The 111,789-nt window shown below is 51.4% G+C and overlaps 1 protein-coding gene across 1 annotated transcript; it reads right to left on the bottom strand.

The window, feature by feature from the left end:
• Window positions 1–30,098: 30,098 nt before the first annotated feature.
• Window positions 30,099–109,319, bottom strand: ASS1 (argininosuccinate synthase 1). Its single transcript, XM_077835874.1, has 16 exons — window positions 109,249–109,319; window positions 100,951–101,001; window positions 98,611–98,723; window positions 95,336–95,404; window positions 94,050–94,238; window positions 87,966–88,022; window positions 84,673–84,747; window positions 77,309–77,379; window positions 76,145–76,175; window positions 68,102–68,192; window positions 65,395–65,479; window positions 61,223–61,287; window positions 49,654–49,785; window positions 38,365–38,521; window positions 32,359–32,424; window positions 30,099–30,601 (listed from the first exon to the last, which is right to left on the bottom strand). The coding sequence occupies exons 3-16, from the start codon at window positions 98,716–98,718 to the stop codon at window positions 30,547–30,549; spliced, it is 1,251 nt and encodes a 416-aa protein (XP_077692000.1). The 5' UTR covers window positions 98,719–98,723; window positions 100,951–101,001; window positions 109,249–109,319; the 3' UTR covers window positions 30,099–30,546.
• Window positions 109,320–111,789: the final 2,470 nt, after the last annotated feature.

The following is a 111,789-nucleotide window of genomic DNA, read 5'->3' as shown; positions in this document are numbered from 1 at the left end:
ATGACGCAACACGATTATTACTGCTGTTCCCTTATTTAAAAAAACAAACAAACAAACAACCCTAGACCAGTGTTTCTCAGTCAGGTACACAAAGGTCTTCCAAGGAGTGCATCAACTCATCTAGATATTTGCCTCATTTTACAACAGGCTACATAAAAAGCACCAGCAAAGTCAGTACAAACTAAAGTTTCATACAGACAATGACTTGTTTATACTGCTCTATATACTATACACTGAAATGTAAGTACAATATTTATATTCCAATTGATTTTTTTATAATTATATGGTAAAAATGAGTTCAGTAATAGTGTGGTGGGACACTTCTGTATTTTTAGGGCTGATTTTGTAAACAAGTAGTTTTTAAGTAAGGTGAAACTTGGGGGTACGTAAGACTAATCAGACTCCTGAAAGGGGTACAGTAGTCTGGAAAGGTTGAGAGCCCTTGCATTAGTGCACTGCAGTGCAAGTCACCATCTCTGGATGGCAGGGCCTATGAGCCCAGAACTATTTCTCAGAAAAAGAGCATTTTTCCTCTGTGGATGCTGTCAGAGGCTGCTAGGGATGGGCCTAAATTACGATTTCTGCTCATGCAAGATGCCTAAGAATGTCAGGTCACTTTGCTTTGCCCCCAGCTGTTTCTCCAGCATCCCCTCTCGCTCCTGACATGGCACTGGCTAGTAATACCCACCTAAACATCCCCATTCCAAGCTATCCCAGTGGAGCAATTACCAATGTGTGTCTCTGGGCTTTCCGATGAAAATAAATACGTTTTCCTCCTTTTTCCAGTGCTCTAGTTTCCTTGTCTCCTCTCAGGCATGTATCCTGAGAATCTAGCTTCCAAGGCAGAACTATTCCAAGCCTCTTAAAAGTTGGTTGAATTCTAAAATAGGTTGCAGTTGTGGATTCAGAGACACTAAAATAGTCCGATCAGAATCTGTGTTGTTAAAAGAGATGTCAACGCTAGAATTTGTAGTCGTCTTTTTACAGGTGTTAATTAACATGATTGTACATTCCAGTCTAGACAGGTGTCATGGGGTCCATTCACCGCTGGTGGTACCTCCTCCTGGCCATCCTGGGAATTAGCTCTGCCAGGCATTGCACCCCTCCTCTCGCAGTGTCTCTCCCACCTTCCTCTCACCCTGCAGCCCTCTCGCTCCTGGAACTGTAGCCTCCTTTTTGTGACTCAGCCAGGTCATCACAACATGGTTCCACATTCCAGGGGGAGTGTAACAAAGTCTTTCCCGGACCAAATCGTCCCAGGCAGTCCACTTTCTTCTGCCTGGTATGTGCCATGTCCCCTGTAACTGGTAGGGGAACCCAGGCCTGCACTGTCTTCCATAACTGCTTTTCCCTGAACCTTTTCCTACCTTCCTCCCTCTCTGGGTCCATCAGCCTCCCAACTCCCTCTTCTCAGGGAGTAACTGTAGATTACCTTCTAGCCCAGGGGTGGGCAAACTTTTTGGCCCAAGGGCCACATCAGAGTGCAAAACTGTATGGAGGGCCGGGTAGGGAAGGCTGTGCCTCCCCAAACAGCCTGGCCCCTGCTCCCTATCCGCCCCCTCCCACTTCCCATCCCCTTACTGCCCCCCCCCCCCGGATCCTCCCAATCTAACATCCCCACCCAGAACTTCTGCCCCATCCAACCGCTCCCTGTCCCCTGACTGCCCCCCAGGACCCGCTGCCCCTTACCATGCTGCTCAGAGCATCATGTCCTGCAGCTGCGCTGCCCGGCCAGAGCTAGACACACTGCCGCTCTGCACTGCGGGAGCATGCAGCCCCATCGCCCAGAGCACTGCCCACACGGCAGAGTGGCTGCAGGGGATGGGGAACAGCAGGGGAGGGGCCGGGGACAAGCCTACCCAGCCAGGAGCTCAGGGGCCAGGCAGGACGGTCTCATGGGCCAGATGTGGCCTGGGGGCCATAGTTTGCCCACCTCTGCTCTAGTCCAATGGTTCTTAACCTATTTACCATTGTGGGCCACATATGCAGCTCTCTGGGTGTGTTACCAGATCCACACAGTATATATACACTACCTGTATTGCCTTGAGGGTGTCACAGGGGCCACAGCTGTGGGCTGATTGGGCTGCAAGTGGTTCATGAGTGAGACCCACTGCTCTAGTCCCTAATACACCTCCCAGGGAGCAACTGCAGCCTACTTTCCTGCAACCCCCTTCTCCTTGCAGCTCCGGGGCTTTATATAGGCCCCTCCTGTTCCTCCTCAGCTGGGAACTATCAGCAGTTAGGTCCCAGTCCTCCCTGGCTTCTCCTCCAGGTGCCGCCTGTGGAGTTAATAGGCCTACCTGGCCACCTAAACCCCTTCCAGTTCTGTGTGGGGCAGACAACCCATCACAACAGGGAACAAACATTTGTTGCCAGTCGGTTTCATGCTAGCAAGGAATGCTTGCATCATGTCTGCACTCGACTTTCCCAGTCGCATTTGTTAATGTGCGTTAAAACCAGACTAAAGATTAAAGCGTGAAATGTGTGAACATGCAGCAACATGGCATGTTGAGAGACACATCAGTCATACTGACATCATATCAGAGATTTTTGTCCTCTACCCTTGGGTACAACAGTGGCTGACAGACCTCAGAGGTGGCTCTGCTCTAGGTGTTCAGGGATTTGTATTATACTGGCATGATTATGGTTTACACATCACATGTTGTCTCAGTCAAGGGATGCTCTCTGAAAGCCTGAGTATCCTGTCTATCAAGAACCTTGGATTATACGAGGACTCCAAGAGTAGCTCAGTCAGGTCCCACCTGCGGCTGGGATATGGTCTGGTCCCACCCATGGCTTCAGGCCAAATCTAGAAGTTCTTACTCAATCCTTAGTCAGACAACAGGCCCATTGGCATAAATGAGAAATTTGCTGGAGTGAGGAGTGAATAAGGACATCAGGTTTTGACCACATGCCAGCAAAAGTGCAAGGATCACACACAGATGATGCAAGGCCGAGTCAGTCAAGGATAAAAGCAAAGAACATGCAAGGATCGTTCCTAGACCAGGACATTCGAGCATATTCCACACACAACCATTACATCATGCATGAATGATCCTTGCATTTTGACCGGCGCTGACTCCTCTTCTTGATCTAACCTTGCAAGGGGTTTTATGCAGAGGTGTTTGTTCGTTGGAGGAGGAACCATGTGTTCGTTCTTCTGTCTCTCACACAAAGTCACTTCACAAATAATGAGGTTTCTAAATGCCTAGATGCTATGAAGCTCCCTGTAAGTGCTCAATAGATTTTAATTTTCTTTTTCCAGGTTTCCATGGGTACAGTTCCTTCATGCTCACTATGGAGCTTTAAGAATTACTATTGTTAATTATTAATTATTAATTATTATTATTATTATAAAGATTTCTAAGATTCCACGGATACCCACAAGTTATTGGGGAACTCGTTACGGCTTTGATTCCTTGACTCCTCACAATAGTAAAGTTAAGCAAATGCGTAAGTGTTTGCAGGATCAAGGTCTACATCAAGGCACTGACCCTCAGAACACAGGTGCATAAACTATGAACTTTATTGATTTCCTCTGCATTGCATGGATACCCTGTACCATACTCACAGGGCCTGCCCTGATCCAATGACTATGAAATTAGTGGGAACCTTTCCTTATATTCCCTCTGCTTTTTTTTTTGGCTCACTCCAGCTGGCTATTTATTTATTTGTGCTCAGCCATGGGAACGGGGGTGCCAAAAATGTTTTCCACCCGAACCAGCTAAACAGCTGGGGCCACTCCAGCATAGGCTAGCTGGAGAGGCGGCCAAATAATCAAAGCTAATAGTTCTGCCATTGTCCCTGAACATTCAGTGTTTGCTGAGAGGCGACTGTCTTTAGCCACTCTTGCCCTTCCTGCTGTTGTTCCAGACAGACTCCTGTACAGTTACCCTACTACCGTCATGCAGAAAACACCCTGAGAACGAGGCCAGCATACAGCACTCAGCAATTAAAGACCAAGGTTCTGTGCCGTTCTTTTTGCCCCATTACAATTATACATATCTTTTAGGTTGTAAGCTCTTAGGGGCAGGGATTGTCATTTATCACGCTTGTACAGGGCCTAGTACAACGGGAACAGACCGGATTGTGGTCTTTAGATGCTACTGCAATATAAATATTAGCTATTGGAAACTAATGAATACTTACAGTAATTAATATATAATACATATTAAATCATCATCATAATAATAGTAACAAAAATCTGGAGCCAAATGCCGCCAGCGTTAGTAGCTGTTTGGATCTTTGGTTTTGGTCTGAGCCCATCCCTAGTTACCACGTGTGAATTCTGACCCGGGGAGGGAGGCTGCAGTCAGATTTGACTATGTAGCATGGCAATTCTTCTTTGGTCTCTGCTAGTCTCCGGTGAAGCAGGATGTTTACCTGAGCCCACCTTTAATTAACATAGCCGGCTGGAACAAAAGTCCTCTGTGAAGCAGGAGGTAAGGGGCAAGCAGGAAACAGGTATCAGCCATGGAGTTAATGTCCCAGGCCTGGAGTTGGAAGGCAGTCTCCCATGGAGAATAACCCCCTGGGCTTGACCTATGACAAGCACTCTTCAGCTACAGGGAGTGACTCAACACCTGAGCCAAGTTAGAGGCACTCTGCTCCCAGGGTGGCCTTTGGGAGCTGTTCTCATGGCATCACCCCTCCCCTTATGTCACTCCTTCCCATTACATCTTGCCTTCCCGAGGCGGGCACTGGCTTGACACTGTTCTGGGTTCTTTAGCCCCATCACTAGACTCCAGCCCTGGGGACAATGATCCAGACAGCGACCCTCCTCAGTGCAGTGAGATTGAGTCGCTCTGCAAGCCTCTGCAGCCGCTCTTCCACATAGAACCGCCTCCCACCGCCTACGCCGCCTCCCACAACCTGTCGTCACTTGCCTCCTGCACAGACACACACGAACTACTGTACCGCCACCTGCCTCCAATACTGCAGGCCAGTGCCAGTCACATGCCTCTGCTACAGCCCGACACCAGCTACAGCCACACGCCGCCCATGCAGCCTCCTCTGCCCTCTCGTCACTTGCCTCCCCTGCAGCTGCACGCTACCGTCGCATGCCTCCCGGACAGCTGCTCACCTCCCGCACGGTCTCGCTCATCGTGTGCCAGCCGGGCCGCTGCACAGCTCCCCAGACTTGCCTTAGAGCCTATTCTGTTTGAGTGACAGCGAGCGAGATGTTGAGCAAGCTACTGGCCACTCCTCTGCTCTTTTCAGAAAGTGCTGTATGATCCTGAACTTTCCTCTGACATAAAGGTAGAATGGGGCTGCAACGGTGTGTCCCCTTAAGCCCACCATGCCGCTGTAACCAAAGGAGCCTAACCTTGTCTGCTAATAAAATCAGTGTTACCAGTGCTCATGATTTCACTGCAAGGCTTGTGATTTGGGGAGGTGGGGGGTGGTCTCTAAAATCCCCCAACTGCTGGAATCATGTTATTACCTGAGAATCTCAGCTTTCATTTTTTTAATAGAGGAAGTTTCTAGCCCTTATGACGTTAGAGAAAAGCTTGAAAATATGAAGCCAAGTCTTCAGCACCAGAAGACACATAAAAAGAACCCTCATGTTGATTATTGTTCAATTTCTCCTGACTTTTTAAGCCACTCTCATGAATTTTGGGAGCCTGACTCATGCTTTTTGAATGCTCAGATTTGGCGATACTGTAAAGCGGTGCATGTGCCATGTGCTAGCCCTGGAGTTACTTCTCCCCAGAGGGTACATCCGGCCCTGAGGATACTTGATCTGCGCTATTCTGAGTCCCTTTCTTGCATGTGGGCCCAAGTCCACCTTCTGCTGGATGGTATTAAGGGCTGCATTTAAAGAACATGACCCAGCGGAGAAGGAAAAGAGCATAAACAACCCTCTGAAGAGCTAAGGTACAATGACAAAATGAAGATATGAATGTAAACCAAATGGAAGGAGAATATGTGGGACTCAAAGGCTCCTCTGCTCTCTTCCTTGCCATGATTCATAGTGATCATCTAGTCCAATGGTTTTCAAACTTTTTTTCTGGGGACCCAGTTGAGGAAAATTGTTGATGCCTGCGACCCAACGGAGCTAGGGATGAGGGGTTTGGGATGTGGGAGGGGCTCAGGGCTGGGGCAGAAAGTTTGGGGTGTGGGGGTGAGGGCTGCAGGGTGGGGCCAGGAATGCAGGGTTTGAGGTGCAGGAGGGGCTCCAGGTTTAGGGGGGGCTCAGGGCTGGGGCAGGGGGTTAGGCTGCAGGAGGGGGCTCAGGGTTCTGGGGATGAGGGGTTTGGGGTGCAGGAGGGGATCCAGGTTTGGGTGGGGCTCAGGGCTGGAGCAGGGGATTGGGGCGTGGGGTTGGGGCATGGATTTACCTCCGGCGGTGCAGCGGAGATGCTAAGGCAGGCTTCCTGTCCTGGCACCGCGGACCGTGCTGCACCCCAGAAGTGGCCAGCAGCAGGTCCGGCTCCTAGGTGGAAGTGTGCAAGCAGCTCCGCACGGCTCTCGCTCGCAGGCACCGCCCCCTCGAGCTCCCATTGGCTGTGTGCGGAGCCAGTGCTCGGGGCGGGGACAGTGTGCGGAGCCCTTTGGTCCCTCTGCCTCAAAGCTGGACCTGCTGCTGGCTGCTTCCGGGGCGCAGCGCAGTGTTGGAACAGGTAGGCACTAGCCTGCCTTAGCCAGGCAGCACCACCGCCTGGGACACTGCTACGGGACTTTTAACGTCCCGGTCGACAGTGCTGACCACAGCGGCTGCGACCCAGTGCCTGACATGTCACGACCCGAACTTTGAAAAACGCTGCTCTAGTCTGACCTCCTGTGTTGCACAGGCCGTAGAACGTCATCCAGCCCCATAACTTGTGTTTGACTAAAGTACATCTTCCAAAAAGGCATCCGGTCTTGACTTGAAGACTTCAGGAGACAAAGACTCCACCACTTCCAATAGTTTGTTCCAAGGGTTAATCACCCTCCCTGCTAAAAATCTGGGCTTTATTGCTCATTTGAATTTCTCTGGCTTTTAACTTCTGGGCTTTGGTTTTTGTTCTGCCTTCCTGCACTAGGATAAAGAGCTCATGGGCATCTGGGGTTTGGTGCCAAGAGGAGCAAAGATGCAGAAGTCCCGAGGGAGCGGGATGGCTGTTACACACCACGTTCTCCAACTTAATGGAGCCACCACTCTTCTCACTTCACACAGACTCCAGATCAGTCCCAAGGAAAAGGGAGGTGGCCAGGGAGAGGAGCTTTCTCTAAGCACCATGCCCACTGCCACAGAAGAAATTCCACAAGGGGGGAACAAGGATTGGTGGACACAGTTCAAAGCAGTGTTAAACTACTCCACCCTCCCTGGGCTCTTCAGAGCCCGGTTGGAGAGCCACAGGGGGGAAGCTGGCATTTCTGGTGTACTGCTGAGGCTCTGTTTGTTTTTTGTGGGTAGCTCCATCCACATCCTCCGTTGTCCTGCACTGGCTGTTTGGGGATGAGGAGGACAAGGAGGAGTCTCAGTCACGGACTAGGCCCCCAGCACGCTAGGTGCTGTATAAACTGAGAATGGACAAAGGCAGCCAGACAGCCACCCTTCTAAAGCCATGGTGTGGAGGGATTGTTCAGCTCCCACCATGGGGAAGGAATCACATAGGCCAGAAAAAGGGGAGTGGGACAGAGGGAGAAGGAGGAGCAGGAGAAAACATGGGGCAGACAGACACTGTTGAGACAGTGGGCCAAATTCTTTGCTGGTTTGCACCCCCACTCACACCCATCGGCTTTCACAGAGATGAGAACCAGCCCAGGCCCTGGGCCCATGGGCCAGCCGAGCACCACAAGCTCCTCGTGTGGTCAGGACACCTGTAGTGATGGCAGCCCCAGGGTCTGCCATGTGTGAACAGATCCCATAGGAGGCTGACAGCTCAGCGCTGGAGGGGGACAGCAAGGTGAGGCAATAAGAAAACATCAGGCAGCAATTGAAAAGGAGGAAATTGCAGCCCTTAAACACTTCCAGAAACAAATTTCTGATAGAAGTCTTCCCTTTGTAATAATCACAACAACAAAAAAAGCCAGACATGAGTGATTCAAAGATGCGTCTCCTTCCTCCTCCGTCCCTCTCCCCCACTCCCACCATCCACCCCCCCACCCCAAAACACACCCCTTCCCCAACACACACACACACAGACACACAGAATTAGTTGTGACAGCTGAAATTCTCTGCTCATCGGAGGACATTTGACAGGGTACTTAAAAAAACGAAGAAGAAAAGGAAAAGTGGTTTGGTGTCAGGTGGAGGAGGCGGAGGGGGGTAAGGGCGCGGGGGATTTAAAGTGATACAAGACGCATAATTCAGGCTTCTTGGATTGCAAAAGCTCCTCTTACCTAAAGGGCCTGCTGCCTTTATTTTTATCCAAATGGCTCAATTACTGCAAAGCCCCACAGAGAAAATTATGGATGTTTGCCTCTATTTTTCTCGACAACTGTAGATATTTTGTTTTCCTTCTTTCTTTCTTTCTTTCTCCCCGCGGTGGTTATAGGCCGGGGAGGAGGGGAAGGTGGTGAGAGAACAGGGGAAAGCAGGGGCAAGTGGCCCTTTTGAAATGAAAGCTCGGCTCGGGGGGGAAGGGAGGGAGGAAAGCCGGGCCTTGTGGGGGGCAGTTCTGCCAGTAGCAGTTTCACACCGGTTCTTGCGCTCTTCTCTTTCTCGCCTTCCATTTTCTCTGTCTTGTGCTATGCCCACGCTCACACGCTCGCTCCCCTTTCCGTTCACACTCTCTTCCTTAACCCTCTTCCACTCACCCAGTTTCCTTCATCTCCTTTCCCCATCCCTTCCCACCACTTCTGCCCTCTTCCCCACTCTCTCTCCTCCTGTACACCCCCCCCCCCCGGGCCTCTTCAAGCCACTGTAATAGCAGCTTGTTTGGCACTTCACATGTTCTCAATGAGAAAATACCCCTCCCTCTCCCTCTTTTCGCCGTGGTTATTTCCAAACCCTGCAATAGCTCCTTTGCTCAGGGCTGCGGGAAGTGCTTATTTTTCAACCTTTTTCTTTGGCTTGTGTTTGTCATCCTCAGAATTACCACTCCAGGGAGTCCAGTCAGACCGCCACCGGGCCCCGCTCTTCACACCGCTCCTGCTCCTTGAGATCATGTGGGGAGAAATTAGTTATGTATTGCGAGCGCCATGGCCATGCATTTATCCACAGAAGTGTTTGTTTTGATTACCTGTCTGCCAAGGCGTCTCGGTGGGCAGTGCTGACGGCAGCAATCTCGTGGCTAGTCCAGCCCCCGCTTCACTCCGTGGGAGGCACAGGGAGGACTGTGGCAAGGATGGTGGCTGTGGCTACTCCCGTCCCAGCAGGAGGCAGCATAGGCAAAAGCCTAGGAAAGTGGTGACTACCCCGGACTAGCTTCCCTTACCAGGCATGGTATAGGAACACGGGCTGTGAAGGAACTCGTACTTAGCCTCACTTCTCTCCCTGCCGGTGAGGAACAACTCAGGAGCATTCCTTGCAGGAGAGCTCCCAAGTCCTCTGCGCCCAGGCTCTCCCAGTCTTTGTAGGGATGGCCTGTTGACACCATCTCATTACCATCTCTTCCACAAGGGGCCACCATCAAGGGGTGTCAGCTGCAGGGAAAGGCAGCTACAGCGCAGTCCATACAGCTGCTCGCCAGGGGTGCTGGAACAATTTGTATACTGGGGGTGCTCAGAGCCGTTAAACCAAACTGTAAACCCTGGATGTGAGGGAAACCACTTCAAGCCAGGGGGTGCGGCAGCCCCCGCAGCACCCCTAGCTCCAGGACCTGTGCTCCTAGCATCAGATATCTAGCTGTAGTACAGACCAGCCAAAGCCAATGGCCCAGCACTATTATCTCAGGGAAAAGAAGTCGCCCAGGCCCCTGGACATAGAGGTAGGGATGTGCAGAAGGAGGGTTCCCAAAGCAGCCAGCCAGGCTGGCTCCGTCAGGGGTGAGGAGATCTGGAAAATGTAGGGATTCCATTGTTGAGTTAGTTAAAAAACAAAATAAAACCCAAATAGCCCAGCTCAAGTCCTCAGGCTTAACCTTTTGCTTTCATCTTCCCTGCTGGTTTCCCTCTTAACAGCTCAACTCCTTTGGGGGAAGCTGTGACCCTGAGCAAGTGACTGCCCTGTTCCGGACTGTACCTGCGTTCTAGCAACACCCACTTTGCTGGCTTTAGCAGCAGAGCCCTTTCCACCATGATCCATCCTTGAGCATCCATCTGCCTGTAACATCTGCTGTTGCACTTCCTTCCCCTGCCTTTAAAACAATGTTTACAAGGAGTCCTTTGCTAGGACCGCGTCTACACAGGAATTTTGTATAACCTAAGGTGCTGAGTAGGGGGAGCTTAATAAATTATTCTCAGCGTCCCCTTCTTCCTGCCTGCCCCTCCCCTCCCCTCCATACTTGAGACAGGAAGTCAGCAACCCTCATCTACCTCAGCCACTAGCTAACGTCGGGCTTGGGTTCGAGACTGACGAAGGGCTACATTATTGCCAATTATTGTTACTGGAATATTGTGTTCTGTTCTGGTACCCACTATTCAAGAAGAGCCACGAGAATGATTAAAGGACTGAAAAACAGGCCTTATATAGTGAAAGGCTCAAGGACCTCAGTCTGCTTAGCTTTACAAAGAGAACCTCAAGGGGATGACTGGATCACAGTGTATAAACTCCGCGTAGCGCGAAAGTTGTCCTTTTCGCCAACAGAAGTTGGTCCAATAAAAGATATTCCCTCGCCCCCTAGACTCTCTTATGTGGGGAACTGGAGCTTTATAGTAGAGGGCTCTTCAGTCTAGCAGACAAAAGTATGATAAGATCCAATGTTTGGAAGCTGAAGCTCGACAAATTCAGACTGGAAATAAGGTGCACATTTTTAACAGGGTGGGTGAGTAATCATTGGAACAACTCAACAGTGATTGCGGTGGAGTCTCCGTCACTGGACATTTTAAAATCAAAGTCAGATCTTTTTCTAAGAGACATGCACTTGTTCAACCACAGCTATTGCACTTGGAGGAGGAGTTATTACAGGGATGTCCTAGGGCCTGTATTATACAGGAGGTCAGACTAGATGACCACAGTAGACCCTTCTGGCCTTGGAATCGATGAATCTTCACATTCATTGCAGTGAGGGTTCACGTGTGGGGACGTGAGACTGCGCAGCTGCAAATGTGTGTGACTGGCCATCTCCAAGGGTACGTGTCTACCACAGTGTGTATGACTGTGTGACTGCAGCCCTGCGTGTGCAGCTGGACGAATAGCTGAGCGAGTGTGAATGTGTGTTTTGCAGTGTGTGCGAGAGATGTGCGTGAGTGCCCCTGCGACTGTGCATCTGTGTGAGAGGGCATGTGAACGTGGGGAGGGCAGGTCTGCCGGTATCGTGTGTATTAATGCATGGCTCTCGGCGCGAGCATGGGTACACAAGACATACATTCCTCGTGGAGAAGGCTGCCAGCAGGAGCTCTGGCAGAGGACAAGGGTTTGACCGGAGAATGTCACCCAAAGCCAGCAGGAACAGAGCTGGGCTGCCGGCTGGAGGAGGCAGCAAAGCAGGGAAGGAGAGCGCTGTATCTTTAAAGACAGAAGGAGAGCAGCAGCAGGAGGATGCAAAATTGGCCCAGTCAGTAGAACTGCTATTTAAATGCTGTTGAGAAGCGCGTATAAGGAATTAGAAGATAGATGATAGTGCCCTGACAGCTGCCATTTGCTGCTGCTGTGGCTAGTCTCTCTCCTAATGGAGTTCTAATGTAGTGGGCTCTTCACTGACAGTCGAGGCCAGAGATATGGGGGTGCGTCTTTGTGTGTGTGACAGATGGGACCGTCCCGCAACAAACCTGTAATTCTTTGATTTCTGCTGGTGCTGGCTGTACTTAACCTCTTCCTCTCTGACCGGGGTGGCGACCAGCTCCCTGAACCTCAGACAGTTGCGTGGGGGGAGGAGGCCCATGAAGGGGATGAACGTAGCTGCTTTGCCAGGCCATCACCAGAGTGGAGATTTTACCCGCCATAAACGTGGACCTGGCCCGACCGAGCTGGGCTCTGTAGCAGACTCTGCAGATGCTGTGCTGGAGTGAGGCTGGAGTGCAGAGAGGGTGTCGTTGTGGAGTTGTCACCAAGCCGGCTGTGGCTGGCATCAGGGTGTCAGGCAACCTAGAAAGCAAAGCTCCATGCCTCCTTCTCCACTCCCGCTCTGTTCTCCCCTCAGCCTCCCCATTCCTGTTATGTTTCCTTCCAGTGTCCTTTCTCCCTCCATTTCACAGCCCAGCTCCCGCCCACCCCCTCCCTGGGTGCTTCCTTCTCATGCCCTCTCCCTCCACTCCCCCCATTGTTTCCTCCCCACTTGTACCTCACCGCCCCACCACTCCATCGCCACAACGTCCGCTCCCTCCATCTCCACCCCATGTCCCCCCTGTTCCTCCCACCCTCAGCTCCATTTCTCCATTCCCCACCCAGGGGTGGCCCACTGGCCCCACCTCCTAATACTATTAGTGCATGGCAGGGGGTTGTTTTCTGACAATCAAAGCTAAGACAAATTGTCTGAAGCCATTAAAGGGGGTTGACACCCTTTAAGATGAATGCCTTCGGAAATACTGCCCGCGTCTTTTATACTCCGTGTCTGAAATGAAGAAGTCTCTGACACGCTGCCCTGTCCCAAGCGCCCTCCATGATCTCAAAGCACTTCACCTCTATTATTGAAGAAAGCCTCACAAGACCCCCACACGGGCTGAAACCACGGCACTGAGAGACTAAGGCCAACATTTTTAAACACACCCCAGGTTTCGGGTGTCCAGGCTGAGGCTGATCTTCACTGGTGCTGATCATGCCCGAGCCCACATGCAGTCAGGAGGAGCCGCAGGTGTTCAGCACCAATGATCATCAGGCTCTAAGGCCAAGTTTTTCAGAAGAGCTCAGCTCCCATTTAGGCATCCAACGAAGCAGCTTGATTTTCAGACGAGCTCAGCATGTTGGGTGAAAATTAGGCTTTAGGTGTCTCCTGTTGGGCACCCAGTGAAGGAGACATTGAACATCGCTAGCGAATTTGTCCCGAAGTGACTTGCCCATGATTCCCTGGTGAGTCACTGTCAGAAGTGGGATTAGGACCTGATTTTCCTCCGCTCACCACACTCACGGGGGGGGGGGAAAGAGGCGTGAGCAGGCTACATGCTGCTGAATGTAAGAGGGCTCCAATTTAGGCTACAGCAGCTGACACGTGGCAGAATTACAAAACCAAACTGCCACCTGGCTTTCTTAAGAGAATACCACAAACGGGAAGTGGTGTGGGGGTTTAAACCCTCTCCTCGCCGCATTTATGTGACGTTAAAACACCTTCCCGGGGCAGGTGAGCTACAAGCCAGGTGTGTATTCCACCAGCGGAGATGCTCCCTCGTGGGGGATTTCTGGGCTGCATTCCCATCTGCTGAGCGGTAGCCAGTTGGCTGAGGTTTGAGTGCTGCAGTGCCTGGCAGCTTAGCTCAGCAGCTTTCACATTGGCCCCACTAGCTTTAGTTTTTATTTGTCTTTGCAGATCCGTGGTGCATTTCGCTATGACATTAACAAGTCGGGCTGGGCTGTTAGCGTTTCTCCTTTTGAAAGGGTCCACACTGGTTTGTTTCTTCCACAAAGACCAGGACGGCCTTGACCGCATGCGATTCCAGTCTCTCACCCCCTAGTGGCACCGTTTGTGTTTGGAAAACAGCCAGAGCTCTCAGCTGAGGGTTTTTGGCATGGTCTGGAGAGACTCCCTCAACTACAGTGAATCCCAATGAGGGGACAAAATTCTCTCCTGGGAATAAAGTAATCAGTGCACCCCATAAGCACGTTTTTCGTCTTACAATGAACCCAGCAGTGAGATTTGCTGCCGGACTAACAGCCCTGGAAGCTGAAATCCTCTCCTTAGCCACAGAACAGGTAGAGCGTGAGCAGCAGTAACAGCACGGACCTTCCCCCAGCCAACATGCCTCAACCCTGACTGTGACGTTCGGAAGGGCCACCTCTCCAGGCGAGAGAGGACCCAGCTGGTTCAGCCCTTGGCCTCTCCACTGAGTCTGCCCAAGGGACCCAGCAGGGATGCGGGGGGCGGGTTCTGTAGTTTGGACAGTTGTCCATTAAGAACAGGTCTGACACCGACCAACTCACTTCAAACACAGGCCACCAAACAACCCAACAGCTGCTAACATCTGTCTCTCTCCTGCACGGCATCCACACCTGTGACACAAGGCTGGGCCTGACTCTCTTCTCCCACACACCCGTTTTACAGTGGTGACTTCCTCTTGATTTACAGCAACAAAAGAGGAAATATTTCCTTTCCACCTACCACCTGAACCAACCAGCACCCCTACACCATCTCATTATACCTAGGCTATGCAATGTACCTATCACCATGGTGTCGTCGTACACACAGGTGTCATACACACAGATTAAAAAACAACCACCTGAGAGGACAAGACAAGCCATCCTTTTGCTGAATTTGTGGGGTTCGTCTCTCTGACTCTTTCTTGGGGAAGGTTCTCACGGTTATTAAAGAGAGTCTTGGGTGAATCTATATGATCCATCTATGGATAAAGCACCTTGGGCTCACCCTGACCTCCAGTGGCAAGGAGTTCCACAGTCCAGGGCATGCCACTAGCTCCCAGAACATTACTGTCTCTGTTGATCATGGATACAGAGGCAGATCTTGGAGAGACAGATGGCCTTTGAGCACCAGGACCTTGACCTATGTGTTATCAGATGGGGAGACCGTGTAGACTGCAGGGTACCAGTGGGGCATGCTCCTGTTTGTCCTTATTGCCTCTTGGGTGGGCTTCTGCATAATGGTTCAGCTGGAGCTTCCAGATGGCTTTCACCTCCATCCCCAGGTAGAGCGGGCTATGAAAGTCTAGCCTGGGGATTGTGAATGCATTGATCACCTCGCTGATGAGAAAGGAGTCGGCCCCCTAGCAAGCTGAAGATAGACAGCAGCATTTCTAGCTGATGCTGCCGGTGGGGAGCTGTGGAGCAGTGACGAGTCCAGGAGGACCCAGAGGCTGTGTGTTACCTTCAGAAGTGAAGGGCAGATGGCTGCAATGGACCAGGAGAGGCCAGCATTCCTTCCGTGACCTTGAGGCGCTTTCCACCCAGGGGCTGGTCTCCCCCTCCCGGCACAATGGCATCAGAGAGGTGTTAAAGTTCACCCGCAGAGATCTGTGCTTCTCACCTGGTCACTCCTGGGCTCGGGACTTGACAGGCAGCCATCTCTCAGGGACATCCCAGGTAGGACCTTGGGTCAGACCTGCCTTCTTTGAGCGAGGTGCTGGGTAGGTAACAATGTCTTAGCCAGGCCTCTGTCTCTGAGCCAGAGCTGGAGATGAGCTCACCTTCCTGGTCTGCTCCCAGCTGAGCTGTGCTCTCCCCTTGTCACACTTCCCTCCAAGCCTGTCACCTACCACAGGTGTCAGGGGCAGGGACGACTGAGCCCACAGCAGCCCATTAATCCTTCCGTGGCCACTACGTATGCCCCATCACAGTGCCCTTTTAAACACAGGAAAGTGTTCTTAGCAATATCAAGTCTTGGATCTTGTTGTTTTGCTGGAGACCTGGGGTGATGTCCTGGATCCGGTGATGTCAATGGCAAAGCTTCCGCTGATGTCCATGGAACCCGGATTTCAGCCATCTCTGCAGAGGTACGGGGGCCTTGACACAGAGAGATCTTGTCTCCCAACTGTCCATCGGGTGTTTTAGTAAAAAAGCCACAAACATTATGGAAGCAATCTGGATAAAAATCCCCACCCCTCACAATTCATTAGGCTCCACTGGCTGGGCGCTTGTGATGTCACAATCCTCCCAGGTCTCCTGTTGTCCACAGAGTCTTCCTAGAAAAGAGGGTGGGCCGGTCCCAGACAAAAAGCAAGCGGAGAAGATACTACAAACAAACATACCTTTCAAGGGTACAAAGAAGCAAAAGCTCAGGCCATGATGCTAAATGCCAGGTCACAGGGTAAGTCAGTGGCTTAGCTGGGATTAGAACCTACATCGCCACAGCACATCCTTCCATATCAGCATCTACATGGGCTGAGATAAAGGGTCCCATTCTGCAAGCTGCTGAGCACCCCCAGCTCCCATTTCCTCCTGCTCGGAGCTGAGGGCTCTTAGAACCTGCCAGCTCCACGCAGGATCGGGCCTCCCAAAATCAGCCCAAGAAAGAGACTGCGAGAGTGGGTAGGTACGCGGCACAATTAGCCAACAAGTGGCTGTTTTGTGTAGGATTGTTGCTGATGTGTGTTAAGTGGCTTTCTGAGAGGAAAATGCCAGGCACTAGAGAGCTTGACAGACAAAGAGGGGAAATGCATTAGGCTTTATTGGTCTGTTTTGAACACATCTGACATCACGCTATTGAGCAAGTTCTGCTCGGCTTTTGGGAAAATGAAGAAAGAGAAAAAAGCTAGAAGAGGAGGGAGAAAAAGAGAGAGAATATTTCAGACAGGCAAGTGGTAGCATAATGGCAGGAGACATTGGAGCAAACTGTGGCTACCAGATGGGACCTGAGCGCCAATAAAATATAACAGAAGTAGCAAACTCGTGCATTGTTCCCAGCAGAATGTGTGCCACTCTCCCTTTGAGAGCTGCCTATATGTGGTAAAATACAATCTCTTTCAGTCGTTAAGTCGGCCAAGGACAAAAATCACTGGTAAATAGCGAGAAAGACTGAAAAGTGGAAGGCAGAGTTCCTGGTAGTTTCCAGCTAGTTTCTACCCACGCAGTCAGTCTCAAGTTGGCTCACAGAGTGGGCGAAAAGCCCAAAGCCAGGCCTCCTGACTACGCTTAACCCCTTCGCCTGACCCCCAGCACCCTCCCACCTTTGCTGATATCGCTGAGGAGCACGATCAGCGAGGAGACAGGCGAGAGGCCTCCAGACAGAGCTTTGCTGGGCCAGCTAGTCTGAGGATGCCAGAGAGCTAATATTCCTGCCCTGCCATATTGTCAAAGCCATTGGTCATCTGCCCTCTTCCCTGGTGCCGTTCTGAACTATGGACAGGGTGCAATTTATGGCTGGTGAAGGCTTGGTTCCCCTCAGAAACAAGAATCAGGAGAAGGCACTATGGTGACAGGGGAGAGAAATCCGGCTGCCGTGGCCCAGGATGTGAGAGGAGAATTGGCAACCTGGGGCCCTCATCCCGCTCAGGACTGGTTAGGCTGGTGCCAGGGTTATATTTGGCCCTAGTGGTGTGCCAGCTCCATTCCATAGGACATTACCATTGCTCTGCGTCGTATTAGGGGCAGCTTCCCGTCAGCTCCCGGTTTACAGCCCTGACAATCGCCATGACAGAGCGCTCTGTGTCATGGCCTCCATAGTGCTCTGTATTAGCAGGTAGCCCACTGACCAGGCCCTCTTGCAGGAAGGCAGCTGGCCTGGGTTACTGCAGTCAGACAAAGCCTGGCATAACGGGGCGCATCAGCTCTGTACATTAGATTGCCTAGCCTGTGTGTGCCTGCTGCCCAGCACAAGGTGGCCCCAATCCCAGCAGAGGCACCGGCCACCACTAAATAATCATCTCCTGACTGTGCTCATGGAGGACGCCCCCGGCAGTATTAACACTTCACAAAATAAAGCGGGATTCAAAACATGAGGGTTCTTGTGGGTACTCAACGCCTCCCTCCCAGCTGTGTCCGGACGACAGCGAGCTGCACAGCTGGCCCGAGCGAAGGAGAGGGAAGTGAAGTAATTTCATGTCCTCCAGCATCCCCAACCCAATATCAAGGGAGTTCTTCCACCCCCATTTCTTCAGTCCCTTACCAATCCCGCTGTTCGATCCTGGCTAAAACGGTGCACCTGAAGCTGCACTTAGGGCCTTTGGTCTATTGATTTCCCACTCTGCGAGCACTAAAACGGCCGGGACATAGCGTATTACAGCTTCCTCCCTATTCAACACACCCAACAGAAGAATTGCCACTTTCATGAAACAATGGTTAACACAGTGGGGAGGGTTCTTCCCCCCCTTCCTTCGGCTCAGGGTCCGACTCACTCAGTCACATTACGGCCAAGCACCACAGGGAAACTAAGGCAGGGACTTCTTCCTGCAGCTCTTTGCGCAGTGAACGAAAGCGAGGTGAAAGCCCCGCGGTGGCTCAGCCAGTTGGGAGGGGCATTCGGGACAGGAACACCCCCGGTCCCTGGTCACGCCAGCATACAGAACGTCACTCACGCGAGAATCCTGTTCAAGTCACGTACGCGAGTAAAGGCCTGTGCACGCGCGCTTGCAGGATTGGGCAGGCTCCCCACAGTGGCTGCAGGGGATGTGGGGGAGGGGAAGGATTTACCGGGGGCGTGGGGGAGCAGTGCGGAATAGATTTTAAAAATAGGAACACCAGCACGTTAACTCTTCCAGGACCAGATCATAAGGTTTTAGGGGGTGGGGGGGTTTTGTTTGGTTTTTTTTTCTTGCAGGAGTCCAAAAGCCACTATAGAAAACATACGTCGAGGAAATAAATCAAGGTAGTGGATGGCTGAGCCAAGGAGAGAGCAAAGCAGCAGCTTTTTAACCCTTAAAGGGATACTGCACCCCCATGCTGCACCCAGAAGGCAGCCTAGCCAGGCTACTGTGCCCTAATGACCCAGCCGACGGGTCCTGATGTCTGATGTGCTCCAGCAATAACAGACAGGACCCCCCTATTACTGTGCCATGTGGCACCTACACTCCCCAGCATGGTTAGAACAGACACGGAGGAGAAAGGGTAAGGAGGGGGCCAGCCCCTTAAATAGATGGGACAGGGCTGCAGTGGCTGCTGCAAAGCCCTGAGCTACTTGGCTTCCAGCGTTGACATCCCCAAGCATTTAAAAAAATCATGCATCAGGCCCCCCAAAACATGGCTTAAAAATCATGAAATTAAAGAAAAGGCATGTTCTTTTTCTTTACAGCGTGGTTTCTGGGCCTTTAGGCCGCACGCGGCTCTTGTTTCTCAGCTTCTCTCTGCAACCGGGAGGGCAAGAAGCTTGCTTTTTCAAAAACGAAAACTGAGATTCTTACATAGTCACATGTCTCCAAGAACTGGGGCTTTAAGAGACTCACCAAATACGGTGACACTTTGGGGGAGGCAGGAAATCTCAGGAGTTGGCAACGCTACATTCTGCTGGGAACTTCATCTGCCCACAGGGGCTAGTCACTGCAGTATGTAAAGGAATCTTCAGCTGGTGTTGGATCCATTCTGGTGCTTAGATGGTTAAAGCTCTCTAGAACTGAACAGGGATTCCTAGATTTTAAGGCTGGAAGGGACCATTATAATTACCGAGGCTGATCTCCTGTATAATCCTGGTCAGAGAATTCCATTCAGTAATTCCTCCATTGAGCCCAACAACCACAGAAGTTAAAAGAATTGGAATGTCAGAAGCAGCTCTTTGGGGCAAGGATGCTTTTTGTTATATCTTAGAGCCTAAAGGCCCCAATGTACCTGCACTGTACAATCATATAACAATATCCATTATTTGTCATTTATTGGAGTAGTGTCTAGGAGGCCCACCTCTGGACTAGTGCTCCATTGTGCTAGATGCTGGACAAACACAGACCTAATAATAGTCATCATAATCATCTCTAAAAACCTAAGGAATTTAATAGAGATTTGAGATTCTTCCTGTCCAGGCTTTTGAATCAGCCCACAGCATTCTGGGGAAGGGACAGAAGCAGGGTTTAAATCTAGCCAGAACTGCCCAGAGCGGAGCTAGCCTCCTGTAAATATTTTCAAACTCACGGGGCTGAAGTCCCAGCTTCCTTCGCAGGGCTGAAGTCCTGGTGCCCGGCTCTTCCCACGGGGGACTCCTGGAAATACTTTATGAGAATTTAAACCCTGGACAGAAGTCTCTATTAAATTCTGTGGGATGATCCGAAGAACCTACAGAAAGGATTATCCGTGTTCTATTAAATTCTAGAAGACATTTCCATAAGGACCAGGACTTAAGGGTTTTGTGATGGGGAAGCACCTCAGCTGCACATGCCTGGGGTCCACACCAGAGGCAGACATCATTCTGTTTACTCCAAAGGCTGACTGGAAAGCCCAGCATAGATCAGCCCCAGGTGGCGAATAAGCATCATGAAAGTATTTAGACTTCCAAAGCGAGGGAGCGTAGCCAACACCCAGCACCTTGGCATCTCAGGCTGGTGGTGGGAGCCAAGCTTTGTCTACAGCAGACAGTCGAGCTCTGAAGCCCACAGAGCTTGAGGGCTTTCCCAGTCCAGAACCTGATGGCCTGCGTGCTCCAGACTCCTACAAAAGTTTGCAGACCTTATCAGGGTCTCCCCACCCCCACCATAGCCTCCCATGGCCGAGCCCTGCAGAGAAACACGGTCTAAAACAAGCACCAAAAAAAAAAAAAAAAAACCAATCGGGAAGTTTATGGTTCCGTCTTGCAAACAAGCAGACGTCAGGGTGGGATTTCTGAGAGCCCCTCAACCTTCCCTCATGCCGTTTTTTTTTTTATGGGAATATTGATTGAGATAAACCAGGGAGCCGCATCACATCTCCTGCCGAGGTCAGGAGTTCAACAGCACAGCTGGCAGCTCGCCCAGCGGCCACGATTTAGACCTTCTCAACCCTGGCCAGCAGCAGTTATATCTGGTGGCGGTTTCCCCTTCGCCGTCTCCCCGCGGCCCCCGGAGAGCTCAGGATGGGGAATAGAAGGCGGAGAGGGCTTGGGAAGCTGGATACGACTCCTAGGGGCTGGGGCCAAAGTGCTTTCGCCAAAGGGAGCTAAAAAGAAATCGATGAGGGGCTACCGTGACACGCTGACCCTGCTGCTAAAACACGATTTTAACGTGTGACAGTAAATCTGTGTTGCGGTCCCTCTGCGGGGGAGGGACCAGCCGGGGGGACGGGGCGAGGGGAGTTGGAAGCTGTACTAGTGCATGGTGGAGAGGCAGACTGTGTCGGGGGCAGGGAGGCCTGGGACATTTACATTTCAGCTTGATTCATAAAAAATAAGAAACGCTCTTAACTAAACACAGTCAGCAGCAAGCCCAGCTCAGGGGAGCGAGGCGAGGCCGGAGGGCTCCTGCAGGCGTGGGCGGATGGAAGGCCTCCAGGCTGGCGAGACCACTGGAGTAGACAGTCTTCTTAGAGGAACGTTGCTGGGTGGGGGTGTGGGAGATGACCTGGCCTAGGTAGCTCCCTGCTGGGAGGGAGCTCCTACTGCAGGCCTGTTACTTGCACGGGTGTCAAGGCACGGCGTTAGCTAACATTAGCAGGTGCAAGCCATCGTGTGAGGGGCTCTCCAACCCAACTGCCTGGAGAAAGGACCATCCTTCCTTGAGTTCCAACCTCTCTCCACCAGGGTAGCTGCAGGGGAGTCTCAAACCCTGAGCGAGGATGAACAGCTCCTTGGAGACGAGGAGGAGGGCACACAATCGGTCACGGGGATACTGTATTGGGGCATGAATGCGCAGGCCCATGCGGCTACATGAGACCAGCTCGGTGTCAGCAGGGGGTGGTGCTGCATTGCTATGAGCTCCAGCTGCCCGTGCAGGAAATGGGCAGTGATTTGTGATATAGGACCTTACAGATGTAGGGCAAGATCCTGGACTGCTACCCCATCCCCTTTGTGCCATAGGAGAGCTTAACAGGGCAGCTGGGAATCCCAAGGCAACATGCAATTAGGCAGCCGCACATACCTAAGTCCTCTAGGGGTCTTCTCTGGGGAGGATGGGATTTCCCCTTCTCAGTCTCTGTGAATGGTGTCCAAGCCCTCTGCAGGACATGCCAGCACTTTAAAGTTGGGAAAACAAGCAATAGTCCCACAATGTCCTTCAAACTTTCCTTTTGTCTTTGCAGTATCAGTCTGCAATCAGACAGCAGCAATTCTAGGCCTCATCTCCTTCTCCGGGGCGGGGAAGGGGGCCTGCAGTCTCAATCCAACACAACGGCCAATGCCCCTAGAACACTCTCTCTACAGCAACCCCTCTAGGCCTTGCATTACTCCAAACCGCTGCTGAGAATGGGTCCCACTCCTCTCCTATTTATATGCTCCTCCTTCTTCCCTGGCGTTCCCATTGGTTGCACCCTTGGAGAGTGAGTCTGGGTGCGTCCCACCCAGGTAGCTCCAAACAGCTAATGAGCATGCCCAGTCTCTGGAATCTGGATGGTTCTGGCCTATCTGGCAAAGTCATCCCGGCTGGTTCAGCCATGGCTGTAGGCACACACAGAATTCCCCCCAAACAAAAGCACGAACGTTGTATCCTGCGGTTACGTCCCTTATTTGCACCACTGCATGGTGCAGTGCAAGCACGTGGGCTCCCAGTCCGTCAGCGGATGCCCAGGTAACACAGCCAGCTGCACTGGTAAAGCACGGGGACAGGCCCGCTGAGCCAGGGCGTGAGGCGGATGGTGCAGCAGGGCAGGGCTGCTCCTACTCTAATTCACTGTAAGACAAAGAGGAAATTTCTCAAACGCGCCCAATGACTTTGGAGCCTCGGCCCCACTGACTTTCAGGGAGGAGGGTGCCTAATTGCCTACAGCACTTTTGAAAATATGAATATAATACCTGTTCTATGGTGCTTTTCATCAGTAGATCTCAAAGCACTTCACGGTCATGACTGTATTTACCCTCAGAACATCCCTGGGAGGTAGGGCAGTGCTGTTATCCCCATTGCACAGTTGGGAAACTGAGGCACCGACAGACTCAGTGACGTGCCCAAGCTCACACAGGAAGCCTGTCGCGAATTGAATCCACGTCTCCCAAGTCCTAGGCTAGCCCCCAACCACTGCCCCCAGCTCATTTGGGTGCATTTACAAATGTGACAAAGAGTCATCTCTCTAAATGCCCTCAAAGCCACTGGTGCTTGGGTCTCACAGTGCTTCCTTCTGCAGCTCACCAGCCATGCCAGGCTCCCGAGGCCGCCCCCATGAACCATTCAGGACGTGGGACCCCTCTGGAGAGTGTTTAGGAAAGCACCTGGACACGAACAGCATGAATGTCATGGCCTTGGCCTCGCTGGACACAAAACAAACACCCAGAATAGCCAGAGAAAGGTCCATTTTATTTAAGTGGCGGTGGAGTAAAAAGAAATACCTGTCGCCCACCCCTCCTCCAGAGCACTCAAGGGCATTCCAGATGCCAGGGCTTTTCCCCCAGAGGAGGGGCACTACCCCTTGTATTCAAACCGCAGCCCCGCTCAGGTAATTACATTCACTTTGCAGATTCAGCTGGGCATGATCTGCTTCTTCATGTCCATGGAGTGGGTGTGTTGCTGTACAATGTTACACGCCTGCCATCCTAGCTGGGGTTGCATCCTAGGGCTGGGGGGAAGCTAGTGGGGTAGTTGAGGGTAAACTCGGATAAGCCCCCTTCTCATTTGGGGACTCGGGAGTTTAGGTTAGGTTAGTTCACCCATTTCTTTTTTTACCGCCATGCCTCTGGGTGAAGCTCTGGCTAGTTCTCGTTTGCAATCGACATAATCCAGCTTGCTGGGTGCTTTGGGATCTTTGGGCGGACAGTTCTATAATTAGGGATGTCGGCCATATGGTTGCTCACCCTCCACAAACACATTGCGAGCTGTCCTGCCCTGGCTTGGTCCCGTTTTCATCACCCCCTCCCCTTCCCGCCCCACTGAAGTGACCCGTAAAGAAACCACACTATAGGTTTTCCCATAATCATGTGGGTTGGAGCCAGAAGGGCGGGGGGAAAGCGGGCCAGGTGAGAGCAACCCCCTTGGAGGCAGCTCATGTGACCACAAAGGTCACGGCTACAACCTCCTTTTGCATCCATTTGCCCTGAGAATGGGAGCTGCAGAGAGTAAGCGAGCTGAGAGGGTGGAAGCGCTGGTAACAGCAGGGGTCTGACTCTCCGGTTACCAGAGGCCAACAAAACATACCTGTCCCTTCTGCAGCCTCCCGCACATGACCACGTCTCTCATTCCCCCTTCTGGGGGGTGGGGGGAGGGGCAGGCCAGAAGGAAGCCCTCACAAAGCACCAGTAGGTCACTGACCACTGCTATTGAGTGACCAGATGGACTTTCCCGCTCTGCCGTTCCAGCCTCCTGTGTAGGCCTCTTGTTTCTTTCTTTGCTGCGGCTGAGCTTTGACTGTCTGTCCCCTCGGGGCAGCCTTTTGTAATGGGTGTGCAGATCTGCCCTGGTGTCTTTCTGATCCCAGCCAGCCTTCTCCCTCTGCCGCCCATGGCAGCGTGTCCCAGGGAAGAGCATAATGGTCCCTTTCAGGACTCCCAGCCCCAGCCTTGGGAAACTCCCAGGGAGAAGCAAGAGGGAGCCTTGTTAAATGTTTAGACAAAGGCACCTTGTTAAGGGGTTTACAAAGACGCCCATCGCCTGCGAAGCCGTTGGCTAAATGCACCCAACCCCACCGGGGAATTTCGCTCTCGTGGAAGCACATTTAATCACCACACCGGGCGGAGGGTCCGTGAACTGTGCGCAAGGCTCAGGGGTGTCTCATGGTCTCCTCTTAACCATTCAGGTTGCCCAGTGCAGATGCAACCAATGTGCAGTAGACGGAGGGTAACATTTCAAAAGGACGTAGGCGCCTCAGTCCCATTTTCAAAAGGGACTCCTGAGAGTTAATGGGATTTAGGTGCCTACTTTCTAAGTCACTTTTAAAAATGGCTCCTAAGCCCCTTAGGTACTTTTGAAAAGTTTACCAAAAACTACTGGTTGCTATTATGATCTGTATTACGGTAGCCCCTGTCCCAGCGCTGGAGGTCACTGTGCTAGGCACTATGGGAACACCTACAATGACATGGTCCCTGCCCTGAAGAGCTTACTTACAATGGAGTCGAGATTCTACAGATGTTGCCTGACTTCTGTCAGTTCTGCAGTAGGTAGTCACAATTAAATAACAATACTACCTAGCAGCACTCATGCAGGCTTTTTCATCCCATGATCTCAAAGCACTTTAGAAAAGCAGGGAAGAACCACCGTCCCTCTTTTACAGCTGGGGAAACTGAGGCACAGAGCGGGAAAGTGACATGGCCAAGGTTACACAAGGCATCCCAAGCAGAGCCCGACCCTCCTGACTCCTAGGTCTGTGCTCTTACCACTAGACTACCCAGCTCTAGCTGGGCCAAAACTTTACTCCAACAAAACTCTCAATCATGTTGAGAAATTTGTTGGAGCTCAAGAACTCTTAGAAGGCTCTTATGGTCCCGGGTTAGTGTCACTTGCTTACACAGTAAAAAAACGAAGCAGGCCGGCCGCGCACAGGAAGCCGAACACCATGCTTCTGGTCACCAGCAGTCGCACAACAGGACCCTCTGCAGATGACAGGCTCCGGGTCAGTCAGCTGCTGAGGGGGAGGATGCTGAGAAGCCGCGTCAGCTCAGGAGCACGGCAGCAACCCCATTCTCCTCCCAATGCCAGGAGCAGGTATAGCCCTAGGGGCAGCAGTGTACTGGGAGAGGCAGTCCCAGTCTGTGCCACTGGACACGGTGCACCTAGACTGTCCGGACAAAAATCATCCTCATTCTTTAGCTCTGAGTCTGCATTAACCGATAACCCGTGGGGAGTGGCACCATCAGCCGCTCGGCTGCTCCGTGGCCAGTGCTGGTCCTTAATCAAGAGAGTTGGGATTCTTCTGAAGGAGACGCTCGGGCCTCTGCGGTGGCTGATGGGCTGTCCAGCTAAGCCCCATTGCTGCTACGGGGGCTGCACCGTAATGCTCTGGGGCATTGGATCAGCTGCGCCTGCCTGGATCCTCCACCTGGGAACTGGGCGTCATTCAGTTCCTGGCTGTGCAAGGCCCAGGGGTTGGTTGCTTTCTCTCTGATGGTAGCTTCTCACTCCTGTTAGTGGGGCAGCACCCCCAAAGCAGAATAGCCCCCCCAGCCACAGGCCGTGGCTTGGAGATGGCCCAGCATATCTGACAAGGGGTGCAAGGGGGTTCATTCTGCACCGGCTGGAAGGAGCCGGCAATAAATTGGACGGCTGCAGCTTTAAAGAAGAATGTCTGTTCTTCTGTGAGCGACAAGGCCCCGGGGCAGCCGGGAGGGAGAAAGCTGGAGGACACCTGCAGAGATCCTGTACAGCTGGGAAAGATTAGCCTTTTCCACTAGACGAGACCCATTACCATGTTCCAATATACTATCACTTCCGCTAGGAGAGCCTGCAGATGAGATATCGATTGAGATGACCCCTTCTCTCTAGCCTGAGATGCGTGCAGATCAGCCTGGCCAGCCTGAGGTTAGAGCCAACAGGGAGGCCGGTCAGCTGCCAATTATCCACAGCTCTTCGGGCTTCCGTGTGCAGGGCTGTCTGCCAAAGCCCCTCTCACAGGACGGAGGGGGCTGGAGGAGCTGTAAGGCGCAAACCCCGGACTGGTGGGAGAGAGAGAGCTGCTCCCTGGATTCAGAAGCTGGCCTCCACCCACCATTCCAGGTACATGGACGGACGAGAGACGGGTGAGTTAACTGGCTCCCTCCAAGTGGGGCAGGGTGCTGAAAAGAGCGAGATTATGGTAAAGGGCGTCCAAATGTTCTCCAGCTGAGGACAGCACTGGCCATGCAGTGGGGAGACAAAGGGAGCAGCTTTCCACGGCAGTTGTCTTTAATGCAGAGCGGCCAGCCATGGAGTTTGCAGATCTGCCCAAGCAAGGCTCAACGGGATTGAAGACCGCCCAGCTCAAGCCGGAGTATTGCACACTCAGCTCCGTACTCCTCCCAGCCACACCGCTGCACTGGCCAGCCTTACGAGCCACATTTGGCCCACTGCCTGCACTGTGGCTTTCCCGTAGTTAGGAGCTTGGAGGGGTGCGGCAGAGAGGGAGGGAAAAAAGCTAGCAGATGTTTGCACAAGGGACCACCTTGAATGTTTGTGCCCTGAACCACACTCAGCAACTCAAACGGCCTCCATTAAAGATCTCTGTGGGGTCCAGTTCAGTGGGTGTTCCCAGCCTGGGCTCCTGGGTAGGGCAAAGTTATGTTGTGATAGCATGGTAACAAAGAAAGATACAACGTTACGCACTCCCCTAGCACCTTCCATCCAAAAATCTCAACCCAGCCTAAATATCTCAATGCACTTAAACAAAGGCCAGTGCAAATGTTGGGGCTCCCTACGCACAGGTATCCAGTCACTGAGCAAGGAGCTCAAGTCCTCCTCTATATAGGTCTGGTGAGTTATTAGACTCAGTTCTTGGCTGGCTAAAATCAGAGAGATATTGGCAAACTGGAGGGCGTTCAGAGCCAAGCACTATAATGATCCCAGCAGCTGGAAGGATGGGTTTTTGGAAGAAAGATGAAAGGAGCTAGATAGTATGTAGAGCCTGGCTAACCTGCTGTGACATGATGCCTACTTACAGCCACATGATGTGCAGACGCACCAAGGATGCAAAGGAATTAGAGTGGATCAAGGTGTCATGGGTGGATTGTCAGGAGGAACGCCTCCCAACAGGGAGATGATGGAGATGGTGGTGTGATAGTCTCCAATGGGAAACACTGGAAGCTCCTTTGCTTGAGACATGTAAACTTACCTGACCAGAGCACAAGAAGACATGCTGTGTAGGGCATAATACTGCACTGGTTAGTGGGGAAGAAGGGTAGATCATCTCCTGGGTCTTTTCCATTTCTAGGTTCTACAGTTGTAAGATAATTCTTCATGGAGAAGAATTTTTTTTTTCCCTACGGGACTTGCAAAGGGCTCATGGGGCTAATGAGACTGACCTCCACTGTGAAGTGCTTTGAGATCTAGTGATGAAAAGCACCAGAGACGAGCTGGGTATTGTTATACATTTGGATTCTCAGTCCCCCACAAGCTCCATTTAAACAGCATCGACCTCACACCGCCCACTGGCTGGGAACTGCAACAGGAAGCTGTCACTGACATAGACCTGCCAAAGGTGACAAAATGAATGCAACAGAACATACGATCGGCTTCAACAGCAAAGAAAACAGCCAAGACTTTGTCTGAACCAAGCTGGTTCCTCCTCCCATGAGTTCAGATCAAGATCTACAGCTGTTTTATGCAATGTGTCCCATTCTCAACTTAAATTAATCCCACCCTAGTGTCATGGCATAAACCAGTTAGCACCCAAATTGCATGGAATCAAGGCTGCCGCGGCACTATCTGAACTCCCCAAAGCCACGGAGAGCACCATTGTGCTGAGGGGTTAGAGGCCTTGGATTTAAGTGTGGCTGTCAGACGATAACATAGGGATCTGAAGGGGACAGGCCAGCATTTGCCATAGCAATGCTAATAAGGCTTTCTAGAGCTCTGCTCTGAATGGAACTCGAATGCAACATGGGTCAGATTTTCCAAAGCACTCAGCACCCAGCAGCTGCCATTGTGCCACTTATGGTCAGATTGCTCTAAAGAGATCAGCACCCAACGTGCCCCTAAAGTCTGGGGCTGCCTCTCGCTGTGTCAGCTACACCGGGAAATTACATCCTGGAGTAGCACACACGGTGTTAAACAGGACTTAGCGGTCTGGGGCGAGAAGGACTGCCATGTTTAACGCCATGGTAGTTCAGTGTGTTCTAGCATGGGGGCATTTCTCCATCGCCGACAAGACCAACCTGTGGAGTTCTTTCATGCACTCTCAGATGATCCATTGGGCATTGGTGATGTTCCTGAACTGCAAAAGTTGGATCCATATTTTGCTCCGACAACCAAATCAGATTGTTTTCAGATTGTGTGTGTATGGGGCGTGTGGGGGGAGGAGAGGTGTTTTATTGTAAGGATACAAGCCAGAGTAATAGGGTTGGACTGTCCCATTGTGCTTTGGCTACTCACAGCATCCCAAGGCTGTTTGGTAACAAGCTCTTAAGGGATCAGTGACCATTTCAAGAGAGGACAGTCCAAGATTCATCCACCTGCGCAAATAACATTATACAACACTGGAAAGCTGGTGGCTCCAGCTTTCCCACAATGCACGATGATTTTTTCTAATGCTGGTGGGTGATGAGGTATCAGACCACATCTGTAGGAAACCACATCCGTAAGAGAACACCCATGCATACCCTGCAGCATCTCATTCTTGTAGCATGGCCTCCAAGCCTATGCCACGGGGAGCTAAGGGTGCTTAGCACCTGGCAGGATCAAGCCCTTGCATTCTCACTCTGAGCGGCCCATACAGCACAACAGGAGGTACTGCAGCTGAAAATGGGTGCCAGCGAGATCAGCGAGAGCTCTGGAGGAGCTCACATGAAAGGAATGGTCTCTAAGGAGGGATCTTGGAAAGAAGAGGGCTGGTTCCTGGAGCCCTGGCCATGGTAGGTTTTTTTTTCCTGACAGGGGGCATGGCATGGTAGGGGGATGGCAGAGGCATTCAGGGAGGAGATTTGGAGGAGAGTGGCGCGTACAGGCGCAGGGAGAGAGAGCTGTCAGCAAGGCAGAGTGAAGAGTGGCAGAAGCCAAGTGAGCCCAGCCCAGCTGGGTGAACATCAGCAGTACGGTGACAAATCTGTAGCTACCTAGCAACTTACTATGCTCCAGCCGCCCAGAAGGTCATGGTGAGAGCTGGGCTGGAGCCCAACACACAGTCCCTTCCTCCCGCACACCAAGAATTTCGCAAGATTCAGCCAAGGATTGGGCATTTCTATGGAGTCCGAGACTAGCCAGAGTGAATGAAAAATTCTGGCCAGGATAGTAAACCTCCTGCAGCAGAGCTTAAGCCAGACTCTAACTATGAGAGCCCAAGATGAGCTGGTGGCAGATTGGCCCACATCTGCTATTGTGGGGTTCAGACATCTTCCTCTGAAGCATCTGGTCCTGGCCACTGTCAGAGACAGGGCAGTGGATGAGCTGGACCTTGGATCTAAGCCCGTCTTTGTTTCTATCTTGCACTTCAGAGCAGACTCGTTCAGCTTCACCTCCCTCTCCCCAGCCCCTTCCAGAGAGCGGTGTTCATGCTCTGGCACAATGCTGCCATGTCAAGGCTGCACCCGGGAATGATTGTATCTCAACCCCCCACCACCACCACCACCACCCAGCCCCAGGAAGATGAAACCTCCCTTTTAAATTGGAATTAAATAAAAATAATCATCATACGGAACAGAACATTCCTTCTGGGCTCAGATTGAGGAAAAGCTTTTTTGTTTTTTTTTTAATTAAACAAACCCTAATTCTGACCCTTTGGCACTCAAGAGGATAAGAGAGAAACAATGACATCCCCTTAATGACTTAAACATCAGAAGCAGTGATGGGAGTTTTGCTTCCCCATCCTTGGTGGCCTTTTAGCATTCAACCAAGGAAGAAGCAGGTAAGTGGATTGTTTGGGTACATTCCCTCTCCCCCTTCCCACTCCAATAAAAAGGTACACACTGGGACAAAACCGCGTGTCCTTCAGAGGCACTTAATCCACTGCAAACCTCACAAAGACTGGCTCAAGGAACAGTTTGGCCATCTAAGTGCAGGAAGAACAAACAGCAACAATCAAATAATAAAACCCTACTCGGCGTAAAGAAACAAAAAGCTGGGTTGTTTTAATTTCTTTTCTCGCTCCTCTCCTGGTTGACCCCTTTTTATTTATTCCATTTCGCTTGCTGTGGAAGCCTTGTAACAAAGCCATCACCTCCAAGCCAACTCCGGGAGACGAGTTACAATTATAAATTACCAACACAATTAGTGCGAGCGCTTCGAAAAATTAGAAAGGGGAGTGAGAGCCCCGTGCGCTATTGATTGCTATTCATTCTGCTTTGCGGCGACCTTGCTCTGAAGACGATGATATTCCTTTAGCCTGTAAACCAGATTAAAAAAAAAATTAATTGTAAATTAACAGGAATAACACGCATTTCGATTCAATTAATTTAGGCGGAATGAGGGGATGTCAGAGCAAACGTTTGTTAAGGCCTGTACAGTTTGATTTTTTTTCCCCTGCCCGCTAGTGTAATTAATTGATCGGGGGGGGGGGGGGGGAATTGTGCATTATTGTGGAGAACAAAGCAGTTAACAGGCAATGGAAAAAGAAAGAGTCCATTATGTAAATATGGTGTGTTTCACAGCATTCAAGGGGATTCACAGGGCCTGGGACATAAGTAAAATACAGAGACTGGAGGTTCTGTAGGAAGCTGTAATTAGCCAAGGCTCCTGTTCCTGAGATGTTCTGTAATTGCTCATGCAGGCCATGCGGTCCAGGTTGGGCTGGAGGTGCTTGAGTGACCACTGAGGGGGTAGCGATGAGCGGGTGGTTTTCTTCCTGCCCATCGTCTCATCTACTGCCTTGGGACGGACTGCCAGGGCAGCTCAGTTCCAAGGAAGTCAGGCCCTGTCCCCCTTTTAACTCGGCATTAGATGTGGGGGTTGGAGTCATACACCACCTGGTGTGTCTCGAGCCCCGTCTACACTGCAACTGGACCATTTCACTCACCTCTAGCAGCCTGTGTCTGCACTGCAGTTGGAGAGGTGATTGCAACACGGCTTAGCTTACCTGTGCGAGCTTTGCTGTAGCTAGCAGAGCTAAGGCTAGCAGTGAACATGAGGTGGCCCAGACTCCAGCCTGGGCTAGCAACCTGAATACACACCCAGGGGGACCAGGCGGGCTTGCACGGCCCATGCTGCTGCGTCTTCCCCGCTATTTTCATCTGTGCTAGCTAGATTAAAGCGAGCGCAGGTACGCACACCTGAGCTGCAGTCATGCCGCCAACGGCAGTGTAGACAACCTCAGTCCCAGCTGGCTAGTGGTGAGCGGAGTGGACTCTCGGGTGTTGGCTGACTTGGCCATCAGCAGTCGTTGGTCTGTCTCTGTTCCAGCGCTAACCCTTGCAGGTAGACAAGGGCAAACAAGGGTTTGCACCAGTTGAGCTAATGGGGGTTTAACCCCAAATACAAACCAGGGCAGGCCCCGATTAGCTTGCCTGGGCAGAGCCGTGACTTGTGCCAGGGTAAATGGTACCTGCAGGAGGGGTTTGCACTGGTACAGCTAGCGTGAGTGCACCAGGCACAAGGCCTCAGGACGTGCAAGCCCCACACAGGAAATGCCTCCTGCAAACCTAAAATTGGAGACATGGGGGGAAGCTCCTAGGAAGGGTGAACGTGAGGCCGAGTGGGGCCCAGAGAGTGACACAGCCAGGCTGCTGCTCTTTCTCCAGGGCCTGATCAAGGAGGAAACAAGCCAGTTTTCATTCCTGCGCTCCAAGAACTGACTAGTTCCCACATGGCTAAGGCTTTGGAACTGGCTGTTCTAGGGCTCTTGGGAGACAGCTAGTGGGGAGCAGATATGCCAGGAGCTCATGCGGGGAGGGTGATCATAGACCTTGCTGGAACAAGCCACATACCGCCACCCCACTGCCAGGGAAACCCTGGCTGATCTTTGACCTATGTTCCCAATGTCTCTCCTGCCTCCCTGGGAAGGTTCTTGGCTGGGAATGGGCGAGAGAAGCTCTCCATGCACCAGCGTTTGCAGGGATCTCCAGCACACTATCAAGCCCGCTCCAGCAGCTCACCGCACGCTGGGCCCACCTGGAAATGGGATGTTCATGCTGGGGCTATACGAACCTAAGGGAGTTGATGTTGATGAAGCCAGTAGCATCGGAGGGCTCATAGTCACCTTGTACGTTCATACTGCAAAAAGCAGGGGGGGAGGGGGAGAGAAAAACAGACCATTAGACATCAGGACACCCCTGGCTCAGCAAATGCAACCGGAGAGAGGAGCTGCAAACCTCACGAGGCTGCCTTTTATCTCCTCCGCCTGGGGAAAGATGTAAACTGCCAAACGCCAGGGTCGACACCTAAATAAGTGACCTGATTTTCAATCTACTGTTCTTATCTCGTCCCCGTCAGCGCAGCACACGCAGCTCACACACTTGTAATGTAGTTCCCCGCCCGGCTGCCCCGGGGCTGCAGGGCAAATCTAGCATCCCCACCGTGCAGGCCCCGAGAGGCTGAGCGACTTCTTCCAGGTCACAGAGGCAGACTATGGCAGAGCAGGGAATTGAGACCAGGTCTTCAGCTAACGACTTAACCCCTGGCCTCTTCCGCCTGTGCCAGGCACCCCGGCTTGCTAGCAGTGCCAAGGGGAACGGTGAGTATGGAGCATGGCGAAAGTGACCAACTCGCTGATTCAAGGGCCTTGCATTGAGATTCAGGTTTTTTACACACCTTCCACCGGGTGAATACAGAACCCCTTTGGAACAAGGATACTCGGCAACATTCCCCTTCAGAGAGAGCCCTGCGCAGGGCTCAGGTTCAACATCACCTCATCCTGGTGGGATAGGGGAAATGTTATTGGCCCTGCTTGACAGGCAGGGAAACTGAGGCAGATGTATCCCGAATGAAGAAATGTGTGTTTCCCTCAATGTACATATAAGTAGTAAATAGGATCATCGAGACAGCAGGGCATCTCTCTCTCTCTCACCTAAGACAAAGGAATCAGCCATTTGACCTGAGAATTTGGTCAGCCATTTGCTGACAGGCTCCTGGGGTCAGAGCTGCTGGACAAGGACTATGGCTGTCCAGACACTAAGGTGTGACCTGCATGCTGGAAGGCTGTTGTGAGCAGCCCAAATTGCAAGCTAGCACGGCAAAGCACTGCGAGGCACCCATGGTTGCAGGTCAGGTGGTGATACAACTGCTCGCTGGTCTGGATTGCACCCCAGTGTGACAGCTTAGGAGAAGGTCATGTGAGAAAGTCTTAAAAGCCTCACTAAAGTAGGGATATATCACAGCTACAGCTTCCCCCCCATCCGCAAGGCTGGTCACCCTGTTAAAGAAGGCTCTTAGGTTGGTTTGACATGATTTGTTCTTGACAGAGACATACACAAGCACACCTACAGTCAATGCAAGTTTGCACCTCCCACGCGTGTCTATATGCACATGCAATGCACGAGTGTGTAACCATGCACGTGCAATGCACAAGTGAGCAGAAAACCTGGGCCCTTAGTCTGGGCCTCACCCAGTAGAATACAGTAGGTCTCGTTATTCTGAAAGCCCTCTGGAGGGGAATCCTTCCCCTTCCTCCCAGACACTGACTTTGTTAGTCTCTAAGGTGCCACAAGTCCTTCTTTTCTTTTTGCGAATACAGGCAAACATGGCTGCTACTCTGAAAATTGACTTTTCCTGCACTGTCTGGAGTTGCTGGATGGTCTTGATGGAGGTGGAAGCTCTGGAGCCTTCTGGAATTAGTAAAATGGAACTGCAAGTAATCCCTGGCTCCTTCCTAGCCTCCCATGGAAAACCAGACCAGGCCTGCCTCCTTCTGAGGCAGCAGCTCCCTGAACCATTTACCAACGCAACTGCCATGTGCTCCACGATCCATCCCCAGGAACAGAGGCTCCAAAGAGAGAACAGCTTCAGCCCCTCGGGAATTCAAATCCAATTGAGTAAAGAGCTCTGCCCTGTGCTGCCCCTCTGGCGGGCGCTCACCGAAAAGCACCTCCCATCATGGTGTCTCAGGATACGGCCCTTTGTTGGGCTGAGTACATTCAAATTAATTATAGAGCAGGGGGAAAGGGGGGGGAACCCCCCACAAAGTTTGCTGCCCCAAGGTCTCCGACTCAACCTTTCCCTTCTCCCTCCCTGATAACTTTCTTCCCCATCTCTTGAAAAACAGGTGTAATTTACTCTGCCACATGACTGACAGGAGGCCCCTTAGCTAACGCAACCCTTTTAACCAAACGGGGGGGGGCACAGTAGGCGGCCTTTTCCTCCTCTGAAGTCTCCTCTCTACACGCTCCGGCCATGAGCCCTGTCCCCCACCACCAGAAACAGCATCCTCATTGTCTACCAACATGGCCCTAAATGCCAACCACTCCTCCCCTCTTCCCAGACTGCATCCCCGCAGCTTGGTCTGTAGCCCCCTCTCCCCCACTTCTCTTCCCACCGTCCCTCCCCTCTCCACTGCCCTGTCTGTCTCCTCCGCCACCGCCCTGCCTGTCTGTCTGTCTCTCTTCTCCGTCCCGTCTGTCTGTCTCTCTCCCATCTCTCTCCTCCACCACCGCCCCGCCTGTTTGTCTGTCTCTCTCCTCCGCCCCGTCTGTCTGTCTCTCTCCCGTCTCTCTCCTCCGCCACCGCCCCGCCTGTCTGTCTGTCTCTCTCCTCCGCCCCGTCTGTCTGTCTCTCTCCCGTCTCTCTCCTCCACCACCGCCCCGCCTGTTTGTCTGTCTCTCTCCTCCGCCCCGTCTGTCTGTCTCTCTCCCGTCTCTCTCCTCCGCCACCGCCCCGCCTGTCTGTCTGTCTCTCTCCTCCGCCCCGTCTGTCTGTCTCTCTCCCGTCTCTCTCCTCCACCACCGCCCCGCCTGTCTGTCTGTCTCTCTCCTCCGCCCCGTCTGTCTGTCTCTCTCCCATCTCTCTCCTCCACCACCACCCCGCCTGTCTGTCTGTCTCTCTCCTCCGCCCCATCTGTCTGTCTCTCTCCCGTCTCTCTCCTCTGCCACCACCCCGTCAGTCTTTCTCTCCCCATCAGTCTTCTCTCTCATACACTCACACACCCCACCGTGTTTTCCTTTCTAACCCAAGCCAAGCCTGGCAGGTTCCAGTCTCCCCCTCCAGTCCTCGGCATTCCTGTCCCACCGCTACTCAGGGAGGTTTCATGCTGAAGGGACCGGCAGCTTCCGTAGAGCGTCCTCACCTCACCCCCACCGGGCAGCACTACAGACTAGCGGTAGGACAGCACGACAGCAGGGTTCAAAGCCCGAGATTTGTCCGGGCTGGGGTCCCCAGTGCCCCAGGCACATCCCCAAGGCCTTGTCCGCAGCAGGGATCCCTGGGAAATCAGCCGCACTTGCACAAGAGCTGGCAGAAGCACTGAGTGTAGACCAGGCGGAGGGGGTTCCACCCTGTACCCCCAGCCCTGCCCCGAGCCTGGTTCGCTAGCCGTGGTAAAGATGCCCCAGCCCCGCGTGCACCAGTGCGCTCCCTGGCACAGCGGCATCGGTGCTGGTGCAACTGCGTATCCGCCAGAACTCACGAGTGCCAACCTAGCCCAGGGACCTGACCCTCGTGCCCTAACTCGGCCATAATGCCTGTTGATTTCAGCACAAGGACTGGCCGAGCTGGGGCTGAAAACTGGGCCCAGGAGACACACAGCCATACCCTCGCCTGGTGCAAAGGGGTGAAGCTCCGAATGAAGGCAATGAATCAATGCCCACGTAAACCAGCTGGGGATCTGGCCCATCGGCTCCCATGGGGCCACCGCTGACTTACCCCAGCTCAGGACCTGGCCCATTTTTTTTATCCTTGCCCCTTTATGCCACAATATTAAATTTAAAAATCCCCCAACCACCTCCAATCACAGCAGAAAAGAAGAAAACAAATCCCAACCCCGCTAGCTTCCTGTTTCCTGCTACCCCCTCCAAAAAACCCGGCTCATTTTCCAGAAACTGCAAACCTTAAAGAAAAAAAGAGTTTACAATGATTTTACCTCCCCTGACGGGCTACAGAAAAACCTCTGTGCTTTTATTTTTGCTCATTCGAGTGGTTCTGACCTGCTCTATAATTACGTTACTTTCTACCTACTGTGCAGAGGCATTTCCACGCGGTTCTACCTCTCACAGCTTTCTCTCGGGTTCCTGTGACGCCGTCACTCAAAGGCTTTCAAACCAGCCATGTAGAAATCAAAAAGAAAAGGAAAACGCTTGACGACGCAGTGAGAATAAGTGCCCCTGCTTTTCTCTCCCTCTCTTTCTCTCAGCCCCACCCCTCTCCAGCCGCTATTTTTCTCTTCCCTCTTTTTTTTTTTAAATATACTTTATTCATTTAATCTCTACAACTGAGAACACAAGGCATAATGAAGGGTTGGGATGGATTATTAGGAGCTGTTGATTTCGAGGGGGAGGGAAGGAAAAATGCCAGAGAAGAGAAAGAGAGAAGATAATTTGACATTTACTCTGACTGTTCTAAACTGATGCGGGTATATTTATGGCTTATAAAATGTTTAGAGAGATTGAAAGGAGCTGGGGGGTGGGGGGGAGAAGGGAGAGAGAGATGACAACATAAAGCAAAGGAAAAGTGTAAAAAAAAAATTGACTTCAAAACAAAACTCGTGCTTTAATTTTATACTCGGCGCAGAGGAAACGATGGCTGGGGAGTTAAAGCCGGGCCTCTCGCAGCTGCATATGTTAGTACCAACTCGGATGGCATCCTAGGGGGCCCTGGGACCCCATATATGCCACCCAAATGCCTTGTTTTAAATCCCCAATCCCGTCCCCCCTCCCTCTGCCACACAGCCTGGATCCCCAGCTATCCTCGAGGCAGCCCTGGGTGGCAGGAATTGGGCAAGAGCTTCCCAGCAGAGCTCTCAGGGAGCTGCAGGCCTTGGTGCAGTGCTTTTGTTTGCTCATGGCATGGCCAACAAGGCCATGCAATGAGTGTCGCCCTCCCAGGAACAGTGGATGGGGCTGGGGAAATGGGGGACACAAAGGAAAGGCCCCTCCAGCTTCGCTCCTGGCCTCTGCACTCCATGGGGCTATGCCAGGCTGGCTGACTAGAGGGATTTGTAATGCAGGCACCTGACTCAGGCAGGTCTGTTACCAAAGCTAAGAGCTCCCCATCTGACACTGGTTTCTAACATGCCCGTTGCCACAGTATCCAACTGTCAAGAATACCCCATCCTACCCCTGTGTGCCCCCTCAGAGACTGGCATCAACATCGCCCGTGGGGCCCTGCGTCCCCGGAGAGACTGGCATCAATATTGCCCGTGCCCCGCCCTGTTTCTCCTCAGAGCCTGGCATCAATATTGCCCAGGCCCCGCCCTGTTTCTCCTCAGAGCCTGGCATCAATATTGCCCAGGCCCCGCCCTGTGTCTCCTCAGAGCCTGGCATCAATATTGCCCAGACCCCGCCCTGTGTCTCCTCAGAGACAGGCATTAATATTACCCCCTGCCCACCTGTGACCCATTGAAGCCGAGTGGGTGCATGGTCCATTGGAGAGCTCAGCACAGTGTCTACAGGAACACACTGGCTCGGTCATTAGTGAGGGAGCAGCCACCCGGGGGGCATGGTGCCAGCCTGCAGATCCAGGCGGCATCCTGGAAAGGACACCTCAATGGCCGAGGCATCAGGTGCTGAACGGCTCTGGGTAACGGAGGGAATTGCCTATGGGGGTATGAGCCTGCTTTGGGTACCACGGTGTCCTGGGGGCACCAAGACTGCACTGGGAGGCTCCAGGCACAGATTGTCACCCCTACCCATCCAAACAGCAAGCCTGGACATCAGCTAGAGCGGGGCATGAAGACAGGAGCCCCATCACCAATCCTGCGTGGCTGCAGCTAGTGTGTGTTTTCCCATCCCCTGCCCGGCGCCCACAGGCCCACTGGTTGCTGTTATCTCAGAGATGGGCCCGCTACAACACCAGGACCCACTATCCCTACATCCTGGGGAGCTCAGAATCTGGGTCTCAAGTCTGTAGCTGGGACCCAGCTCCACCATCACTAACATCCAGGCCTGTCAAGAGCCAGCAGGACAGGAAAGGACGGAGGAGAGACCCCCGCACACCTTGGCATCCCCCGGAGCCCCAGCTTCTTCTGATACGTGCACTGCGGGTGAGGTTCACCAGCTGGCCGCTTACCTCACAAGCTCCTCATTGTACAGGGACCGTGGGGACTCTCTGCCCAGGATGTAGACCTGGCCCTTGAAGGCAGACACACACACCTTCCCTTCCACCATCTCCTGGGATTTGCTGATGCAATGGCGGACGTAGTCGCACTCCGGGCTGTACCAGAAACCTGTGGAAAGAGGGAGAATGGAGAACCGGGGCCAGTCAGTGCTGCGGCCAGCACTCACCTTCCTTCCTCAGTGTCTCAGAAGAAAAATGCAGAGAGCTAGTTTGAGTGGCAATGCCAAAACTCTCTGGACACCAGCCTATGGGGCTCCGACACTGTAAATCCGGGAAGGAGAACTCTATGCTAGTCACTCCTTCTGTGGAGGAAACGCAGTCTAGTAGCTAGAACAGGGGATTGGGAGCTGGGACTCCTGGGTTCTACTTTAGGGGGTGCCACTGACTCACTGAGTCCAGGAGCACGTCGCTTCACCGCTCTGTGCCTCAGTTTCCCCCCTCTGCACAATGAGACTCATAAAATCTACGCCATAAAGGAGGCCATGAAGATTCCTTATTAACGCCTCTAAAATGCATCAGGGTCCTTGTCTGGAAGGTGCCTGGCAGGATAAAGTATCCTTATTAAATGCACCCATAAAGGAGCAACAGGGGAGGGTTACCTGGCGAGAGACAGACAGACAGACAGACAGACACTCTTCTTGCAGCAGATGGTAAATGCTTTCCCATGACCAACCCATAGCATCACAGGTCCCTTGCAGCCACCAGGCACACCATTCCCCCCAGACAGGGAGGAGCCACTATAACGTGTCAGCTAGGTTTACTGGGAACCAGCAGATAGGACAGGTCGGGAAGGGAATCGAAACGGGGAGGGTTGTGGGAAGCCAGGCGAGTTCCTTGGAGTGGGGAGAGAAGGGAGGGGTGGGTGATTTGGGAGGTCTGTGGGGGGTTGGGGGGGCATGGGGGATGGTGGAAAGGGGAGCAATGCTTCAAAGGGTTAATCTGAGAAGGGGCACGATACATCTCTGTGCATAGACAGGAGCCCACAGCCATTTCCAGTGGTAACTCTACCCTCCCCTCGTCCCCCGCCACGGATGGCTGATCACCCCCACGTAGAACAATCTTTTTGCTCTGGAACAGATACCCCTCGACAATGGACAGGTGGAGAGGTGACTTCAAAGCCTGCCCCACCAAGCCTGGCCAGCTCCCATCCCCTTTATCTCTGAGCCCAGCAGGGATCCCGGCAGACCAGACATCTCCAGTAAGATAACACAGGCAGGGCCTGACCTCAGGGGCTTTATCAGGCAGGAGGATCAGGGCCCATATGTCCGGTGCCCGCTCTCAGGTAGGCTCAGCTCCCCCGGCCCTTTCTAGAGTAACAGCTGCCCGTCACTCGCAGGGCGCAGGCATCTCTGCTTTCCTCTGCTGTCCGTGGAGCGATGCTACAGGAACATCTGTCTGAGACTTGATGGTCAAAGGCGCTCTAGCCCCTCTCCGGGGGACTCGCATCATTCTCTGCAGTCCCTTGAAAGCTGCCAGGGGAGTTTTATTCTCTCCTCTTAGCAGATTTCCAGGAATGAATTGAAATGGGCTAGGCCGGGGTGTTGTGTTCTCTCTCTCCACACTGTTCACATTGCGCGGCTGAAAACTCAGGCGCCCCCCTGTTCTCTATCTTATCTGCCGTAGCATGAACTCCCCCGTCCTGTCTGGTCAGCCTCCCTCAATCCTGAGCCAGAGGGATGTCTCCAGGACTAAGGAGGAGATCCAGTCTCTGGGGCCATTCAGTTCTTGGCCTCTCTTGGGGCTGCCCTGTCGGCTTTGGACATGACTCTGCTATAAACTGGGCTCAGACCCACCGAACTCATTTCCCAGGAGCCACCAGCCAGCTGTCAAACGGGAATGCTTTTGGCCGCAACTGACTTGGGCCGGATTTGAACAGGCAACCTGGAGATGAAAGTCTAGGCAGGTCTCTTTACTATCAGTCATGATGGCCACCAGCTCCTAGGGCGGTATCATCAGTCAGCTCTATTTTCATGCAGGAGTCCTGGGTTTGATTGCTGGACCCAGGCTTTTGCTCCCAGAGGCTGTGAAAGTATGCAGGCTTTTGGGGGCAAAGAAGAGGGTACATAGCACACAGGGCCATGTAGGAGCTCAGAAGGATATCTCATCAAAGCCTACTTGACTGGAGGGAAGGTCAGTCACCACATCCTTGGGCCTTGACTCCAATTCACAGAGAACTGAAATGAAACATTTCCAGCTCCTCACTAGAAGATTTTCTGTCAGGGATTAGATACAGGGCTGGGATGCCAGGCAACTGGTTACAGGAGCTTCCAGTACTGAACCCTGGTATGCGGGGTGAAGCTTTGGATGAGTCCATCACTTCTCAGCTTGCTAAAGAAAACGGTTTTCCCTCTTTCAGTCTCATCTCCAAGGCTGCAGCTCAGGGCAGCATCCAGCAAACTGCAAGACTTTAAGCCTAGGTCTGAACCAAGCCTTGATTTTTGGGTGGCTTGTGATCACAACCTGGCAACCAGTAGAGTGGCCTTTGTGAACATGTGGCCAGTTCAGGAAGAGGAGACAGCAGCAGGAAGAAACCACCACTAGGAGTCTCCTCATGCCCTGCCCCACCGCTTGCCAGGGGCATTCTGAAGGGCACCGTGCAATAAGGTGACCTGGGAATGAGACGCTGTAGCATGCTTTACCGGACATGGCACAGAACGGAAACGCATGGTAAGGACGGGCTGTAGCCGGCCTGGCTTGGGAGCGGCGAGTGGCACAGTATGATATGGGGAGGGTTAGTGCCATGTGGCTTAGCATGGCGGGGTTTGGTACAGCATGGCATTGTGGGGGTTGGCATGGGGCAGCTTGGCATGGCACAGTGTGACCCAGCAGCATTGGGTGCTGCATGGCTTGGCATGGCATCGTGAGGTCTGGATGGAGTCCAAATACTGCAGAGAAGAGAGCACTCTTGTCCAGCGGCTACTCCACAGGCCAACTGTCAATGGAGAATGAACACGTGCTCCTGCTCTGTCTCCTCTCCCAGGTGCTGGGCTGCTCTGTGGCTGGCTGGCAAGTGGGCACGGGGGCTCCCCAAATGGAGATGGTGCCCACAACTCAGAGCCTGGTACCTGTGTGCCTCTCTGCTCTCCTCTCTCCTACCGATGGCGAGAGCCTCAGGTCCTGCCTGCCTGCCATTCCTGTGCGCTGTCCTGTCACTAAGTGAGCTAATTAGCCCATTAAGCCCCCTGAGACCTAGAATAAAGACAGGGAGATGGGGAGAGAGATAGTGGGAGAAAGAAAGGTTCTATTTAAGCATCTTCAGTGATCCAGAAGTTTTATCTCTTTAATCTTTCTCTGTGCTACCACACAGGTGCCCTCTCAGCTTTCTTTTCCCAGCTGGTCTTTGGGGACTCAGGGTGGAAGCCATTCAGGAAACAAAAAGTATTTCCCCCCCTCCTTCTTGGCCTCAGAATTAGGTTGGATCAATACAGCCAGAGCAGCGGCCACTCTGTAAACTCCATGAGTCAGGGTACCGTCCACCCCACCTGCACCGAGACTCCACGGACACCGCTCAGATGTTTGTCTCCTGGCAGTATTTTTCAGATTTCTACTGAGATATGGATTTAAGGAAGGGCTGGGAGATGGAGATATTCCTCTTGATCTGTTATTGGCCAGTTATCACAAGGGTGGAGCGCGTGTCTCTGGGACAGGCTGATGTTAATACATCTCCTTTAGTGATCCTGCAGTGGGGACATGCATGCTCCGATATGGCTATTCCCCCTTCTCCTGCCTGCTGTCTGACATGCTTAGTCTCAAGGAGCAGGAATCCCAAATTTTGCTGGATTTGCAGCGCTGCCCTGGCCCAGTGATATAGCTTGGTCTCACGGCTTGCTAACTGAATGACCGTCCGTACTGCACCAGCACCCCTTGCGGCAGCCCAGTGATGAGCATTCCAGGAACAGCTTTGTTCCTCCACCCAGTTTCCTTGTGCGACAGTATTTTGGTCTGTTTATCCCCTACCAATCATGGACAGACCTGCAGCCACCCCTCTGGGGTAAGACTCTGTCAGATCTCACAAGCTAAGCAGGGCTGAGTACTTGGATGAAATGGAGACATCCCAAGTGTTGTAGGAGTTGGTACTGGTAATTTGATAGGTGGCTCTCTTCTCTCTGGGTCAGTCCGGAACCAATACCCACACTACTGGGCTTCTGAAGATACCATCTTTGGATGAGCTGTGAAAGCAAGGTTCTGACCATGTCTTGTTGGTAATGATGCCATACACCCTTCCTAAGAGAGAGTATAAATCTTGATGCTTGAGCAAAGTCTTTCCAACTTGGATAGTTACATTCTGCCTTCCTAAGTTCCCCTTGCAGTTTCAATGAGGTGCAGGGTTCTTCGTCATTTCTTGTCTTAGATGGTTCAGCAGTGTTGCCGTGAGCCATTAACCAGCTGAAAGGGGCCACTGCACGGATACCAAGCAGCACAATAAGGCTGGAAGTGCGGCTGCAAGAAAATAATCTTTTTCTTTTGACAAATACAGTTAAAGCTCCTGAAATGTAAGGACAGGAAATGTAAGGAAATGTTCTTCCATGGCAATGGAGAAAAACATTAAATCCAAGACACATTAAAATAATAACCAGCTACTTAAATACTGAATCTGACATCTCCAGGTGTAAGGTACTCCCCCACCTCCCTCCCCCCCCCCACACCCCCTACTGCAAACAAATTCCCCAGTGGAAGTGATCCGTCTTAATAGCCTTCTCACTTTGTAACTGCACTCCAGCTCTAATCATTTCAATCTGATGGCGCAAACAAGGTCTGTGGGAGACAATGGCATTTAAACACCTGGCCGTACCTGGCAGGGAGCGGGGAGCTGAAAGCTGGTGAAGTCTGTTGCAAAGTCACCTTCCCACAATGGAATCAATCGGGGCGGGGGGGGGGGGGGGGGAGGGGGAAGAGATAAACACTAATTCTCTTAAATTCAGAGCCTAGTTACAATAATTAGGTGTTAAAGAAAGACAGGAGAGCATGAAAGCCAGGCCTCCAGCACCCTCCCTCAGCTGGGGGGGAACCTCAGATGTGCAACACGGTAATGCTGCTTTCATGCCCTTTATTCCAGGCTGAATTATTTATCGTATTCATGCTCTGCTAGTCTAGGCTTAGCCTCCCCGATTGGGTCCTGGCTGGTCTGAGTTCACATAGGCCTGATTTAACGTAGACCAAAAATGGTCTCTAAGGTGGGGGTTCTCAACTTTTTTCCTTTCGGAGGCCCCCGCAGCATGTTATAAACACTCCACGGCCCACCTGTGCCACAAGAGCTGGTTTTCTGCATATAAAAGCCAGGGCCGGCATTAGGGGGTAGCAAAGCAGGGCAGTTGCCTGGGGCACCACGCCACGGGGGCCCCCCACAAAGCTACATTGCTCAGCCTTCAGCATCAGCCCCAGGTGGCAGGGCTCTGGACCCCTGGCTTCAGCCCCATGCGGTGGGGCTTCGGCTTTCTGCCCTGGGCCCCAGAGAGTCTAATGCTGGCCCTGCTTGGAGGCCCCCCTGAAACCTTCTCGAGGCCCCCTAGGGCGTCCTGGACTCCTGGTTGAGAACTACTGCTCTAAAAGCCCTGTCCACACTATGGCGAGTAGCAGCGGCCTTTAAAAGGGTTTCTAGCAAACTCGCCCTGATCCAGTGGACAAGGGATTCTATCCCTACTCTGCAAGAGATCGGTGCTATAACGCGGTGGTGCACATCCCCCGGGGGAGCCTGTGTATACACATATCACAGTGCTCCACCAGGGATGTTGTGAAGTGCTTGGGGGACCAGAGAAAAGGCTGTAACAAAACCTCGGGGAGAAACCCCCCCCAAATTTTGAGGAAGATCGAATCTGGATCCAAACTTTGTGGCTCACCCCTGTTTCAGCAGCATGGTCTAGGGGCTAGAGTACAGAGGTAGCTGTCAGGAAAACTGGAATTTATTCCTGACCACCACTGGGAGACCCTGAGCAAGACTAAGTCGCACGGGTTAACATTTTCAGCAGTGCCAATCATTCTGAATGCTCCAGTTTTTAAGTGCCCAACTTTAGAGTGGCTTTTCAGACATGCTGAGCCCCCACAACTCCCAGTGAAATCCAGGCCAGGGGGCTCAGCGCCTTAAACCAGGCTGTGGGGTTTAGACTTAGGAACCCAGAGTTAGAAGCCCCTTTTGAAAATCTGACTTTTAACTTCTCTGTGGCTCAGTTTTGCCACTGGTCCAATATGGTTCACACAGGTCTGTACCCCTGTAAAGTGCTTAGAGCACTCCAGAAGCATTCTCATCATTCGTACACAAACCTCTGTGCTGATTATCAGTTAAGGATGTCCATAAGCAGCCATACAACTATTAAAAATAAAACAAAACCAAAATCTAGGAAGACAGCTAATTCTGAGCACCCAATGCAACAACCATTCCCCAACAACAGACAGCCTTTAGCCAAGCCACACGGCCACACCTCGGCAGAGAAAGGCCGTTTCATTTCACAGAGGGATTCCATATTTCAGAATTTGGGTTTGTTACAACTCAGAACAAAACCCCTCAGATTTCAAAGTTGCCCATGAAATGGAATGGAGCCCCAGTTCAGGGCTGTCTACCTGGCAGGCTGCCCCAGAACTGCAGGCCAAGGAAGCCCCGGCTGCCAGGAAACTGGGTGGGAAAGCTGACAGGGAGGCAGGCTCCATTGGAATGTCATCGAAACGGATCTGTTTTCAAATGTTTCAATTTCAACTCATTGGCAAATGCCGAAGAAAAAAGGTTTTGGGACTTTTTCCAGCCAGCTCTACGTTTTACACACGTGCAACCACCATCAAAATGCAACTTGCAAATAACCTTAACTCTGCCCCGGAGCGCCACCAACCGAAAATCTTCCCTGATTTGTTCCTTCCATGCCACGAAGGATTCGCTATAACTTTATTCACACCCTTCAGACTTTCCGCAATCATGCCTTCAACATTGTTGCTCTGGCCGCTCTGCTAGCATAAATCTAAAATATCACTGTTGGTTTCTAGCACATTTAGCTAGCATGGTTCTCGGAAAAAAGAGTCTGAACAGATCCTCAGCTGGTGTAAACTGGGGTAGGATCAATGGACCCTTACGATTGACACCAGCGGAGGGTCAGATCCCTCCCCATCTGTGGTAAGGAAAACCTTGCCTGGTTGACGCTAGCACATATGGAAAGGTAACTAATAAACCCACCAGTGTTCATGTCAAAATCTCTCCATGCCGGAGCAGGTTGCTGCCTCCGGATAAAGCAGCTTGGTGAATATCTCAACCGTTATGGAAAGGTTACTAGCTAAAAAGGTAATTATTCGTTTCAATTTTCTTTTCTAACAGCTGGGTTGGAGAAAGCCTGGCTGTCGGATGCACAGTAAGGAAAGTTCATTTCCTGCAGAAAAGCCAACAGGTTCTACACTGACAAGAACCATAGCATTTTATTTTCTGGCCTGACAGCATGTCAGATGAGCTACACAAAAGCCCCTTCCACTTACGGGGTTGGGGGGGGAACCACCACCCCAGAATTCTCCAAGCAGCTTTTTAATCCCATGACTTCCAAATAATTAGGGTTGTTAGAAATAAACAAATCTCTCGCCCTTTTCTTTTTTCAAACATAAGGAAAGTGAAATCAAAATAACCAGGGACAGATGCTGCAGCAGAAAGAAAATTAAAAGAATGGCAGTGGGGAAGATTTCAAGAGTTTCTTTTCTTCTGAAGGGTACAGGGAGATCCAGTGACACACTGCACCCTCTCATGCCAACGCAGAGTAGTTGTTGCTACTCTCTACTGTCTGTTTAGTTCCCTCCTCCCCATGTAAAACATCTTTGCTGTGGGTGAAATTCACACCACAGAGGGCCAGCAGCATGAGGCCGATGAACCACTAAAGCCTTCAAAATAGGGGTTAAGCAGCCTGCAGGCCTCTGCCCAGGGGTGAATTTCACCCCGTGATTGTATGCATTTCTGGAGATGAGGAAACAGACTGGATATCTCAAGGAGGAGGAGGGAGGTCATAGGAAGGGGACAAGAACACAGGAACACAAGGCAGGCTTGGGCATCTCTCTGTGGATAGTGGACAGAGGGAAACCAGCCTTGCCCAGTCTTGCTTTCTTAAAGTCCCAGCTCCTGGAGACATCTTATCTCATGGGAATCTCACGATTATAGAGAAAAGTTTGGAACGTGACCTAAAGGCTCAGAAACTAGACGACAAATAAAAAGCACCCAATGTGTATTATATATATAAAAAAATATCCAATGATTTTTGGGGGCCTGACTCCTGGTTTGAATGTTGGGGCTGACCACCTGGGAAAGAGAGAGTCAAAGTCCCCCTCTGAGGACGGGCTTAGAAACAAAAAATGGCCCAGGGCCGCTGCAGGGTCTTTCACAGTCCCACTAATGCACTATTCTTGAGCGCTACATAACAAGATGGGCCAAGCTCATTGCTACTGTAAAAGTAGTGGTTTGTGCAAGGTGTTTTGACTGTGCCCTCTAGTGGTTATGCTAGGTATAGTACTACTTAGCAAAGGAACTGCCAGGTGGGCTTTGCTACCTGAATCCTTAGCTGGAGGTTGGATGTGCCAGGAAAGTACAAAATGAAGCACAGTGGATCATGAACAGCAAGCCTCCAGGCAACTGTCTTTTTTTTTTAAATTAATACAATATATCCACAGGTGTGCAACATATAGTCCCCCAGCTGGGGCTTTGCAAAAGGGTACATGTCCCAGCTGCCAGCTTACCGTAGCCAAATGTGGATTTTTCAAGCATGGGGAAAAAACCCAAATCAACATCATAGAATCATAGAACCATAGAATAACAGAGTTGGAAGGGACCTCTGGAGGCCATCTAGTCCAACCCCCTGCCCAAAGCAGGACCAATCCCAACTAAATCATCCCAGCCAGGGCTTTGTCAAGCCTGACCTTAAAAACTTCTAAGGAAGGGGATTCCACCACCTCCCTAGGTAATGCATTCCAGTTTCACAAGATTTAAAAATCAAAACTTGGGCTCCTTAATTTAGTCCTAGCAACTGGCTCTGAGTTTATCCACAGAATAAGCAGAGCATCAGTGGCAACGCCCCCTTGGCCATTCCAGTTTCCTCTAAAGTGACCATCTCCACTGTATGAGAGGCATGCTCCAAGAGTATGACTGAATGGGCCATTGGCCTCATCAGCTCCAGTCCAGGTTGGTAATGACTGAAGCTTGCTACCATCTGATGTCTGTTCCACTTGGGGCCCACTCTGGTGGTGTGTGTGAGTCTGCTAGGAACTGAACTGAGACCCATCAAGCTCATTTCATGTAGGGTGCAGAGCAGACATCAGATGGTATCAAGCTTTGGTCATTACCAACCTGGGCTGGAGCTGAACCAGTGAGCTAGAATTGAGGGGCTTCATGTCCTATTCCCCCCACTCCTGCTGCCCCTTTCAGTGTTCTGATCAACAGCACCACAGTCATAAACCGCAGTGAGCAGCACGACTGGCTGCATGACCGATCGGCTGAGTTATCTCAGATTTTGAAATCCCCCTCTCCCCAACAAGCAGCTGTTCAGAGCTGCCTAAAAGCCAGAAACTTTGTCTCCTGCTTTGCTGGGTTGCTTCTACCAAACCAAATCCTAAATCACGTAAAAATGCACAGTGCCCCATTGTGGGCTACACGCTGCATAGCACATTCCTGCAATCAGGAAGAAGCACAAGCAAAATGCTGAAGGGTTGGGAGAAGGTTTTGACATGCACATTTTCATTTTTAAAATCTGCTCGTGCAGAAATGCTGCAAAATTCAGTTCTGGAATGCGAACACCCTAGAGTTTGGGGGTTGTTTGGGACTGGAGCTGCTTTCGCACTGGGCCCAATTCCAGCAGACACCCCTCCAAAACATGAACCACAAACTGTGGGAACATCTTCACACAAGCACATCACACTTAACCATGGAGGGTTTGCTGGATCAGCTCATTGGTCCCACAAGGCCTGGATCCTGCCTCCAGCAGTGGTCAACACCCGATGCTTTAGAGGAAGGCACAAAACTCCCATAATGCACCCGGTCAATTGCATAGTGATGAACATGGTGAGGAAGAGGGCAACTGGTGAAGCTCTTCATGACGCCTGCAGTGAGATCAGTGTACACCCCGGGGTATTAGATCTGATTCCCCTTATTATCCTAGCTAGTATGGGGACAAATGGTCATGAAATTAACCAACCCTTTTAAACACTCAGCCACTTGCTGGCCTCCTGCAGCCGTGATTAATCTAGAGCATCACCCTTGTGGTCACTGAGAAGCCAGAAGAACTAGAGATGACCTGAGCTGCAAGATTCAGTGCTGGGTTCGAGCTTCCCTAAAATTTGGGCGTGTTCAGATCTGCAGTTTTCCTTAATATGAATGCATTACTCCGTGCTATCCTGGTGGTATTCGTGGGTGGCAGATGCTGTGGTCATAAGAATACAAAACCATTCCCACCATATCAACCACCCTAGAGTTCAATGGAGTCACTCCAGATTCACACCAGTGGATCTGAGGATTGAGCCTGGTCTCCTGGCCTTATAACAGGCTGGACCAAAAACTCCCAATCTGAAAACTGCCACACAGGCAGAGGCATCAAGCCAAGGCACATCCTCAGCTGACTCTGGGTGCAACTGCGGCTGGAGGACATTCCTCTCAGGGTGCCATGTTACCGCAATGATATCGGCCAATTGGAGGAAGTTCAGAGAGGAGCAACTGAAGTGATCAATTGGCTGGAGGGACCAATTTAAGAGGGACTATTACAAGGGCTACTCTGGATAGCTCGGCTGCACAATGTCTAAAAAGGCACCCTGTGTGGGGCGGAGAGGGAGGAGGGGACAGTCTCTAGCTATCTGCTGTGTGTGTTAGCACCCAGGAGGAATTATTTGGGGTGGGTCAAACCGTGGAACTGGAGCGAGGCTGGAAAACAGAGACGCCTTCCTAATTGTGAGCGCTACTGGAAGCCGGCACAGTCTCCCACGGGCAGTTGTGGCCACCCCAGAGGTTGGACCCTTTAAAGTTAAACTGGAGAGAATGCTGTGCCCTAGGGACCAATCCTAGGCAGGGAGATGGAGTGGGCGACAGAACAGGTCTTTTTCCCCATCTCTACAAGGGGCCTCAAATCCAGACCTAAAATTTCCCAGCTTGGGCCCATCTCTGTTAAAGCCAGAGCCATGTAACAAACACACAGGGCCGGCTGCCTTTAGTAGTAATGGGGTTTTCACCATTATAGGGGGAGGGGTGCGGGGGGGGGGGATATGGTTTTGTGGGAGGTAGGTTGGGGGGGAGGGGGTGGTACATACCATTGTACACCAATTCTGAGAATTTCAAGGCGAGCCCCTGCTTGATTTTCCGCACCTCCCGGTCCATGGTGAAGGCCTCAATATCTAAATGAGCATGGTACAGGATGGTCCCTGCTGGGGTCTCGTAGATACCTAGCCATTTTTCCAGGCAGGGGGAAAAAAAAAAAGAGAGAGAGAGAGAGAGAGAGAAACGAATGAGACCAAAACTGTCAGCAAATGACAAAAAATAATGACTTGGCTGACAGAAGGAGCCGTGCTTGAGCCCATTCAGTCCCAGCTTGGTGTAAAATGCATCTGTCATTATATTCATGCTGGGGCCGAGACAGTCCACTCCGCGCCTTGTGGAGAAAATGTCTAGATTCCCCTCTTTGAAGAGGCACTCTGACGAGGCGAAATGACAGGGTTTAGGAGCCGATCCCCCTGCCGATGCATGCCCACCGGTCTGCGGCTGAAAACCTGTAATTAAATGAGCGACGCGGGGCACAGGCACGGGGAGACGGGGGCCTGAAATACCCTCCGCTCCCCTCCAGTGGCAAAAAAAAAAAAACAACACAATGAGAACCACACGTCAGCTGTGAAGAAATGAGGCTACCTGGGGTACTGGAGTGCAACCTCATTTGGGGCTGTCGACTCCCCCGCTCCTCTCCCTCCTCTTCCCCTCCCCACCCCAATTCTGAATCGCGGCAGAGCTTCGGAAAACAGCCACCACAAGAGAAGTTTAATTATTTTGATGACTGAGCGCTGTGGGGCCGAGCCGGTTGGGCTTCTCTGGGGGCAGAGGCAGAAAAGCCAGCTTCCTTTGTTCCAGCCTCTCTCGGCTTGGTTTACATAGATTTATTTTTGGTTAATTTTGAACCATACCACCACCCTCCTTCACCTCCGCATCACGCATACACCATGCCTGCAGATGAAGCATGCATCCATCGCCATGTGCCAGACACAGCAGGTAGGCACCCAGACATATTCCACAGGTACACACGCCTGCATGGTCAAGTGACACACACACACACACACGTGCCTCTTAATGTTTCAGGTGGCTCAAGTGGGATGGGGCGATGCGACATGGGGCCGCAGCGCCACTCAGATTTGGCCCATCCACCCCTCCATAGACAGAGACGGGGTGTGGGGGAGGATGAGCCAAGTTCTCAGTGGTGCTGTGACCCCATGCACCAGGTCACACCACCATTCCGTTTCAGGGCCTGCTCCAACAGTGGGCCCAGGTCAAAATGCCCCTTTTGCAGGACAGGGCCTCGGAGTGTCAAAGCAGGAGAGTCCCACAAAACCCAGGACTGTTGGGAAGTATATGCATGCACGCACACACAATCAGCAGGTCACACGCAGCACGCACGTTCATGAAGTGCACACACACACACAAAATGCGTGCCCAATAAACATGCAGAATGCACACACAGTAGGCTTAGCTACAGAACACATACATACAGTATGCATACCCTCAAAACACGTATACACACACACCCCATATCCCAGGACTGTACACATACTCACAAAGAATACCACCTGCCGTCTCTCCTCTCCGTCCCCATATTTCTAATACACAAGTGAAAACAGCTGCCTTGCACACACATTGTTTAACATTTTTGGTCCTGGCAACCCAGCGAAAATACTGCTGCACAACCAGCAGGTGGAGCTCACACATTGTGTTTTGTTGTATCACACTACAAAAATAGATGCCTTAAAAAAAAAAAAAAAGACAGCAGTAACAGTGTCAAACCGTTGTGGCTCCAAAATATACTTGAATGTACAATACATCTCAAGGAGTGCCTCTGACTAATGCTGCGAACTAGAGAAGTATTTAAAATCAAGTGGGCATGCTGCAGGCTTTAACAGCTTTGCAGGTCAATCCAATACCACACAGGGCTGCTTTCAGTTCCAGTAAAGAAAAATGTGGCAAAGTATTCATCTAACTGGAAAATTCAGCACAAAATAATGGGAGACTCTAACTCCCTGCAAAAAGGGCACAGAAACATGAAATGAACCAAAGAAGGAAAATGCCTTTGTCCAAGTTCGGGTACCTGAGAATGTTTGCGGCTCAGTAGATGCACGAGGGCTAAGGGGTCAAGGAACAATTTTAGACACAACAGATTTATCATGCCAGACCGGATCACTGGTCCAGAACATCCCATCAGGGACTGTCTTCTTGTTCTGATTTTTGCACAGTGCCCAGCACAATGGGGCCCTGGTCCAGGAGTGCTCCTAGGTGCTCCAGTAACACATAATTAATAATAATAATATCGGGCTTCCAGCAGCAGATAATACTCAAGGCTTCAGAGTTAGGAGCAACCACCTCCATCATGTGCCTGACTGATGGGAGAGGGGAGGAGAGGTGATTCCTTCCTGACCCCTGTGGAGATCACGTACACTCTGCCTACTTGGTAGGGCCCAGGTGACCAGAGCAACTCGCAGTTGAGGAGTCTGCTACAGCCTTGGGTAAGAGAGATGGGTCTTTTAGCTCAGACAGTAGCAGCTCATGCATTAAGAGCCAAAGATCCCAGGCTCAAGCGCCCTGCTGCCAGCCCAGTCAGGGTGTGGGCATTACCATCAGGTAAGGCCTTGACACCTGAGCAGAGATTGCCCTTACTCTTGCTCACAGAGCAACCAGGCATTGAATTATCCAGCCATGCCTATTAAAGGGAAAAAGAGAGGAAGAAATCCCACTGACCACCGAAAAGCCACAGCTAAAACATACTTCTATCAACGGGACCAGACTGGAGCCGGAGTCATGATCAATGGCAAGACGAGGTGTCATTCAGCTACACCTCTCTGCAGGTGACCCAACCAGGGGGAATAGGTAGCTGCCTTCAGGCAAGTCAAGTGGAACTCTCACTGACTCAGTTTCTCCGCCCGTACTACTCCTCTCCTCCCAGGTTTAGTCTGTCTTGCCTATTTAGACGATGACAAGACTGCCTCTGAACTGAACTGCTCACTAGACAAGCGTACAGTACCTAGAACAATAAGAACGGCCCGACTGGGTCAGACCAAAGGTCCATCTAGCCCAGTGTCCTGTCTTCCGACAGTGGCCAATGCCAGGTGCCCCACAGGGAATGAACAGAGCAGGTCATCATCAAGTGATCCATCCCCTGTAGCCCATTCCCAGCTTCTGGCAGACAGAGGCTAGGGACACCATCCCTGCCCATCCTGGCTAATAGCCATGGACGGACCTATCCTCCATGAATTTATCCAGTTCGTCTTTGAACCCTATTATAGACTTGGCCTTCACAACATCCCCTGGCAAGGAGTTGGCGTAAGGCACATAATAAAATAATTCCCTGCGGGCACTTACTGATACATTAGACCCTCCGGAGAGGGGGACATATTGGGCTTCAGAGAGACTGCGGCAGCAAAGCAACTGAAAAGCAGCACATAACGCCAATAACGCAATCAATATTCCTGCACCTTCCCTTAGAAGGTGTTAAAGTTAATTTGGACTGATCAAAAGCTTGTTTTTTGTGCCTCTTTCCCTCCCCCACCCACATTTCCTCTCCGCTCGCGGCAGGGGACGCAGAGCAGACGAACGCTGTCTGTCTGTTTCTTTATTATTTTTATTTGATTTGTGACAGAAACCTGATGCTAAAAGACTGCGGTTCCGGGCGCCTTTGACAGTCGGCGTATGAACCACTGCGCAGGAGGGGAGAGAAGTGACAGCCGAGCTCCCAGCATTGCAATGGAGGAGACAAGAGACACCTTCAAAGTGACACTCACAGCGTCTCCAAGTGTCTATTTCCATCTCCCCGTGTTTACAGGGAAAAGACAGAGGTATCAGCGCTGCAGCCTGGCGGCGCTTCAATCACACCATAATTACTGCTGAGAAAGGGGATGCGGGGGGAGGGAAAGTGGACGGGAAGAAGGGGAGAGGAATGGAGACAGCTACTGCTTAAAATTTTCTGATTTGTAACCTCTACTGCCAGTTTTCCGTGAACTGAACTGTTTAGCCATATTGACTGTGATCTGTCAGTTTCAACAGGGATCAATATGCGCACATTCCACGCCGGCTCCTGCCAAACAGGGTCGAAAAGGGAAAATGAGGGGAACACAGGATTGAAAGTGAAAACACCCCCACCCCAGCCCCCTGCGTGATGCACAAGCTCACCCGGACGGCAGACCTGGAGGGCCCCGGAGGTTTGACAGTAAGCGCTTTAGGGCAGGGAATGCCATTTACTAAGAGTCTGTACAGTGCCTGGCACAGCAGGGCCCGGCGCCTAGCTGATAGCAAGGAGGATACCACAGTTGGTGGCGGGGGGGGCGGGGAACGACAAGGGAGAGGACTGAACGGCTACACTCCAGGATCCTGCTGGCCAAGCACTTCCCAAGGGGCCGAGCAACTAAGTTCATCCCTGACTGTGCAACCCCCTCAGATTTCTTGGGCATCATGCTCCAGGGTGGGGGACAGTCCATGCCTGGCTCTATTCCCAAAGTGCCATCATCAGCCGGGGGCAAAGGACCCTGTTGTGCTGGTAGCAGACTCCGGCAATGCCAGGCTGCCCCAGTAGACGAAGACGCCTCCAGGTACAGCTACACTGCGGCTGGAGGGACAATTCCCAGCATAGGTCGATGGATTCACAATAGCTTGGACCGCAGGGGCGGCTCGGGGTGCAAATGGTGGGAAGGGCTAGCTTCCCTGCGTACGGACCTAGGTGCTTGGACAGGCCTGTATCCAGGAAAGGAGGAAATGAAGCACCCGGCTCTTTTGGCAGAGCCAGAAGCCCAACTGTCCCCTCCCTTCCCGCTTCCTCCCCAACGATTTCATTTACTTCCCTAATTAGCCCCCCTTCAGAGTTAAAAAGATAATTTGATAATGAGGCCATGAAAAGCTGCATGAGGCAGGAAAACGACTCCCATTTGCAGCCTGCCCTCTCAAGCCGTGGCGGCACTTAGCTGGCTCAGCCCCATTGTCACCGGCAGGCGGGAGCTGGGCTGCAAGTGTGGGTGCCCGGAGCACTGTGAATTAGCCACTGGCCTCCCACGAAAACACAGACAACCAAACCTGGATAACAGGGCTTACAAGGCTGGTACCAAGCTTCCCTGCTCGCCCTGGTAGTCCTTAATGAATTTCAGTGAGAAGCTTTGTAAAAATCAATACAATTGAATTTTTCCCTTCCCACCTCCCCCCGCTTTGCTCGTCATGGGTGGACATTAGAATTCCCACGGCCATGTCCCTCCATTCCATCTCCCCTTAATGTAAGGGGTGACTATGCAGCGCCGATGGGGGAAGGCAGCAAGTCTTCTGGTTAAGGCACTGGCCTGCAACCGGTCTGTGGGATGAATTCCACAATGCAGCCCTCGCTGGCCTCGTCTTTAATACAGCCGTGGAGACTATGGCACACAACACAGTTCTCCATCTGAGCTCGAATTGCCCCAGTCCCTGCAGCAAGGCCCTGGATCCACATGCCCATGTGGAGCCCCATTGAAGTTATGGGGTCCAGCCACATCCCTCTTCGCTGAACCGAGGTCTAAACCAGTAGCGAGCTAGCCCTGCTCCACTTGGATCAGGAAGGAGAAATGACTATTGGGACTTGTAGCTCCCATGGGCCAGTTCATAGAATATCAGGGTTGGAAGGGACCTCAGGAGGTCATCTAGCCCAACCCCCTGCTCAAAGCAGGACCAATCCCCAATTTTACCCCAGATCCCTAAATGGCTCCCTCAAGGATTTAACTCACAACCCTGGGTTTAGCAGGCCAATGCTCAAACCACTGAGCTATCCCTCCCCACAATAGAATTGCCCCTACATATTAAAAGAGGAGGGCAGTCGCTTCCCGCAGAAAGCAAAGTGCAGCCCTGAGGTGAAAGCCTAGCCCCACTGAAACCAATAGGAGTTTTGCCATGGGCTCCGTGGAGCCAGGATTTCACCCCCGGAGCAGATAGGAAGCTGCCAGCATTGCTCTCGCTAGGGCACAAGTTGTGTTCCCCGGTCTCTGATTAAAATACTTGAGCAGAGTGGCTCAAATGCTTGTTCCCTTCTCTCTGGTTCCTTCCCCCACCATTATCAATCACCTAGACACTGGAGTCTAAAGAGAAACTCTCTTTCAGTCACCCACAGCCTTCTGTGCCCCGGGCCCTCATTAACGGTACAGATCTAGGGGCCCTGGTATCACAATCTGGCACTCTTGGAGGGTCTGTGTCACAAAGCCTGGACCACGACTTCTCTGCACAGAAGCCCAGAAAAGTTTAATCAAGGAGCTGTCAAAGAACCAGCTTGGTAAAGCTTGTTCTGCATTCTCCTGATCATACCAGAGATCTGTGTGGCTTGAGGGGCCCTAAGCTCAGTTATAGAATAGGCACCACTCTGGCCTAGGCTCACAGATTCCTGGCACCTACTTCCTCCAGAACTCATCCCACTTCTTCTGTGCTGACTTGTATAAAACGAATCCCGTTTGTTGTCCCTTCCCTAACCCCTGCGTCAGTCTGTCCTTAGGCCAGGAGCTCTTGGGAACTGGGACCATTCCTTCTTGAAAGCTTGGAAAGCACCTACCCATCACAAGCGCTACAATAACCAACCAACAACGAACTGTTTTCTAATTAGTAATAAAAGCAGCGTGGAAAAGAACAGGGGAAAAATGGCAATTCAAATTCCCCCCCGCCATCAAAACTTGAAATTGACATTTCAAAATTCCCAACCAGCTCTGGAGAGTTTGTCACATGAATGGGAGAGGGGGAATTCATCAAACACTTTTCCTGTTTTTTTCCCCATCAAAATTTCAACCAGCTTCACTAATTCTCTTCCAGCCATTGTCCTAGAGGAGTATTCCTGAGATGAGGCCCAGAGGCTGCGTCCCAAGATCTCCGATGCCTGGTCTACACACCATTTTTGTAGTCATTCGACTGTTTCAGTTAGTGGTGTGATTGTCTACTAAAAAAGAGATACACACTACAATCCATAGTGTTGCTTAATAATATCACTATAAAGGGGTTTTTTTTTACTGGTAATGCTTATTCCCCAGCCCTTCTGGGAATAGCTATACCAATAAAACTGCATCCAAAAGGGATGGGTCGTACCGGGAGCTGAATGAATATTTGGAGAAAAAAAATCAAAATGTTTCATTTAGGGCTGTCGATTAATCACAATTAACTCATGTGATTAACTCAAAAAAGTACTGTAAAGCAATCTCTTTATCGTAAAAGTGCAATTTACAAATGCAGATTTTTTTTTGCTACATAATTGCACTCAGGAACAAAACAATGTGCAATTTTAGAGCTTACAAGTCCACTCAGTCCTACTTCTTGTTCGGCCAATCGCTCAGATAAACAAGTTTGTTTGCATTTACGGGAGATACTGCTGATTGCTTCTTATTCACAATGTCACCTGAAAGTGAGAACAGGCGTTCACATGGGATTTTTGTAGCTGGTGTTGCAAGGTATTTATGTGCCAGATATGCTAAACATTCATACGGCCCTTCATGCTTAAGCCACCATTCCAGAGGACATGCATCCATGCTGATGCTGCGCATTAAAAAAATAATGCGTTAATTAAATTTGCAACTGAACTCCTTGGGGGAGAATTGTACGTCCTCTGTTCTGTTTTACTCACATTCTGTCCTATATTTCCTGTTCTAGCAGTCTCGGATGATGACCCAGCACATGTTCGTTTTAAGAACACTTTCACTGCAGATTTGACAAAACGCAAAGAAGGTACCAAGGTGAGATTTCTAAGGATAGAACTCAACCCAGGGTTTAAGAACCTGAAGTGCCTTCCAAAATCTGAGAGGGACGAGGTGTGAAGAATGCTTTGAGATGTCTTAAAAGTGCAACACTCCGATGCGGAAACTACAGAACCAGAACCACCAGAAAAAGAAAATCAACCTTCTGCTGGTGGCATCTGACTCAGATGATTAAAATGATCATGCGTCGGTCCCCTCTGCTTTGGATCGTTATTGAGCAGAACCCGTCATCAGCACGGATGCATGTCTTCTGGAATGGTGGTTGAAGCATGAAGGGACATGTGAATCTTTAACGCATCTGGCATGTAAATATCTTGCGATGCCGGCTACAACATTGCCATGCAAAAACCTGTTCTCACTTTCAAGTGACGTAAACAAGACGTGGGCAGCATTATCTCCTGCAAATTGTAACCAAACTTGTTTGTCTGAGCGATTGGCTGAAGTAGGACTGAGTGGACTTGTAGGTTCTAAAGTTTTATGTTGTTTTGTTTTTGAATGCAGTTATTTTTTGTACATAATTCTACATTTGTAAATTCAACTTTCATGATAAAGCGATTGCACAACAGTACTTGTTTTAGGTTGTAATAAAAAATAAATATAAAAATGAGCACTGTACACTTTGTATTCTGTGTTCTAATTGAAATCAATATATTTGAAAATGTAGAAAACATCCAAAAATATTTAAATAAATGGTATTCTATTATTGTTTAATCTCACAATTAATCACGATTCATTTTTTTAATCGCGCGATTAACCGCAATTCATTTTTTTAATTGCTTGACAGCCCTAGTTTCATTCAAACCAAAACAACTTTTTCCCCTGATTTTTACCCCTAAAAACAAAAAAACACAAAAAAACCTTGTTACATTTCCAGACTTAAAAAAAGACAACAAAAGTTTTCGGCCAAGACCATTTGCCAAATTCAGCCCAAGTTCATGAATCTTTTAGGCTGACCCGAAAATGCATTTTCCAGCAAATAAAGTATTCATCCAAAATTTTTTGCCTTGCTCTAGTTCCACTACTTTCTCCACACTGGTATGTAGTTAAAACAGCACCGTTTATGCATGTAGACCTACCCCAAGAGAATTCCTCTGGCACACTCCACTGTGATCGCTATCATACGGGCTGTGAAGTTTAACAAACGTAAACATATTTTTTATGTAAGACCTTTCATACCATTGCTGATACCAAGAGATGAGCATGTGGTCTAGGTTTATGTGGTGCTGCCTCAGCTCAGGGGGGCTGGACTTGATGACCTCGAGGTCCCTTTTCTACGTACAATTTCCTCTCTCATGTATCCCGGCCCTAAAACATGGTCTATTCACAAATCCTGTATGACTTTACCTATAGTGGTGTAGTTAAAGCTGTACGAACCTCCTAGTGGGGATGCAGTTATACCAGAATAAAGGAGCCTAGATGGGTAGAGCTTATTCCTGAATAGGAAGGGGAATAAGCTTACAGGGGTAAGGCACCTTTATACCATGTTAGGTGTTACTGGTATAACTATATTGGGGGAAGAAATGCATATCCCTAGCTGATGAGATTATACCAGTACAAAAACTATGTATAAACCAGGCCTAATTTAGCAAAGCTAGGCATAAACTTAAGCCTGGTCTACACTACAGAGTTAGGCTGATGTAAGGCAGCTTATGTCGACCTAACTCTGTAAGCGTCTACACTAAAATGTTGCTCCCACTGATGTAACTCGCCCACGACACAGATTTACTAACTCCACCTCTGCGAGAGGTGTAGCGCTTAAGTTGATGTAGTTAGGTTGATGCAGTGTCAGAGCAAACACTGTGTTGCTTACACTGACTGTGGCTGCCTTTCAGTAGCTATCCCACAGTGCCCCACACTCACAATACCATCAATACAAGCGCTCCTGGTGAGGACACACACTGCCGACATAAGAAGTGTAGTGTGGACGTGCAAAAGTGATTTAACTAATGCGGTGGCTGCAAGTCAATGTAACTTAGGTCAACTTAATTTTGTAGTGTAGACTCACCCTAAGGGACTAAGCACATGCTTAAAGTTAAGCATGCACTTAAATGCTTTGCTAAAGAAAGATGGACACAGAATGGGGTCCTGGTCCATAAGTAGAGATCCTAAGTGCTATAGTAATACAAATAATGAAGAGTAATAAGCACAATGTAAAATGTTTTACGTGGTCAGCAATGCCATAGTGCAGGGGCTTGCAGCATCACGGCAATGTCTAACATTGTAATGCTTGGATTGTTGCCCTAGCATGGAGGAGGCTGACAGTAAAGGAGAAATCTCCTGTTTACACCCAAACACGCCGGTTATCACTCAACAATGACATGCGGAAAACATACATGATGGTTAAATGGGGTTTAGGGCAATTATTGAATGCTGCAAGGGTCACTGGAGCACATCGGAGACTCTTTAAAGTAAAACAAACAAAAAAAGATCTTGACAAATGACTCAGTGTCCTGAGAATCACATACAAAGGTTTAGAGGGCTGATGGTTTTTTTTATTCAATTGCGCTAACTAAAATCAAACCAGGGGGTTTGGGCCTTTGGCTGCTGGTCTTGCTAACGCACTTGTAAATAATTCCCTCCTGTCTTGATCTGAAGGAAGACTGAGGTGGGTTGTATTTTGCTGTGAAATGCTATCATAATATTAGCTCCTGCCTTGCCACCTAGAGCAGGTTTAAATAAAGGGAGTGCATAAATAGATATTAACGAGAGTTAAAAGGGGGAGGGGGGAAGATGAAATGGAGATGCTAACTAGCTGTATTGATATTCACTTTGGAAGGAGGCAACTCTTGTCCCCTGAGATTTTCAACTAAGCTGTTTCTCATTGACAAATGACAACCCCAAGAGTTTAAGAGTCAGGCCATCCAAAATAAATAAATAAATAAGTAAATGAAAATATTAAGAAATTGGCTTACAAATCATGAGATTTTAAAAACATTTTGGGTTCTTTTTATTTGCCTTCTGAGTTACTAACCTTTAGGGGATCATGTTCCCAAGATTATCCCTGCAATCTTCAGGGCTAGAAACTCATATTTTTCAATGAAAACCAAGAGTCTAACATAATCCCCTGACTCCAGGAACTGGGGCTTGGAAAACACTAAACATTGTGAGAGCTTGTGACAAAATCATGGGAACTGGTAACACTGAATCCCCCTCCCTGACTAAACCTTGACATTTGTCCACTGGTAACAAATAATGGCTTAGATATATGCTGTTTCCCCTTTGGTTCATTTAGCTCAAGATACTAGAAGGAAGTTCCTTGGCGTTTGCAACGTTTTTCACTGAAGAGGAAAGTTAAAAGTCCTTAAAAATGAAAAATTGATTCTAGACTCAGAGGTTCAGAGGCAAAGAAAGGGAGATTTTAGAAATATGCTTTTTTAGGTGGGAGGACATACATCTGGTTATTATTATTTATTAATTGTGTTGCAGTAACACCTTGCGATCACAATCAGGGATCTCTCTCACATGCACAAACAAAGTCCCTGCCCAAAAAAACTTACAATCCCAGGCCCCAATCCTGTGCACACTGCGTCCCACATGAGGAAAGGAACAGGGCCCCTTAATCCAATGAGCATTAGTTACTATTAAGAGAGGCTGCTGGTTAGATATCGAGAGCAATTGTTGATGACCAGACGCTCACCTACAATGGTAAGAGAGGCTGGATAAGCGCACTCATAGGGTAGAATCCTGGCTCTGTTGAATCAATGACAAAACTCCCTTTCGCTTCAATCAGCGGGGCCAGGATTTCACTTCCAGGGCTTCATAGCTCTGGATCCTGCCCTCTGCCCAAGAACTGCTGGGTAGTGGAGAGTAGCCAGCTCTTTTTTTGAGACTCAGGTCCTTAGAGCTGCCTGGGGCTGGGGAGTGGGAGGAAGTTGCACAGGGAAGGGGCTCTCACCTCGGGACTTCATGCCGATGAACCGATTCTCCACAATGTCAATGCGCCCCACGCCGTGCTTGCCTCTGTGGAGAGAAAGGAGAGGAGAGGGGGGACAGGTGTCACATGTTGCCAGGGGATGAATAAGCCACTGGGAAGCAGCTGAGCAGCTCGGTGAAAGGAGCTTACGGGATGCCAGCTGGGAAGAGTCAGCCCTTTCTGGCACTCTGCACTAGAAGGGCTCAGTCCAACTCCCATTGAGGTCACTGGGAATCTACTGGCTTTATGGGAAGTTCTGGCTAGGCTTTTATGCTGTGGCCAGCACTGTGATACCTGAGCCCCTCCGATCTGGCCCCAGAGACAGGGCTACTGGCCTAGCGGATAGGAGGAAGCAGAAGATGTGACATATCATGATTTTAGCATGGCTTTTGACATAGTCCCACCTAAGATTCTCATAAGCAAAGCAGGGAAATGTGGTCTAGGTGAAATCACTATAAGATAGGTGCCCAGCTGGTTGAAAGACCACGCTCAAAGAGTAGTTATCAATGGTTTGCTGTCAAACCATTACGGCCTACCTATCAAATTGGTAGGCCATATCTAGTGGGGTCCAGCAGGGGTCAGTCCTAGGTCTGGTACTAGTCAATATTTTCATTGATGACTTGGATAGTGGAGTGGAGAATGTGTTAACAATATTTGCAGAGGATACCAACATAGGAGGGCTTGCAAGGACAATCTGGAGGCTTTCCAGATTAACCCCTGAGGGGGCTTGAAAAAGGACAGCCCCCTCACCCATAGCCTCGCCTTCCCCTCTGCTTCCTCAGGGGTTTCTCACACTCTCAGCCACCATATACCATTAACTACGACATGCCCACAGTTCGGGTCAGCACCTGGACTGCAGTCAGCAGCCTGTACCAGGGCTGCCTACCCCAGGCCAGGGGTTAGGCAGACCCAGCGTGAAGACAGGAAGCAGCACAGACTGGGTTAGTCAGCCTGGGAACCGGAGAGCCTGAGAGAACCACCAGGCTCTTGTCTGCCAGCAGCTTCAGTAAAGAATCCCCTTTCTAATCATTACCGCCCTGTTTCTTCTCTGCCACCAAAGGGAAATTACAACAGCCGTTTTTGAATTCATGGGATGGTCCCTCTTCCCGCAGCCTCCCTCCAGGCCCTGAGAGCATGGCTCAGGGGGGCAGGTACGAAGCCTTGGAGTTAGCTTGGACTTTGCTGCACAGCGCCCCACATCAGGATGCTGTGCACCACCAGACAGCATCACGACGGGCAGGTGGCTCAGGGGAGCGCCAGGCCTGGTGGTGCCAGCCCAAAGCAGAGGTGAGGAAAGTGGGTGATGGCATTTCTCTCCCCTCCCTGCCCCACTGAGCAGAGCCCAGCGCTACCATGGACACATGTTGGCTCAACAAAAGTGCTGAGGTACTTGAGAGTTAGGCACCTAAATACCTTTGAGGTGCCAGGCCAGTACATGTGTGCGTAGCGTGTGTGTGAAGCCAGCAAACAGGGTCTGTCAGCAGTCACGCTGCCTCACAGTAGGCTGGGGACAGCTGGAATATGATCCATTATCAGGAGTCCGCCCCCCCACCACGCCACCAAAAAATATCCCTTTTTGCAGCTTGGACAGAGAAGGGAATGTGGAAGACCCCCTGCCCCCCCAAAAGCCGAGCCTCGTTGCCAATGCAAATCCTCCTTTCATCTCCTCGCTTACCCCTTGGGCCAGTAGATCCCCGAGTAAACGTGGCCCAGCAGGCCACGAGACAAATACACGGGCAGGAGAAGGGGCGAGGGGGAGCCGCTGCAGCTGCATTCGCCCTTGGTGAAGTCATTTTAAAACCACTTAATTAACATTTAAAAAGAGAAGTACATGGAAAAGTTCATTCGCATTCAACTGCAGGGGGATAAAGGCAGGGGCACAAAGGAGGAGCGGGACGGGGCGTCTGTGTGGCACTTGGCAAAGGGACGGATGAATGGTTCCCCTGGGGCCTGCCTACTTCTGAGCCAAAGACGGGACCACAGCCCTTTGAGAAGCGGTGGAACACAGAGCCGTGTGGAAGGTACCAGAGGGAAGGGGCATAGGGACATTTGCCAAGGTGTACATGAAAGCATCGTGCCCAGCTGAAAGGTTCTTAGTTTGAACCACAGCTTGGAGTCCTGACCCTGGGGCTGCAGTAAAGACGACTCCCCGCTCACACCCGCGGGGGTCAGTCAGAGGCAGCTTTACTGGCATCAGTGGAATAAGTGAGGAAAGAATCAGAGCCGGATGGCACTCTGCAGTCACCTGGCCACTCAGTTTAGAAATGGCCCTGGAGGCCCTGTTAAGGTGGAACGCGGTCCTGTTCTCCAGGGACGGAAGAATGGGTCTGTGTCTCGGGGACTTGGTGGTGGTGGAGGGAATCCACCACCACAGTTATCTGTAAGAGAAGGAAACCCTAAGCACCCACTTCCCAACAAAGGGAGGGAGACAGAAAAGAGACAGGGAAGGCAGACAGGTGACCAAATCTTCTGTTTCTGGTAGCCCTGTAAAAGCAGAATCATCCCTCGCAGTGAGCGAGGAGGACAGGGATGGCTGAAGGGAAGGGACCTACCTGAAAAACTGGTGGTGGGGGGAGGAAGTGGGAAGGGGATGACGTTTACACAGTAGATACAGGGTGGGGTCCTGAGCACCTAGCACATGAGTAGCTATGTGTCACTCCAGCTGGATGGCAGGTACTTACCCAGGGGCCACTGGGGCAATCGGACCTTTGGGGAGGGTGACCTAGAACACAGGGACTGATGGCCCAGTGCTGACACAATTACGAGAAACCCAGTTCTTCCCAGTCATAACACACGCCAAGGGAACTGAGCGTTACCATGGAAGGGAGGATTCTGGGCTCTGGGCTCAGCTGGGCCACTGGTTCCCTGTGATCGCCCCTGCGCCAAGGAGTCAGGAGCATAGCTGGGGCTAGAACCGCAGGTCGTGTTCTCTAACCATTAGACAATGCTCCCTTTAGGGTTGCCAACTTTCTGTTTGCACAAAACCGAACATCCTTGCCACACCCCCTGGCCTGCCCTTCTCTGAGACCCCACCCCCACTCACTCCAGCCCCCCTCCCTCTGTTGCTCTCTCTCCCCTCAACCCTCACTCACTTTCACTGGGTGGGGCTGGAGGTTGGGGTGAGGGCTCCAGCTGGAGGTGCAGGCTCTGGGATGGGGCCAGAAATGAGGGCTTCAGGGTGTGGGAAGGGGCTCAAGGCTGGGGCAGAGGGTTGGGGTGCAGGAAGTGGTGCGGGCTCCGGGAGGGGTTTGGGTGTGAGAGGGGACTCAGGGCTGAGATAGGAGGCTGGGGTGCGGGAGGGGGTGAGGGCTCTGGGGGGAGCCAGAAATTAGGGGTTCAGGGTGCAGGAGGGGGCTCCAGGCTGGGACAGAGGGTTGGAGTGGAGGAAGGGGTGCAGGATCCAGGAGGGAGTTAGGGCGTGAGAGGGGGTTCTGACTTGGAGCAGAGGGTTGGGGTGCAGGCAGGGTTTTGGGGTGTGAGCTCTGGCCAGGTGGTGCTTACCTCAGGTGGCTCCCGGTTGGCGCTGGAGAGGGGCTAAGGCAGGCTCCTTGCCTGCCCTGGCTCCACGCTGCTCCCAGAAGTGGCCGTCATGTCCGGCCCCTAGGTGGAGGCATGGCCAGGCGGCTCTGCACGGCACGCTACCCGCACCCGCAGGTGCCACCCCTGCAGCTGGTGCTGGGACAACACATGGAGCTTCCCTGATCGCCCCTGCACCTAGGGGCCGCAAGGACATGCCGGCCACTTCCAAGAGCTGCGGGGCGCCAGGACAGTCAAGGAGCCTGCCTTAGTCCCGCTGTGCTGCTGACCAGACTTTTAGTGGCCCGAAAACCGGACACTGGCAACCCTAGCTCCCTTCCCGGTGAACTTATATAAACTCTGTTCTTTGTGTAAACAATCAGAACCTAGAATAGCCCACAACTGGCCCAAAAACGCGCACACCATGTGTTATTTGTTGGATCGCTCTACTATGTATCCCATTATCAATCTCTGGTACATCTTGCAGGACGACAAGTGCTGCTTTAGATGCCTTGCCCAGATGCCTATGAGGTGGGTGGGTGTCCTTGCAAAGCCCTCTGAGCGTGTGCACCCACGTCAATGGGGACTCTTCCCCGAAGATGAGAGTGCAAGAGATGGCACGAGCATACGACACTTACGCAATTTCATTCAGGTAAACAAACAGCTCCAGGGAGGACTGGCGAGTTGCCCCATCTTTGGTGTTTGTGACCTTCACCGGGACACCTGCAGAGCAAGCGAGAGATGCAGAGAGGGGATGGGGGTGGGTGGGAGAGGGAGCTGAATCAGCTTTTTAACGTCAAGAACACCTCTTAACATCACCCAGAGTACGTTAAATAGATGTGACAGATATGAACTCTAAATAACTTCTTAAAAAGGCATGTCCAAGCCGCCGCACTCAGGGGGGAAAGCCCTCAGGAGAAAAGAGAAATAAATAAAAAAAGGCCATAAAATGCCCCCCTCTCCCCCCCCCCCCCGGCTTCTGTCCTCCCTCTTTTTTTAGGGCCGTGAAATTGCAACCAGGCCCTTAACTAATTGAATTTCACGCTCTGCCATTGTCTTATGCCACAGCACCTTCTGTCCCACCAGCCGCTGAGGCAGGGCCTGACAAACGACCCAACAGCCAAAGAAAGGGGTTTGTGTGTGTGTGTGTGGATGTGTGTGGGTTGGGGGGGAGGAGTGATGGAGGTGCGGGTGTACACACACACACACGTACACACACACCCCCTCTATAGTGTCTGTTCTGCAGACAACTGCAACACATGCTTCCAGTGATCCGCCTGACAGGAGTGACTGGGAGCCCATTTCAGGCCAGTCCCTGGCAGGCCGCGGTGAGGGCCGAGGGCTCCATGAATTAATTATTACACTTTTTTTTTTTTAAAGGCGCTGGGTGGGGGGTGGGGGGAACCTCTGAATAGAAAGAGGCAGTTTCTTCAGCAGTGTGAAATGAGCAATAAATGTATTAGGAAGCTGACAAGGGGGCTGCGGGGCCCACAAAGGAAAGCTCTTGAGAGTCGGAGGCTAATCTCCCCTCCATCTGCCCTTCTCATTACCATTTAGCGCACTATCAGTTGCCAATCAGGCCTCAATGGCTTCCTTTCTAGTCTTTATTACGAAGGCGCCCGCGAGAGCCGCTGTCGAGTGAAGGGCCCTGTCAGCTTTCCCCATTCTAAACCCCCGATTTTCCAGGGGTTTATAAACTCGGTTGTAAATTGCTATTAAATGTAAGTCTCAGCAATAATGAACCTTAAGCCCCTTCTCACTCAGCCCTCCCCGCACACCCTTCCCTTGCCCCCCCTTTCCATTATCGTCTTGCTCCGGGGTATTGGATGCAGTCCACCCAACGGAGAGCTGCCAGTTGTCAGCCCTGTTGTTGGAGAAAGCTGCTTAGCCTTTAAAATAGTTAATAATTAGATTAAAACTTCAAATAAATTAACTAGCAGCTGAATGGGGAGCTGGCAGGAGGGGAGGGCTGCAAGGGAGAGATTCCTAATGCTCGGGGAGGATCATTAAAATGGAGCAGGACTCTCCGGCCTGTCTGCAGGGGGGCTGCACGCAGACATACTGGCCTGACAAGGGTCCCCCACCATCTTCTAAGAGCCTGAGATGATGAGAACGTGAGATGTTCCCCACCGAGTTGCGTGCTCTGCTGGCCTCGTTCTGTGAGAAGACTTTGCACCTTCTCTAGCTACCCGTGTTGGAGGCTCTCTGAGCAAGGGCTGTGAAAAACCTCGCTCACATCTTCTCATCCCTCTTTCAAATCACAGAGAGGGGAAGGCACGAGCCTACAGTCCACATGGTGAGGCGGTGGGAGGAGCAGAAAGAGAACCCAGCATCCTGATTCTCAGGCCCCTGGGCAATACCCCCTTCCTGTAGGTCAGAGCCCACTTGCTTCTCTCTCCACACACAACTGCCCTGTATAAGACACCATGCCCCTGTGCTCATGCATCGCGCTGTGGCCTCAGGAATGCATCAGCCTACGGACATTGGGGCACCCAGCATGCACCCATGGCCTTTGGCAGCAAAGCACACTCCGCTCGTGTTTCTGTCTGGAGCGACTCCATGGGAGTTTGAGGAGAGACCTCCCAGGGCACATTCCGCCCTCGACTCCCAGCCCAGATCCCAGTGGGAGTCGGGTGGACATTGCTGAGGAGAGAGCGGAGATCAAAGTACTTGCAGATTTTCCTTCTCTTGCTTCAAACCGTGCTCGGTGTCTCTGTGCTGTAGGTGTCAGAACGGACGGACATCTCAGCCACGCATATGCAGGCTCATTTCCCGGGGCAGAGGAGCACATATGCACACCCACATCTGCCATGGTTCGGCACACACCCACATGGGGACGTGTCGCTGACCTCACACCTACGTGCTGCCCCGGCACATAGGGGAGCAGGCAGGCCCATCTCTGCGCTCAGGCAGCTGCTTACATGCTGGCATGAGGCACTCCAGCAAGCCAGCAGCCATTAGTATGGAGAGCTGCACCAAGCCAAGTAAGATGGAAGTCAGGAGAGGTATCCTCTGACCAAAAGCGATCAGGGTGAGACCACTGGCCCGTCTCACTACCCAGAAAGGGGCATGAGCAGAGATGGGGGTGGAAGTTTGGATTCAGCTCCATAGCCAGGCCTGGAAACTTATGCCCCCTTCTAGCTAAAAACAGCTTGGATCCAAATTCTCCTATACTTCCTTGTTCAAAATATCCCACATCCAATGAAAGACAAAAAGCCCAAATCTTGGTCTTGTTGAAGTCCATGGCTAATCCCCACCACAAGGACTTCGAGGGGAAGGAGGGACCAAACTCCGGCCCCAAAAGAGGTAATCTGGAAAATAAAACTAGGAACCCAAAGCACTTACCCTTCCGGAATTCAATCTCTAGGATGTCTGGAGTATCTGGAGAGGTGGCAGGGTCTTTGGTCTTGGTGTAGAGGCCGGGAGGTGCCTGATTCTGAAGGGAAGAGGGGAAGGTGAGAGCTACTGCCAGCTATAACTGTGCATGCCCGAATGCAGCGCTTCGCGCTCCCAGATGACACACTGTGAATGTACCGTGCCCCTGAAACCCCCTGCTTATACTCAGGGTTTAACGTCATCCAGACACCCCTGACTTCCTCCGTCAGTCCTCTCTCCATCTCCACAATCTCTCTCATCCCATGTGTAACTCACACCCAATCTAGGTAGCACTGTCCCACTTTAGCATGACTGAGCTACAGACAGAGGCTGGGGAATCTTCAACAGGCGCTGCTCACAGAGTTGGGTCCCTTAGCTCAGGCAGGAGAGGCTTAATGTTTTAAGAGCCAGAGGTCCCAGGTTTGATCCCTGCAGTAGATGACCCATTCAGGGTTTCATTTCTCTCTCCCTGTTCTAGGCTCGCCTCTTACCCAACTCTGGGCGGCCATGCTTTCATAGCTGTCTTCCGGCTCCTGTGAAAATGATGACCTGGGACCGCAACTCATTCCTCGTCCCTGGCTTACCAACCTACAGCCATCTAGGCCTTTGGTGGCTACAAAGAAGATGAGAGAGAAGGCCAATGCAACTAGTTTGGATGGAACATCTGGATCCCCCCTGCCCAGGGCTCTTCACTTCAGCTCCCTCCTGGTGCTTATTTGTACGTAAGTCCAGGGGCGCTCACCAACACCATCTCAAAAGCAGAAGCCTGGGTTATCACGGGCAGCAAATCCTGCCTAGCACAGAGTTTTGATGTCGTCACAAAGGAGAGTGCCGGAGCTTACTAGGGGTCTGGGAACAAAGGGCTAGAGAAATCAGACAATTTTTCCCCTCAACTTGATCTCATCTTTTTCTTTGACGCCCGCACAGCTGGAGATGGAATAGCTGTGGAGGAACAAGTCAGGCAGGAAAAAGTGGGACTTTGGCAGAGAGCGAGCGGCAGAGCGCACACTTCCAGAGAGCGACGCAGAGGCGGAGAATTGGGGTTTATGCTGCACTGACCGAAAAAAATAATGACTAGCCCTGACCCCAGCAGGTGCTCCTGCTGCATGTGCTTTTTTACAGTGTCCCCGAGGTTAATATGCCCAGAGGGAAAATAGAGGAACAAAGCAAAAACCCATTTCAAAACACATCAACCTTTATGTATATTTTTTCCAGATTTATAGTAAAGAGGCATCTTCTCTCTTTTAAAGCTGGCCCAGTGGAAATGGCTCTCTCAATTAGTTTATGGCTCAGGACTCGGGTGACTCCAATGAATTGCCACATTTGAAGCACGTACCAGAAAAGGTGGGGGGGGGGGGAAGGAGACTCTCTCCCCTCCTGGAATGTGAATGTAGCTGCCTCTTTTAAGCTTTGCAATTTTGTGCCTCCCTCCTGCACTCGTCACCCCCCCCCCCGAACAGGACTGGATGTAATGGCCCTGAAATGCTTTCAGACCATTTGCAAACTCACGTGCCTAGTGGCAGACATCCCACTAAAAACTGGCCCTGATTTTCCGAGGTGCTGAGCACCCACAGCTCCTATTGACTTCAAATTCTGAGCACTCAGCAGCTCCCATTATCAACTCAGGCTACTGATTTAGGTTCCTAAATATGGATTTAGATGCCAAACTTTAGGCACCCCACTTTGAAAATGTTGGTCTCGAATCCTTCTATGCCCAGGCTTGTCACAACTTCCTGACACTACTTTTCCTGTGACAACCAAAGGGAGGTTTTCCTATTTCAGAGACAGCCCTTGGGGTCTTCTGCCTTGTACTGCCCACTCTAGACAGCTCTTCATCTCAGGATAGCTGGGCTCATCTTGTGTCTGAAGTTACAGGCCGCCTGGAGAATCATTCCATTGACACGCCCCCCCCACCCCCGGACTTTTTCTTTTTCGGGGGCTAATGAAGTGCCGTTTGGTGACATCCTCCGCTTGTCATAACAGACACATTCTCTCAAAGCAGCCAGCCATTTGAATGAGAGCCCCTTGCATGGGGGACACAGCAATAGCTTCCTCCTAAGATTTATTTTTTTGTTGTTTTAAATGTGACTTAGTTTGAATGGAACTTATGCACCTGTTAACTGTCAGGGTTGCAGTTAGGTACATATCAACCCTCAGAGCTCTCTTACTACCATCTCGGAGAATCTCAACATGGTTTACAAATGTTAAACTAATTAAACCCCTGTGGCATTGGGGAGTATTATTATTGTACAAATGGGGAAACTGAGGCACAGAGAGGCAAGCGATTTGCCAAAGGGCGCATGGCAAATCAGAGGTAAAGACAGGAACAAAACCAGAGTCTCCCAATTCCCTGCCCAGTGCTTTAATCCCCAGATCATCCTTCCTAAAGGCTCTGTCCAGCCAGACTCCAAGCAGCACTTTAAGGGGAATTGAGGATGCTCAGTGCATTGGAGGATCAGATCCTTAAAAGCTGTTTCATGCATTGATCTAGGGATGGGGGAGGAACAGGGGGATCTGGCTTTTTTAAAAATAAACTTTTGTCCCTTTTTACTTGAGTCTCACTGAGGGAAAAAATGGGGGTTGGGAGTTTTTTTAAAAAAAGGGAAAAGTTGGAAAAACCCCAAACAAACCCACATTGGGGGTGGGGGGGTGAAGGGAAATGAAACATTTCCATGGGAAATGAAAATTTGTTTTGTTTTGAGTTTATTCCATCTAAAGATTTTTGGGGAGAAAAATTAACTTTTTGACACAAATTTCCATTTAATTCTAACTCCCTCCCCCTTAAAATTTTTTTTTTTAAAAAAATCAGAAGAGCTTGCCACCAGTCCCAGTTTATTTTCACAGCATTCTCCATTCACTCCAGTTCCCTGCATGTCTTTTCCCTGCACCTCTCTCTCTAACCCCACAAAGCAAAGCAGAAATGTCAGAAGAACACAGGCAAGTTTTGTCTCTGTCCCTCTCTCTCAAGTTCTGGCGGAAGCTTTCCTCCCACCACTCAATGTGCTGACACAAAGGTTACATCATGAAACTCAACCCCTGCCCCATTCGTGCCAATCGAGAGGACAAAGTTCTGCCTGGAGTTTCAACACACGTTTCATCCATTCAGTACGTGCAGCTGGGAGACTGTTCAGATGGCAAATAGAGTCCCCGAAAGAGCCACGTTAAGGGGATTAGGCTCATCTCACATACATCAGTTGGTCTATGCAGCCGCATTGTCTCCTGCATTACAATCTTGGCTTCTTTACCCGTACCACACTGCACAGTCAATGTGCACTGGTGCTACCCCATATGGCCACTGGTACTGCGGGCAAAGGAGTGCAGGATTTCCCCAACACAACATGGTATAAGTATGCTGGTAAATCTGTCCGTGTAGACAAGCCTTCCATGAGGAGGCCTCTCCACAGTTCCCACCTCCATCCCACAGACCTGTTTCAAGGGACAGCCAACAAGCCACCAGCTGACTTTGTTAGGCATGATGGAGTATCCCAGAGTGCCAGTCACTAGCATGACTCACCCTCACAAGAGGCCAAATCCAACACCCAACTCACGGCTCTGGCTCAAGCCCTGTGCGATCCATTAGCCCGGAGGACAGATCCGACTAAACGGGAATCTGAGGCGTGCAGGGGCAAAGGGTGACTGCACCAGGAGGAGCACAGGGTCTCGTGTAGCTGGCGCATGCTGGGAAAGAAGAAAATTGCCATCTTTACAGTGACTTGCCCAGCTCTATGGGAAACCCCAGTGCTGAGAGGCACAGAGTACTTTTAACTGCTGCGAACCGAGGGCGCTCAATACATCACAACCTTGAGGCCTTCTAGTTTAACTATTGTGGGACGTTCTCTGCTGGTGTAAATGCGTGTAACTTCATCCTCTTCAAAGGAGTTGTGCCTATTTATACCCCCAGCTAACTATGGGCACACAGAAGCCAGATGCTCAGCTGGTTTAAAACTGGCATAGAGCCACCAAAGTCAGGGGCACTTTGCTGATTTACATCAGCTGAAGATCTGGCACATGTACGACACACACACACATATGAACAATCCTCAAAGGGAACAGACATTGCGTTTTCTTTAAAACAAGACAGAAAGCAACGCACTTATTTTTAAATATGTATAGAGAGAGATAGATATTTTACCAAAAACTGTCTCGGATTCTCATGCCTCTTTTTCTTTATTTAAACAAGATATATGCATGCACCCCCCCCAGCCCCCCCCACAGATTACACGGGCCGCAGATTTCAATCTTACATCGTCTGGCCTTTTCTAGCCCTGATCATACTTATTAACTAGACCAACCCGTTCGAGATGATGAAAAACTTTGAGTTCAAAAGGAAAGACAGGAGCGGGAGGGAGGAAGAAAAGTATTAAAATCTCTTTACTAAACATTGGAAGTCAAAGTCATATAGTTTCCAATTTTCTAAGCCAACTATGGAAACCCCTATTAAATAAAATAACTAAATAGAAATAAAAGTGACATTTGGCTTGCATTCCATCATTACCGTGCGCGGCTGCCTTCTTTTTATTCTCTCTCCTAAAAGCACAGTTCAAATGACAAATAGTTTGTTGCAGTGTATCAATGCCTTCTATTTATCCATCCCCGCAGGGGGGCTAGTCCTGCAATGTCATCTTTAAAGGGGGGGAGAGAGAGGGAGAGAGAGAGAGAAAGGAAGAGTGTGTGTATGAAGCGGGGGGGAGAAGAAAGAAGCAAGAAAAACGGGGCAAGAAGAGAAGAAATTGGAAGCAAATGGTCCATGAACTAACCCATGATGTAGAGCTATCGATGCCGCAAATGGTTTATTCATCCGGCGGATATTGTTGTGCTTGGGACTGAATGAACTCTTTCAGAGTGCCATATGAAGTTAAAGCAAGTAAATTTCTATCTTTCTCCACATTAGCTGCCTCATTGCCCTTCAATCGGGCCTCACAGAGGCAGAAAATAGCTCAACCATCTGCTTTCAAATCCCTCCATTTGGCAGGTCTGAGAGGTTTGGGGGGGGGAGCCTCGCAGTGGTGTGGCACCCCTCTTTTCTTCGAAGGCCTTCTCCACAGCAATTAGATCTTTGCCCCAGGCCCCAGGTTTTCTTCCTGGGCTCAGGAAGCAGGTTGGGGCAGAGGTGAAGGCCAGTGAAGTCACTACCCCTTCAGAAAGGGGAAGAGACTATGCTGAAGTTTAATCCCTTGCAAGTGTCTCCTTGTGAATTCCGTTGCTGGAAATGGCTGGTGCCCGAGAGGTTAAAAGGGGACCTGGGAAAGGGTTAAGGTAGAAAGGCAAATGCCTTTATTCCCTGACTGTGCTAAACTAGAAAACTGAGTTTTCTGATCTGGCTTTGGTCACAAGTGACACAAGTGGGATGGCCTCAGGCTGGTTCCGCGTGGACAGCTGGGCTCAGCGCGGGAGCACAGCAGGGCTTGGTGTGGTCTCAGCCTCCAGTCTGGAGTGGCTCAGTGCTGGAATGGAAGGGGCGGAGGTACAGTGACAGTCACAAGGCCCCAGGCCCCGGGAGCTGCAGGCCAGGTGCGAGATGCACTGGCAGATCTGGGAGGGAAGGGCCCAGAGGCTGGAACAGCAAGACTTGCTACAGGACAGAACTGGGAGTGCACTGGCAAAGTCGCAGGGTGGGGGGCCCTGGGGAGCGAGGCCCTCCATTCACCCCCTGAGAAAAGGTACAGCCCAGGGCAACCTTCCCCTTGGTGCCTCAGAGCCTGACCTGGAAAGACCTCATCTGGGGCAAGAGGGGACTTCAGTCCCCTCGGCCCATTCACACCCGGGTCTGAGGCTGCTAACGCAGGTGCCCATGGGGTGCCCTCTGAGGCAGTGGTTTATGCGACGCACACACCGATCTGCTAGAAGCTAGAGCGAGACCTTGCAAGCTCATTTCACACAGGCCCCTGAACAGATGCCTCCGATGGGAATAATCACGACTGGCCTGGGCTAGATGGAAGCCCACAACCTAGTGGTGACGGGCTCCAGATTGAAGTCGCTGTCAGCCCCGTAAGCCCACACAGCCGTCACCATCTCTGTGTCCAAAACTGGAGACTCCCTCTTCCCCGGGGCTATCCCCTCTGACCCCACTGCCTCGCGAGTGGACGCACCAGCCTGGCCACAGGCTACGTGGCCATGAGTGCACCACGGGTGCGAGGAGGATTCCTTTGCATCTCTCTCTCTTCATCCTCCCCCCTCCCCCCACTGCTTGTCTAATTGGTGCTGATGGATAGTTTAAGTCGTTCTCTAAGTGTGGCAAGGCCCGTGGAGCATGAACTGGAAACACAGCACCCAGCAAGCCCCATTAGAACAGTCAGAGCAGGAGCCATGCTTACCTGGGTGACAGGTGCTGCACCAGAACAAGGAAAGCCTCTGGGCTGGGCGGGGAGGGCTGTCCGCTCACCCAGGGCACAGGGCCTCAGGGGATGAGAGTCAGTTAATGTAGGGACCAGTGGCTGGAAAGTGGGGTGAGGGGATTCCCCCACCTGAGTGGGTAGGAGGCTGGGATTGGCTCTTTAGAGGAGACGTCAGCATTCTGTGCAGAAGTCACGAGGAGGCTGCATTAGGGAGGCTGAGATCGGCATCCCTTTCTGACTGGGGAAGCCACAATTTGTGGGGGTTCAGCAACTGCCTGGGAGCTCCCCCTGGCCAAGCAACTATGGAGCCTTGGCCCATAAACATCAGGGAAACACGAACCCAGACCAGCACATTCGCCTGGTGTCTGGAGGCCCTTCCCTACCCCGAGAGCTCCCCAGGGGCTAACGCCTCACAGGACCAGGCCCCTCGACTGGCAGAAGAATCTGCAGCCCCGGTGGTGCAGGGAATGTTCTCCCCGCCATTCCTCCACTGCACCCAGCCTGTCCCCAGCTGGCTCCAATGCAAAACCCAGCCTTGAGATAGCAATAAGGGAGAAAAATCCTTGCTGACAGGGAGAGAGGAGTCTGGAATCCAGGCTTCTCTGGATGGAAGAACCACTTTCCATCCTGGATGGGCGTTTCCTCCTGCAGGCTGTCCTGCAGCCTCCAACGGCCCATGACTCCACGTCAGGAGCTAGGCTCCAGCCACTGCCCTGCTCTATTCTCCCATCCCTCCCCAGACAGCCCAGCCTCACTCCAGGCCGATACAGCAGTACTGGTCTGCAGATCTCCTCCCCACACATCCCGCACTCTCAACCCTGTCAGGGACCCACTGCACAAGCTGTGCCTAACATCTCCCTCTGTCCCACAGCACCTGGCTGCTCTCTCCCCTCACACCCTGGCATGCAAAGCCAGGTTCACAAACAGCAACAGCCAAGGAGGAGAGCCCCTTCTCTGCCTCTGCAGGGCACTCCCAGCCAGGGCTCTCTCGGGCTACTTCTCAGCTGGACAGCCTCTGAGCAGCAGCTCCCCAAGGTGATCTGAGCCCCGGAGAAGGTACCCATGCAACATCCCCACACAAAGGGATTTTCTAATCCCGCCACAGAGCTCCCACTCCTCCCCTGGAGAGGAATCCCTCCAGGGGGCTCTTAACCCTTCGCTTCACAACAGAGACAAGCGAGCAAGAGGCATGCCCGGGCTACGGAACTGGGCCACGCGGGAGGGGACGTGGCTCCTGAGTGGCACATGGGCAGGGGAATGACCAAAACCGCTCCAACAGTCTGAGGTTGCACCTGCCACCCCCACCTCCCCTCTCTAGCACCAGATGGGGACAAGAGCGGCACTCTGGAAGCTGGGGTGCATTCAGCACCCAGCCCTGCGCCCTCTTCCCTCAGTCAAGTGCCTCATCTGGCTAATTGCTTCTTCATTGTTTCCCAATGACATTTTCTCCTTCAGTGTCACCCTGAAACAACTCCTTCCCCTATTCATCCCAGCAGCAATTAACGTACCAGCAGGGAGAAGGCGGGGGTGGGGGTGGGGGAGGAGAATGGCAGGGCTTGGCCTCCCCGCCACACACGGCCTGCCGTGAAATTTCAAATTAGGCTGCAAATACATCACACGCCCTCGGCCCTAGTCACTGCCATGTAAGACAAGAGACGTAAAGGAGATGATCGATTACCTTGGGGTTCTCCAGGATCCCGGCCTCGTAGCTTCAGAGGGGAGAGAGAGATAAAGAAATTAACAAAATCTACAGATAGGGCCAAGATCTGCCCATGCAAACCCAGCAAAGTCAGGAAGATCTCACAGAGTAGCATGGGGACCATAGGGTTGAGAATACGAACTGCCAGACTGCATCAGACCTGGGTCCATCTAGTCCAGTATCCTACCTCCAGAAGTGTGTCCCTAGCATCTGTTTGCCAGAAGCTGGGAATGGGAGACAGGGGATGGATCACTTGATGATTACCTGTTCTGTTCATTCCCTCTGGGGCACCTGGCATTAGCCACTGTCGGAAGACAGGACATTGGGCTAGATGGACCTTTGGTCTGACCCAGTAAGGCTGTTCTTATGTGGCCAGTACCAGCTGCTTTGGGGGAAGATGCAAGAAACCCTGCAGTGGGTAGTTATGGAGTAACCTGTCTCCCAGGGAAAGTTTCTTACTACGTCCCCATGATCCTCTCCAGCTGGGACTAGTTGAGACTAAGACATGCTCATTCGCCATCGCTCATGCAAGATTGCAAGGAGAACGTCAGAGGGAAGAGGTCGCAACCTTACACCAGGGGAGACTCACAAGGACCAGCTCTACAGAGAGCTGCTCAGAGACTAGCAATGGGCACCCGCAGAACCTAGACAGAGGAGCAGCTTCACCGGTGAAGGGCTAGGCGATGGAGGAGTCTCTGTCCCTCCTATTACTAATCCTTATGCACACAAACAGGGATGCTGAGTAGTGTGTGTGTGTGTCTGTCTGTCTGTCTGTAATGCAGGGAAATTATGCACTTGGAGGAAAGTACGTGTCAAGGGGGTTCTTCATCAGAGGGCTCTTACCACTGACGGCACTCCAGGTGTGGAAGACAAGCAAAGTAACGGCCGTTCTCTACTTGGGAAATGGGGCATTGGGAGAGATGCTGAGCTCCACAGAGAAGGGGTTGAAGCTTTCACAGACCAGCTTTGGGTCAGAACCCAGCGCACCCGGGGAAGACAGCCCTCATCTGATACCTAAGATGCTGGGCCCGATGCTCCATTGCCCTGCTTTGAAATGACTGCACAAGGCACAGGACAGAGAATCAGGCCAGTGTGCTGATCACACCTCACCCTTGGGAAGTTCCTTCATCCGCCCGGGCTCACCTGATGTGCATGAGGTTTTCGTCCATGCTCCAGGGGCTCTTGGGAGTGACCGGAACCGGGATGCCATGTTTCTGTGGGAGTGAAGGGAAAACAGGCTCAGAACTCCAGCTGGGTGAGAAAGGCAGACTGGTTCATTACTGCCCAGGGCATGGGTCTGAAAACCCTGCGCATCACCCAGTGCTGCTGTTACCATCAAGACACGGGCAAGTAAATGGGGGACCTGGCAGCAGTGTCAATTAAAGATCCCCTGGAGCTTTTCAAAGAGACTAGGGCACAACCCCACTGGCAAAGCCAATCGCCATCTCTCGCCAAAGCAGGTTCCAGGAGATCCAAGCTACTGCCCACCTGGAAAGGCAGCATGAAGTGAACACGAGCACTGCATTCCTGGGGCCACATTCAGAACCACATTCACTCACACACCGAGGGACTGGCAGATCTTGCACACCTGTGTTCTTCGTACTACGGATACCATGCCATATCCATGCATGGCGCTTCACAGGGCAGAAAGACTGGTTCCTTGCCCCGAAGCACCCTCAACCCACGACGTGAGCAGAGACTTCGGGTTAACGGCTAGCACGCAGGCTTTGCAGCGCCATCGCTCCATTCAGCCCTAAGGCAACATCTTTTACCCGCAGAGGGAGGCCAAACGAATGGAGAGGTCAGAGACATCCCTCCTTTGCTCTAAGTCAATGAGGCTGCTCACCCCCTCTAAAATGGCTCGCTCGCCCGGGCACACGCATGCAGAGAGCCCCAGCTACCCTCCCATTGCTAAGGATTGGCAGGAGTCGCACCCAGGTCAGCAGAACCATCAGGCAGTGGACACTGCCATGTGCCGCTTGGCGGCAGCCGTGACCTGGCCGCTCCCCGCAACCTGCAGTAGACACACTCTACAGGAAGTCCCGCCTGAGAGATCCTATTGGCAGCCACCTGGGAGGCTTCAGATTGTCTCCTGCCCCCGTATATGCCCTCTGGGTGTACCTGGAAGGGTCCAGGCCACAGCGGGGATCCCCAGGGAGCCGTCATGACGGAGCGTGCTTCCCTGCTCCTGAACTCCCAGCATCCTTCAGCTCTCACTCAGCTTCCGACCCTCGCTCTGGGCCCGGAACCCCGACACCGGTCCTGACCTCTGGCACGGACCTCGGCCTGCCTGAGCCCTGCCCCTGGCAGGACCCTGACACCATTCACTTGCCCTTCCCACGCATGCTCCCCCTTCACACCCCTCCCCACCTGTTCACCTACCCACGACCCACCTCCATCCAACCCTCCGCTCTCAGGGTCAGTCTGCACTGCAGCGCGGCTAGGCACACCCACACTGACCTGAACCCGGCCAGCCCGGCTGAGAACAGCAGCGACCATGTGGTGTCACGGACCCTGGCACAGGCTAATAATGCACGTCCGGACCCAGGGTCCTGGGCAGCTTGTACAGCCCACACTGAAGCTGGTGCTGCTGCATCTCCACGGCCAGTTTGAGTGGGGCTAGCGAGATTCAAGCTAGTGTGGGTCTCACCCTCACCCCAGCCCATCAGCAGTGCCTGCCGCAGTCCCATCCCCACTCACCCACCACAGCCTACCCATCTGCCCACTTCTCCCCCTCAACCACCTCTCCCTCTTGCTCTGCATGTACAGCAGCGGGTCTCTTGCACTTTTACACTGGGGACTCCAAAACCCTTGGGGCCCTGCTCAGAGCTCTCCCACTCTTCGGATAGCCCCGGCCATGCCCCCGGCCACTCCTGGAAAGCACTGGGCTGCAGGGTAGGGCCAAAGGGCTTGCACTTCCCCTATCCAGGGGCTGGATCAAACCCTAGCCCAGACTAAAGCCACAGTTTGCCACGCTGCATCCATGGTCCTTGCAGGGACCTTGCAGGGCCCGGGGTCTAATCCCAGTTAGCAGGTGTGAAAGGCAGTGGCGTGAGGAAAGGACCCTGCATCTCAACAGGCCCCTCTGTGGCCCCAGCATCAGGGCACAGACAAGAGGAACAGGTGTCAATCAACAGCACGCCACCCACTGCACCAGGAGCTACAATGATCGGCATCTACCGAGGGCCTGGTCCGGTGTCTCCCGCATGGAGCTGCAGGCCTGGCCCAGGCACCTCTCTAGCTGCTGGGGAAGTATCCCTGCTGATCCTACGGTGAAATTCAGCAGCAGTTAACAGCACCGAGCGGTCGATGAGGGAATGGCCACAGCTGTATTGCAGCACCAGACAGGCAGACAGACAGATAGACAGACACCCCTCCTCACACAGACACCTCACCACGAGCTCTGCAGAGCTCGCTCGCTTCCCCCTCCCCGCCTCACGTGCGTTTCCCTGGCACACAGACGTACATGGCTGCATGGATATGCGGTGCCCCTAGGAGTCACGCACCCACCCAGACTCAGCTGCCCACCCCCTACAGGCACAACACCCAGCTCCCTCATAAGGTCACCAGCTCACTCAATTATCGGATGACAATTCACTTGATGAGACGGCTTTGAACACGAGGCGAATGGGCAGCGCAGGGAATTAGCAGGGGAGGCCGCAGAGATGCAGTTGCAATGCAACAGACAAGAGGCAGAGCTCGGATTAAGAGAGGAGCTGTGTGGGCTGCTGGAGCCAGGACTGGGCCAGCACTTCGCATTGTCATCCTGGCTTTCATGGGTTCAGAATACAGCCAAAAATCAATCCCGTTGCAAACCTCGCACCTTCTGCTCCCAGTGCCAGGTGCACTTTAACCTGCCTTCTTTAACACACACACACACACAGCAGCACGCACCCTGAAAACACCAAACCAAACCCCTACCAAAACTCACTCACTGCACTGCAAGCCCAGCTCCCCCAGCCTGGGGCGAGAAAGCACCAATCATGTGACAGCTGCTGCTCCCGTTGTTTAATACACACCTGGAAGGTGCTTGGACGCAATGGAGATGAGTAAAACCTTCTCTTATAAAGGCCCCCCCAACCCAGAACACCCCGGAGGAAAACAAAATGCAAACAGACCCTTGTTCCACCAGTGACCAACAAAGCAATAGCTCCCCCAGCAGCCAGGGCATATCGGCATGGCCCAACCCAATGCCTTCCCTTCGTGTCCTCATGCTGCGCAAATCTGCAGCCAAATACGAATGACTGAACTGCTGCCAGGTGTTTGAGAAACCCCGGAGCGTCCACCCTGGCGCTTTAATGGATGAAGGAGGAGCCAACTAGCTCCTCACCAGGGGCTGTATCCGTTCTGTTTGCTCCTGGGGAACCCTAGACCAATGACAATTTCCCCAGGCCCATCAGAGGTGGGTAAAAAGCCTGCTGGCCTTGGGGCACATGGGCCAGCCATAGAGCTGGACGGCCACGTGACATTGGAGACCAGAAAGGGACAGCAAACTTCAGACAGACTGAGAAATCCCCCCCACACACACACCCCATCCTGAGTCCAGGATCAAATTCAAACACCAAGGAAACAGCACAAACAGGACAAAACACTACACGTGTGTCTGTCTATAACCATGCCTGGGCATGCACAGGCCCGCCTATCCCAGATCAGGATCTCCAAGCAGACTCTGCCCAATGGGAACCCCCCCCGGAAGACCTCCTCCCTCACCCTCAGAGCAGGGTCCATGAAACACGTCCAAGCTCCACAGCCTGACAGAGGGGACCCTGTTCACACTCCAGCAGCCTGCTGATCCCTCCATTAGCTTTCAAGAGCTTGTTAGTCAATTAATGCTCTTCTTTGTTTATTCTTAATGAGCCATAATCACCAGCACAGGGTGGCCCTGAGGTAATGCTGTCTGCTAACAGCTCCCTTCCTCCAGCCCACTCCCCTGGAGCCTGTGCGCAGAAGAGCATGAACGCTTGCACACTTGTTTCACAACTGTCCTCACACGCACGCCCCTGCCTCCCTCCAATCATCCGCCAGCATCGCATCCTTTTCCTTCAGACCCTGAGTTTTCACAGGTTAACAGGACTTGAATGGAAAAATTAATTGGGTTTCCAATTAGAGTTTAAAAAACAAGCATTTCAATCTGAAATCCAGACCAGTTTCCAGTTCCCTGGTGTTATATGTGTTTTTTACAAAATGGTCATAACAGTTGTCACTTCAAAGTTGTGTTTGCCTTGGGCTGCTTAGCCTGAGACCAGGATCGATTCAGGAGTCCGATTCTGATCTCACACCAGTTTTAGGCTGGTGTCACACCACTGGCCTCAACCAAGTTACTCCGAATTTAGACCCAAGCCTGCAGACAAACATTTATGCACATGCTCAAAGTGCATGAATAGTCCCACAAGGCTAAAACTGGGCCGTATGAGATTGTAACGGAGAGGAGAGGGAGGCTCTCCGGGCCAGAGGCTCAGCTGATGGAGGTCAGTCTAGCTCCACTGATGGCCATGATTTATATTAGCAGAAGACTGGGCCCTGCATATTTTTAAAATATCCTTTTCCGGGTTACTAAGCCATAGATCATTGACAGAGAAATGATGTAATAGACCTTTCACCATTTATGCCCTTTCAGTACTGTGAGCCTGCAGGCATTCAAAAAATCCTGAGATTTTTAAAATTACTACAGTGTGGGTTACTTTAATTTGCCTTCTGATTTTTGAGACTTTAAGGGTCAAGTTTTCCTCCACGCCAGGCGTGCTAGAAACATGATTTTAAAAATGGAAGCGGAGATTCTCACATCACATGACTCCAGGAGCTAAGGCTTGAAGACCCCCCCCCCAAATAACCCGAGACTCACAATAAAGTTTGTTTACTTTTTGCATTTCACTGAGCTTGGGCATTGAAAGGTAGATCTGAGTGAACGTTATCCAGGTACATTATTTGACGAAAGCCATCATTAGTCAGCAAATGGTTAATGTTCTCATATTGGACCAACTTCACTGAAACTAGACTTATCTGTTTTACTTGTGTTTATCGTCAGTTTCACTTACTTTTCCTCTGGCACCAGCCTAATGTTCCTGTATTTGGATTTCTGGCAATGTTCAAAGACAGATTTTAAAAACCCTCACACCCAACACCTGCGTTCTGTGAAATTTAAGACAGAAGTGCCACTATTTCTGTTTGCGTTAGGTTTCCTAAAGCACCCATTTGATCACCTACTTCCAGAACTAAACTAAGTGGACAGCATCAGATTACAAACATAAAACTAACTCCAGGGCCTGATCTGGCCAACACCCTTATGATGCCAATGCTCACGTGACTAAAGCTACATACGTGTGCCAGGCCCTGATCCTGCAACTCTTTACCCAGGTGCTTCACTTTACTCACATGAGCAGTAAAATTATCAAAGGCAATTTGGGCCCGATTTTCATCTTGTTGAGACCCCAATGGAACCCAGGTGTGTAAGATTAAACAGGTGCAGGATTGGGCCCTGCAAGAAGAGAACAGCTGATTTCTTCAGATCATGGATCATGAAAGAATAGAAAACTCCTTTTGTCTGTACGTTAAAGAGAGGCCTGGAGCTCAAGTATCTCTGAAAGCTGTGTTTGCAACCCTGTCCTTTTAAATAGAGCTCCCAAACTGTGTTGGTGGGGTTTTGTTTTGGGGTTTTTGTGAGTTTTTTTGCTTTTATAAAGAGACACATACTATTTTCCATATAATAAAAACACAGCTCTCTTCCTAACTCTGCTGTTTGACAATTTGTTTGGCAACATATGGGAAGCTCTTGTAAACTGCCTTCTTAATAATAAAACAACAGATGGCAACACAATCCTCAACACACAGCACTCTGGGGTTTAATGGGATGCTGAGGCCTCGGTCACCGCTGTTAGCGCTCCATGCAGCGCATCCCCTCCAACTCAGCACCTTGGCGTCACAGATATTATCCAGCCAGCCTAGACGGCAGCTATTTAAAAACTGAAGCAATTTTCTGGTTTATGCACAGAGCTGCTTTTTCCCTTTTGATTGATTGAGCCCAGTTGTCAAGCATTTCCATGAAGTCGCTAAAAAAGAAAGGTACCCTGGTGGGCGCTTAAAGAACCTGATGAAAAACTTCTAATATGTTTTATTGCAACTTGTACTTCAAAAAGGAAGGGACGACAAAAGGGAAAATGTATTTGCTTTGTCTATTACGCAAGCCATTGAGCTGGGACCAGTTTCCTTGGCAAATGGATTACAATTAACATCCAGGTAATTAGGGGCCATTAAAACATCACACTATCACACACACCCTTGCATCCAGGAACAGCAGCAGAAACCTCACACAGAGCCAGTCTTAATTCCCATAATGGACATGAGAGATGGTGCTCAGCTAAATCCAGAGCACCTTTGCACTGGAAAACAAGAAGGAATCAAGACAATAATAATAATGAACAGCAACAGAACCCAGCTCTTTCATGGTGCTTTTCAACAGTAGACCGCCAAGCGTTTTACAAAAGGAGGGCAGTGTCATTATCCACATTTTACAGATGGGGAAACTGCGGCACAGCGGTTCAGTGACTTGACCAAGGTCACCCAGCAGGCCAGTGGCAGAGCCGGTAACAGAACCCAGATTTTCCCAAGCCCCAGTCCTGTGCTCGATCCACTAGGCCACACTGCATCATGAGGATTAAAGGGAGACTAAGGATGGGTGTGTGCTTTAAGTTACAGGATGGGGACTCGGAACACAGGATTCATTTCTCTGCCACAGACCCATGGGTGACCTTGAGCAGTTAATTCAGGGTGAAATCCTAAAGTCAATGGTAAAACTCCCATTGGGCCAAGATTTCACCCTTAATCTCTCTGGGCCTGACTGTCCACTGCCCTGCACCACGTGCCGTCATTCACCCCAGTGTACAGTGGGTTTAAAACGCTACTGCTCTGATTCCGCTCTGCATTGGTGTCAATGGCTGCGCATCACGCGGGGCAACAGAGCGCCGGGCCATCTGGGCCTCAGCTCCACATCTGTAAAATGGGGAGAATTATCCTTCCTTCCTCCATACCTCCGCCTTGTCTAGTTTAGGACTGGGAGATTTTAGGGGGCAGGAATTGTCTCTTCCTACGCGTCTACGCAGAACCCAGCACGATGGGGCCCTGACCTTGGCCGGTGCCTCTTAATGCTACCCCACAGTGCAACGAAGAGTGATAGATTTGGAGTGGGGCAGCCCAGTGAAACCACCATGAGCTGCCACGCAGGAGACTTGGGGTCAGTTCCCGCCTCTTGCACTTCAGGGGAGGTTTTGCAGCCAATGTGCCGGGAGCACCTGGGCATTCCCCAGTCGAGTCACCTCCTGGCCAGTTAAGGAACAGCTAAGTGAATCTAATGTCGTCTCCATCCCCCGGGCAGAGCGAGAACTGTGACCATGGCCCAGAGGGTGGGACGGATTGGGGGACAACAGAGGCAAGAAAAGGCCTCCACGTCGGGGCAAAGGGCAAGCGCCATGAGGATGAGGGGCGCAGCTGACACCACGGAGGGGAGATCGTACCTTGGCATAGTCCATCAGGTCGTTGCGTCCGCGGAAGCGATTGTAGAACTCCGGCATCCTCCAGGGAGCAATGATCTGAGAGATGGGGCAGAGACAGACAGCGGGTTGAGCGAGGTTGCTTCTGCAGCATTTCAAATACAAGCTGCCAGAGGGAGGAGGCCAATTTCTCCATGTCCCTCAGTGGCAGCGGGTCCTTTCTGAGACCCCTGCTCGCACACGTGGGCCAGCCCAGCCATGCAGAGATCCTGACCCACAAAGCCCCAGGCAAGCTCACACGCAGCAGCCCCAAGTCGGAAAGAGCCGCTCTGAGCCAGGGGACTCTCCCCTGCAGGCTAAAGCTCAGCTATGCAGTCAGTCGGTGGGAGGAAACCTACGTGGTGGAGAGTGGCACTCTTCTGGCCAAGGGGCCTGCCAGTTCTGAAGGGGCCTTCGCCCCGCTGAGTCCCCCTGGTGCAGGGGCACAGGGTTCAGACCCGCCCCAGCACCTGCCGTGGCCGTGAAAGCGAGCGCAAAGCTCCTGGCCTGATCACCCTCCACCCCCAGGCAAGGGTTCAGCAGTTCTGTTTTTTCTCCAGAAGCAAAGCACCGTGGTAAAGCCAGGCCTGCCCAGTGAGCAGGCAAACTTGCCCCCTTCCCCTCCTTGCTGTGCTAGGGAAGGCACTGGACTCTAGGTCCGGGAACGCCAAGGCTGCTGTCAGCCACAGACCAGGGAGCAGCCGCACAAGCTTCCCTCTGCCCAAGCACCTCAACCCGGAGGCAGAGGCTGCGTCCAGCGGCGAGAGAGGAGTTCAGGCTCTATGGCCCAGTCAGGCCTTCATCCCACCACCACAGCTGCTGGGCACGACGGATGGACTCAGCGATCGCCCCCCTCATCCTCCCTCATCTGTGCGGCATGGTTTCATGTCTCCTCAGGACCTTCATGACAGAGGGCCTGATTCTGCCCTAACTAACCTTGGTAATGCCACCGGCTGACAGGACACCTCCCGCCTCGCCCTAGGAGAGCGAGATCAGGGGGACGGGACAGGGTATTGAGAGGAATTTTACTGCGAGCCGCGAAATGCTGAGATGCGGAAGGTTTTGGGAATAGGAATAGTGTATATGGACCTGTCTCCACCCCACCCACCGCAGGAGCTTCCCTGGTTCAGATAAAAAGGAACCAAGTCAATCTCTGGAGGTTTAACGAGACCACAGCCGAAGCCTGTTCCCTTTTGATTCTTCCCCAGTAATAATACTGCCCTCACACACCAGTCCGTTTTCCCTCCACACCCTTCCGCAGACGAGTCACTACAATCCTTTTCCTCATCAGTACATCCGAATCCCAAACAGCATTGAGAGAATCAATCAGAACAGCCTCGCCGCCAGCAAAAGACACTGGGGACTAGTTTTGCAAGTTTCACAGAGCAGGGAGTGCGGCAAAGTGATTCTCATTGCCTGAAGCACACACCACATCCATCGGCAGAGATTTAATCTCCCCACACAAAGGTTGAGTAACCTGAGACCCTTCCAAGCTGCCACTGTAACCCTAACAAGCAGCAGAATATGCTTGCGGGGAGGGGGACGTGTCCATTATCCCACCAGCCGCTCAAGGCGGCTGCCTTGTTACTGTTTGTTTCACAGCACTGTGGTGTTTGGGGTAAAAATAGGTCAATTAAAGATCATTACAGCCCCCTCAAATGCCAAAACGTCACCTTGAGCAGCTGGCAGCTTGTTAAAGAGAAACTGAGTCGCTTGCGTCTGTGTTAAAAAATAAAGCTCCCAACAGCAGGTTATCCAGAGACCCTGCGCCTTTCCTTTCTCTCTGCAGGGCTAGTGAACAAGCTGACAGATCCTGGGCCCCGTCTGCACATTGGGAAGCACTAGTAGGATGAAGGGGCCTGGTGACAATGCCGCATTCAGATGTCTTCATGCATGCATTCAGTGATCCAAAGACCACTCAAGACAATGGGGTCTTCCCCCAGGCTTTGGCTCAGGCCCTGAGCGAGTGGATTTGTGAGCAGTTACTCAGTGGAGTCTCTGGGGGTATTCAGTAACATCTGACTTGGGTGTGATGCTGGCAGCAAAGAGGTGTCACGAGAAGATCCCTAAAGGGCTGGCTGGTTGGGTCTGATCAGCACCCAAGTACAGATGCTTTCTTGGGTCTGCAGAGTTGGGACGGGAAAAATGAGAGAGAAGCCCAAGCTGCTAAACTGAACTCTGGGTCCAAATGGGCCCAAAGACCAAATCCTGGGGCTCTTGCAGGAGGTCCATGATGCTACCAGAAGAATGTCTTGTGATATCATGATGCTTCTCGTCCCATCCAGAACTTGGATGAGCAGAGACAGCCAGGAATGCTACAGCGACTTAAGCCAACTTATTTCAAGCTCAGAAAAGGCGGGAGACCAGAGGTGTGGTCCAAGGTTCTGGATGGGGGCAGGGCTTAGATTCTATCCAATCTGAATTGCCCATTTCTGGTCAGCTGACTAAGCATGATGAAAGCAAAACGGTGCTCGCTCCGTTATTAGATTTCTTGGGGTCCTCGAAAACCCCAAAGCTGAGGGCTAATTGGTGCTCCCCACCCCCCAAAAATTAAAGGTTTCCAGGCTTTATGGGCCACCTAAGCAATTCTGAACAATACATTCACCAGAGCTGCGCCAAATTATACATGTGTTTCAACAAAGATTTTAAATGGGCAGAGGTGTGTGTGTGAAATTTTTTCCATTTTTCATTGAAAACACCGAATCGAAAAACTGAATTTTAATCAATTTTCAAAAACTAATTTAAAAAAAAAAGTAATTTTTTCCCCCATTTTCCCCACTTCCTCCCCCTCTCGCACTTTCAAAATGGGGAAATGAAACAGAATGGGGGAGGAAGGGAAACATCTTTGGGTGTTTCGTTTTTTTGTTGAAAACAGAAACTTTCAGAAGAAACAAACAAACATTTTCATGGGCAGGGGCCAGATTTTTCCCCCATGAAAAGTGTTTTTGAAGTAAAATGTTCCGACTAGTGGCGACTTTAACACCCCGCAGGTGGCTGAGCTGGCAGAGGGAACCTAGCCATGGGCACTCATGTCAAAGCACTGAAGCTGGCCAACACAAAGTGAAACGGGGGCATCGAGCCATCTGAGGGCAAGGGTGGGGAACACTGTTCCAGCATCTGCAATGTAGGAGTCATACCAGAATACACAAATAGACCCTTGTGCAGAGGGCAAACCTGACAGCCAGATACTCGAGACCCTTCCCCACACCAGTCAGACGTCCCAAAGGGAGCCTGTGACACCGCCGTGCTTAGTGGGAGCAGTAGTCCAAACGCCTTACCTTGATCTGAGGGCACAGGGCGTAACAGGTGAGCTCAAATCGAACCTGGTCATTCCCCTGAAACAGAACAGAGGGGAGTTTAGGAATGACCCTGACCCCATCCCACGAGTTCAGACTTGGTGGGAAAGGCTGTGATCTTGGTCCACGCCACCACCAAGGTATGAAGGAGACAACATCCCAGAGCGGCCTACATGGAGCAAGCCTGTTGTCCCCATTCAGAGTTGAGGCTCGGTCTCTGGCCCCTCGCCGGGTGCCCCTGCCAGGGCCAAGGTCTGGGGCTGTGAATGCCATCTCCAGGGGCTCAGGCTTAGGTGGAGAGGTCTTTGGGAGAGCAGATGAGATGCGAGAACATGAGTCTATCAAAACCAGTGACGCCTTGTGGATTTCCCAACCCACTGTGAGAGCAAGCGAGAGACGAGCCAGCATCCAGGCAATCATGTCCCCACCCAGTCCCAACGGCCTTTCCCTGGACAGGCCCTTGAAGGCCAAAGCCCAGCAGGACCCAAAGGGTGGGGAAGGTTTGGGAGAGGGACTGTGAAAGTCTCAGCAGATCAGATCTTCAGCTAGCCTAGCTCATAAAGCTTCCCCAGCTTCAACGAGACGAGGTTCTGGCCCAGTTACTCAATCTTCTGCCCCACTGTTGGCAAATAAAACAAGGAGGAAAACTCTGCAGCTTTGGATTGAAGAAGAGAAACTACAAAACCGTCAATATTTCAACTAGGCCTAGGAAATGTGCAATTATTGGAAAGAAGGGAAAAACCTGAATTAGGGAAAGAAGTGAGGGTTGGTCTGTCCACGCCTCCCATTTGCCATATTTTCTGAGACAGTGGCTAATGGGCAAGTAGCCCCTAAGTACACCACTGTAAGAGCATGAGAGCCAGAGAGACCCAGACAGTATCTGTCTCTAATTAACCTCCTCTCGCTGCAAGCACTAACCCATCTGTTTGAAAATGCCTGGAGAAGACGAATGCTGGCTCAGTGCCATGTCACAGCCATAGCGCTCCGTGCGTCTCCGCCTCAGCTCCTAGCCAGGCGCTACGCAGAGCTGGGAAAGTCAGCGATGGCCTTGCAATGCACTGTTGAGGCCAAGTCTTTGGCAGAACATGTGTGTTTGCACAGGGATGTCTAAGTCCATTCCAAGCTTGAGATACCTGTATTAATCATCCCCTGCCCTAGCACCCAGGAACCATAACAAGCAGTCTCTCAACAGGAGGTGCCATCTAGTTCGAATGAATAAACCCAAGGGTCTGCCACAATCCACTAACAAATCTGTGGCTGCTCAGGACTCCAGTTCGTGCTATGCTGCCATTCAGAACTTCACGACAAAACAGGGATGGAACCCAGATCCTCCTCTACCAAAAGCAAAAGGAGAATCTCCATTAGCTGCTAGCAATATAGGGCCTATGGCACACAGCTGAGCAGTTCTGGCTCCATCCACAAGAGGGTAGTGAGGTACATCAACATCTTATTCATGATGCTAGTTAACTGATGCCATGCATGTTTCCCTTGCATTGCCCCCAGAAGCACACCAGGCTTGGGCACAGGCAGATGAGGGCCCTTCATTTGAGAACGGTGCTCTTGGGCAGCAAATCATTACAAGGGGAACGCAGCCAATCTGAACTGTCCTGAAGGGACCACCAGCTACTAGACCACTCAGGGCTTTCAGTCATAAAGATCCTGGATATTGCACAAGTAGCTAGATTGAGACAATCCCAGGTCGGAAAGACATTTGAAACGGAGGACTTGTCTACATGGGGTAATTTACCAGCACTGCTACACTGGTATAATTCCTGCTGGGCACACTCTTTATATGGAATAAGAATGATCTTTTTTTGGTTTAGCTTAGGTCACTTCCAAACAGTTATTCTGGTAGAGTAATGCTAGTAAACTTCCCCATGTAGACAAGCCCCGAGACAGAGACTCCACCTTTAACTTGTGGTCTACGTATCTTGAATTCATCCGGATGCATCTATGTCCCATAGTGAAGGCTGAACAGTCGATTGGCGCCAGCACCGGGGGCAGAACTGTGCCCTGGGCAGGATGGCAGAACAGCACCAAGACGTTCTCACCAGTGTTTGCTAGGGCGGGAGGGAGGGGAGAGAGAAATAGCCTCCACATACATCAAGCAGTGCCCCTAGCACCAGGGGTGTATTCCACCAAAGGTCTAGTTTTTAAATGTCACTTTAAAGGGCCAGATTTTCCCAACTAGCTGAGCTCCTCTCCCCACACGCGCACAAAGGGCCAAACTCTTTTGCCAACCTGGCCCTTTGGTGCCACGGGCCATCGCACGCAGCTGCAGTCCCACACCCAGCCTAGTGCAGCTGCTTGGCTTTAAACCAGAGCTACTCTCGCTGAGGGCCCAGCCCCCTAGGAACAGGGGTGATTCGTGAGAGTCCAGGCAGGAGAGATGGCTGATGATCTGGTGGATCCGGACACCCCTTCATTATCAGACGTTGCCAACAAGCTCCCTGGAAAGGGCTTCCCAAGGAGGCCAGGTACCTTGGAGAGGGAGGGTTTGAGCAGCTCTGGGAGCTTCTAGGGGAAGAAAGATGACAAAGGGCCAATTTCCACCAACATCGCGGGCAAATGGGGCACCCCCTCTTCTCTAGATCAGGCTGGTTACATTTGCTGCTGGGCCAAGGAGGCCCCCCAGGGACTATTACACACATGCACATATTCCAGGGCACTCATTTCCCTTACAGGCCCCAAACAAGTCCATCTGCTCCCAAGACAGGGCGCTGCAGATGGTGCGCATTTAAGATGCTGAAGCCCCTGCTGCTGCCTCAGCCGGGGATAGCACGCTCCCGGGTCGAGTTACCAGCACACGCTCCCTCCGACCCGGCTTAATGGATGGGGGGGAGGGAAGTTAGAGACTTGGCAGCAGCTTAGGGTGCAGCTTCCTTGCTGCTTGTGGACGCTGGAAGAGGGGGAGGAGGGTTGGTTTGTGCAATACCCAATAATGGAGGTGACATTTTAACTGGGAAGTTGGGAGCCGAGCTCAGTGCAGAGAGGAGGGATTTTTCCCTAGGTGCCACATCACTCAAGAGCGCCCTCTGGTGGATGGTTGGAAGAGGTGAGAGGCGGCTGAGTCTCCAAACAGAGTGACTGGGACACACCCACAAGGGGCTGTGCAAGAGGGGATACGGGAAATGCCCCAGCAGAAGCAATGGCTCATTCAGGCTTGTCTCCAGCACTGGCTAGTACCAGATGCTTCAAAATACCATAAAATAAAATAACCCATCCCCCCCACACACGGCACTGCACGAGGCAGGAAGCTTCTCCCTGTCTCCCGCTCGTGACCAGCTTACGAGAAGTAGTGATTTGAGAGCCCTAAAATGCTACCTGAGCCCGTATAATTGCAGGGGATATCGCTAGCTCCTCTAAGTCTTCTTCAGCTTATTTGCCTCCAAAATGTCCTTCAGCAACAAGATACGCGGGCTGACAATTGCTACTGTGCCCAGGAGTCAGTTTAAGTATTCCCCGCTCACAGCTGGCCAGGTGGAAGCACTGCTGAAAAGGATCTGGGCTCCGAGTGGATCACACATTGAAATGAGGCAACGATGTGGTGCAACTGTGAAAAAAAACTAAGCTCATTCTGGGGTCTATCAAGAGGAGTGTCAAGTGTAAGGCACGGGAGGTAATTGTCCCACTCTACTCAGCACTGGCGAGGCCTCCACTGGAGTACGGGGTCCAATTCCGGGCCCCCGCTGTAGGAAGGATGTGGACAATTGGAGCGATTCCAAAGGAGAGCAACACAAACGATAAAAAGTTTTTAAAACCTGACCTATGAAGAAAGGTTACAAAAACTGGGCGCGCTTAGTCTTGAGAAACGAAGACTGAGGGGGGGCCCGGTCACAGACATCAAGTGCGTTAAGGGTTGTCATGAAAAAGACGGGGATCAATAGTTCTTGCAGGCCGCTGCAGGTAGGACAAAAGTAACTGGCTTAATCTGCAGCGAGGGAGATTTAAGTTAGAAAGTTTTTCCTAATATCTAACCATAAAGGTAGGTTTACTTGGTCCTGCCTCAGTGCAGGTCCCTTCCAGCCCTACACATCTAGGATCCTAGGATGCTTTTCAGAATCCCTTTGCTTCTCTGTGGACCCTGGAGGTCTGATACCCCATCTGACTCTCCCAGGCTACATCATCACCTGGAGAACTCCAACATGCATCCAGCTTGGAAGCGCAGAAGTTTTATAATGGTAACTATGGAGGAGCAGCCTCCAACCCACTCTGTCTCCAGGCCTCTTCTCGCTGTACGTTGCATGAACACTTTCCACAGAGGCTCTAACCTGGCCAACGACAAGTGGTGATAGTGTACGCAGGTTTAGAGACTTGTGGATTTTAGCAAGGAGGCAGGGCAGGGGGTGTACCCCATTTGTGCAATGTTTCCCCTGTTGCAATTCACCATCAGGGGTTTGTTAGGGTTATGGAGGACAAGCAACTCCTAGCTGAAAGGAAAATGGAAACTGACCAGCCCTATGAGAAAGCTCCAGCTCGTTTTCCATAGGAAATAAAGTGACATCCCTCATTTGCTTTCTATGGGCCGCTTCTCTCGCTGAGCTGCACCCGTCCTGTGGTCTCTGTCTGCCTCTAGCGGGGAATCTCTGCATGTAACCTCCCGCTCTGTGGGTCAGTCAGCTAGCTACACCTGACTACTGCCTTTCAATGCAGATTGCTAGCCCCCTCTAGCGCTAAATGCTGGCCAAAAAACTTTCTGATCTGGTATCAACATCTCTGCCCCCTCTCTACAGAACAATCCAGCCAAGGGGAACCAGCTCCATGCCTCTGAGATCACTCCAGCAATCCGTGTTTGCAGATGGATGAGAGAGAGAGATTGTTTTTTTAAAACGCCTTCCCCCTGGATCCGAACCAGGGTACCCAGGTTCCTCAGGCTTCTCCTACTGCTGAGGACTAACAGATCAGCCACAGCCCTGACTGAAGCCAGGGGCTTTGCAACACAGAGCTCAATGGGACAGCAAACCCATGCACAATAAAAAATAATGCTTAGCACCTTTCATCAGGCAATCTCAGAGTGCAGTACAATGGATGTCAGTGTCATTAACCCCATTCTACAGTTGGGGAAACTGAGGCACAGAGCAGGAAGTGACTTGCCCACAGCTACACAGCAGATCAGTGGCAGAGCCAGGAACAGGTCTCCTGGGTCCCAGTCCTGTGATCTGTCCACTAGGCCACTCTTTGGGTCAAAACAAACCTTTGGGCTCCCTACTAACCCACTACTGGAGTTCCCCAAGAACGCAACTGTGCTCTCACACCTGTAGAGCGCAGAGCGTGCGTTAACCCTCCATTTCTGAGCCTCACCCCAGCACCACAGGTTCCTTGACCAGCAGGGGGAGGGGGATGAGCAGTTCTCCCCCTCCCCCTCTGGCCCAGCACGCCACACTCAGCACCAAAACCGGGGATTGCTTCCCCAGGGGGCCTCCCACAGCCACAACGGCCCCAGTGCTGCAGCTGGAACAACACCGCTCATTTCCCTCCCCCATCACCACCACCCTTTAAAATAAAACTCCTCCTGATCCAGAATTTGTGCTGTCAGTTGTCTGGCGAGGCCCAGGGAGCCAGGATTCTTCACCCCCTTCCATGCAAACACAAGTTTTTTAAGTTTCTAACCAGAGCTGGGGGAAAATCAGAATTGCCATCCCGGTGGAAAGCCTGTTATTTCCAGGGTTGTTTTAGACCTAAAGGAGGATGAAAGGTTGAAATATCAACAAAGGGATGAAATTGCCATGAGGCACCATGGCACCTCGGGCAGCCACAGATTGAGCTGACTCAAAACATGTCAGTTCCATTCAATAAGCCAGGACATTTGATCCGTTTTTTGTTGTTGTTTTTTTAAAGGAAAGTTCCCCAGCCAGTGCTAACTCTAACGGAAGTTGCAGGAGAGCTTCCAGCCAAGAGCCCGAAAGCAGGGACTTGCTCTGTGATAGTCAGCAAATCATATTTATGTGCCTCAGTTTCCCCATCTATAAAGTGGTGGGGGTGGGGGAACTCCTATCTACCAGCCTCGCATTCCTAGGCACCCAAAGCCCAGTCCCGCTGCCAGACAATGGCCTGCCCTTCCTTTACCTTCCCAGTGGCTCCGTGGGAAACAAACTGGGCTCCCTCCTTCTGGGCAATTTCCACCTGCTTCCGTGCGATGCAAGGCCTAGCCAGCGAGGTGCCCAGGAGATACCTGTCCTCATACAGGGCATTGGCTTGAACCGCCAGCCAGATGAACTCCTCCACGAACTCCCTGCTGACATCTTCAATGTAAACCTGCACAAGAAAGAGAGAGCCCCAAGCAATGAGGGTGGCCCAGGGCTCCTGCTGGGATAGGGTGCTGCTGGGGGGTGAAGATCCATTTATTCGATAGATGAAACATCCCCTAGGGGCTGGAACCCTGCTCCAACCACCTGTGTTTGAGGTCTTCCATAAACTGCACCTATAGATCTGACTAACTTCCCAGAGACAAAGGGCCAAATCTATCCCCGGAGAAGCGTTATGGATTTCAGTGGAGGATTAAACCAGCCCGGTGTCACCAATGACTCATATAAGCATCTCCCCTTTTCCAGGTGCGGGTGAAAGGTTCTGGATCAACAACTGTAGAAACCACAGCCCCTTTTCTAGTCCTAGAACAGATACATCACGGCAGTAGCACATGGCTCCCTGGGCTACCTCCCTCTGCTGGGAGATGGTCTGAGACCACCAAACAGGTGGGAATGACTCTAAGTCCTGGTCTGGATGTGAACCAATGACACAGACAGAAAGGCTTTGTAGCTGGTCAGCCATCCCTTGAACCCGCCAGCCCTGAAATGACTGCTCCTCGTTTGTAAGGACACGAAGAAAGGTTTGAGAGGGAAAATAAACCACAAATGCTGTGGAGGAGCAGAAGAAGAAAAAGAAAAGGGATAGAGGGAAAAGAGGGAAGTGAGAAACGGAGAAGAAATATCGAAATTTGGCTGTAGAGAGGATTATAAAGGATTAAGGAAACAAGAGAGACACATCGAGTTACAGATGTGGCTATGTGTAACGTCTCTTTGCATCTAGGATTTATTGGTGGTTTGGCCATTTATAGAGGGAAATCTCCGAAAACGCTTCTGACCTTGGGCAAAGAGGAGGGAGGACACCCCGCCAACCCCATCCAGAGTCTGGAGATGCCCCCAAAATTCTGAAAAGCCAGCAGATATGCAGCTCTCATTGGCCCAGTGGCAAAGCCCTGTACTTATGGAGCTGAAGCAGCCAGAACTCTGGTCCTAACTCCTCAGGTGTGTGTATAATTTACATAGCACACCTGTCCGTGAGCTGCAGGGATGGCATGATGACAGAACTGAGAACAGAGCTACGCCCGCAAGAGGCAATAGGGTTTGTGTTACCTTTCTGGCTCCCAGAGCTAGCGCCTTCTTTCTCGCCTCTTCAAAGTTCTCATTTTGCCCAATGTTGGCCTGGAAGTAAAAATGAGAAAGAGATTGAGCAGCTTGGCTCCAGCCAGGATGGCAACCCCTAGCCCATCAGCTTGGCCCCACCGGGCTCCTACTGACAAGTCTCAAGTACTCCAAGGCATGAAGGAACACACAGTCATTTGGCTTCTTGCCGTAAGAGGATGGGGGAGGAATCCTCTTAGGGACAGAAGGCTCCAGGCTGTGGCGATTCATCTGAGCCAGAGGTTAGAACACAGATCGACCCAGCCTTTCAAGCTGTGCTTTCCCTGGTCATTCCTAGCAAGCTGTACTGGAGGGGAGACCAGGCCCCCCAGAGGTGCCACAAGATGAGCCCTGGAGGCTGCCCTACTCGGGAGACCCCTAGGTCACCAGGCGCCCAGTGCGGAACATAAGAACAGCCATACTGGGCCAGACCAAAGGTCCATCAGGCCCAGTATGTTGTCCTCTGACAGTGGCCAATGCCAGGTGCCTCAAAGGGAATGAACAGACAGGTTATCATCAAGCGATCCATACCCTGTCACCTAATCCCAGCTTCTGGCAAACAGCAAACAGCCTGGCTAATAGCCATTGATGGACCTATCCTCCATGAATCTATCTAGCTCCCTTTTGAACCCCGTTATAGTATTTGCCTTCACAACACCCTCTGGCAAGGAGTTCCAGAGGTTGACAGTGCGTTGTGTGAAAAAATACTTTCTTCTGTTGTTTTAAACCTGCTACCTCTTAATTTCCTTTGGTGGCCCCTTGTTCTTGTATTATGAGAAGGAGTAAATAACACTTCCTTATTTACTTTCTCTACAACACTCATGATTTTATAGACCTCAATCATATACCCCCTTAGTCGCCTCTTTCCCAAGCTGCAAAATCCCAGGCTCATTAATCTCTCTCATACGGAAGCCGTTCCATACTCCTAATCATTTTTGTTGCCCTTTTCCAAAACTTTTCCAATTCCAATAGATCTTTTTTTAGATGGGATGACCACATCTGCAGGCAGTATTCAAGATGTGGGCGTACCATGGATTTATATAGAGGCAATATGATATTTTCTGTCTTATTGTTTATCCCTTTCTTAATGATTCCTAACATTGTTTGCTTTTTTGACTGCCGCTGCACATTGAGTGGATGTTTTCAGAGAACTATCCACAATGACTCCAAGATCTCTTTCTTGAGTGGTAACAGCTCATTTAGACCCCATCATTGTATATGTATTGTTAGGATTATGTTTTCCATAATCACTAAGCGTCACTAAGACTGTCTGGATTGAGTCGCTTGCATGGCAGGAAAAGCCAACGCACTGTCATGGAGATTTCAGTCCCCTCTACTAGACCGGTCCCAGCAGGACCATTTACGGCTGCACTATTGAATCTTGCTCATCACCCAGCGTTAACAATGCTCATTTCTATTGACACTGACCAACACCCCCAGCCTAGGTGCAGCCACATCACCTCTCTAGCGCCCCTCTGCTCCTGCCCCTCAGCCACCAGGTGTACCCAACAGCAACCCCCAGCCCAGAGTTAGAGTGGCATGGGACCCCCTTGCCTGCTGACTTCGTACCTGTGCCCCTGGCTCATGGACAGCTGCTCTTTACCTCTCCGGTGCACTAGGGGGAATCTGTTTGTTTGCAGTCACTGTTGTACCTGCTCCATAGACTCAGATCCCCTTTTGACAAAGGCCTCCTTCCTGGCCATCTAAAGGAGACAAAGCCCTTGGCTAAGTCCCTTCACCTTGGGGACACTGGGAGTCTAGCCATCCACCCCCAGCCGGGCAGAGTCTCTGCTCAGTAAGGCTGGCATGGCAGGTCTCACTCCAACACTGCAAAGCTGATGTCCAGGCTTCTCAGTGGTCCCATTTTATTCAATTGGGAACAATGGCTCGAGAGGGGCCATGTCCCACTTGGCCACCGAATGTGCCAGCTGAGCAGAACCTCCCAGGTCACTGACCCGGGAACGGGAACGTACTAGACAGTCAATATTTAACCAGCTACGGCAGCAGGGTTACAGCTGCTGCCTTGGCTCCTGCATGCAGAGATTAACGCAATAGGAAGAGCACTGTGTGTTTCCCCATATTATTGGAGCTAGGACCCCACTGCCACCTTCACCCTGCCTCCACCCCACTAACCCTCTCACGCCCCAGGAGGGGCTATCGCTGGGTGGGAAGCAGCGTTTTTCTGTCGGGGAAATTCCAAGATACTGAAATGTTTTCTATTCCACAACGGAATGAAATTTTAAAAAAAAGAAAGAAAGAAAAGAAAATGGAAATTTCCCTGCAAAAACAAAATTTTGAAAACTATTCATTGCGGGTCGACGGAAGCCGTCTGGTCCCATTTCGACTGTTTAAACCTGTGGTTCTCAAACGTTTGTACTGGTGACCCCTTTCACACAGCAAGCCTCTGAGTGTGACCCCCCCTTATAAATTAAAAACACTTCTTTATATATTTGACACCATTATAAATGCTGGATGCAAAGCAGGGTTTGGGGTGCAGGCTGACAGCTCACGACCCCCGTATAATAACCTTGTGATCCCCTGAGGGGTCCCGACCCCCAGTTTGAGAACCTCTGGTTTAAAAGATGTTTGATTAAAAAAAAAGGGAATTTCAGTCTGAAAAATTGTTTCGAAATGAAAAGTCAAAACATTCCATCCCCCAATGGCCAAACCGCTCCACTTCCTTTTTTCCTGAGCAAAATTTCATCAGCATCTTCTAAGGTTTCCATTTTGATGAAAATGGGGTTTTCACTGAAACAACATTTCAGACCCGCTCTAGCTGGTTCCCCCTCACCACAATCGCCTTGACCCCCTGACACCTGACAGGCCCCAGGCAGGGAAGCGGGGCCCTCTGAATCACATTCACTCCCGGGACACTTTGGACAGAGAAAAGAGCAGAGGGTTGTTTTTTTTAAATAAGATCACGATTCTGTCACTCCAGGAGCCCAAGGCCCTGCAAGCGCGTCACCTCCCGGCTGCTGCGGTTAGACCCGGCACCATCGGGGCAGATGCTCACAGCAGCCCTGGAGCTGGCAAAAAGGCTATTTTCTGACCGCTCCCGCCGTTTAGCGGAACACGGAAAACCCCACCCCAGGGGGGCCCAGCCACTGTTTTTTAGAGTCTGTCGCTTTTCTAGAGCCTGCAAGAGATGGGCTAGAGAGTGTCAGGAAAAGATGGGGGCGGCGGGGGGCAGCAGAGAGAGGACGCATGAGGTAACATGAGCTCCTCACCAGATAAGCGATGACATCATAGCCTTGCTCCTTCAGCCACACCAGGATGCAGGAGGTGTCCAGGCCACCGCTGTAGGCAAGAACCACTGTGCCCTTGGACTGAGACATCGTGTCTGAGGAAAGCAGGGAGACCCATTCATATACTTGCCGCTGTGAGGGACTCACCTGTGCTCCACCGCAGACAAGGCCTCAGCCCCTCAGCCCAGCACAGAAGGGAGCTTGTCTAGTTAACCCTGAGGCCACTATTGTTATTCCCATTTTACACAGAGGGGAAACGGAGGCACCAAGCAGGGCTGTGACTAACCCCAAGGTAATCCAGCCAGTAAGTAGCAGAGCTGAATCTAGGAACCCAGGAGTCCTGGTTCCATGCGCTGTTCTCTAGGCTGCTCTCTCCCAGAGCTGTGATTCCAATTCTGGGATTTGCCCACTAATTAAAAACCACAGACTCTTTGACTAGAAACCCTCATTCAGAGCCAGAGCACCACTTTGCCTGGGAAGGGAGACAACAGTATCAGTCAGAGACAGGTTTCAGAGTAACAGCCGTGTTAGTCTGTATTCGCAAAAAGAAAAGGAGTACTTGTGGCACCTTAGAGACTAACCAATTTATTTGAGCATGAGCTTTCGTGAGCTATAGCTCACTTCATCGGATGCATACCGTGGAAACTGCAGCAGACTTTATATATACACAGAGAATATGAAACAATACCTCCTCCCACCCCACTGTCCTGCTGGTAATAGCTTATCTAAAGTAATCATCAGGTTAGGCCATTTCCAGCACAAATCCAGGTTTTCTCACCCTCCACCCCCCCACACAAATTCACTCTCCTGCTGGTGATAGCCCATCCAAAGTGACAACTCTTTACACAATGTGCATGATAATCAAGTTAGGCCATTTCCTGCACAAATCCAGGTTCTCTCACTCCCTCACCCCCCTCCAAAAACCCACCCCAATCTTCAGCCCTCTGCTGGGGTCGCATACAACAGCCTGGTTTATTTCTCAAGTAGGAGGGCAGAGTGAGCCTGCCAGGGGCACAGGAGACATTCATCCAGCAGCAGACAGGGGACCCAGGGGATGAAACATATTTAGATTTTCAAAGAGCTTTCAATGAGTCCTTCAGAAGAGATCTGGGGAATGACTAACCAGCCTGTGAGGAGCAAAGTCCCCTTGCAGATTAAACACTCCTTAAATGGCAGAGACCAATGGGGTGCAGCGAGCTAGAGTCTCTGTGGGCAACAGAAATGTTAATGGAAGGGTATGTGCTGGGAAGAGGGCTCTATGATATAGCCAAACCTCCCATGAACCTAGGTAAGTGCTGCAATGAACCTGGTATGTGCACCACTGCCCCCCACTGGATAAAATCAGAACTGTCCACCAGTGTCAAAGGCCTCACACTGCTAGTGGAGATTCTCCCGGAGCTCAAGTGGAGGTTGTCCCTGGTGTTGCCATAAAGCTGAACATGGCAGCACAGTAATACCTGTGAGGTCCCAGGTAGCTGTGGACTTGTTAGCGCTTGGTGCAGACTCACTCCAGTTTAAATACTGCTCTGCGTCCTTTGGCCTTAGCTTGCTGGTTTATGGTGATCACGTTTTATTCACTTGAAAGTGGCTGCAAAGCAAGTTTCAAACTCCACCGAGGCTGAGATGCACAGAAAGCCAATTTTAAACAAGCCAGCAAGTGAGCCAGCCACATTTCTGAGCAGCTCTCCCCCCCAGCTAGGACCATGCATGCCACTTAAACTAGTACAGCATGGAGTCCAATGACAGGATGGTATAACTAACCTCCCTGAAGGGTGCTCAGCAAGTCACTGAGTTACATAACGTAACCGGGTTTTCATTACCCAGACAGTGGATTAACTTTTGCCCTTTATTTGCTGCCACTTTCTCAAGCCGGGCAAGTTACATAAGTGCCAACACACATTGCAACTGCACTGCTCCAACACAAAGCAGGATTTACACTGGATGCAGTACGGCATTCAGCTGCACAGGTACAAACCCCACCCTGCTTCAGTGCAGAAAGCCCATCTCCAGGGAGTTGCACAATGTCATGACCTCCATGGAGGTCAGATGATGCAAATTTCTCTAATGTCCCCAGGGCCTTAGATCCTAGCTGACAGGCTCCGGGGGATGGGGTGGGGGGGGGCGTTCCTTCACCACTGTTTTTTCCATTCCTAACTAAAGCATTTCTCCTGATCAGTCTGATGGTTGGGTAGCTGCACAGAAGCAGAGAGATCACCGAGAGTCCCACGACTCCACCTAGCTACCTGGTTTACATGAAAATTGCAGCCAGGCACAGAGACCACAAAAGAAACAAGAAATGCAAAAAGCAGCTTGGCCCATTACCTTTCTTTGATGGACGAGCAGAAATCCTTCCTCAAGCAGTCAGCAAATGTCCTGAAAAAGAGGTAAGCAAATGAGACCAATATATCCAACTGTACATGAAAAGGCCACAAGGAAGAACAATTGAGATGAAATCCTAATCATGACCAGGCACGCCAGCTGCCTGCTCGGAGACATGGCAGGGCTAAAGCAGATCTGAACATTTTGCATTGGCAGGATGGTACATGACCCTGATCTCACACGTGGCAGTCAGGATTGGAGGATCTGCACCACTAGGACAGAATGTTGATCCTGCTTCCCCCAGCAGCCGTCACCCTTCATGACTCCATGCACCCAGCCAAGTGTGAAATGCTGCGGGTAGAGGACTGGGTGGGGGGAGAAGGACAGGACACATGCCTGTGGTGGCAGCGTAAACAGAATCCACAGAGACATTCCCAAGCATTGTCTTCCTATTACTTACACACACACAAACACACCACAATTCCAAAGAGGGAAATACTCCAAATAGGGAAAGGTTTCAGAGTAACAGCCGTGTTAGTCTGTATTCGCAAAAAGAAAAGGAGTACTTGTGGCACCTTAGAAACTAACCAATTTATTTGAGCATGAGCTTTCGTGAGCTACAGCTCACTTCATCGGATGCATACTGTGGAAAGTGTAGAAGATCTTTTTATATACACACAAAGCATGAAAAAATACCTCCTCCCACCCCACTGTCCTGCTGGTAATAGCTTATCTAAAGTGATCATCAAGTTGGGCCATTGTGAAGAGAGTGGTCACTTTGGATGGGCTATTACCAGCAGGAGAGTGAGTTTGTGGGGGGTGGGGGTGGAGGATGAGAAAACCTGGATTTGTGCTGGAAATGGCCCAACTTGATGATCACTTTAGATAAGCTATTACCAGCAGGACAGTGGGGTGGGAGGAGGTATTGTTTCATGATCTCTGTGTGTATATAATGTCTGCTGCAGTTTCCACGGTATGCATCCGATGAAGTGAGCTGTAGCTCACGAAAGCTCATGCTCAAATAAATTGGTTAGTCTCTAAGGTGTCACAAGTACTCCTTTTCTTTTTCCAAATAGGGAAACTGAGGCAGGGGCTGAGAGGGGCAGGGACTTGACCAAGGGGACCTGGGCCTCATTTATACTGGGAAAAAGCACCATGTTAGAAAACTTGCACAATGCTAGCCACCATTTGTCCACACAAAGGACAAGCTGTATTTAAAAACATGCTAGCTTGTCCTAGTAGATCCCAGGATTAACTACCAACCTGCTGACAGGAAGTCCCTAATTCCACAATGACCGGTGTGAAAGTAGAATGAATTATATTGAAATTATAATTCATTAAAGAAATGCTACTTGAAGGGTTTGTTGAAATATAGTTGTCAGGAAGAGAAACATTAAGGAGTGTGAGACAATGGGTCCTCAAACTAATTAACTTAGAGCTCCTACTGAGCTAGGAGATTGGTAAAGGTTAGTATGCAAATAAAATATGTATGTATATTTGTCAGTTTCTGCTTTCTTTTGTCTCTTATGTTAAATTGGCTTTGGCTTAGCTGTATAAATAAGTTATCTTGAGCTTCAGAGAGGGGCTCACATCTGGGTGCATTAGCAAAGCGCTTTGCTAATAAACAGAGTGGTCTGACAAATTATGTGAGTCCTGAATCTGACTTTGACACGGGGCAGCAGGGGGCACGCTGGGTGTGGTGATTGGGATAAACCGGCAGAGTGTGGAAGGGAAGCCAAGTGCTACTTCGGGGGCTGTCGGAAAATGGCACTCTTTAGAGGAATGCGTCTACCCTTAGAGCTTGGTTTGATTCCCAGCTCAAGGAGACATACTCCCTGCTAGCTGTCAGCGAGCTAGTGCGCTAACATCAGAATGCAGCCGCGGCGGTGTGAGCAGCGGGACAGGCTAGCTGCCCCCGAGCGTGCACCCATCCGAGCCCCTAGGCACGTACTTGGCCCGTCCCACTGCTCGCTCTGCCACGGCTACATTCTGATTTTAGTGCGCGGAGAGCTAGCACAAGTGCATCTCATTGGGCCGGGAATCACACTCAAGCACAGACATCCCAAGGACTTACTCGTCTGGAGCATGACTGCCATGGAACCCCCTGGTTCTGGCGCGCCTCACCTGAGCTCAGGGGAACGAAAGCCAGTGCACACGCATGCTAGCCGACCCTTTCCCAGAGTCTCTTAGCAGCAGAGCTGGTGGAAATGCTCATTAAACAATGTTCATGCTGGTGACAAACCATCCGCCGATTTCCACAAGGTGACCCGCTACTCTCAAACCTACGTCCTCTGGTGTAAAGTCCAATTCTGCCTTAGCAGACAGTCTGGGTTCAGCCCAAGGCTGCTGACCTCACTGTCAATTAGTGTGCTGTCGAGGCTTGGTGCTCTGACAGGAACAGGTCAGGCACACAACGGGGCCGGGAACCTGCCACTGCCTGCAGGCCCTGCTGCCAATGCCCGGAATCAGCATTTCATTCATGATTCCCTGCAGTGACTTGGATGAGCGGGGCGTGTGCGCGCTGGTTCAGGCTCAACAGGAAATTGCCCAGCCCTGTCTGAGTGCCCGAAATGTGGACAATCCCAGTGCAAAGTCACTTTCACTTCTGCCTAGAGGCAAGGGGTCAAATGTATTGCTGAGGTAAAGTCAACAGAGCTCCATTAAAGCCCATGGGGCCTTGCCACTCTGTACCCGTAGTGAGTCTGGCTCAGTGCTGTTAGTTTCTAAATAAAAAACAGGCAGATTTAGTAACCAGTACATCCCACATGCCCAGCAATGACTCAGCTTCCCCGAACCTTCCCTTCAGCCCTTCCTGATTTCATCATTAGCCAGCCACTCCCAGAGCAGGTGGGGCAGGCTGGGATTAAGAGGGAAATTTTCAGAAGAACCTAAAACACCAGCTGGTATCTCACGGAGCATTTTCAGAGAAATATTTTATTTCACAGTAATTCTGGGTGTACCCTCTGTCCCTTTTGATGAGACAGGACGTTTACACCAGGGCAGGAGTTTTGTTTCTTAATGGACTAGGTCAACAATGATGATAATCTCCATGCAGACAATGTTTCTCTGTCATACAATAGCCCCTTGTGTCCTTTGAGTGAATTTAGTGCTGGGAAAAAGTGCCCTGGAGAATACAGCCCTGCCTTTATCCACAGAAAAGGGACGGGACCCAGAACAACCACTGCTAGGAATGACGAGGGAGTTTAGCCTCTGTGGTCCAGTCTTTGCTTTCTATTCTGAAATTGCCAGTTAGTACCAGCTGTGGTGTTTATGAGGCTGATGAACATATGCTGGCTAGCAGATATATCTCATATTAATAATATGTATTTGCCACACCATAGACACATTAGTATGCATTAAGCACAAATAATACGGCTGTATAGCCTAAATTGGCCTATACCTTGACTATAATCCTGTGCTCTTATGCTAAGTATCCCATAACACCTTGCATTAGCTGAAGTAAGCTTTGGCATAAGCAGATAGGGAACTTGTCAAAATCAAGACACATTTGTTCTGTCTCTTAGTATAAGCTAGGGAAATACCTTCACAGACCAGTACCTGAAACCTTAGTTTCCGAAACAAAGTTAAGGAAGAAAGAGAACAAGTTAGGGAACTGGGACATATGGGTTGGATTTTTGTGACGTGTAAAGGGATGCATAACTCATATAAACTATCATATAAATACCACCAGCTGTAATGTGTCACTTTGGGAGCATACCTCCTGCATAAAGTGAATGTAACACTGCCGGGCACTTGTCTTATAAGATCTGACCTGAGACACCCATGCCCCCACAAAGTACACCCCCAAACTCAGTCAACACAGGCCACTAATCAGCCATCAGGATGTTTATTTGGCCACTACTGACTTATTCTAGATTTAAACAGAGGACGCAGAGATGCATACACTATTACCAGCAACCTGAGCCATCCAGGTCCTGTCAGAAGGGACAGCAGTATAACGAACAGCTCTGCCAGCCAAAGGACAATACCTGGCTCAGGTCATTGTCACTGGAAACTAAACTGACACCACCAGCTCACTGTGTCACAGACAAAGGAGCCAGCCAATTGAAACAGTGTTTAGTGAATACTGATGTGCGGGGGTATGAATTGGCAAACTATCGGTTTAAAACACCAGCACCCATTAACAGTCCCCTGAGCCTTCATTAACTTCCTCTTATTGACCCATCTTGGAGACTAAATGCCACCAAGCCCAGGATATTACCAAATATATGCCTGTCACTGACCACAGTCCTCTGGTCTCCACCCGGATCTCTACTGGGGAACATGCCAGCATTGAAATGGATAAGGCTCCTGCTTATTGAAAGAGCAGAAAACTCGTAAATTTCAATTCCACCATCGCCAGGAGAGAGCTGTCAGGATGAGCAACGGGGAGAGGGATAGTCACATGTTTGCCGTCTCAACAAACCCCGCTTCCTGGGGTGTGAGGATAAGGGTCTCCCCTTTATCCTCATCCTCTGGGATGCTCACACTTGTTGCAGTCTCTGTTGAGAGAGATGATTTTACTATCAAAGGACCATTTTCCAACAGAACACATCTGTGAGATGGAGGGGCCAGATTCTGGGGCCTTCAAACTCAAGTGCCTCTTTCAAAAGTTTGCCTGTTCCTGGTGTGACTTCCCTACTAATAGTCACACAATCTTTTCCACTGCAGCCCACTGTAACCTCCCAGACAATGATCTCAGCGTCAGAATAAACAGGTGGAGCAGGCAAGCCCCTAAGTAATAACAGTACTTAGTTCTTTGCATCACCTCCGACATTTACACATCAGAATAAATTCACAACTATCCCTGTGAGGTAGTGTGATGCTCTGTACCTCAGGGGGACCCACGATGCACTGAGCATGGTCGTTACAGTAATGTTATAGTAATTGTTACAGTAATGTTATATTAAGGTTATAGGTTATAATTTCATTTATATAGTTATGAGGCTGAAAATGTATCCTCATGGCTTAAAGTAAGCCCATGCAAAAACTCTCCAAGAACAGAGAGGCAGTTCACACCTCGTCAGGGCATGGATGGGACAAACCCAGCCCAGCCTCACAGGAACAATGGACACTGGCTTAGGCAGCAACAAAAGAATCTGTTAAACGCTCGAGGGAGTCACCCCCTTCCTTTGGGCAGTTTGGGACTGCAATGAGGTAATGCTCACCTGACTCTGAAGGGGCAGGGGGGCAAAGCCAAGAGGAAAGAAAGGACATGATAAAAGGGAGAGACATTTTGCCATGCTCTCTCTCTTCCACCTACATCTTCAGACACCACCACCATCAAGCAACTGAACCACTGATCAAAGGAGAGAGCCTGGCTGAAGAGCCAGCCTGTGATGAAAATCATCGAAGTTTGTAAGGACAGTGAAAGTGTTAAGATCAGCTTAGAATGCATTTTGCTTTTATTTCATGTGACTAAATCTGACTAGTTATGCTTTGACTTATAATCACTTAAATCTACCTTTATAGTTAATAAATCTGTTTGTTTATTCTACCTGAAGCAGTGCATTTGGTTTGCAGTGTGTCAGAAACTCCCCTTGGTATAACAAGCCTGCTACATATCAATTTCTTTGTTTAATTGACAAACTTATATAAGCTTGCAGGGACCAATGAGCATAACTGGACACTGCAAGATGGAAGTTCCGAGGGTTGTTTCTGGGATCGGAGATATTGGCTACTGTCATTCTGGGAGCAGCTTACATACCAGAGGCTGTGCGTGAACAGCCCAGAGTGGGGGTTCTCACAGCAGAGCAGGGTAAGGTTGGCTCCCAGAGTCGAGGATTGGAGTGGCTTAGCTGGTCACTGGTCCAGACAACACCAGAGGGGAACGTTACAGGTAGATACTATTATCCCCAATGGACAGGGAGACCAAGCCAGAGAAATGAAGGTCAGAATACTGTGGGTGCTGGGCTCTTAATAACCAAGCCATGAGGTTTTGAAAACCTGGCCCGCAGGGACTTGCAAAGACAAACCAGAGAGAGGATGCGTGTGTTAGAGTTGGGATGAGAACCCAGGAGTTCTGGGTCCCACCTTGGTGTTCATAGGCTGCATAAGTCACTGCGAGAAACACAGGGATGATTTTCAAGCACCCGTCCTCCTCAATGAAGGGTGAGGGAAATGCAGGGCATTGGGGAGATTTGGAGCAGGGTTGTTCTCTACGCAGTCTGGATCACCTCAGGTTCCTGCAAGGAGGCAGTGACTCAAAGCTTCTTGCACCTGGGGATCATGCCAAGAAAGGCTGAGCCTGGCCAGGAAGGGAGAGGTATTTCCTGCATTTGACGGAGGGTGTCAGGTGAGGTCAAATAGCTGTTGATTTCAACAACCAGCCCTGGGCAAAGGCAGATGTGAGTTTGCCTTCCAGACACACCTGCCCACCCCGCACTACGCCAGGCTAACTGCTCTTGGCACGGAGAGTAAGGAGGGAGGGGAGAGGCGGGGTGGGTGGTGGAAATTCCCTATTAGAAAGAACCATCCTTTCCTAGTGTTATTATTTGTGTTGTGGCAGCATTCTATGCACCCATCACAGGACTGCTTTGCACTAGGTGCTGTACAAACACAGAACAAAGAGGCAGCCCCTGCCCCAGAGAAATTACAGTTTAAGGCCACATCTATACCAGGAATAAGGTTTGTGTTTTAACCCACTAGCTAGTCTCTGGGGTTGACCTGGACCAATGATCACAAGCTAACCCTACAACTATCCCATCATCTCCACTAGGGGTGGAAAATCCTGATGCCATTGAAGTCAAGGGCCACAATTGCACCCTAGGATTTTAACACCTTAAAAAGAAAGCCCCCCCCCCCCCCACACACACACACTGGTTTCCCAGGGAAGACAAGGCAGCTTACTGGCACACAGCGCCTAGCACAATGGGGCCCTGACTCACGACTGGAGCTCCTAGGTGCTGCAGCAAAACAGAATAAGAGGCGTCACTGTTGCCGGGGCTGGGGACAGTGCTATTCCAGGGCCACAAGCCATCGACTGGGGAGACGACGGAAGCTGGGTTTGTTAGGACCGTTTCTACAGAGGCCTGGGGCACGTGCATTCCTGACCCTGCCTCAGCCAGCCAAAGCACTCTGCCAGATCTCCCTCTTCTCCCCACTTCATTTCTAGGCAGTTTTCGCTCCTCTGAAATGTTGTCCCAGGTCAGTGGGGAGGGACTGTCCCTCCCCAGCCCCGGATCCCGCAGCTCAACCCCCAGGACCTGGCAGAGACCCAGGCCCAACGACAAGGTGAGAAGCTGCTAAATGAGCAGGGCTGGCCCAAGCCGAGTTACTGGAGTCTGACTATTTAATTCACTGCCTGCCACTGTGTCCATTTCAGGAGGAAATGGACAGAGCAGCAGCCAGGCAGGGCAGGGTGGGGGGGGGGTGGGGGGGCTGTGCTGGGGAGTCAGCGCCAGGGATGGAGGGAGCAGGGTGTTGCTACCTGATGAGCAAGGGGGCCCCCTTCACCAGAACCTGCCCCCCACATTGCTTCAACACCATGGCAACTCCCCCCAGCCTCCCAGCACTGGTCCCCAGCTCCCACCAGCCTCCCGCGGCTGGTCCCCATGGATCTCCACCCTGCAGCATCCCTCCGGTGATCCCTCTAGCCTCCCTCCCACCACTGATCCTCCCCACCAGCCTCCCCACACTGGTCCCCATGGATCTCCACCCCGATCCCCCTAGCCTCCCTCCCCCTGGCCTCTTCCCACTGGTCCCCACTGACCCTCACTCCCCCACAGCTGTGCCCAGCTCCCACCAGCCTCCCCCAGGGATCTCCACCCCCCAGCATCCCTCCAGTGATCCCTCTAGTCTCCTTCCCCCCACTGACCCTCCCCCCATCAGCCTCCCCCCACTGGTCCCCACCGATCTCCACCCCCCAGCATCCATCCGCGGATCCCTCTAGCCTCCCTCCCCCCAGTGACCCTCCCTGCCAGCCTCCCCTGCACTGGTCCCCACTTGACCCTCACTCCCCCCACTGATCCCCAAAGATCTCCACCCCGATCCCCTAGCCTCCCTCCCCCCCATCCCCACTGGTCCCCACTCCCCCCCAGCCTCTCCCCACTGGTCCCCAGCTCCCGCCAGCCTCCCCCCCACGGATCTCCACCCCCAGCATCCTTCCAGTGATCCCTCTAGCTTCCCTTCCCACACTGGTCCCCATGGATCTCCACCCCCCAGCACCCCTCCGCTAATCCCTCTGGCCTCCCCCCCACACACTAGTCCCCACAGATCTCCACCCCTGATCCCTCTAGCCTCCCTCCCCTCACGGATCTCCACCCCCAGCTTCCCTCCGCTGATCCGGTGCCAGCGAATTACCCCGTCAGGCGCCGCCGGCTCCGCTCCGAGCTCCGGACGCGGGGAGGCGATCAGGCGATGGGGGCACCGGGCAAAAGCGCCGCCGGGGCATCCCTGTTATGAAGCGCGGCGGGGCGGGGCCAGGAGGGGGCGTCTCCCTGCCGTGGGTGGCACCCGGGGGGGAGCGACTCCCCTTCCCGCAGGTGGGCCGGGGCCGGGGCCGCCCGCCTGCGCCCCGCGGGGAGGCACCGGGACCCGGCCGGCGCGGAAAGCCCCGGTGCCCCCGGATCGACCAGCCACCCGCGCCCCCGGCCCGCTGGCGGCAGAGCCCAGGCACGAACCGGACCGAGAGCCCTCTGGCAGGAGCCCCCCCCCAGCCCCAGCGGCACAAAGCCCCGGCGAGCAAAGCCAGGCCCCCGCCCCGCGCTCCGGCTCGGAGAAAGGGGCCAAGCCGTCCCCCTCCTTTCGGAAGCTGGGCCGCAGGGCACGGGCGAAGGGCAGCACGGAGACTGTGCCCGCTGCCAAGCCCTGCTCACGCCTGGCCGGCTCAGCGCTCCAGCCGCCGGGCAGGGGCGCACGAGGAAGACCGCTCAGCACATGGGCAGCAGCTGCCCGGCCTCAGTTCTCAAACTGGTGAAGGTGACAGATTCCTACCAAAGACCAACTCCTTTGCTTGAAGGCTGATCTGTTTGCTCTGGGATCCAAAGGTCAGGGGCTATTATTACTGGGCCTATTTTGGGACCCTTCTACCCGGGGTGACCGCGGCTTATTCCCCTGAACAGAACCGCCTCCGGTACCTTGTGCTCCTCCGCTGGCCTTGTAGCCACCCCTTGTCTCTCATCTGGTGATGGCTGGCTCTGGGGGCAGCTCCTACCTTATGTCCGGGGACAGCACCACAGGGTCCGGATTCCCGACTGAGGGCATAATGTACATAATGACCAGCAGCGACTCTAGCAATGGGAAAATACTTACAGACCATCCACCTGGGACACAGGAAAATAGAGATTTTGACATACACCCCCCGCCAGCTCTCTGGCGAACAGAATTGGGGGGGGTGTATCATGGTGTGTGTGCATATCAGTAAGCGTATGTGCCCTCATTATTCTCCATGGACTGGCACAATCATTTTTAACCCAAATGCATTGCTAATTGACATGGAAAATAGTAACACTCCCTACTCATAGAGCAGTTTCCTGCTGAGAGTCCCAGAGATTCATGAATTGTTGTCCTTTCACATGGATTGTCACAGGGGACAAGCATTATTAGCCTGACAGAAAGTTTAAGGCCTAAATTTTCTAGAGGCCATTCATTTTGGATGGCCAACATTAGATAGGGCTTGACTTCCTGCGATGCCAGGCACTACCAGCCCCCACTGGAGTGGTGGGCCGCTGTCAAACAGCTGCTCCCCCAACCTCTGCTCACAATCCAGGCTCCACCCACATCTAAAATGAGATTGTAGATTGTGCAACTCCTCACAGTACCACCAGGCAAGATTTTTATACCTTGCACACCACTGTGGTATCTGCTCATTTCTCCTCTTCCATGCATGCTGAGATCACCAGTGTAATAGTTAACAACACAGACGTGTAATTTGCCATCATTAGTCTTTGGAGTTAACACATCAAGTGAAGTGAATAGGTGCTGTTTCAGATGTCAGCCTTGCTATTTTAGGCTCTCTCTGCAGACATCACTGCAAGTGTTTACACCTAATTCAAAGTTTGGAGGCATGCTTCAAGGCCACAGAACACTGCAGAAAGCTTAGATTCTGGACCACAAGATACAGTCACCAGGAAAAGGTACCAGGAGTCAGGCCAATTTAACCCCTGAGTTGTTGGTGCTCAGCACCAGGCCTTAGATGTCTTAAGTTGGTCAAAATAGAGACACTCAAAATTTGTGTCTACTTTTGAAAATTTTAGCCTTCAGTGACTTGTCCACGGTTGCACAGTGGATCTGTGGCAGACTTGGGAATAAAGCCCAGATTTTCTGAGTCCCACTCCTCTGCTTTGGGCAAGTCACAAATCTCTCTATGCCTCAGTTTCCCCACCGGTAAAATGAGAATATCTCTGTAGAGCACTTTGATAGCTATGCATCACATGTGCTATTTACGTATTACTTAAATACCTGTAAAATGGGAATACCATCCTTAAGACATTGAGATCTATGGAGGAAAAGTGCTAGATTTTATTATCAACCTCAAACCCACTCTTCCTTGGCTATCCAAGCCCACAGAGTCTTCCCCTTTCTCCTAGCTGAATATGCACCTGTCTGCGCCCCAGAGGCATCCTTTGACGGAGAACATAACTCACCAGTTATTAAACAGCTGACAGCCCGCCGGATTATTTATTCCCCCTGTGTACGAAGTGTCACTAGTGACTGCTTTCCTCATTACAGAAACCTCATGAAGATAAATGCAACTGACAACCCAGCCCTTCTTGTTCTCTGCTGCAAGGAACGTGGCAGCCCTGCGCCCGCTCCCATTAGCCCTGGTAAACTGCTGTTACCGTTGGTCATTGTCAGCCAGCACAGCACAATTGCTGGGATGCTGGTGTAAGGGCCTGCAGG

The sequence above is a fragment of the Eretmochelys imbricata genome, chromosome 16 (genome assembly GCF_965152235.1).
Source record: "Eretmochelys imbricata isolate rEreImb1 chromosome 16, rEreImb1.hap1, whole genome shotgun sequence".
NCBI classification, from domain to species: Eukaryota; Metazoa; Chordata; order Testudines; family Cheloniidae; genus Eretmochelys; species Eretmochelys imbricata.
This window is presented reverse-complemented; position numbering and strand designations above follow the sequence as displayed.

Bases quoted from the DNA above. Each gene is read 5' to 3' on its own strand.
- ASS1 (XM_077835874.1), bottom strand. From the start codon at position 98,718: ATGTCTCAGTCCAAGGGCACAGTGGTTCTTGCCTACAGCGGTGGCCTG. The intron at 76,176-77,308 runs GTGAGCCCGGGC...TCCCCTCTGAAG, and splicing joins GAAAACCTCATGCACATCAG to CTACGAGGCCGGGATCCTGG. The intron at 68,193-76,144 runs GTAATCGATCAT...TCTTCCCTTCAG, and splicing joins GGATCCTGGAGAACCCCAAG to AATCAGGCACCTCCCGGCCT.